The 102,928-nt window shown below is 46.1% G+C and overlaps 1 protein-coding gene across 2 annotated transcripts; it reads right to left on the bottom strand.

Moving 5' to 3' along the window:
- Positions 1 to 51,666: 51,666 nt before the first annotated feature.
- Positions 51,667 to 101,351, bottom strand: LOC126538763 (uncharacterized). 2 transcript variants are annotated; one of them, XM_055075048.2, is made up of 4 exons: positions 101,198 to 101,351; positions 87,439 to 87,645; positions 63,510 to 63,716; positions 51,667 to 53,488 (listed from the first exon to the last, which is right to left on the bottom strand). In XM_055075048.2, exons 2-4 carry the CDS (start codon positions 87,629 to 87,631, stop codon positions 52,287 to 52,289), a joined length of 1,602 nt encoding a protein of 533 aa, XP_054931023.2. In that variant the 5' UTR covers positions 87,632 to 87,645; positions 101,198 to 101,351; the 3' UTR covers positions 51,667 to 52,286. The 2 variants fall into 2 exon arrangements, with proteins under 2 accessions (XP_054931023.2, XP_054931025.2); XM_055075050.2 differs by having other exon boundaries at positions 53,415 to 58,280; positions 101,198 to 101,349.
- Positions 101,352 to 102,928: the final 1,577 nt, after the last annotated feature.

Raw genomic sequence — 102,928 nt, 5'->3', positions numbered from 1 at the left:
GAGGAAAACAAGACACCAACAGCTCCATCCAGTAAATCTGAGAAGCCAAGCACTAGAAGAAGATTAATGAAGCAGATGCACCCAATCATTGTCATCACATGCAAGAAGAAAACTTAACATAGGACTGCCTTCACAAGTGGGAAGGTGATGTGTAAGAACTTGAAGGTGTGGATGCCAGCTCTATATGCAGTATGCAGACATTGAGCAGGTGTTAGCCAATCTAGGCACCTGTTGGCTAGATCACACTCTCCGGGATCAGTATTCACCATGACTGTACCTCCAGCAGAGTGGCTGAAATGTAGAATTGTGGACTGCCACTCTTTTGATCGTATGTTTGAATCCTCGCAGCACAATGAGAACTTTATTTGCAATATTCTAGCAAGAAATTCGGGAATTCCAGTGACAACACCAGTAGACATCAGAACAACCAGGGGAGTTAGCCCATAGCAGCTATTGCTGTAAAAAATAAGACGGGCATAAGCACAAGAATTGAGATGGGCATACTACATGCCTTTGTTCTGGTAGTGGTCCACTACTTTGGTGCTACAGTTAATGATCTCCACTGTCACTGGACATAATAAGAGTTCTTAAATTATACACTCGCGCACCCGCCGCCTCTCAGGTCAACTAAGAGGACATACTAATTCTGGCTGATAGCGGCCCCCTCCCACTTCTAGTATGCTTCACCGCGTAACTAAGCTGTACTGTGGCGAAGAAGCCGTACATTTGTATTAAGTGAATAAACAAATGGTTTTTACAACAGTACAGCAATAAACGCGCACCATGCATCATTCTACCACACGAAAGAGCGTCGCAACATACGGTAGCTGATTCACACAGGCCGTGTAGCCCACTTAACAGTCGTAAAGGGTATTATGGGTAATTAAAAATTTCAGACACACATGTGTGTTTATGTTTACGTTCGTACTCCTTGCGTAATAAGACTCCCAGAACTTCCACAATAGAAAAGTAATTTACAACACACAAACGCAAAGAACACTATATGTCTCGTTTTCAACTCGGCCGTGAACATGCTGTGTGTTAGCGTCGTAAACTTCATACTAGGCAAGGAGCTAGCACACCACAGTCCCGCGACAGCCGCTAATGAGACCAAGACGGGAGCACATGTCTGTGAACGCGCAAACGGAGCCACTCTGCTCCTCCGCCACCCCCACTGCACGGCTGCACCACTCGTTTCAAGCACAGCACACCAAACACACATTCAGCGCTGAACAGTGGGCGGTCGACGCAATTGCATTTACATGACTTGCAGCGAGCAGCACATGCCTCGATGTCCGTTAAGCAAAGTCGGACACGGCGACGCCACACCGCGGTTCGCAGAACTTCGCTGCCGAGGCGCTAGGCCACTTCGATATTTTAATCGTCACCACCGCCGGGTTCTCAAGAAAGCACGGGTCACACAACGCAGATTCTGTAGTGCCAGAGCTCATCGAGGCCAAAGCCGCATTGCCGCACTGCCACTACTCACGGCTTTCCGCCGAGTAACACAGAACCTACAACCAACACACAAGCAACGCACGCACGATTACATGAGCAATGTTGAACAACGCGCGGTCCAAAGAACGATCACGTTGAGGACGAACACGCCACGGCGTCGCTCGGCGCCAGCATCGCGCCTTCTCAAAAATCCCTAAACGATGCTGTCCCTAGGCACCTAGGATCAGGTCACGTGAGGGATTTTTGTACGACAAATAGACGCACGCCGCGCCGAAAGCTTCGGCGCGCGCTGGCAAGCGAATGCGTCGCTTCGCTTCGGCTGGAGGGAAAGGGCGCGCAACCACTGGAGACAAGCTCCGACGCGCGCCGAAGCTCGCTCCTCGGCTGCGGCGCACTGTTGCTGGACTATTCTGTCTTCATCCGTCAAAGTCCGGCCTAAAACAGCCTGCTGTAAACTAAGCTTGAAGTAATAAGTTAGTGATCTGTATGTGCTTTTAGATATAAAAAACACGTTTGAATAATGAATATACACCTGCCGCAACAGTTTTTTTTTTTTTGAAGTAACAATAGTGTACAAAATATAGACATCAGCGCTCGCGCGTCGTCTGTCTGCAAGATCGCTTTGCAAACACCTGCACGGCGATGCCATATATCAGAAACTGTTGCACCATTTCATTTTTTGGTAGCTTATTGCACAGCCAACTATGTAAGAATTAGGCGTGCAATGTATAACTGAAAAAAATCTGTGTGGGAAATATTGCCACTAGTAGTGACGGTAAATAAATAGTGCCGGCTCAATCGCAACGATAGCGGCGAGCAATGTCGGCAATCGTAGAAAATTTCATCTGCGGGTCAAGCGCGTCGGTTTGCATACGGCGGTCGTCGAAAGTTACAGCTTATTCGCTGGGACCGCGCGCCTTCCAGAAACTACAACACAATTCGTGTCGCGTATGCAATCAGATTAGCAAGGTTCGTCGACAACAGACAGAACCATCGACAACATTCGCGAAACTTCTGATACGTTCAGGCGCATCCTGCACCGAGCGATAACGTTTAACATCTTTTAGCCGGTGAAATACGGTAACCGGATACAGATAAAGCATCCGTGTCAATATAATTATGCTTGTTGGTGCATGAGAGAAACGTGAAAAAGTGGGTTCCGAGAAAATCAGCAAAACAGAATTGAAACACCTGTAGCACTCAAAAAAAAAAAAAAAAAACTAGAACAGCTAAAATGTATGTAATTCGTATCTTGTCTCCCCCCAATTCTTGATTCTGCCAAATCTAGCCCATGGAGCACCTCTATTATTCTAGGTTGTTTTGATGCATCAACACCGCATTTGGAGGCCTTCACATTGAGTGTATTGCTACAAAACATTTTCACAGTGTAAGGGCCATGTTCTATTGTAACTGGTTTCCACATATCAAGTTTGCCTTTCTTTACATTAATCAAATGACATACCTTCAGATAATACAAGCTTGAGAATTAGAGGGTTTTAATAGGAATCTTTCGTTGCCCTTTGCGAAGTCGTACTATTGAAGCACTTATTCGAATGTATGGGAGCAGCTTATTTCCATAGTATAAGAAATATGTAAACAGGTTATTTTCACAATTTATACACTTCGTCACCACAAAAAGAAAAATTGCAGTTTATTGTTTTCAGCCTGCTATGATGTTTTGACTGAGAAAGATATATTCAATTTGTTCTGCGAGGCACGCAATAATTGCTGTGGCATATTATTTTATTGCACAACACTGCATACAGTAGCCAGCCATTATTAAAACTCAGAAGAAATGAATAGCAAAATGCATATGATCAGGCACATAGCATATTACTGCACTTTCTTAATTCATGCCAGAACGACAACCACAGGCGTCCTTCTCCAACAAGGTCAGCATCCATCGTGCCTCCTTACCATCGGGCTTCACACCCTCAGCACGTTCAACCTCAGCTTTGTGGTGTTTCAAACAACCTCAAGTGCGTCTTACGGTTCCAGGGATAAGAAAGAAGACCGTCCTGCCTACCTTGGCCTTGAAGCAAGCAGCTCTGGATTGTTTGCACACTTTCTACTTTGATCGAGTCCACATATATACGGATGGTTCTTCCACTCAGACCAGCTCCACCAGCGCAGTGGTTATACCATCACGATCACTAAGCATCCAATACAAGATTTCTCACTTGACAACATCGACCGGTTCGGAGATTGTTGTCCTCCGAGGTGTCGTTGATTATAATAATAACCAACCGGCTAATCGGTGGGCAATATTCTGCGATTCAAAGGCGGCCTTACAATGTCTTCTGTCATCTCTCCGTCGCGGGTCATGTGAACAACTCGTGTCGGAGATACGAGAAATGCACCATCACATGATCATGAAAGCACACGACGTCGTGTTTCAGTGGCTGCCTGGTCATTGCGGTATCTCCGGCAACGACCTCACTGACGAAGCTGCTAGGAAAGCCCACGAAGGAGCAACCCTTATTTCTGTACCTTTATCGCGGACCGACACAGCCCAACACTTAGGCAAGCTAGCACACTCTTTTGACATTGGAAAACTGGCACACACCTGAATTCACTCAACATCGATTGCATTCCCTCGATCCCTCTATGCAACTGCGGCTGTTACCTTTCATTTATCATTTTCTCTCTCTCTTCTTAATTCATGCCCTTTTTTTAATTGCACGAAAGCTACTGCACTAAAATAGTATACTAGTACATACTTAAAAAGCAAAATTTTATACTACGATAATAGTCAATCATTCAAATTTTTATTGTAGCGCCCAGGAACAGCTAGAGAGCCTTTGTACTGGTGCACTTAACGAGCACTACGTGAGACAAAATGTAGAGAAAACATGAATGCAGTAGACAAAAAAATTGAAGATAGAGAAACAAATAGGGAAAAAAGGAAACGCGGAAAAGTAAAAGGGAGTTAATCCTACGTGATTATTTACAGATACACAAAACACAGGAAATGAACTCTGAAGTATGTTTTGGAGTCGAGTCTTATTAGCACAATCTTGTAACAAGCCCAGGCAACGAATGTGGAATGCTACCTGGTATACTGTTGTGGCACAAACAAATGCATATGATCTAGAAGCTTTAAGGAATGTATAATGTCATGGACCACCTTATACAGGAACAAAAGGTGCAGGAACAAAGGCTCAACTGTGGTCGCCAGAATGGCACAAGTGGTGCTTGAAGATAGACATCAATTTATTCTGGATGGGTTCAATGAGGTCAGAATTAGATTTGCTCACTGCACCCCCCTCCTACAGAGGCATACTCTAGTAGTTGGAGGCACACAGCAGAATTTCAGAAACACAACAGGTGAGTGGAAATCATGCAATATACGTCATGCAATTTCAAGAGCGTGAAGGGCATCTTGTGTAATTATCTACGTGAAGAGAAGCTTAACATTTTGTCGAAGTACACACCAAAATCTTTCATCGACCCTAAGGAGTGGAGCATCACGTAGGGTGTATTAAAATTTCACATGGTGCGTTTTGTGCATATAACTAAATGCCATAGTGTTGGAAGCATTTAAGAGTACTTATTGTTTCTGCACCAGTTCGAGAGTGAAAAAATGTCTTTTTGGAAGTCGATGCAGTAGTGAACTCTGTTGACAGTCTGAAATAGTCTGAAAGTCTGAAATGTCGGCACACAAAGTCATGCTGTTCATTTATTAAAATGCTCTTAGCACTAACAGAAAGCGAGGAATCCCATATTGATTCAAACACCTGACGCACTGAAGAGGATAGATATAGGTCGGCAGTTAGTAACTGCACATCTAGCACCTGATTTGTGCATGGGCAATGTTCATGCTACCTTCCGAGTGCTAGAAAAGGTACTAGACTTTAGGGAACTATTGAAGATGCTTGTGAGAAAGAGGAACAAGTATGCTTCCATACATCTTAACCCTTTCAGACACCACTTTATCCCGTTGATTGAAAAGTTGCTTTCACCACATCTCTTGCATCCTCAGAATCGTAGAAAGTGTACAGCCGCAGCAAATATTAAGAATTTTCAATAGTTTAGCGAGTTTTGTCAAGTTTACAAAATTTCGACTCCATGCGAAAACTCGCTACAGGAACACAAAATATGAAAACATGTACTATTTCGTGTTTTGAAAAGCTTGAAAAGCACTTATCCAGCCACTTGACAATTATGCCTGGTGCACGACATTGTAAAAAACAATGAAAGTGAACCCGCTACATACAACATACTGACACAGAGTAACAACACCCAGCCGTCTACCTTCCCACTCATTTTGTTAAAACATTCTGCACATTATTCAAAATTGCAGCACAGTTCCAATAAGTGTTTCAAGATGTATGAAACACATTTTAAATACCATTACTTTCATCAGTGCTTTTTCTATTGATGCACGCTCCTGCTGTGCCCAATTGTGTAGACAGCGTCTCAAAGGGTTAAGCTCTGTGGAAGAAATACCATCAACACCACAAGAAAGGGAAAGTTTAAGGAACTTCATATACTTGGAAACGAGGTTTTCATTGACTGTTAGCATACACTGCGCCAGACTGAGAAGGAAGGTTACTTGAAGCATATTTCACACCACATAGCAAACAGAAATGTTCTGCAAAGGCATCAGCAGTGTTCGAGACAACACCACTATTTTCATGAAGAAGCCGTACATCTTTGGCACTCCTTTTAGAAGAGAGAGCCCACAAAGCTCCAGAAATATTTTGAATTATGTGTCACGCTGGCTTCGACACAATCAATGTGGTCAAAGTAATGATTCTAATAATAATAATAATAGTAATAATCTTAGTGGTAACTTTGCACACTAGACTAAAAAGAAGGCTGATGCCTGTATGTTAGAGAATCTGATAACCAGCCATCTAAAGCAGGAATTTGCAGGATGCAGAAGACACTTCCTTCCCCTCCACGTGCACACACACTTGCTCAATAACACAGCACGGCACACACGCACACATTCGACAGGTGCACAACACACAGGAGTTCCAATTCAGTCTGGTTCCAAGGAAGGAGAATCCAAATCGCCAGGGGGGTGGAGAGAAAGCTCTGCATTCCAGATATAATAATGGAGTTGTGGTGTCGGGCCATACAGGCATGGTGAGGGCTCAGGCTGTGCTGACCACTTGTTCAGACGAAGTGAAAAAAGATTAGTGCTGTTTAGAGAGACGTCAAACACCCTGCAGTATAGACTAGTGCAATGTTGCGTTTGCAGGGTGTGCTACTTGAGGGGTTTGAGGCAATCCTCGAAGGCTGGCATGAGCTTGTGACAACCGGGAGTAAAGGGTGCGTATTGTCCGGCGCAGAACAAGCGTAAGTTTGTTAGCGTCGCGAGTTTGGTACGGGAACTATACTGATGAGCAGTACTCAAGTCGTGACAGAATGATAGAAGTGTAGAGTGCTCGGAAAACCTTAGGTCATCAGGGAAGGGAGACACAGGACACAAACCCAAGAAAGGGCCGGTGCTTACATACAGTGCTGGTGACATATGTGACATTCAAGGAGCAAAAGCCCCCAGATTTTCTCTCTCGCGCCCGCTCTTACTCGCTCGCGCCTGCGCACAAACCACTGGCGATCCCTCAAATGAACGTCTCGTCTCGTCGTCCCATTGATGATGATGAATTGTGGCTAATGCTTTTGTAACGTGCAGCCAGCCGGGGAAGATAATATAGACATGGCGATAAAAAAAAAGGAAGGAAAAAAAAATAAAAGAAAAAGACCATTAATGCTGCGACCAAGTCAGTGGAGTGAAAAAAAGAAGCAGCGGGGTAGGATAAACGCTATTTTATTCGCAATTAAAGAATATTTTGAAATAGGTGAAGGTGGAGTGGTGAACGCGACAATAACTACAAAAGCACTGAGAAACGAGAAGATACACAAGAACAGTTTACACCCTTTGGCGTGCCCCTTCTGCCACACAACGATAATCGTCGTCCGACTTGATGCGTTTCCTTTCTTTAACGCTGCGAGCCCGGAACTTTCCAGTAACGAACGGCGCGCGCGTTATCAGAAGAGGCACTCCAAAGGGTGTAAACTGTTCTATGCTGATAACGCGCGTGCCGTTCGTTACTGGAAAGTTCCGGGCTCGCAGCGTTAAAGAAAGGAAACGCATCAAGGCAGAAGACGATTATTGTTGTGTGGCAGAAGGGGCACGCCAAAGGGTATAAACTGTTATTATAGTGGAGATCAGTGGTGGTAATTTTTGTAGGAAACCCTATGGTGGAACATCCTTTCTGCCGCAGGCGTCACGAGAACGTGATCTTTTTTGGGTGAAGGCAACCGCTTAATGCGAAGGTTGCGGGATCGTTCCCCACCTGCGGCAAGTTTTTTTTTTTCATCCACTTTCATTTTAATTAATTTATTGTTTCTTTATTTCATTTATTAATCACAAGTAATTTCCCCTATGTTGTTCTTGGCGTCAGTGTTTGTTAGCTTCTTATGATATGACTAATAAATATCGGACCCCTCGGTTAACCCCTTATCTTCTCGATTATTGCATAACGAGGGTCTCCAATCCGGCAACATTGATGCCTTCAGGTAGCATGTGTGGGTTTATTGACAGGTTGCCTTCACCCAAAAAAGATCACGTCTCGTGACGCCTGCGGCAGAAAGGATGTTCCACACCGCCGCCAAGGTTTGTGAGTGGTGGCGCTGGCTAACACTTCCAGGGTTCTACTAGGGAACATAAGTACCCAAGAAAGTGGATGGGGAAACGGCGCCGCGTTAGCTTAATTGGTAGAGCAATGGCTGGATGGATAGTAGGTAGGAGCGTCCCCTTTGAAACTGGGTGATGGCAGTTGTCACCATGCTCATCTTTTTATTTTTTGTTTAACTGTGTTGTAAGTTATTAAAATTCGCCACTTTCTTTAAATACGTCTTCATACACTTTTAACCTTATGTAACGTCTCTGCTTTTGAGTCACCAATCCTCCAATCGCTTTTTGACAATTTCCATCGCATATTTATTTACATGGCTATTGTTATCTCTGAACCCTAGGGCCTCAGGAAGCTCCGTCTCCAGGGCTAGGTCGAGGTCAAGATCTCTGTTGCGATCCGGGTCCAGATCCGGTTCCAGGGGCCTCCCGGGTTCCATAGCCCAGCCAGCATCCGGGCCTCAGCCCACCTCCACACGTTACGGAAAGCAGCCGACCCTTTTTTGGGCCGATCTGGTACGACCCAAGCCCGGCGCCAATACCCAGGCTGCTCCGACATCTCGTAGCAACCCGCACACAGAGCAAGCTAGAGACGCGGAAGTCATTCGCTTACGCAAAGAAAACGACGACCTCAAGAACACGATCAAGACACTAGTTAGCGAAATGGCAGAGATCAGGAAACTCGTTTCGAATGTGTCGGGTAACGGTGCGTCAGTCACGGCCACCGAGACTCCAATCCCAGCTCCGGTAGACGGTACTGCGACGTCCTCCAAACGTAGGGCAGTACTCAAACAAACATATGAATCGGGAACGTTGTCTGCAGAAGTCAGCGAGATTAAGCAAAGTCTCATTGGGCTGGCAGACGGTCTCAAACAGGTCACCGCTAGCGTCGCTTGCCTCAGTGATAACGTTCGCCAAATTCAGGTTGCGCTCGGGGACCCCAACAGGGGCCTCGGAGCTCTCGCAGATCGCATCGACGCCATTGAGGCGCGAATGGCTTCATCCGCCTCCGTCGTACAACCGCTAACCGTTCCCGCCATACTAAAGGAAGCTACACTTCATTATCCCACCAGCGCGGCGACAGGAGGACCCATTCTTTGCGCAGGCCTAACTGCCCCGTTAGGTGGTAGTCCGTCAGGTCAGCCATAATGGATAGATTCAAAGAGAGTTTTCGCATTTGGCAATGGAACTGCAGAGGGTATTCTAACAAAAAAGCCCCTCTGCAGCAGTTTTTCAGGTCTTTCTCTGCGAAACCTCAGGTCATTGCTCTCCAGGAAACATTAATCTCCGCAGCCTCGCTCCAGGGATACAGGGCCGTGTCGGGCCGGCCCGGGGGGCGAGGGATTTGCACCTTGATCGATAAACGGCTAACTCATATCACCCACGACTTCAAGCTGGCGAGTGGTAGAATCGAATATGTCATGGTTGAGATCCTGCTCGACGTTCCGCAGCGGAATCAGCGCAGAAACAGCGTGTTCGTCCTCAATGTATATAGCAACCCCAGAGACTCGCGCCAGCAGTTCAAGACCATCCTCAAGAAGGCGACCGACTTGGCCGGCCCTCGACCGTTGGTCGTCGTCGGCGACTTCAACGCACCATATGGCATCTGGGGTTACGTCTACGACACTACCAAGGGGCGAAACCTGTGGCAAGACGCCAACGAGATGGACCTCACTCTGGTCACTGACAAGAATTTTCCTACGCGCATTGGCAACTCCCTCACCCGGGACTCGACACCCGACCTCGCCTTCGTAAGGAACGTCGAGGACGTGGGTTGGGAGAACACCGCCATGGAGTTCAGCAGCGACCGCTACATTCTCGAAACCAACTTCAAGGTGTCTCGGAGTAGGGTCAGGGAATTCACGTTCATCGATTGGGACCATTTTCGCAAGATTCGTAACGAACCCGGGAGAGCCAGGGCACCCGCCACTCTCGAAGAATGGTGTGAAGGCATCCGGAACGACGCTTCCGCGGCCACCAAGAAAGTGGAAACAGATCTCGACGTCGAGCGGATGGACAGCAGACTCGCCCACCTGATCGAGGCCAAAACCGCCATGCTCCGCCGATGGAAGGGTCAAAGGCTCAATCGCAGACTCCGAAAGAAGATTTCGGAGCTCAACAAGGTCATCGAAGACCACTGCAAGGCGCTATGCCAGCAGCAGTGGGACGAGCTCTGCGAATCCATCGACAGACAGATGCGCAACGGCAAATCCTGGGGTATGCTGAAGCACCTTCTCGATGAAAGCGGCTCGAAGTCAAATCAAAGGCATACGTTGGCCCGGGCCCTTCACAAAGCCACCAGGTCTAACACGGTCGATGAACTCGTCGCAAAACTCATACAGAAGTACCTGCCTGTCCGTCGCGACGGAGATCCGTCGACCCAACTCCCGGACTACCGAGGCCCTCCACGCCCCGAGCTGGATGAAGACTTCTCCATTGCCGAGGTCAGACAGGCCATCTTCGCGCTCAACCGCAAGTCTGCGCCGGGTCCGGACGGAGTCACCAACAGAATGTTGAGAAACCTCGACGACACGTCGATTGTCCTTCTGACCGACAAGATAAACGAGTCCTGGAAGAGCGGCATTGTACCTGCAGAATGGAAGGCGGCCTGCACGGTGCTCATTCCCAAGCCCGGCAAGGCCCCGAACATCGAAAACTTGAGGCCGATTTCTCTGACCTCCTGCGTCGGCAAGGTCATGGAGCGCGTCGTCCTCAACAGGCTTAACGGGTACCTCGAAGACAACGAGGTTTACACGTACAACATGATCGGCTTCCGCGCCGGACTCTCAACGCAGGATGCCATGAAACTAATCAAGCATCCGATTGTGGATGGCCGTTCCAGAGACGTCAAGGCTCTGCTCGGTCTGGACCTCGAGAAGGCTTTCGACAATGTGCTCCACACCTTCATCGTCAAGACCATTTCAGACCTGGGTCTCGGTTCCAGATTCCACAACTACGACAGCTCTTTTCTAACTAACAGGAAGGCCAAGCTTCGAATTGGAGACTTCCGCTCCGAAGATGTGCCCCTCGGAGGGCGGGGCACTCCTCAGGGCGCCGTCATCTCCCCAACATTGTTTAACATCTGTATAATTGGTCTTTCCGAGAGGTTGGCGCGCGTCGAGGACGTCAAGCACACCATTTACGCCGATGACATCACCATATGGTGCTCCCGCGGCTGCGAGGGCAGAGTCGAAGCAGCCATGCGGGAGGCGATTGACGTGATCGAGGAGTATCTCCGCCCTACCGGACTTCGATGCTCCCTCGCCAAGTCGGAGCTGCTACTTTATAGAAAAGAAAAGGGAGCCAGACCCAAAGATTGGAAGCCAGTCTCTGAAAGCAGCATCAGACTTCGCACTTGTGACGGGGGGGGGGGGGGGGGGGGGTGATACCTAGGGTCGACGTTATTCGGGTCCTGGGCATGTTTGTCGATTTCAACGGCGGAAACGGAACTGCTCTCCGCAAGATTATCGCAAAGACGGACAACGCTTTCCGCCTCGTTCGCAGAATCGCAAACCGGCATCGAGGCATGAAGGAAAGCAATCTTCTCAGGCTGATCAATGCCTTCGTACTCTGCCACCTCACGTACACGATTTCTATTCACAACTGGCTCAGAGCGGAGCGAGACAAGCTCAACGGTCTTATCCGCAAAATAGTCAAGAGGGCTCTCGGGCTACCCATCAGGACCCATACCGAGGATCTCTTGTAGCTGGGGTTACATAACACCGCCGAGGAGATTGCCGAAGCCCAAGAACGCACGCAACTCAGTCGCCTGGCCACCACAGCGGCAGGTAAACGCATCCTCGAAGAGCTGGGTTACCACCCTGCGGAATTCTCAATGGTCAGTACCCCGATCCCTAGGTGCATTCGAGACAAGTTCGTAGTGGCCCCTGTGCCCCGAAACGGCCATCCCGTCCACAACGAGGGCAGACGCAAGGCCAGAGCAGCAGCCATCCTCAAACAGATCAAGCGACATGACATTAGCGCAAGCTTCGTCGACGCTGCGGAGTACAGTGACGGGAAGACCTTTGCCGTCGTTGTGGTCGACTCGAGCGGAAACATTTCCAATAGCGCCTCGATTGGCACTTCAGACCCCGGAGTCGCCGAGCAAGTCGCCATCGCTCTCGCCCTGCTAGACGGTCGTGGGTCCGAAATCTATAGTGATTCCAAAACGGCAGTTAGGGCTTTTCAAAAAGGTTGCATCGCCAAGGAAGCTGTTCGTCTTCTTTGCGGCTCGAGTCCACATGCTCTCACAAACCATTCAATTCACTGGTTTCCCGCTCATGTAGGATCGGTCGAAGGTGCTCCCCCGAACCTCAATGAGTCTGCCCACGAGGCTGCGCGTGACCTCACCGACCGCGCTTCCTCTATAAGGAGCACTGACTCCCCTCTTCTCTACGGTCAGAGGGACGCTCCCGCTACTCACAACGAGATTATTAAATATTTCTACATGTCCAGAAGGGTCTTTCCACCCCCTCACCCAAAGTTTAATAAGGCGCAAGCCGTTTCGCTTAGGCTCCTACAGACCAGCACATATCCGTGTCTGTCCGCTCTCCACGAGGCTTACCCCGACGTGTATCGCGACGACGCCTGCCCGTCCTGCGGCCAGACCTCCACTCTACCTCACATGCTCTGGGAGTGCGGGTCGACATACCCCAAGTTCATCAAGGAGGAGTGGGACTCGCTTTTGCGTAGCCCCTCTCTAGAAAACAAATCCTGGCCGTCCGGCGTGCCCGCGACCGGGCAGGTGGGCTAGACCTGCCGGTCCCGACGTGGGACTAGCCGGGTGCGCGACGAGTTCGCGTCCTCGCCGGACCTACAATAAAGTTTATTCACTCACTCACTCACTCACTCAGGAAGCGTGAGTGTGCCCGCATCGATATAGGGACAGAAATCACATTTTAGTATGAGGTGCTCTATTGTTTCTACAGATTTACCACACACAGTACATGTGTCTTCTTCGTTAAATTTATTTTTATAGTTCCGCGTTCTAAGACGTCCTGACCTAGCTTCAAAGAGTAGGGCACTGCCTCTTGAGTTATCATAAAATGCTTCTTTCCAGATCTGCTGCTATGCTTCTTTTCCATGGAATTTATCCAGTTTACCTTTCACGTTTTTAACCTGTCGTTTAATGCTCTGTCTTTCTCCGTCCTCGTGTCTGGCATACTATACTGGTTAGCTTCCTAGTTCCTAGTCCCTAATTTATTATATATGCAGATGACACTACCATAATTTTTCTGGTGGTAACGTCGACCACCTTATCTCTAATTGTAATGATATATAGTTCAGCTACAACATTGGTCCTCCTATAACTCTATCAAGATTAACGAAAATAAAACAAAAGCAGTGATCTTTCGGGCCAAAAATAAGCCAGTCCCTCCTCATGCCGATATTATTTTAAACTCTCATCCTGTGGATATTGTTGACCATTTTAGATGCCTCGGTGTGACATTTACTGCACACATGTCCTGGGAATCCCATGTGAACTCACTAGTAACAAGCCTTGCTCGAATAACTGGAATAATTGGTCGTCTCAGATACATTCTTTCTGCAAAACTTAAAATACTTATTTATAATTCTCTTTTCTATTCACATGTTAACTACTGCCAACTTGTCTGGGGCACAACTACATTTTCGAACCTACAAAAGATTTACGTTATGCAGAAACGACATCTACGCCACGGGTACAATGCTGATTTTAATGCAACTGCAGGTTTTTTCCATAGAGCGCATATTATCACGGCTCATAAATTATACCACTATTGTTTAAGTACCAGATTTAAATATGAAGTGAGATATAACATACCTAACCTAGGTAAACTGGCACAATTAGAAAGAAATGAGCACTATTATGCTACCATACATGGAGAAGAATGGAACGTTGTTGCACCCCGCTTGACCTCTGGCATGGAGCGTCTATGTTATTCTTTGCCATCACTGTTAAACTATTATCAATCTACTAATTTTGACTTATTTATTTGTTCCACTGCTAAACTTAGATCCATGTTTGCAGAAGAAGAAAACTGATTTACTTATCCTGGCATTTATTTATTCATTTATTTGTTTCAATATTTTCGAATCATTGTGTTTTACTTTTGTTCTGCACTGATCAATTGTTTACATTTGTTTATTGACTGTTTTTCATTGCTGATGCCCAAACGCCGCTCATTACGTGGGGCTGCGGACTCGTCAAGCCGCCTATACTGGCAGCTTTTTTTCCGTTGTCCTCCATCTGTAATGTCCATGGTGGAAATAAAAATTTGATTTGATTCTTTTCCGCCATTGTGAGTCAACGCTCTTTCTGTATAGGTACTTAAATACCTTAGCTGCCCACCTGTTATTGTCCAATTTCCTCAGGCATTTTTCATTGAGGATTTCAGGATTTTCAGGATTTTACTCTGAGCTTCTCGTGCTTCGAACGATGCCTAGCCCATATCCCCCTGTACTGCTTCGTTTGTGGTTTTCCCGTGGGCACCTAGTGCTAATCTTCCAACAGCTCTCTGATTTACTTCTAGTCTCGACTGAACTTCTGCCCTAAAGCACAGGACCGCATTCCCGAAAGTAAGCCCTGGCACCATTACTCCCTTCCAAATACCTCTCAGTACCTCATACCTGTTGTACCCCCACAATGCCCTAGGTTTCATTATCCCGGCATCTCTTCGCCCTTTTTCTATGAGAGACTGTTCGCGCTTTTCCGTGTACATCTGCCCTTTGTTTACCCATACCCCGAGATATTTGTATTCGGCCACTCGGGGTATTTCATGGCCTTGTATTGTAAGCTCCTGATCAGTTGTATAGTTGAAAAACGTCCCACCGGACTTAGCTGCACTAAAACTGAAACCTAGACTGTCTCCTTCGTCTCCACAGTAATTAACCAGAGTTTGCAAATCTTCCTGGCTATCTGCTAACAGTACAATATCGTCCACATACATTAAACTCGGTAGGCTTTGCTCAACAACCTTTCCGTCTAATCTGTACGACAGATTATATCCTAGATTGCTTCCTTGTAGCCTTCTTTCCACACTTATCATATAAAGCACGAACAGCAGCGGTGATAGATGACAACCTTGCCTTAATCTTTTGTGTACCTCGACAGTTGTCGTACTCTTAATTCCTTCTCATGTTATTTCAACATTATTTTCTCGATATATTTCCTGTAGAAAATCAATTACCTCATGACCGACACCTTCATCTTTTAATATGTTCCACAGAAGTTCCCTGTTCACGTTGTCGTGCGCACCGCTACGATGCGACGGAGGCGAGCGCCAGCTGGAGGTTTTGCAAGGAAACCGGGAGCACCGCTCCGTGGCCCCCAAGACACCCGCGCGCCGGCGCGCGCAAATGGCGGACGCCGCAGCAGGTCTGTGAATGGTAGAAACACTGGAAAAGGGGCTTTCTTTTCCTTTTTCGATTCCCTTTTCTTGTGGCTTAGATGGTCGGACTGGAAGATGCTTGAACATTCGACTAAGAGAGCACCATAGTTCTTTGAAGGGTTTTGCACATTCGCTTCTTTCTATGCATTGTCGCGACTGTGGGTGTCATCCATTTTTTGAAAGTACTACTGTGCTGTTCAGATACTGAAGAAAGCTGTCACATGAATTAATGGAGGCTGATCACATTAGAAAGGAAAGCTCACTAGGTGTTCGCCAGCCATACATCTTGCTGTAGGATAGTGAGGTTGCCTTTTTCGATCTTGGGTAAAGCCACTGAGGTGCCTCTTGCTTTAGGAATTTGTTTTTTACGGATCTGTGGCATGTGTGTCAGCGTCGAAACATGCACATTCTGCGATAAGAAGGTTGTTTTTGACAGCATATATACATATGCTGGCAGGGGCCGGGTGTTGATCTTGTGATGCTGTTGTACATTGGTCATTTTCTTCCAAGAAGCTTCAGTTGCCAGTCAGCGCCGTATTGTGTCCCCTTCTATTCCTTTTGCCCGTGTATGTCGCGCTGTAGCTACCATGAAGCTTCACCAACTTGCCCAATTTTTAATCTTATTGAGGGTAGGGCTAATTACCAGCTGACCATTACAGTTACAGAATGGGTGCCAACGTATGTATATAGATATATATATATGAACGAGGAAAAAGGGGGTTAACCGAGGGGCCCGATTTTTATTAATATCATAAGAAGCCAACAAGCAAAGACACCAAGGACAACATATGGGAAATTACTTGTACAGTTAAACCTCGATATAACGAAGCAGGTGAATTCGGCAATTTGCTTCGTTATATCGAAATTTCGTTGTATTGAAATTTGACCTTTTACGCAATTAAGGGCGATCGATTTTTCTTGCACGAATAGGGGCCGCCGAATTTTCCGAATTATCGGGCAATAAGAGAAACAAGCAAATTCGAATGAGAAAACAATTCAATTTGATGAATTTGGGAGTCGGCAACGAATGACGCGGTTTCACGCCATGACATGAAACCGCGTTTCACGACACAGGTGGTACTGAGCGAATCCAGCCACTTTTTCGCGTGCACTGCGCCTCCGCGGCTGATGGCGTCACCCACATTGGGACGACGCTAGCATGAAAAGCGCTGGCAGTGGGGAGCGAATGCTTCGTCCGCCTCTCGCTCCAATGGATCACCGAAACTCGAGATTACGCAACCTTCAATACTTAAATGCGCGGGAAGACAGCTCAAGTGATGCGACGCCGACTCGGCACGCTTACTCATCGCACACGCGGCAGAGTACCTCTAAAGCAGGGTGAGCGGCTGCGTATGCGCTCAGCCGCGCTTACAGCCAAGCGCAGCCGCGGCCGAGACGCGCGCCAGAAATTGCGAAGCGCCCAGCTTACTGCCCCCATCCCCGCCCGTCGCACGCGCTTGATCGCGATACCGCGAACGAGCTCCCCTCCCCCTGTTTCCCATTGCTCGCGCAGGAAGGCGGCACTCCTGCGTGAAGCCACCATCTTTCCTTCTCACCCTCGCAACCTTTCACTCACACCTAATGGACAAAGTGCGCACTTCGACTTCATACTGAACATGATGCGGCTGCACTTCGGCGGTCGCTCTTGTCGCGCCGCGCGCGATTTAATTGTACTTACTAATTGGATTAAAGAAATGGTAAATTAATGGCGATGAAAGTGGATGAAAAAATCAATTTGCCACACGTAGGGAACGATCCCACGTCTTCGCATTACACGCGCGATGCTGGGATTATTGCCCACCCACGGCAAGTTGTTCGTTTTTCATCCACTTTCATTGCCATTATAATTTTTTTGAATATGAATTGGTAAGTACAAGTAATTTCCCCTATGTTTTCTTTGATGTCCTTGTTTGTTGGTTAAGATATGATTATATACATATATCTGTGTGTGTGCGTGCGCGTGTGTTTATTCTGAGGCTGTCTTTGACAGGAACACTGAAGATTGTTTTGGCAAGTTGGCATCTTCACGTTGTGGTTCATTCTCAATGAGATACAAGGAGATAATAAAAACATATCATGTTTCATCTATGAATCTGTGAAATAAACAGGTAAGTTTTCATGTTGACAAGTCTGGCCAAGCAAGGCAAGTTTTATGATATGCTTGCAATAGACGAATAAGCAGTTACAGTAAAATGTTCGGGTTGGTTTTGTATGGCTTCAAGTAAATATGAGAGTTGTGCTTTTTATAGGTACATCCCAGATTGATCAAGCATACTCCATGTTTGATCTTGTATAAGTTAAAGGGAAGCAAGAGCCCAAGAAAACTAGCAGCACAAAAAGCGAAGGGTTCGGTTATCAGCATTAGTAATATAATTTATGTGCATTTGTCTTGAGAGATTATTAGTAATATGAATACCTATGTACAAGGTGATATACTTAGAAAGAACATAATTTTGTAGATAAGTGTGCTAAAAGGACTAGCTTATATATTTTGAAAGTCTCTTCATTTTACCTTTACTTATCTTATGCTTTTAACTATTGATGACTCTCCGAGGAGACATTAGTTTGTTCGAAGTGAAACGGAACTCTGGGGTTTGGTTATTTCACGACAAAACACACGGCCATCAAGAGAAAATTTAATGTTATACGTGAAGTTCCTTGGTAGATCTAAAATGAGAAAAATAAAGGGCTTAAACACTCCATTGTGACATGCCACAAGTTACAAAAGATAGATTTGTGAATTGGAGTTATTAACATATACAAAAATATAACATGTACAAAGTATAACGTATGTTGTCGTCTGTGTGGCGCTATAGTACTTCAGTAACATGCACCAACTAGCCCAACAAAAAGTTCTGCTGGATATACAAAGACTATTGAAAGCTAAAAAGCAGGGGGCGGCAAGAGGATTTCTTTTACTCGGGGGGCACCCCAACAAGTGAGTTCCTCGGGGGGGGGGGGGGGGGGGGGAGGCAGGGAGGCGGGGAACTTATGCGTAGTGTTTTGACTATATTTAACTTGGCTGAAGGCCTTCTAAACACATCAGTGTGAATGAGCTATTCCAGCACTGCAGTAAGATATAAATTAAAATTTAGCATACTTACACAGCAAGTGCTCCAGCTAAGAAAGTGAAAATTTATAGAACACACGGTAAAACACATACACAAAGCAACAGTAAAAGAAAAAACAGGTACCCAGTAGGAACAAAATAACATCAGTTAACTAGATCGAAACATAGCTTCGAAAGAGTATATTTCACAACAGGAGAGAGAACTAACACCTCTAAGCAAAGTGAATATAAATTGCAACTTTGGTAAAGACGCGCTAGATTAAAAAAAAAGAATAATACACTCTTGTGGCGCCGACTGGTGATTCTAAACGCTGGAAATGTGAAAAAGAATAACAAGAATGTATATGGGAAAAGAATAACAAAAACAAATAGAAGAGATGAGAGAACTGCAAGAACAGAGCACGCAATAGGCATTTCATTCAGTGTCACATTCGGTCATACAGTACAGCGCAGGTTTCACAAGCGCAAATAGCTCTTAGTCTATACAATGTTCATTACAAAGCTAGGCCACCGATGTGGCCTGGGGGAGCACCCTATATGGAGCGTCTTTCAAAGCGATAACCGGGACAGAGGAAGGTTTCACCACAACCACAGATGCCAATGCCTGCGCTGTGACAGTACAAGACAAAACACAGCCGGTATTTATTTGGGGGCGAAGCGGGTATTCCGATACCGGTATAGGTATCGGTCCTACGCCCGTGCCACACAGTTTTCCTGCGAAAGCACCGCAGAGATACGATGGGGCATACTAGTGCACGCGTATACGTCGATTACTGTGCGCAACATCAAATATGTCTACAACACGCTGAAGATCTGTCTTATTGGCAAGAGATCCTCGACCGGAAGCACACCTAGGTCGCTCAGACTGTTATTCGTCCTCTTATTGCTGCGAAGTAAAGTCTTCAATCTTCCAAGGCATGAAAACGCGCCCTCGCAAGTTGATGACGATGCCCGTTCGTGCAGCTCATGGAAGGCTAGTTTATATTCTCGCAGGACAGTTACCAATTATAGCAGTGTGTCTCTATCTTGCACTTCCTTTCGGCTTCGATGCGCTGAAGAATTTTCGTTATCAGCTTGCACTCAACTTCAACGCTTTTGATGTCGCATTCATAGTGCTCGGCGAAAGGCTTGAGCAAGGAGATGTCCATAAAATTCTCACTCCGTGGTGTTAGGAATGGCCTGCCGAGGTGGCAACATGCAAGTTTTCTCAGCCAGCTGCAGCTGCGATCGTTGCGAGCTTCCCCGAAGAGAACCATGGAAGCCTACTACAATTGCTGCAGTGACTCATTTCGTAGGGACCTCGAGGTGTCGCTTCAACACCCCCTTGGCGCCGTTATGGCTAAACGCGATCGGCGGACCAACTATTGTTACTGAACCCGCCACCGCCGATCTGGTCTGCTGTGAGCAAGGGAATTCCCGAAGGAATGTATCTGGCGGCAACGTCCCACGCGCCTTTCAAGACTCAAGACAATGGAGAAACGGGGTCGACGCGGCGGGGGTCAGCTTGGTGAATAAGAGGCGCCTCCTTTGGTCAAGAAGTAAGCCCCGAGTTCTGCGAAGCCCGTCTGGCCTCGGTGGGGGCAGTGAAAGCTGTGCGTACGTGTGTGTGTGAGCAGTGGCGTAGCTAGGTCGCCTGGCACCCGGGGCCCATAGGTCTTCTGTCACCCCTCCCGCCCCCCTCCCTGGTTGTAGTCGAAGAAGGCGAGGATATCGACAATTTCCGGGTTTCAGCACCAGTACATCCGCGTTGGATACCGCGCACGTCCCCCCGGTCCCCCTCTCATTCCCTTTCTTTCCCAGAGATCGCGAATGCAGCAGGTATACACTCTGTTTTTTCTGCGCCGAATAACGCAGGGTGCTGAACTGATAACTTCTGATAAGCGCATGTGCACATCTTCTGTCAGACTGTAGGCTTGGCAGCTAATACAAATGCGGCATCGTGGAAAATATGGCTCACGCCACAAGTTACAAAAAATATCTTTATAAAGTTTTAATTACCAACTTTAGCGGCAATATTGCATTTGCAAAATTCAAGCCCGACATTCATATGTTGCCCAACAACTTCACAAAAATCGTCGTAGGTACTATGGCGCGCAGTATTTTGTTTGGCTGTGGGCAGCCCTGAACGAAAACGAAAATTAAATTGTGTGTCAGTGACGCTGATCGTATTATAAAACGCTACCTGCCTCCCTGCTGCGCGGGCGCCAATGCTATGACAATTAAGAGTTCTCTTCATTCTGATCATTAAAGCCTTGTTTTTATTTGCTGCTATTCGGACAAACGTTATTATCCGAGCTGCAGTACCACCACGAGATTGGGAACAGAATAGAGCACGCTTCGCGTCGATTCTTGGCGCGAGCGGCAGGCGTTCAACTCCCTCTTACTGCTGTCTTTGTTCGTCTTCGCTGCGCGTTCTGAATGAAAGAGGGACCCAAGAGCCTCAACGCCTTACATCGCCTATGTTTAGCGACGCCCGCTCCCAGCATGAACGCACGGCACGAGCGCACCCCACATGAAACGCTCCACTAAGGCGAGTAGTTTAGCGACCATTTTGCGAATTGAATTTTTTAGCCCGAACATTCGTCCAATTATTTCGTGGGGTGTTGATAGAGCTGCAGCCGACAATTCTGCGGCGCAACGCATCGGGTACATGAGCTCGGGCTACTGGATACCGGAGCATTCTTTGGCGTTTGCGCCCAGTCAAGCCGGCTGAAAGGGGGGTGTCAACAGACGTATATGACACCCCCCCCACTGGCCCCTTGCACCCGGGGCCCATGGTCCCCCGGCGCCCCCCCCCCCCCGGTTGCTACGCCACTGCGTGTAAGCCCTCCCGCTAAAAGGCGGCTCGCTGCGATGACGTCGAACGTTTTTGCCTCACCTAGGGATCTAGGGAACACGAAGTGTTTATAAGCAGCTGTTTCTCGCTGCTAGGGTGTGCTCATCAGCGTGCTCGTCAGGTGCTCGTCATCGTACTCGTGAGCTGTGTGCTCGTAAGCAGCGTGCTGTATGCTCGTCTTGCGTGCTCCATTTGGGAGCCACGCTAGACTGTCGATGTCTCTCTTGTTTAAAATCTAAATAGTACTGTAAACAAACCTTGTACGCCTAGTTCCTCCCAAGTTCCTCTCTGCGATCTTCAACCCTTACAAATGGTGGCAGCGGCGAGATCGTCCGACAACTCTTACAGTGTGTGGAAGGCGCTAACTCCGCAGAGTACACGTAAATGTACTCTGCAGAGTACCACTGTAAATATTTGTACATATACATACATTGTGTTTTTTAACTGATGGAGTTTTGTCCTTTGTGCATATGGCTGAGTGGTTGCTCAAAACAACCAGCTATACGCCCTTCTTCTCCTTTATAGAAGAACGCTTTTGGAAGCGTGAAACACAATTGATCTCGCGAAACTTTTTTCCCAGTGGAGAACTGAGCTTGGTTCAATTCTGTCTACTAGAAGGACATTTCCAGCTCGGTAGCTCGGACTCCATATGGAAATTGCTTCTATTTCAACTGTAAACAGCTTTGATTCCGGCTAATAAAGGAACATTTTCAAGCTAGAACGAACGCATTCTCTAGCTGAAACGGGGACACTTTCCAGCTGGAATACGAGCACTTTCCAGCTATAATAGGAACAATTTCCAGCTGGAAAAGGGACACTTTCCAACTGGATGAGACGTTCCAATCCCAGCTGGAAAAAGTCATTTCAAACTGGAAAATTTTCCAGCTGGGAAGGATTTCCGGTTCTATAATCCAGCTGGAACTGGAAATTTTTCCAGTACCTGGGATGGCAGCAACTGCGTAACCTACAACACGGCGTGAAGGCGGCAGCAACTGGAGGCCTGATATTACGATTTATTCGAAATGACAACGCAATGCCGACGACAAAGTAGACTGTGAGCAGAGAACGATTACGCGTCCGCTTGGCAACTAAAGAAAAAAATCCGAGGACAGCTACGCACTTCTTATTTGAGTTGTTACTGTGTGTGTGTACTTTCGGTATTGGAGCCAATTCTGTACCGTGTAAGAGATGCAACCCTGGAGCACCCACCAAGATCAGGCGATAGGGGAAAAATATGACTGTGGCTGAGCTAAGGTTAAGCCCAGGATGCGAAGCATACTAGCCTTTATTTTAGTTGTTGAACCACTGTTTAGCCTGGTGAACTGCTGTTGCTTGGCTATATTTGGTTCGGCTAGACGAAGAAACAACTCAAGCGTTACTCTGCTTCGCCTTCAAGAGTGGAACGCGACAGCGTTCCCGTCGACCCGCCAAGGGGTGTAAGACAATGGGCTACGGCGCAGCGACTACGCGCCCCGCATTGGACGCGGTGAGCGTCGAGCAACGCAGCGTTCGGCGCGGCAACGAAATGTGCGCCTGAGCAAGCGACGGACGCCTGAGCCTTAGAAACAGCTCGTTTCTAAGGCAACACCGCATTCACTAGAGGCGCTTTTGTACCGCTTTGAAGCATCGTACTCGTGGCTCAGTGGTAGCGTCTCCGTCTCACATTCCGGAGACCCTGGTTCGATTCCCACCCAGCCCATCTTGCAAGAGTTGAGCCAAAGCCACCTAGAAACAAGCGCAGCTGCTTATATACCGCCGCGACGCTGCGAGCGATGCCGCGAGTTGGAGCCCCGTTTCTCCTCTGTCGTGACGTCACGGTGTCACGTGGTATTGAAGGCGACACCGCCGCGCCTGAGGAGCTGGGTTGAGCTCTAGTAATATGCTTCGCATAAAAGGCTGCGTTTTAAACGTGCACTCGTAAGGTGCCCAATATCACAACCAGCCGATCTGCGCACAGCGAAGCGTCCTCACGGCTACGTTTGACATGGCTGTAGCTGCTTTGGTTATACAGCACTTTGGCTACAGACCATTTTATCGGCGTGAAGGAACGTAGCCACAGAACACCTATATGACGAGCGTATAAGGGGTTCCAGCAAGTACGGACGCGAGCACAAGAATAAACGGAATAAACGGCGTTGTCCTGTCCGTTTATTCTTACTTGTGCTCGCGTCCGTACTTGCTGGAACCCCTTATACGTTCACCACGCACCAACTGGCCAAGCAAACCACACTACTAAACCTATATGACGTAGCCTCGAACCAGCATGCCGCGCCGCCCTCCTCCTCACACTGGTATGTGTGGATCGTCGTTTGTCGCCGCGGTAACTTGGAAATGTAGCGGTTTAATTGCTAATTAGGGAGATTCTAATGTGTTCTGTCTGGGATTTTTGCGATGCCGGTTGACTCAAGGTCGACGGGCTACCACTCTGCTGTATTCGCCTGCAAAAATAACTTTCGTAAGCAAGCGTGAAGTGCATCTAGCAGCGGCGACTTCGTGGACACCGCCGCTGCGATAGCAGAGAAGCGTTCGCTTTGTATTGCCAGCATAAACAGAAAGGACTTGATGTCATAACGTGTATGTTCGCAAAGTTTAGGTCCCAGTGAGCGCTCAGCGACGAACTCGGAACCCGGCAACCATGATCAAACTGGGATAGGAAATAAAGGTGCGTTTTGTTGCGAATGTTGCAATATTGCAACTGTTGCGAATGGATGAAAACTATTTCTTCGTGCACGCACATTAAACTTATTCTATTCAAACGTGTTTTAAGATTATCATGCTTGGAAACTAACGTTCTGGCGCAAGTTGACCGAGGACGTATTATAAAATCAGTACGTGCCGACTAAGAAGTGAAGGTGCGTTTTTTACGTTCTGTAACCAACGCCATGCTACCGTATGCCGACCGGCCTTAGTTCACATGGGCTCTCCCGTGCTTCCGAATCTCTCCGGCAAACTGTCAGCGCCTCTCATAGCGCGCTGTATTACTGCAGAAAATAAAGTTACTGTTGCAAAGAGTAGTTGTTCGTTTTTCAGCTCTCCCGAGTAGGCGAGGTGCCCTTTGCATGCACAGGCACCATTCGAAATCTAAGAGTGCGCATAATCTTCCAACGCGTCGCGTGCGTCTGGTTGACCGTGGCATATTCACGGCCACTATCATCAGTTCATTTTATCCATGTTAACACCCCTTTCGATCCACTTATATTACAGTTCTTTAATTTGTAAAGGTGTCAGATAAATAATGTTTAGAAAATTGTACCGCGATAACTTTAGGAGCACGAAATCTAGCAAAACGTATTTCCTGGGAGCTTCGCATATACCTGAATTAGGATGTACACTGGTGCGGCAAACCGCATGACACATGAAGACACCTCTAATTGTTGTCGCCTGAGTGGTACCTTAATAGAGTCCAAGGTTAGACAAACAATACTAACACGTATACGTTACAGGTATACGTTGCGTATCGACAATGTTCAGACTTGACGCCTCCGATTTCGATAGTGGGCAGCGCCTCTAGGCCCGTCGCCTTCGATATTGCAGCTACATCGAAGCTAAAAGCTTGTTGACGACACGTTAAGAAGCTTCGCAATCCAAACAACTTGTTGACAGCTCTTGGGAAAGCGCGAGAACTTGCCGTTCGTCGTCAACAGCACGTGCGCCGTGAACCCTAAAGCGTGATCCCTGCCGATCCCACATACCAGCATGGCGCCGGATGATAGACGGCGCTGTGATCGCAAAATGGCGGCGGCCTCAATAAAACGGTCTTTAAAGTACAGTAATTCTGGTTAACAAATTTTATTAGGATCTGAGGTTTTATAATTTAGTTAAATTGAGAACTTCGGAGATCTTGGAAGATATTGTGGCAGATGGACGGGTTTTTCCACGGCTTCGTGGCGGCGACGAAATGAGCTTTTTGTACATGCTTCCAGCTTGCTCCTGTTTTTTATTTGCTTACTTTTTAGCCTTTAAATAATAACTGGGTGGAGTTTTTTCTCTTTCTTCGTGTGCGCGGGTGTGTTAATTGCGTGTATATTTGGTTTTGCAGGATACTCAGAGCGCCCTTTCGCGCCGCGTGCTTCAGCACGTGCAACCGGGTAGGACGTTAAGTTTTTATAGTCTTTAAATAGTAGCTTGGAAGGGGCAAGACTAACAGCGGTTTTACTGCGTGTGCTTTTGCATCGGGAATATTTCTTTGGTAGGAAAGTGCGAGCATGGCCGTGTGGTTGAACACTTGCGAACACGTGTCATACCTTAAGTCTGTGCGGCATAGATTGCTTTTAGAACATTGGTGATAATTACCTTGCGGCATTTTAAGGATTTAGATTTTGTGCGTATTGGTTTTTTGCTCGAAGGCACGAGCTCTGAAATCTATGGTATTTGCATTAGAAAAATCCGTCCAATACATGACAAGAAAGCCGGGAGAACGTGCAATATGGTAGGGTCCCTCAACCCAGACGAGGGACGGATGAGAATGGAGAGGCAATCGAGTTAATCGGCAGTCACTGTGGTGTCTATGCTAGGCTGAAGAAAATGGAGGCTTTCCAGGATGAGCTTATCAAACAGGTCGAAGAGCTCAAAAATGAGCTACATATGGAGCATGATGCATGGAAGGTAGTGAAAAAAAGACTTTAAGCAGCCGAGGAAAAGCTGATTAGGGCTGCCATTGTGAACGAGAATGGCCGTGACAATGGAACGCAGTCTCCCAAAGTGACAGGAGAGGGAGTGTCAGTGAAGCATGTCGAATGCGTGCAACGTGGGGAGGGGGTAGCTGGAAAGAGCGGCACCTACCTCGAGGCCGCCACACACAAAAAAAAAAAACGCAGGAGCGCAGGGGTCAATGCCCATTGTCAAGTCCGAATCACGCGGAAAAAGACAAAGGGATGCAGGGATAGGTAGGAGATTGAAATGGTCATGCACGACCGGGTCTCCAGAGCGCAGCAGGGTCTTCCAGTCCTCCCAGGTCTTCAGGTGCTCGAGGTCACGCGGGGGAGGATCCGCCGGGCAATGAGAAAGGAGGTGGAGAGCAGAATCGCGAGGTTCGGGACAGAGATACAGGCTGATGTGAGGAAAAGTGGGTGATAGTGAGAAAGAGTCAGAGGAGATGGGAAAGTGTGTGTTTGTAATCGGCGCCAAAGGGTTGCTTGTCGATTGCTAAGGGATTTGTGCGGTGCGGGGTACAGCTGACGCGCCGCCTTGGAGGCATTCGTCAGCTCGTTGAAAGTGTGCGCGCGCTCCTTCGTGAATCCCGGATCGGAGGCCGCAAGAGCCCGGTTTAAAGAACCTCGGGCTAAGAGGTTGGCGGCCTCGTTTCCAGGATTCCCGCAATGCGCGGGCACCCAAATCAGCTCCACATGACGGGGCGGGGGTGACGGGCGAGTCCAGTATGCAAAAAGCAGGGACGTGGACTCGGCCTCGTACGAAATTTAGGATTGCAGTTTTGGAGTCTGATAAAACATACCGTGCTTCTGTGTTGATGATAGCTAGGGCGATGGCGGCTTCCTCTGCAGCTTCGGGAGAGGTGTCTGGGGAGTGTGTGCGTTCCGATCGGAGAAAGAGTGTGATCCACCACGGCAGCGACAGCTTCATCACCCTTGCAGGCTGCGTCTACCCATACGGCGTCCGGTTCCGAGCCGTAACGGTGCAGTGCTGTAGCTAGAGCTCTGCGGCGCTTATCGTGGTGGTCGGGGTGCATGTTACGGAGGACCCAGGTAGCGCAAAAGAGATACGTAACGTTTTCGTAGCGTTTATCCAAGACGATAAAAACGGGTTAAAGAAGACACGAATGAGATAACTTCGGCGGGAAAACGTCGTATATCTGCTAATGTCCGGCTTAACTTTCTTGAGACGATCTAGAACAGGTCTGCAAGACGTATTCGAAAAGCTGGTCTAGAAATAGGATTGGGAAATACACAAGTAATCCCTTTGCCAAAACTATTCGTAACCAATTTCTAAACGTTTTTAGGACGTTATCAAAAAGCTGGTCTAGAAGCGGTCTTGAAAGGTTTACGATCATCTGAAGCTAATTTTCGCGGGTGACGGGCGCGATCAGACATCGTTGTTCAAAACACGCGTTTAGTTTCGCCTCACGCGACTGGCCTATGCCGCGCAGACGTCGTCAGCCGCACCCGTTGGCACGGCCTAGGCCAATCGCGTGAGGTGAAACTGATCGGGCGTTTCGAGCAACGATCTCCAATCGCGCCCCCGATGAGTAGAAGCGTCGGTGTTGACTGTAAGAGCCATGGCGCAGTGCCAAGCACTGTTCCCCGCATGACCGGCGCATCCTCTACCAAGTCGCACGAAAATGAGCCTGTTAGGAATAATAAATCCTTAATACCGCCTTTAGTAAGCTACGATGCTTACAACCACAATGGGAATGACATCCTGCAAAGAACATATGGCCACGTCTTGGCAGGTGGCCAGACCAAGCCCTTCATGCCAAGAGTGCATGAAATGAGAACATTGTGACAAAGCAAAAAGACTTTATTAAAATGTAATGCTTATGCAAGGTTCGAACAAACTGTGTGAGAAATGCAAATATAAGTAAAAGTACATCAACAATGAAAAAGTCGCAGAAAGGATTCGTAATGAACTCGAAAGTGAACATTCACTACCACATAAACAAAATTCCAAGTACACATACAAAAATGAACAGAAAAACCTGGAGTGTACTAAAGTGTCTAATTTATCATAGTAAAGTGCACGTGCTATTAGATGGACTAGAGTTATGCAGAAGTGACATCGGAGCGAATGGAAGAAGTAGACTGAAAAATGCAAGAGTATGAATCGGATGGTAACTGCCTCCAAGCAATGTTACCAATCAGCTAGAAGCTTGAAAAGAGCACAAGAAGAAATACCACCGCATACCATCATAAAAAAATCCTGACAGAAATAAAAAAAATGGGAACAATGCAAAATTGGAAATATTGCCTTTAGGATATATCAAAGAAGGTAATGGCGAGAAAAAAATAACCATACAACAAAAAAGCAAAGAAGTGAAATTAGTACAGAATACTTAAACGGGGGATTCAGTGCAACAAGTGAACACTACTGTAGTACAGCGAACGATGAGACAGTAATGCAGCATCTTGCCACTCCAGAACGTGAGAAATGAATATGCAAGCCTCATATTAGAAACTTACATGAACATGGAAATAAACTGGAATGCACTGGAAGCTGCATTTGTGTAACAAAGGAAGCGATGGTCATAATAAATAGTAAGCGTTTTATCTAAAAATCCCTTTACAAGAGGCAAAGTTGTACCTCTCTGGCAAAAACAAAGTTGCGACGAATAATTTGCAAACCAGCAAATACATTAATTAGCACACTGACATGTCACAGTTTGCGTACATCTCCAGTCTCCTAAAGTAAAAAAAAGCACTCTGAATGAGAAAAACGTTTAACACACGTAGCCCAGAGCAAGTTCTTTGCCAGTTCACTCACACTTTCACATCCAAAAACATTTGCCACAAAGTCCAGGCACAGTTCCACTGATGTTTACCAATTCACCCCCACTTTCACGTCCAAAAATATTTGGCACACAGTCCAGGCAGCAGAGCTTCATAGATAAACAGCTTGAGAGCACCCTACTCATTATTGTGCAGTCCCGCTGCTGAAAATAGAACTGCCGCACATGCTGGTAGTGGTTTCAATGTAGACACACTTGCTGCCCTGGACAGGTATGCTCAGATATCTGCACTAGTGCTCCATTTTGTCGAAGTAGACACATTGATGCACTACGCTGGTAATTGAAATGTTTTGAATGCACAAGTATTGGCTTCACCAGAAAGACTTGCCCACATACCACCACTGGCATATATATGTACTTGCTCTTCACTCAGTAGCATTGAACTTAAAGTGTTCCCTATGTGGGAGCCATGTGTAAAACCGGTGTCACACGACCACTCTCTATCGCGATCAAGCCCGATCCGGATGGAAATTATCGATGCGACTGGCTTACTCTCGTAGCTTGCGCAGAGGAGCCAATCACGACCGAGAAAGTCGATTTGTAACGGACTGGATAGCGACTAAAAGAGCCCCGTGTGAAAGCGGTATCAAATAATGCACAGACGTACGCTAGGAAAATGTGTTGCACAAGGACAAAGAACCGCGACATGCCCTGTTGTGCGAAGCGCGCGAACAGAACACATGTATATATATATATATATATATATATATATATATATATATATAAACTGCGACAGCGCTTCGCGAACTCCATGCGCACACATGGCATCCGCACGAACTCGGCAGGCCGCCGTAAAGCACGAAGGGCGCACAGCGTACATTCCGACACATGTCCCAAACTGCAAACAATCGTACTACCTAAAGCATACAAGTTATTTTATACCAAGGGCATACTCGACTCACGTATGCAGTATCCACAAGCGAGTTATGCAGCGTACATGCTGTATCCATTCGCCAAATAGTAAAATTGATAACAAGCACAAAGCTACAAGGAACTCAATACATTACTACCATTTGAGGCGTCAAATAAAATCGAATTTGGCCGTTTCATATATTGGACACAATATATGGACACATGTGGTACCCGGTAATACCATGAAATACCCATCACGTGGGTAAAGGGGGCGAAAACACAATCGAGAACCTGAAGCGCAAACGATAAAAGCACGGTATGGTGCACGCAAAATTCTGTCAGTGCGCTGTAGCGCGAGGGAAGAAAATAGGGCGAGCACTTGACCTCACCTTTTGGGATACCGCACTAGTACTGAATCATTAAAAAAAAAGCCTGTTTGAACCAGTTCCGTTGTCTGCAACACTCTTGCTAAACGGGAGACTAAAATACCACGATGACGGCTCTATTGCGGAGATCGGCAAGGTGCGCACAGACAGAAACTTTGCCGCCTTTTTTCGCATTCTGCAAAATGCTTTCTTGTCAGGATCACGCATAGCGGCCGATCCCGACGCTAGGGACACACAGGCACGATTTCGTCCCTCTAACTTTCGTCCTTATACTGTCCTTAACGCCTTAATTACAGCGTCAGTGAAAAGGCGCCTCACATAATTAACATGACAATGAACTTGAAGAGCTGATTGGTGCCCTCCACTCCGCGCCCTCCAATTGAAAACACTACTGATTTCCAAATTAAACTACACAAACAGATCGCACAACCCAAACTAATCACAGAACGTCGTTTTCTTGACGGCAAAACCCTGCAACACTTACATGACAAAGGGCAGCGGCAGCACATTCAGAACAGCCGCTATCATACCACAGCGCAATGCAAGTGCGATAACGCTATTATGCCCGGCTCAAATAGATCGCACAACCCAAACTAATCACAGAATGTTGTTTTCTTGACAGCAAAGCACTGCAACACTTACATGACAAAGGGCAGCGGCAGCACATTCAGAACAGTCGCAAACAGTCCATAGTGCCATGCGAGTGCGATAACGCAACTATGCCCGGCTTCACGAATAACATGGCCGCCTTGGTCACATAACAATTGAAAACACTACTGATTTCCAAATTAAAACCACACAAACATATCGCACAACCCAAACTGATCACAGAATATCGTTTTCTTGACGGTAAACACTGCAACACTTACATAGCAAAGGGCAGCGGCAGCACATTCAGAACAGCCGCAAACACACTACAGCGCAATGCGAGTGCGGTGACGCGACGACGCCATGACGACGCGACTATGCCCGGCTCGCCCGGCATCACGAATCACGTGGCCACCTTGGTCACATGATTTGACGACGGTATCGCCACCTTGTGCAAGGTTGGATCGCGTTGATGGGTTGTTGAATATTGTAGAAGCCGCTAAAGAGGCTGACGCGCCGTGGCGTGGCGGTGGCGCCTTGAGTCGTTTTCAAAACGTATTCACCCCTCGTTTTTAAGCTGCCTGGCTTCCAACGTTATCAAAACGTATTCACCCCTCGTTTTTAAGCTATCTTGTTTGGAACTTCTTTGATGCGTCGATTTTGGTCAAAAATCCGTTTCAGACGTTGAATCCCTTAATACGACGTTTTCAAGACTTTGTGTGCTACCTGGGCAAGAGAGCATCGGGGTATTCCATGTGTGTGTGTATGAGCCGGGTGACGTGGCTCGATGAGGTGTCGGAGGAGGTGCCACGCCCGTTTGGTGGTCAGTTTGCCGGCAATGCCGTCGCATACTTGCCCCCAATTTGAGCGGCAGAGCTCCTCCGAATGTAGTTGAATTTGGGATTGTAAAGCGGCTAAGCGTTTCTTTAGTGTTCTGTTATGTTTACCCCGTTTCCACCTTTCTAGGAGGCTGTGGTAGGCCTCCCAGATGTGGGCGAGTCGGGTGTCTAGTGTTGGGGTGTCTTTGGTGGTTTCAATATGCTGCGTACGGTGCTGGATGTCAGTCTGAAGAGAGTCTACCCAGTCGGTGATGTCGGTGATGGGGTTGTGAGGGAGGGCAGTCCGCGCGGTGCGGAGAGCGTCCCAGTTAATGAGTTTGTGTGTCATGTATACGTGTGGCGAGGTGGTTAGAATGGGACAGTGACTTGTATCATGTAATGATCACTGCCCAGTGTGTGTTGTGTTCTCGTCCAGGTCACATCACGGAGGGAGCGGCTGATCACCAGATCCGGACTAGTGTCCATGTATGCTGACACTGTTGCCGATTCGCGTAGGCATCTGAAAGTTGTTGTGGACGGAAAGTTGGAGGTTCTGCATGAGCAGCCAGAGCCTGCGACCTCTGTGTGTGGTTGTTTTGTATCCCCAGTCAGTGTGCTGACTGTTGAAATCCCCACCGATTAGTACGGGGTGCTTCCCTGCTAGGCGGTACAACTCTCGGAGGAGGGAGTCCAACGAGGCCATCGGTTGGGATGGGGGGTGGTAGATATTGGCAATAAAGATGAATGGGAGTGTATGTGTATGATGGATAATTTCGGTGATCACGCAGAGCGTCTCTGACGTGATGTAATGTGTCTTGTGTGTTAGAGTGCGGTGCACAAGTGTGGACGCCCTGGGTCTGTTTGTGGTGTCAGAGTGTGTGGAGTTGTAACTGGGGAGTGTGGCCTAATTTGCGGTATTTTGGAGAAGGACTTGGGGTGTTGGGGAAAGTGTAGGAAGTAGAAGCTGCAGAGGCGCTTGCTTGCCCCGGAAGCCGCGGCAGTTCCAGGTTATGATGTGAAGGGAGTTATTGTTGCCCCGTCCCGCCATATTGGAACGCAGAGGGATGGATAAGAGGGGTTAGTCTCGCGTCTATTGGGATATGGAGTTCCATGGCAGTTGTGCTGTGGGGAGAAGGGGGGTAGAGAGCGGGGGGAGCTGCGTGAGGCGTGCTTTGAGGAGGTTGACCATTTTCTGAAGTATAGATTCCATGCAGCGTTCCAAGTGCGTCTCTACTTTCGTAGTGAGGTCAGTGATAAGAGCATTGAATTTGCTTTTGAGGCGAACGTCAATCTCTTTGAGTTTTTTGTCGAATCGGTCGGAGAGGTCTTTCAATTTGGAGTCGACATCGATCGCCTCGGAGGTGAGGGGTGGGGGAGTGATACGTTGTTTTTTTGAGGGAGGTGAATGAGAGGGAGCGGTGTCGGTTTGTGATAGAGTAGGAGGTGAGGTTGGGGGGAGGGAGTGAGAAAGAGTAGGAGAGGGAAGTGAGCTATGAGTGAGGACTGTGATGCGTCTTACCTCCTCCCGCAGGGCCCGGAGCTCCCCTTCGTTGTGGTCCGGAGTTTTCTGGGCGGGGGCAGGCGGCGACCTCCTTGCACGGTCCGCCCAGGTGAGGTCCTGATGGAGCTTGTGGCTACGGTCACGTAAAATGGAGCGCGCAGTGACTGCGCGATGACTTTTGTGGGGCTGGCTTCTGCTCCCGGGTTCTTGACTGGCGGCCGGTGGTTGGCTGGGTGCGTGGTGGCGGGCGGGCGTACCGATACTTACATTGAACATTCCCAATATGATACCCGTCCCCACAAACGATGCACTTGGGTGTACAGGTTGGGGGTTCCGTTGACGTGTGTTTGTCACCGCAATTGTGGCAACATCCGCTAGTTGGGGCGGGACAGACATCCTGGCGGTGTCCGATACGGCGGCACTGCAGTTGTAGCAAGCCTCCATTTTTGGTCGATGAGGAAAGCAAGCATTAATACCCGCCCAAAAGCGGACAGCTTTGGGCAAGGAGCTGGTGGAGAAAGTGATAATAATGAATCGCTTTTTCCCGAAGGGCCGAGCGTCAATAATTGGTAGTTGAGGATTGAAGGAAACAAGTCCTTTCACGATTTCACCGTGCGACTCACCACTGTGGGCCATGTGAATGACGCCTCTCACGGCATCATCGGGCGGAGCGAGGTATGCGGTAACATCAGTTGCGCTCGTGCCGATGCGGATTGACGTCATTTGGGCACAAGCCCGAGCTCGAGCCTCCTCTGGAGTGCTGATCGTCAAGGTGTTGTTTGTTGGATGCAGCCGCACCTGGTCCTGAGCGAGCGCTTCGTGCAGGAGGATTTTCGTCGCATCACAGATTACTGAGAAGAGCGTTAGATGGGTCTCCTTGGTTACGTCCAAACCGCGGCGTGGTCGGACTACGATTTTGAAGTCTCCCCGCGGGAGCTGCGGGAGAGGCGCGTGTCGCGTACGCAGCGGGCGCTGCGCAGCTGGCGGCGCCGCAGCTATCTCGGCGGTTGAACGGCCGTCGCCGCCCTTGATGGCTCCGTTTGGGGAGAGTGATGGGCAGTCGCCGGGCGGTACTGTTTGCGGAGACGCAGGACAGTCTCCCAGTCCCCGTTTAGGGCTTCGGCGGGGTCGATGTCAGTGCCGTTTACTTGGTATTCCATGGAGTGGGCTGTGGGGTCCACGGACGCTAGGCCTAAAACAGGCGTAGCCTCGGCGTACACCAGGGAGACGGAGAAAAGGCCGAAAAATCCGACCCGGGCGGGAAAGTGACACCCAGGTGGGCTCAAAATGGGTGGCTCACCTTCCCGGATACGATGGTGGCGATGTTGAGAGCCTCAAGTCGAAATGTCCGGTCGCTGTGGACTTCGAAGGAGGAGCCCATGCACGACGCGTCCGCTCGCAGCGATACCGAAAACACCCTCCCTGTGACGCGTCTCTGTTTCAGATCCAGCGGAAGCTCCAACCCATACGTCGAAGCCATAGCGTGGGCAGGGAAGCTATCCGAGAGTTTTGCGACGCATCCGAGTTTCACATCCAGCAAGAGCTCCAACCCGTACATAGCAATTACCATAGCGTGCGCAGGCAAGACAGCTATCCGACAGTTGTGCAACGCGTCTCAGTTTCAGATCCAGCGGAAGCTCCAACCCGTACGTATACCAGCCATAGCGCGAGCTGGGAAGAAAGCTGTCCGACAGTTGTGCGACGCCTCTGTTCCAGATCCAGCAAAAGCTCCAACCCGTACAAGCGTGCGCAGGGAAGAAAGCTAACCGAGAGTTGTGCAACGCGTTTCAGTTTCAGATCCAGCGGAAGCTCAACCCGAACGTAGCAGCCATAGCGCGCGCAGGGAACCTATCCGCGAGTTGTGCGACGCATCCGAGTTTCAGATCCAGCAAAAGCTCTAGCCCGTACATAGCAGCCATAGCGTGCGCAGGGAAGAAAGCTTCCGAAAGTTGTGCGACACATCTAAGTTTCAGACCCAGCGGAAGCTCCAACCCGTACGTAGCAGCCATTGCGCGCGCAGGGAAGAAAGCTGTCCGACAGTTGTGCAACCCGTCTGTTCCAGATCCAGCAAAAGCTCCAACCCGTACAAGAGTGCGCAGGGAAGAAAGCTAACCGAGAGTTATGCCACGCGCCTGTTTCAGATGCAGCGAAAGCTCCAACCCGTACGTATTGCAGCCAAAGCGCGCGCAGGGAAGGAAGCTATCCGTGAGTTGTGCCACACGTCGCAGTTTCAGATCGAGCGAAAGCTGCAAACCGAACGTAGCAGCCATAGCGTGCGCAGGCAAGAAAGCTATCCGAGAGTTGTGCGACAAGTCTCAGTTTCAGATCCAGCGTAAGCTCCAAGCCATACGTAGCAGCCGTAGCGCGCGCGCTGGGAAGAAAGCTGTCCGACAGTTGTGCAACACCTCTGTTCCACATCCAGCAAAAGCTCCAACCCGCACAAGCGTGCGCAGGGAAGAAAGCTAACCGAGAGTTATGCCACGCGCCTGTTTCAGATGCAGCGAAAGCTCCAACCCGTACGTATAGCGCCAAAGCGTGCGCAGGTAAGGAAGCTATCCGTGAGTTGTGCGACACGTCGCAGTTTCAGATCGAGCGGAAGCTCCAACCCGTATGTAGTGGCCATAGCGTGCGTAGGGAAGAAAGCTATTCGAGAGTTGTGCGACGCGCCTTTTTCAGATCCAGCGAAAGCTGCAATCGTGAGGCTTATAGCGCGTGAAAAAGACAAGGACGAAAGACACGTGACACACACAGGATAGCGCCTGTGTGTGTCACGTCTCACTTTCGTCCTTGTCTTTTTCACGCGCTATAAGCCTCACGATGTCTTACCAACAAGCCCAAATCACTGCTGAAAGCTGCAACCCGTACGTAGCAGCCATAGCGTGCGCAGGCAAGAAAGCTATCCGAGAGTTGTACAACGCGTCTGTTTCAGATTCAGCGGAAGCTCCAACCCGAACGTAGCAGCCATAGCGTGCGCAGGGAACCTATCCGAGAGTTCCCACGAAACACGCAAGCAGCTATTTGATGTCTAAAAGATGTCTTGAACGGCTAATTCAAAAGTCCATTAGCTGTCTTGATCAAGACATTTTGTAGCCAGCGACGTCTAGAAGTACTTCAGTAAGCCCTGCTAACGTTACATTAAAAGTTGGCTAATAGACAGCTTGACAACTGAAGACTTCGTATAGACATACTCTCAAATTTTTGCGGCAGCTGTTACAGTAACACGTGGTTTGCCCGCAGTTACAATTTATTTTAAATGAGGCACGGACATCAGAAAAAAAAGTTTATATTGTCGGATAGAGTGATGAATAGGTACTTTTTCCAGATGTGAACCATGGGAACAGTGTAGTACAGCCTCATTGGTCAATTAGTGCTTTTCACTTAGACCAATCAATTGAATGCCACCTGTCAGAATTACTTTGCAAATAAAACAAGATCGGTATTGTATGCTGATATCATGCCAATGTTCTGCCCATTGATATCATTCCCATTGACCTAAACAAGAACAGCTCTGCATGAAACACGTCATTATTGACAAAACTTCGCCCTGCTGGGTCTCCACCAAATTGAAAGTTTCTAGCAGGGAAACATTTTGTCAGTGATGCTGCAGTTCAGGTAAAAATTACGTGGTTTCAGCTACAGGGGGCACAATAGCCTGACATGAGTATACGAAACAGAACGCTGTGCTGCAATGAATTATTAAGAAATAAAGGATAGTACACATCTGGAAGAACACTCTGCGAACCACTCTAACTGGCAATATAAATAAATTTTTGCTGATGTCCATGCTTCATTTAAAAGTAAATTGTAACTTACTTTGTGGATCCCCCTTGTAAGGTAATGCCACATGCTGGTACAGCACTACACAGAAATAATGGCCAGTTCTTCGATACACCATCAATTAGCGAATGCCTTGTACGTTCCATGTTACCGGAACTGAAAGATAAATCATAATATGCTGTTATATTTTTCATACACTGTACGATGAGTTCTTTCATGCATAAAAGGTGATTGCAAGCGAAAATGCAGCAAGACATCTACTTCACACCGTGTCACATAGTCATACTTTATTACCTAATAAATTACAAAAGATGCAGAAAGTGTAATTAACAAGTGACAAATAGCAGCAAAGGTGAGCATGGATAAATCTTGAAGATGATTGCCGCCGCTGCCAGCCTTCGTAGAAGAGTACTGGCTGCCCACAAAAGCTTGCTGTCACAGGCCACGCGTGAAGGTTCTTGCATACATAGGCAAGCAATACCTGCACAGAAGAGGGAAAAAAGGCGAGGGAAGAAATAAGAATGTTGACATTAGAACTTCAATTAGCAATATGTGCTAAGAAGTTTGGCTCACATAAAAAATAAATTTAAGCACTCCTTTCTCTTAAATTATGGGTATCTTAAAGTATGTATGTGATGTTTAAAATGACTAGTATATTTCATGGAATACAGTTATTAAATGGCAGAGCAGAGTCAGACAAAGTCTGCCTTGAAATTAATATATGGTGTTTTGTGGCTAAAAAGATACTTATCAACTTCTCAAACAATTCTGAGAAGCTTCCTGCAAAATATAATCAGTTTAAAACAATAATACACCCTGCAGGTAAATGTACTAACTTAATTAAAAAGTTAACTAGCGTTTTATATTGTTAAACTAAAAGCAAGTTTGGCATTTTGCACTGCCTAGCTGTTGCTTTTTTTTTTTCAAACATAAACATGACACAGTCCAGAGGAAGCAGGTAGCGTGCTAAGGAGGACTGGTGATAAAATAGTGTTCCAAAGCAACATTCCTAGCTGGATCAATCACTTTTGTTGACATATTTTCATGGGACTCTAATTGGCTGAGGGCAATCCCTCACACAAATGATGCATCATCTTGGATGATGTGTCATACAACATTGAAATTATCTCATGATGTGGTCAAACGATAACATTGCCCACTGTCTTGGAAGTGTTAACATGCTGTTTACGCGGGAAAATGCAGTGCAAAGTGATTAGTATAGATAGCAAATTTATCAGTGTATCTATAGCCTCGGGTAATTCTGAGCATCTACGTTGACACGCAATTGAGAAGCCACTGCATACAAGAAGGTGTATTCAAGTAATGGTCCATGCTGAATATTTGCCCACCTAGTGAAAAGTCAAATGTGGCAAGCTCCCAGGCGGCACGTCAGGTCGGGCCAACGTTGGAAACATATTGGCACTTCCTGGCCCAATGACGGCCCAAGATTAACAGCGTGGTTCCAATATTGGCAGTGCCATTCTGAATCCTGGCCCAATGATGGCCTAAGGTTAACAGCGTAGCGCGAATATTGGCTGTGCCATTCTGATAGAGATCCAACGTTGGCCCACAATACACAGTCAGTAAACAATATTGGCTGTGCCATTCTGATAGAGATCCAATGTTGGCCCACATTACACAGTCAGTAAACAATATTGGCTGTGCCATTCTGATAGAGATCCAATGTTGGCCCACATTACACAGTGAGTAAACAATATTGGCACTGCCGTTCAACAAGGCGGGAATTATTGAACCGACTTTCGAACGGATTTGCCAATATGGGTTAATAGTTGGCTTTCATTGGAGGACATTGGCCCGTAATAAGCCAATTTTCCCATTGTCGGTTTTTAGTGCTCTACGACTTGCTGATATTGAACAACGTGTTTTGAAAACTAATGCACTGATCACAGGCACACTGCGCAGGAACCAGAAATATGCTCTCCCGTGTCAACTCCATGCATGGTACACCGCCATTTTTGTACTTCGCGTTCAGCGAAATGCGCCCCCTAAAGAGAAAAGCCAGTGCACCACGTAGCAAGCAGGGGAAGTCGCATAAAATTAGCCGCTGCTTTATTGATCGTGCATGGGAACATGAGCTTTCCATAAGAAGCAACGGTATTGCGAATTTGTCTGCGCATTGTATATTTTGCATGTACGCTCCGCGGCTTTGGATGATCAGGATTCCGAGGGGAATCGATCATTACAGTGCCACAGAGTTGATGGAACCGTTTTATATTGCATCGAGATGGAGCGCATATGTATTAGTGAAACTTTTGCTTGTTTGTTTAGCATGCATGGCATGTTGCGGTGACATAATCATCATGCTCCTATTCCAATATGTTTGTTTTTTCGTGCATGTTTAGTAAGCTCCTTGTATGAATGCCCCTGACAGAAAAAAAAAATTATTGCACGTTTTGGCTTTTTTTCTTGTCTTTGCCTGTAGTTGGCACGGCGCATTCCGGATTTTTTTTTCCGCCTATCTTTTCGTCCTTAAGCCCCCACTCGCCTCTCCTCCACACACCCACGTGAGCCTGTTCAAAGCTATCAGCCAAGCACTCAGGCAGCTATAAGCTGCTGTGTCGAATTGGCTGCTCTCGGAATACGGGGAAAAGCAGTGGGGTCACTATTGTCCTCCTTGTCTCCCTCCGTCGCTGCCGCCGAAGGAACGCGGTCGGGCTAGGTCCAGTGGGGGAAAGTGGCGTTTACACCGTTTTCTTCATTCACCCTTTCCTTTCACTCTTTCCTTCTATGCATCGCTACCACGCCGACTGGGTGCAACACCGCCTGAGTGCTTGCCGTCTTGTCCGTGTTTGTCAGCGCACTCCTATCGTGAAAAATGCTCGCTTGCGGTCGTCATTCCTACTGAGAAGCCTGCATCTTGAAATACACAGCAAAGTGGCCACGAATTTTCGTGAGCTTTAGAATTAATATAGGCGAAACAACAACTAGAAAAAAAGTCGGCGTTCGTGGCCACCGTCTTCGATGTGGGATGAACTCGGATACACATCGCATGGAGCATGGATCTTACAATGGTGAGTGCATTTGTTTTGCGCATGTTATAAGTTTTATAAGGAGCAATATCACCCAAGCAATATCACGCGGTATATATATTACTGAAACAGGCCTGGCTAATGTAGAGTGCCTGTAATTACATAGCTCTTTTTATTTGCAGCCTTTGAATAGTGCCCGGAGTAGAACCACGTGTAAATCTCTGTGAATTTCACCCAAATTCCAGGACTATGATTTTATCAAGCCACGCGCGCGGCCTGATCCTGCTAGTGATACCGAGGAACCACGCTTCTTCTCACTGTTCTAGGTCAAGCATCATTTCCAGCCGACAGTATTTCTTTCTTTTCGTATAATAAATGCCTCTTTTACTAGTGTTTCCTGACGGAACTTCTCGGTTTCCACATTAAAAATTTCGCACGAAGATCGCATTGTGTCTACACAGTCTGAAACTAAGCTTTTTGTGCTGTAGCAGGTTTTGCTGCAATTTTTCAATTATAAAGTGCTACGCTGACTAGGTGTGGGCTGTAAACAAGGCGAACGGATCCTGTGCATCTTATGTCTGTTCTAAATATTACGTTGCACCTTGTACAAGATATGCCATATATGTCGAAATATTAAGAAGTGTTACCTGACAAATCTCTTGCAAGAAAGTTTCTTGATTCACCCCTTCGAACTCTCTGATCAGACTTATAATATTGTTGCAGTATGGTGATTTTTCAAATGAAAACGCTGCCATATACATTTGTCATACCAACATCTCTGATAATGTTTCTTTTTATTTTACAGTGCAAGCATTTCCTCCAAGTAATGGTGAAGTCGCTATGGGATAGGGTAGCAATATCAACGAAACCACGGCGTTATCGTGGTCCTCGTGGGGCCTGATCAGCCCGCCGAAATCCAAGCACTGACCAACCTGCCTACCGACGTCAGCTCCCTGCCCTGAAACCCCTGGCCAGCCCACCGTCCTCGGCACCTTGCCCAATTCCTATCCTGAGGGCAGTGCCTGTAAATAAACTGTTTGAAGATAACCGAGCGTCACCCATCTAGGTCCACGGAAAATGCCTGTTTGTGAAAATTTATTCGCAAATAAATTGTCGTAAACGTCAATTTCAGTATTCTTTTATTATTATTTGCAAGCATATATGACTTCTGCTTCTTGACATCTTTTTGTCGAGCTTTCCTAGCTACTATTGAGGAAGACGGTAAGGGGACAATTGCTACAAAAAATGCCGCTAGCAAAATGTTTGCGGTAAGAATGTGTGCGTGCTCTAAAGCCAGCATATCTAGAATATTCGTCATGCAAAGGGCATTGGCTCAAAGCTGGCATTAATAATGGCAACGATATGGCTCAACACTGGTCCTACGCTGGCAGCACGATGGCTGCTGCATTGGCATAACATTGGTCCAATCTTGGCTTTAACGCTGGTCCTACGATGGCTGCTGCATTGGCATAACATTGGTCCAATCTTGGCTTTAACGCTGGTCCTACGCTGGCAGCACAATGGCTGCTGCATTGGCATAACATTGGTCCAATCTTGGCTTTAACGCTGGGCCAACATTGGATTGGGTTGCACTTTGCCAATATGCCAACATTGGTCCAACATTGGTACCAATTTCTGCCAGCATTGGGCCATGGTTGGACCAATGCTGGTGTGCTGCCTGGGCTAATGGGCCAGGGCAAATAAATTGCTAAATTCTGATAACACCTCCTATGATATTATTGAAATAGGTCACAAAAACAGCACAGGTAAAATTATAGTTATGACAAAATTTTAAAAGCACCTCTGCAAACTGCTGGAACCCTCACCATCATGCCTGTTCTACACGCACATCAATGTAGCGGCAAAGCATACCTTTTACAGCATACATAAATCTTAAATTAGACTGCTTGCCGATGATGTAAAGTAAATTCCAGTAAAGAAGCTAAATCATATAGAAAACATTTAGAATACAGAACTGATCACATACTGGCTTGAATACATTTGTGCATTAGGGAAGGAAGGTGTAATGTACACTGTTGTAGCAAATTTTTACTCATGTATGGAATAGTGATATGACACAACAAAGTTTATTTGTGAGTTCTTACATAGCAGTGACTACCTACAGGTACATTTTGTGAGGCTTAGGGAAACTAATTATTAGTAGGACTGTGTATGTACACTGGCACTGAGAAATTGGTTATAATAGTGGCAGCTTATAAGGGACCAGTGCAAAAAAATGCCCGTTTGTGAGGCACCAACTAGCTATTTTACCACGAAGCGCTCCCTGGCCTTACCGCATATACAAAAGACTGGGAGGACCAGAGAGTGTACAAATTGTTGGCTTACACTGATCATGATGAGGTCCCGTCATCCAGCTAGCGCCAAAGTACAAGAAGGATGTCCAGCCATCTACGGAGTGAAAGGAACAAAATAAGAGAACATCAAGTCAGTTGAAAGACAGATATGCAATTACAAATGAGGTGACCCAGTCACAGTCATTCATTAATAAATGCCAAGCAGTCGTGATTGCAGTCCCAGATGAAGCACCTACTAGGCTAAAGGTTTTGCTGCTTATTTAGAACAAAACACAAGTGAAATTTGTACATCAGCAGACGATTGCATTTGGAATATTGTATACATGAAGTAAACATTGCAGTTATATTTTTCTTTTACCATAAATTGGGAACGCTACAAGCTGCATAGTCACTGACACAGGCGCGTGCGCTCGCAACGCCGTAACCCATGCAAGAACAAAAGGACACAAAATAGGGCGAGTTCAGTCTGGTTCAGGATTACAGCCAGCGCGTCGTCTTCGAATGCCCTCCCTTCGGTTGGTTCGTGCTACGTTAACCACAAAGCCTAACAAGCAGGGCAAAGTTCTGACTGCATGGTGTTGCGGAAGTCGTGGAGCGCGGTAGTGCTGAACTGCTGAAAGCAAGCAGACCCCCGCATAAATGTAAAGGTGACGAAAACCCGCAGGGCGGGAGAGCCCATCCATCAAGAATTGTCGCGGGTAACACCTAAAGATATTCACATTGTTGACGAAAAACGAAGTGCAATGCATTTCATTTACCGGAAAAAGTGTTATCCAAACGTGCGACGAACAAAGACGCACCGTGACAGCCTGTTTCACATGCAATCGAAAATGCTCGCGAATCCTACCGCTGCGCCGCAGAAATCTGTTTCGAGCGGCGGCGGCGGCCCTAGCAGCGAGGTTCGGGCAAGTTGGAATTTCATCGCAGCGGTATAGTGCCTAGAAAATATATTCTAGGCACTATAGCAGCGGCAGTGCGGCGGCACCGCTTCCGAACGGCCCGCTTCGACACGTGACCAGTGGGGGACTAGTGCGGGAACGCCTGCGCATAGAACGACGTTTATTTAGTTGCTACACGTGGTACGGGCAACATGCCAAGAGAGCTTTTCAACGAATTGCTAAGTGCACGATATGTATTTAAAAAATAAAAATTTGAGAGGCAGGGACAAAACAATGCTTATGTTGGTAGCCGCAAACTACCGAAACTGGCTGAAAGTCCCGTGTTTTTTGCCAGCAACATTGCTATTCGCAGAGGCGGAAAACGCGCGGCGGCAGTGCATGTGAAACGAAACCTCGCGAAAAGCTTCGCAGCGCCGCGCCGCTGTTCGCTCCATTCGCTCAATCGCTTGCATGTGAAACAGGCTGAAGGCGGCGAATGCAGATCCCGCCATTGTGGTAGTAAGCCGTCGGCGAAAACACGCAATACAGCCGATGTCATGAAGCACTGATGGAAAACACACGGTAAACAGCATCAGCACAGCTAAATGACTGCAGGTAATATCCAGTATAAATGTACAAAACGGCTTAGAATGACACACAACTGGCATAACGAGCCCACGACCGAGACTTGCGGGCGGCAGTGGCCGTTTTTTAAACTTCCTGCCCCCCAGTGTTTCCAGCACGGAATGAGATGTGTGACAAATTGCCTACTTGACGGCCGCCGAAGTGATCGCAGCGCAGTGGCTCTGTGACACCGTGTGGTCAGTGCAACACCGTTTCGTTCCTGCTGCTGTCAGTACTTACGCGAGCATAGAACTGTTTCCAGGCGTCGTGTCCGCGCCTCGTATAGAAAACAATAACACGCCCTTGATTGTTGAAGTTCTAGTGCGAAATTATTTAACACTAAAGCTAACTTATTACGTTGCTTCCAACGAGTTCGGTTTGTCTGTGGCGTCCTTTATACGCTAACGCCGACGGTAACCGCACATTAACACGTCGTTTGCCATTTTATGCACTTTTAGACAAAAAGATCTAAAAAAGTTCTTGAGTTAGACGTTCTGAATGTGTTTACCAAAACACTCTAGTGACACCAGTAGTGGGTTTTGCCGCAGGTAGAATATATACTAGCATATTCCAAGTGCTGAGGTTATGTTTAGAAGAAATTCTATTCTCAGTCTTATCATAGACCAAGACGTCTGTAGCCGTTTGTAGCCGTTTCAAGAAATGTTTAAGAGGTTCTGTGTTTCGTGGGCTGTGCGACGCATCAGAGTTTCAGATCCAGCGAAAGCTCTAACACGCACATAGCAGCCATAGCGTTTGCAAGGAAGAAAGCTATCCGAGAGTTGTGCGACGTACGTGTCTTTGTTCAGATCCAGCGAAAGCTCCAACCCGTGCGTAGCAGCCATAGCGCGCGCAAGGAAGAAAGCTATTCGAGAGTTGTGCGAGGCGTATTTTTCAGATCCAGCGAAAGCTGCATCCCGTACGTAGCAGCCATAGCGTGCGCAGGCAAGAAAGCTATCAGAGAGTTGTGCGATCGACGCGTCTCAGTTTCAGATCCAGCGTATGCTTCAACCCATACGTAGCAGCCATAGCGTGCGCAGGGAACCTATCCGAAAGTTGCGCGACGCATCCGAGTTTCAGATCCAGCGAAAGCCCCAACCTGTACGTAGCAGCCATGGCACGCGCAGGCAAGAAATTTATTCGAGAGATGTGCGACGCGTCTGTTTCAGATCCAGCGAAATCTTCAACCCGTACGTAGGAACAATATAGCGTGAGCAGGCAAGAAAACTATCCGGAGTTATGCGACGTGTCTCAGTTTCAGATCCAGCGGAAGCTCCAACCCGTACGTAGCAGCCATAGCACGCGCAGGGAAGAAAGCTATTCGACAGTTGTGCAACGCGTCTGTTCCAGATCCAGCAAAAACTCCAACCCGTACATAGGAGCCATAGCTTGCGCAGGGAAGAAAGCTATCCGAGAGTTGTGCGACGCGTCTGTTTCAGATCCAGCGAAAGCTCCAACCCTTACGTAACAGCCATAGAGCGCAGGGAAGGAAGTTATCCGTGAGTTTTGCGACACGTCTGTTCCAGATCCAGCGGAAGGTCCAACCCATACGTAGCAGCCATAGCGTGCGCAGGCAAGAAAGCTATCTGAGAGTTGTGCGACGCGTCTGTTTGATCCAGTGGAAGCTCCAACCCGTACGTAGCAGCCATAGCGTGCGCAGTCAAGAAAGCTATCCGAGAGTTGTGCGACGCGTCTCAGTTTCAGATCTAGCGGGAGCTCCAAACCAGCAGTCATAGCGTGCGCAGGGAAGTTATCCGAGAGTTGTGCGACACATCTGAGCTTCACACCCAGCGGAAGCTCCAACCCGTACGTAGCAGTCACAGTGCGCGCAGGGAAAAAATTTGGCAGTGGCTTAGCTCGGCTATGCCAGGATATACGTAGCGAAAGCTAAGACAGCATGGTTAGCCTTGGTTAATCTTGATTGCAAGTTCAGGTTAGTCTGGTTGTCTAGCTATGTTGCGACGTTAGCCAGTCGTTCGGCGCGCTGTTCGTCTGTTTCCAGGGCGATTCGTTTCCTTTTCATCTCGTTCCGATGTCGATTCCAGGCCTCCTCCTGCTTATCAGAATTATCGCCGTCCGGAATTCCGCCTCAACTGTGGTGGCGGCGCACGCGAGCTCTCCTGTTCAATCCTCCGACATGTTATCAGGCATGCGACGCAGCTGGCGAAGCGAGCGCAGGCGAGAGCGACGAGGAACGCGGTGTGACGTCGTACGAAACGGCGGAAGCGGAAAGGCGCGGCGCTGTGCAGCGGTGGAACACCTGTGGCTCGGTGCTACTAGTGGCGCATGCGCAGTAGTGACTAGGGAGCGAGAGAAATATCCGCGGCGAGGCGCGCGTTGTGACGTCATGTGCCTCCTCGGAGCACTGCCACGGCGAAATTGCAAGTTCGCGGCCAGTAAAGCTTTTGGTTTAAAACGTGACCAACGTTCCCCATACCGGAAAATGGGGTAAGCTAAGCTTGTCTTGCGTGCACCTGACCTTCGTCACCGTTAAGTAACCCACAGGTAACGGTGCCGGACGGCTTCGGCCTTCGGTTCCTTTAGCCTTTAGCTCGAGATCTTCTCCGTGCTGTCGAATTGCCTGGGCTTGGGTGGCTCTAACGGCTGGATTGGCACGCCGATGGTGAGCCCTTTCATGGGCGAGTTCTCGTCGCCGCTCGTTGAAGGCTGCCAGTTCCTCGCGGGAATGCACAACGCGAGACCGTCCCATCTGTTGCCCTATCATTGCACGCCGTTCACTAGTCAGAAAACTCAGTGCTCAGTTCTTTTAACTTATTCCTTTGTTTTGCGTCTCTCCAAATTTTCTCCCAATTCCCTTCCCCACGCAGAGTAGCATGCCAGCAATGTCTATACGCCGGCTAAAGTCTCTGCCTTTCATTAAAGGGTTCTTTGACATCTGTTTCTTGAGAATGCACTGAATGGAAGCGAAGCCGACGCTGTGTGCGCGAAATCCTTTCCTGCCCTTTCCCTCTTCGGCGGAAGCGAAACGTCTGAGTGGTTGCGGGCGTGGCATGAGCGCGCGCCTATGCAGCTGGAACCCTTGCTAATGACTCCCGCTCCAGCGCTGCTGTCGATTCACCCAACTGCCCTTTCCCGCAGCTGTGTTATTTTGCGTGACCACAATGCCACCAAAACTTTTGAGCCAATACAAGCTTCGCTTGAGAAAGCTATCCGCGAATTGTGCGACGCGTCACAAACACGTGCAACAAATTCCCGAAGTTATACTACCCGACTCGAAGCATGGCAAAACAATCACTTTTCTCCCGTTTTAGCCATCGCACACAATGAGGTTCTACAATACGTTCCGAAAGCTTTATCTCGTGTGTAACAGCCATAGCGCACGCAACAAAAGAAAACGCTTCATACCGTTAGAGAACAGAGCCTGCCACTAGAAATCGATGCCAAAGTGTGGGTTATGCAGCAACCTTACGGTACTATCTGGAGGTGAGAGAGTAACTGTGTTGTGCTCCTGGCATAACCTGATAACTCTGTGTGCCTCGGAAAGGGCATCGTGGCATTCGATATATTTGACGGTGTTTTCCGCATCAAATTTGGTGGGCAGTCTGACAACCTTGGCCCTGAAGTCTGGCAGCAGTTTTTTCCCACAACATTCAACTCTGTATCAGGGCACCCAAAATGTGGAAAGTTTCTACCAAACAGTGCCATTAAGTTTGTGGCCACAGAGGTTGCGCAGAGTGGAAAGCAGCATACGGGAAAGTCATATGAGGAATATGTCAGTGCTCAGTGGGATCATGCAATGCCACAAGACACGAAGAAAGGGATGCTGGGACAGAGAAGTTGCAGAGGTGTGGCGTGCGAGATGCCTGGCAAGCCAAGAGCATCGAAGACCACAAAAGCAGAGTCCTCCCAAATCACCTGGAAACTCTATCTACAGCTCAAGCAAGTAATGCAGGCGATGGTGCAGCCTAAACTTGCAGACGCAAACTTGCACCAAATGCAGAGCCTCTGGCCAGACAACAAATCGACTGCACGGAATTTCTGGCGATATGTGCAGTTCTTGGATAGATAGAACCTGTCCTATGTGCAGGTAACAGATATAACAGGTCAGCCCGTCACAGACCTCCAGGAATGCACAACTCACCATCTCGAGAGGCTCTACAGGTCAAATGCAGCGGAGCTTTTAAGCACACCAGTGCAATCAGAACTGGTGGACCAAGACAAGGATAGCAGGAGAGTAAGATAGGAGTTCACACTTTGCATCATTGATCATGCAATATCGAACATCTGCTCCCAAACAGCGGCTGGTCAAGACAGCATCTCGGCCCACCTCATGAAAAGCCTTGGTCCAAACTCAAGGGAACAGCTGGTCGATTTACTCACTGGAATGACAATACCTAGTGACTGGGGCCAGGGCAGAGTGTCCCTCACTATGAAATGTGGAGGGAAAGCAGAGAAGCTCCTAGACTATGGACTCGCAATGGTAACAAGCGTCCTCTACAGAGTCATTGTACAGGCTTTGAAGGGATGGATTAAAGGCTGGGCAAAATCTAAACATTGTCTCATGGAGTTACAAAACAGTTTACAAGGACGGTGCTTGAAGGACAGCATCGTTGTCTTCGCCCAGTGTGCCGAAATAGCAACAAAGGAAGACCTGTCCTTGATCTGCTATGCACTAGACAGAGAGAAGGCCTACAATAGTGTGCCTCACTTAGACCTATTTGAGCATCTAGCTGCTTTGAGCCTCCCTGCAAAACCGCTAGGCAACATACAAAGGTCATACTCCAATAATGTAGTGGTCACCAGATTTGGCACAGTAGAAACTGGGATGATCAGGACTGCATCAAAGTTGCCCCCTTTTGCATCTCTTGTACTTACTGTGTCGGGCGATAAGAGAGCCCTCCTGCAATTTGTCCTAGGCTTTGGTCGGAAATACATGTACACAACAAGCGCTATTGACGATAACCGCCATATCCTACGCCTGGCATATGCAGACAAGCTCCTCCTGATGGCAACAATTCCCCACTACCTGCAGAGCTTATTGGACATATGTGGAGCTCAGATGAGGAAACTCGGCCTTTGGTTCAAAGCTCAGAAAATTAGTTGTTCAGTTGGCCAGGAAGTTGGCACAAAGCATGGTTCTACGACTGGAGGAAGAGGTCCTACCAATTGCCTCACATTGGTGTTGTGCGGCAAGGGCTTGTATGGGCTTCACGAAGAGAAACAAGGATAAGCTTCTCTTAGAGCCTTGCGCATGTTGCGACACAGATGCCTATGGGGATGTAGTGGCTTTGTAATGACCAGAGACTTCTGGAAAGTGGTTCACGTCCTTGAGAGGCGACAGTGCGAAGTTGGCCGAATAGTGGTTGGATGCCACTGAACTATGGCTAACGAGGCGCCCAGGGTGATGTACTCTAGACCTAGACCTCTCCAAAGCAAGCTGGTAGCTCAGCTAATGCTTCCTACACTAACGGCTAGTAGTAACTGTGAGAAGCACTGCAGTAGCTGTGGTGTAGGCATTCAATGTCCAGGCTTGCTTCAGCTTCGCATGCGCTACAGTTAGCTCTACTTACCATGCTTGCAATCCTGGAAGGTTGAATTCTTATTTTACATGTCACTACAAAAGTGCAAGAAAGGTAACAACCAAAGTAAGATTTCCACTTCGACTGTGGTCAGTGTCTTTCTTGTGCCAAGTTAATTCCCAATCAGATGTGTTGTTGTCACGCCCTTGATTTCATGCCACTGTAATAGTGCCCAAATATCAAATTAACAATTTAAAGAAGTAGAAATGCAGTGCAACAAAAATACCTTTTGTCAACACATAGTGCCAGCACTGAAATAGTTATGTAAATGTTCACAAAGAAATGTATTTGTGTTCTACGTATTGTTGTCCCACTCCTTGTAAACTGAACACTAGTTTTTTATTTTTATTCATCTAAGCTCTTGCAAGTATATGCATTTCTAGTGATCAAATGGCATCAACACTAACCAACATTAATGTGTACCAAAGTTGGTGATGAAACATTATTGGATGTTTTCATACAAAGTATGACATCTGTCTCCACACGTGCAGCAGGATAACCGAATTTACATGTGGTCATGACCACAACATTATTGACCTCGTGGTTCACATTTGCTCTTTCTCAACCTCCATAACTTCTCTTCCACTTCCCTTTACCTGCGCTCATTTTCAGTGCCCAAAAATCCATTGTACAATATGACATGCTTGCTCTTATGCCCTCACGTGTCTGCTTCATTCCCCACAATCTTTCTAGAGTGAAAGAGGTCTTTGTCCAGAGACTTCAAGCCAGGGTGACCATTCCACCAGCCATCACTTCCACCTGAGGTCAGCGATACAAACACATTGTCCGGTGTCGGCAGTGCTCTGCTCCTGCATCTGATGCCCGCCATCTACGTTAAACCTACCCTGGGCCCCAGGGACAAAGATATGTTGTGAAAGTGTACTCAAAGGTGTGAAACTGGACAATGTTCAAGCAGAAGACTATGAACAATGGATTATGGACAACACATTTAAAGAACCTATTAGTCTGTTGCAGTATCTCTATGAAACGAGCCTGCATGCAAATACCGGTTGTTTCAGCCAAAACTTTAAACATTTTTTAAATGTTGCCTGTGGCAGATGGCACAATTCTAGTTCATGAACTGGTCTACTCTAAGAGGTAGACATTAATTGCACAAAGAATTGAAATGTATAATGTACTAAATAACAAAAAATCATTTATTAGGTTTTTAACTAATTACTTTATGGCTCATATACCAATTTACAAATTCTAGCCATGGAGTTTTTCATGCAGATCCACTTGCAACAAATTCTCAGGATGAAAACAGTTTTGAGATATTAATTCCTGAACTTTGCAGAGAAATGCATTGGCATCCCAGTTACTTTTGTGTTCGAATGCATAAAATGACGTGTTGTTAATAAAGTAATTGGAACTTCACCGGACAAAGTGCATTAACACAGTGCTGATCTGTCAGTAGATGAAGGAAAAAGCATGCGAGCACGCATGCTCAGGGAAGCAGCAGCGGAGGCCCAGTCTGGCCTCGGTAACTGCGCTGTTTCGGTGGCAGTCTTAGGTAGCAGAGGTAATTAGAGCCATTACATTTAGCGAACGGAAAGCATATCACCTTCCCTCCCACCCTTCCTCGCAACTATGCTCCCCTCGTGCTACCTCTCAACTCCTCATAGCTCCCTCACACTTGATGGTATTCCCACCAGCACCAGCTTAGCCTGCTCCCTGAAGTTTTGTTTTTTGTCGTTATTGGTAAGCGAGCATTTGCCAGTGTCGGCAGTTTCATGGTCCTCGCTTGCTCGGCGCTATAGCGCCGCGATAGTTCACGAATCGCACTGTTCATGCATCATGTTATGGTGCACATATACTTCAAGAACAAGTCCTTTCTTTAATTCGAACAAATTTCCAGGCCTCTTTGAGTTCAAGTTACTAAGATTCGACTGTACTTCGCTGTTGCATCAAAGGATATCACATGGTCATGGCCACTGAAATATGTGCTGCAAGATGATTACCAGAAATGTCTCTGCAACCTTCAACACACCTGTTCTCAACTGTATCTTAATATAACTGAAGAACTTGTTAATAATATATTTACTTCCACAAGTGTGTCTACATACCTATCTGGTACCACACTTGACAATGGCATCGTGGTGTTGTCAGTGTCGTTTCACATCATATCAGTGTTCAAAATTGTTTCATTGCATTTTTAAAACACAATGAAAGCTTTTCAAATTACGCTGGGGAATGCTATGACTAACCCTAGCAGCTCAACATATTCCAGCGTACAATAACGCTTGTGCAACCAAATGCTATGCAGCATACCGCAAACATGTGCATTTTCCCAGTTCATATTGCACTGTTATTAATACATAGTGACCTACATGGCTTGACTGTGTGGATAGACAAATTTTCTTTGAGTTCACAAGTTACAAAGAAGCTTTAAAAGGAGAACCTGTACCAAAACGGTCATGTGTTGGCCTTCAGTTCTAATAATGAACTTCCCAACTGCCACCACTCAGCTTCTCTTGCAGGCGTCCGATATAATAAAATGCTAACATCACTATATTGCATGCTGTCATTGAAGTAGTAAAAAAGCAAGAAAAGACAATGAATACTCATTAAATAAGGCATTTATTTGGTGCTCTGATGAAACAGACAGTGGAAAGCAAACTTATTGAACAATCAATTGCTCTAAAAAAGTACCAGTTTCAAGAAAAAACTGAAAAAGAAACAGGTGTGAATAGAATAAGATAACAAATCTCCAGGATGAACCACATAAACCAGAACCCAGAGGCAACAAATACATGAATTGGTCTAAAAGAACAAGTTCATATGTATATTACAATGAATATACATATGTAGTTTGTAGGGGCATGCAAACAGTAATTTTTGAGATAGGGACGAACATCGATTACTTTTCAAATGAAAAGCCCTAATATAACAAAGCAAATTGCCGACACTTTACCGCCTTCATTATATTGAAGTTTACCTGTATCTATTTTTCTCAGCTATAACGGCATTGTGTAGGTCAGTTTTCATAATTTCTTTTGATCTACGTTCTATTACATGCTGTGAAGAGATTTCGAGCAAATACGGTGACCTGAATAAAGTGTTCCAGGACTCCTTTAAGAGCACAGAGATGTTTATGCTACCTGATGCAGTACAGCACTATGAAACATGCTACATGTCTGTAGATTTGTAATTCACAGTCTAGTTCAAGATGGCTGTTGACCTACTCTAGCGTGTCATGGTGCTGTGCTCTCTTATGTCTGCTCAAGTGATGAGACTGTGTAAAGGTTCTGGAGCATACAGTGCAACTGTATGGCCGGTCACCTGTATGAATGCGCTGGTGTACCTTCATGGCACTCTTCAGCGAGAAGCTCTGAGGGCATAAAGGGCACTGATATGGCTTTTCACCTGTGTGGGTGCGCAGGTGTTCTTTCAGGTGGTTCTTTCGTGAGAAGCTCTGAGAGCATGAAGGGCACTGATATGGCTTCTCGCCTGTGTGGGTGCGTAGGTGGGATTTCAGGCTGGCCTTTTGTGAGAAGCTCTGAAGACATGAAGGGCAGTGAAATGGCTTCTCACCTGTGTGGGTGCGTAGGTGCTTCATAAGGTTGCCCTTTTCTGAGAAGCTCTGTGAGCATGAAGGGCAGTGAAATGGCTTCTCACCTGTGTGGGTGCGCAGGTGTTTCATAAGCTTGCCCTTTTCTGAGAAGCTCCGAGAGCATGAAGTGCACTGATATGGCTTCTCGCCTGTGTGAGTGCGTAGGTGTCTCATAAGGTTGCACTTTTCTGAGAAGCTCTGAGTGCATGAAGGGCATTGATATGGCTTCTCGCCTGTGTGAGTGCGCAGGTGGATTTTCAGGTATGTCTTTCGTGAGAAGCTCTGAGAGCATGAAGGGCACTCAAATGGCTTCTCACCTGTATGGGTGCGCAGGTGCTCTTTCAGGTGGGTCTTTCCGGAGAAGCTCTGAGAGCACGAAGGGCACTGATATGGCTTCTCGCCTGTGTGAGTGTGCAGGTGGGATTTCAGGCTGGCCTTTTGTGAGAAGCTCTGAAGGCATGAAGGGCATTGAAATGGCTTCTCACCTGTGTGGGTGCGTAGGTGCTTCATAAGGTTGCCCTTTTCTGAGAAGCTCTGCGAGCATGAAGGGCATTGATATGGCTTCTCACCTGTGTGGGTGCGCAGATGTTTCATAAGCTTGCATTTTTCTGAGAAGCTCCGAGAACATGACGGGCACTCATATGGCTTCTCGGCTGTGTGGATGCGCAGGTGAACTTTTAACTTGGTTCTGTATGAGAAGCTCCGAGGGCATGAAGGGCACTGAAATGGCTTCTCGCCAGTATGGATGCTGGCATGTGCTTCCAGAAGAAACAGTTTATTAGCCTCGTAGTCACATGTGGCAGTTGATTGAGAAATTGAAGGCCTCGGTGCTGCACAAATAAAACAAAAGTAATTAAAGGACAGTATATAATGCCAAAAAAGAAAACAGATGCTAAATTTAATGACAAGCTTTCTTTCTTATATTTTAGAGATGTTGAGGGTGATTTCAAGTATGATGAAAGAAAGAACTTTTAATGGTTCTTCTCAATTTACTCAATAGTTCTGCTTTTGAATGCTTAATGATCCTGTTTGTGAAGTCCGTCTATAATAAAAGTTGTTTTTGAGAAAGGTGAAAAATTACAAAGTGAGAGAATGTGACATGTTTGAAGACATTCACAGATTTTTACAAACCTCAGAGAAGACTTTAAAAATGCTTTGAGCCAGCTTGCTCTATTTGACACTAGCAGAACATATCATTCACTGGCACAACAAACTTGTCTCATATGAGACTTCATCAGTGGGTTTCTTGAACACACGCTGAATTTTGGCAATGTTTCCGGAAGCTGAGATTGCAAGGAGTCAGCTAGAAAACACTGCATTTTAACGTGATAGCATTAATAGCCCCCTGTTGCAGAAAGCCCAGTGTCGTTGTCCAGTGCCGGTGTCAGAGTGGGTTAAAATTCTAGTATATGTTTAGGTATCGGTATATGCAATGCCTAGCTATACGACAAGCGGTATATTCGGGTTATAGTGCCACACCATTCTATCACTAATGTTGCTCATATGTGATCTCCGAGGCCCTGTGTGGCACGCCGCAGGTAGGTAGAGTGAATGCACAGCCTGGGCGTGACCCCCTGAGATTACGTCAGGGAGGCCTCCGAGGCCCTGCCCAACTGTGCCTGCCGGCGCGACACGCCACACAGATGTGAATGCACTAACCCTTCGTGCCGCCATGCATAACCATGCAGCCAAGCACCCGCAAGAGAGAGAGAGAGGTCAGTATAGAAGTACAATAGTGAACTGCAGCTTGTGCTCAGATACGCATGGCAGTGAGAAAAACCAGTGTTGCTCAAATACGTATACAATGTGGAGATGTGGGAATTTTAAACCGCTGCAGTGAATGAGTGCTGAACCACACAGAAAACGATGCACTCGGCACGCAATGGTCAGGTATTTTTGTATTTTGGGGACGAATCTAGTTTGTGATATCCCTTGGAAGGACAATTTCACTTCGTTAAAATAAATTTTCAAATAAGTGGATCTCTATGGGGATTTCAAGGGGAATTTCATTTACTTTATTATATCCATTATTTTGTTATATCTCGTTTCATCCTAAGGAGGTTCGAGCGTATTCTCGAACTACTAAAAACAAAATGGCGACTCTTACAGAGGAGGAATCAAGGAGAATGAATGTGGGGAGGAAGGATCTTCAATACACAGGAGTGGAAAGACGGAGGGGTTCCCCAAGAGTTAACGAAAGTTTGAGTAGTATTGAATCTTGCCCTGGAGTGTACCTTTCGGCAGTGCACGCTGTGCTGCCAAGAATACGCACCTCAAATCAATATTCCTGCAGTCAGCACCCTGATGCTGACCTCACTCTGAAAGGTTTACAATTTTTGGTGTGGCTATGGGTGCAAAAATACCACAACTTCTGTTTGAGTGATCTCGCCATTCTTCATTTGAGAGAACTACATGCTAATTTGTATTTTTCTCAGTGCCCTTCTTAAAGGCCTAGAGTATGACATCTTCAGTTGCAGCTTTGTCCAAAAAGGAACAAGTTGACATGCACTGTTCAAAGTGGAATAATTTGACATGCACTCTACTCCTTGTACTCTGCTCATGTGTCCTGCGAGAACACCTGATTAATGGTACGTTAGTGCCACAGTCACGAGAATTGAGGCAGACACAAGTGAATCAAAAAGCACAATTGCACATTGGAACCAGGTAAAAAAAAGGTAGATAGTTTCATTTTCTACACGAAACAACTGCACAATGTGGCAATATGCAGACAAAATGGAAGTATGTCTCTTTTACTACGGCACAGAGTAAAACAAAGACTCGCAGACATTCAGTTTGTAGGTGGCATAATTTCTCCAATCGTTATATCATTTATGGAAGGAACAAATCAAACAAATAGTTGATGTTGCCTTAAAAATTCTCTAAGTCATATATTACTGTGAGTGACATCACAGCACTGCGGTTGATGTAGGCACACCAGTACGATTAACGTCGACTTACTGGCTGAGAATGTGGTGCCTGTGAGGCGAAGGGAGCACAGTGTTTTGTTTGAAATGAGTCTTTTTCACGGTGCTTAGTGGTATAATACTTTGAAGACACGAACATTAGCCTGCATTGTGTGCACTAAGCTTGTCAGTTCAAAAAACCCAACTTGAGAGGGTCCCTTCAAAGCTGCACTTGTGTGAAAAACTCCCGTGGCAGAAGTGCCAAGGCTTCTACCTAGATTCTTGCACTTGTAGGTAATGAGTGCGGAGAGGATGCCAATTGCATAGTCACAACTGTCACAATGGTTGAGGAGGCTCTGTGGCAACTCCTTGTGCTTGACAGTTGGTAAAAAGTCGTCATGCTTCCCTGTTCACAGATGCATAAAAAGTAATTGGATCGGCCAATTGCACATGTTTTTACAACACAACATTATAGCAAAAATCCCATACTATCTTAACATCAGGCTCATTCTTCACTTAAGCCAAATGAGCAAGATTGACAGCGTTTGTTTACTACAAGCATGCATGGGAGAAAGAGATAATTGAAGTTGCATCACTATACTTCTCTTTTGTAACATTTGTTTAATATAAGATGCCAATACAAAGCAAAATTAAGCTTCTTCACTGCACAGTGAGCTTTTGGTACACGTACACCACAGTTAGTAAGCTCAATTGCTTTTTTTAAATGAATCTTCAGCTTCACTCCCTAGTTATAAGATGCGAAAAGTTTTTTTTCGCTTTGAAGTCCAGATAATCCCTTGGTCCATAGGCTGTAGGAGTGATGTTGCGTTTGGCAGCAAGAATTCCACTTGCACAGCTTCGAGGTCCTTGACAAGACTATGCGCAATGCAGTGACCCATTATTATTAGAACTTTGTGTCCTTGGCACTCCCAACTTCCTCCCCATGCACTCTTTGAATAGATGTTGCACTCTCGACACTTTCTTGTTGGCTATGTGCAGCACTTGAACATGCGCTCTCTTGAAACACCTCGGATTCCTTTATGTACTGATAACAAGGATCGGAACCTTTTCAGTTTCCAGAATATTGCTGCCAAGGAGAAAAGTCAGCCATTCCTTGCTGTGCTTGCCACCGTGGCAAGGGTCCCTTGTGAATGCAAGGGCTTCTTCAGGTAGCAATTCATAAAACAGCCCAGTTTCATCTCAGTTGACTGTGTCTCTGGACACAAACTGCTGGAGCAATGACTATAGCCTATCACAACAATAATTTTCAGCAGCCGTCAGGTCTACAGCCTTAAAGCTGATGTTGCTTCTCTGCTTGACATTTCGGACCCAGTCATCACTAAATTTAAAATCCTCAATGTTCATCTGAAGGGTCAGGGTTACTGGCATTTGATTTATAGCATCACCGGACACCGACATTTGCACAGCCATCATGGCTTTCTGCCCCATAAAAATAGCTTCCTCAAGTTTTGGGTGGCCACCTTGGCTGACATTCTTCTGTCGGGATCCAGCAGATTTCTTGGCAGCTTCGAAAATCTTCCCCCTCTTCTTTATGTAGTCTGATATTGTCTGCTTCAAGATTTCAAATTCTTTTGTGGAGTCCACTTTGCACTTGCCTGATAATGGTATGCTTCTTTTTCTTCATCAACCTGCTATAATTTCCTCGCTTCAAAGAATTTGTTGAGCTGGAGGCAGATAACGAAGGCGATGTCGGTGCCACTGTTAGCAGCTGGCGATGAAACCACTGAAGACGATTGGTTGTTGAAGCAGCTAAGCCTAGTGTCGCAGTATGAAGCTCTAGCAAACCACAATGCACACGATAGGCGATACAAACAGTACCACTGACCATATGCGACTGACATGTGCCGACAGCAATGACAGCACAAATGCTCGCAGGAGAGTGCAGCAAGCAATGCCTCCTTTTGAGGTTTGCCAGAAATTAAAACTCTGAATTGATATGCGAGATGCGTACAATGCTGGTTCTTGGCTGCAAGGAAAGCAAATGACAGCAATGTTCGTTGTGTTTTCGCTAGCTCTTGAATCAAGATCATGAGAAAAAGTAAAAAAAATCTAATGAGAAGAGCTTGAAACATGCGACAGTTTGGTAGTTGTTATACAATGACCTATATTATGCTGTAAAAAAGAAAATATTCGAATTCCACTTAGTGCCACTCAATATTTTGTAAACCATTTTGTAAATCTTATGCTGCAACCACATGTGCCTGAATTACCAAAAAAGAAAGGAAGGAGAGATTGGGCCTTGGTCAGGTGTTCCAAAATATTTTTGGCACAATCTTCCTGTGTTTGCATACTGTGAAACAAGATGAAGTTTTCTTGTTTATAGCCGTCAACAAATGGAAGCAATGTCATCATTTTTGTCGTTATTGTGGCGAACACGCCAACTTTGCAAACACATGTTAATACTGCTCGGACTTCAAAAATACCATGTCAGGGCTTGACTTTATAACCGTATTTGAAAACAATGTGAGAAACTGGGGGAATCGTAAAGCAGGATTGTTGCAGTGCACTTTGTGAATAGAAAGCAAAACAGTGCAACTGGCGATTTTCACCGGAAGCTTTGTTGTGCAATGGCTACCCTGTTGAAAGTAAACTTGAAGACATTGTGGTGGAATTTATTTGGTAAGCATCGTGCACGAGTTCTCTCGATGACAGGAGATTCATTGCAAAGGCAATTGAACTGCTCACTGCTGTCTCATTTCTGTAAAGAAAAAGGTTTGAGTTTTCACATCAGCAAAGGTGGATTAGCTAGTAGCACACTGTAACAAGAGTGCTGTGGAAGAATAACAATCCACTGGGACAAACTGGCAGTACAGAAGAGGTCCAGTCGGCCACTGCAGTCTGCAAACACTCTGCAAAAACGTGAAGCTGCTGCCAACAAGGGAGGATCAAAATGAGTGTATGGCCAGCAGTCGCCTCAAGATGCCTACAGATCGACTGAAGTCATTGCTGGCATGACTGAAGTCATTGCTGGCATGAACTTTCAGGTGCCCAGTGTATGCTGCTCATTGCCTGATGACATTGGTGATAGCTCAGTTTAGCGGAGGCAAAGAATACATGTTTTGACAGCTTGAGAACGGAGAGTCAAATAGATTTATTCAAGATTAAAACCAGGTTTGCCGAGTGGCTGTGGTGTTCCTGTTGAGCAGCGACCTTGGTTCCAAGAAAGAGCAGGGGGCAATGACCTCCACAGCGAGGCACACTGGATTTCCGGAGCAAGGGGCAATGACCCCCATAACGAGGTGCAGCTTAGTGACGGACGGTCGCTACATGGATTCCCCCACTAGAATGCCGGAGGCTTAGTTGTGAATGGCGGAAGGAATGAAGAGTTAATGTTCAAGATAGGCTGGTTTCATGCGGTCACACGACACTGTCCGTTCTTCGTTGCGAACGTCTATCTCCAAGGTTTTCTATGAATGCAAAACTACACAAAAGGGGCCTTCATAGGAAGGAGTAAATGGTGGCTTGATAGTCTTGCCACAGAAATACGGGTGTGGTTGAGCCCATTGTCGGGAAACTAAGCACAGGCTGCTCGTAGGCAATACATGGGTGTGTAGGTCGAAGCTGGTTGAGCCAGGAATGTAGCCTCTCCATATGCTGTGCGGCCGCTGGCCAACGCCTTGTAAGTGTCGAAAAACTGGCCTGGAACGCGGACTGCTGACCCATAGGACATCTCGGCTGTGCTGACTCCTAGGTCATCCTTGAATGTTGTTCGCAGCCCCAGTAGTATTAGGGCTAGTCTCTCCTTCCAGTGCTGTCTGTCAAGCGTGGCGGTCAGTGACACCTTAATTTGTCGGTGGAGACGCTCCACCGTGCTGTTGCCCTGTGGATGGTAAGCAGTGGTGTTATGAAGGTGCTTTGGAATTGTCGGCCTCGGTCAGTAGTTATGAGCAAAAGGCAACCATATCACAACACCCACGTAGCAAGAAATGCTTCCGCCACTCTTTCAGCCGTGGCATCTTGTAGAGGCATCACCTCAGGCCACCTTGAGTACCAGTTGACACATGTGAGAGGGTACCTGAAACCTTGACAGGGCAGAAGAGGCCCCTTCAAGTCTAAATGCATGTTTCGAACGGCTCGAAACGTATCGAAACGGCTATCTGGTGGTCAAAATGGCTGCACCACTGAACGCGTGTGCCGGGTCACTTTCACGGCTTGACAGGCTTGACAGCTTCTTGCCCAGCTTCGAACATCGTTGTTTATTTCTGGCCAGATGAGGTGGTCTGTGATAAGCCCGTGTCACTCTGGTGCCGGGATGGCTTAGCGGGGGCAGCGAATCAAATATTGGCTGCCGAAACTGATGGGGCATGAACGCGCGAGGAGCTGTCTGCAACGTGTCGCACATGACCAATGTTGCTGTATAGGGAACTAGCACCTCGGAAAGCTGGAGCGACGAAGTCTTTTTCCCGCAATTGGCACAGCTTGGGGTCATTGTGCTGGGCCGAGTTTTGAGCTTGGAAATCCACAGGGCCAACAGGCACACTGAGCCAGGACAGTGTGCTAGCTGCCTGACTTTCTGTCCCAGAGACATGGCGGATGTCTGTAGAAAATTTGGAGATTAAGGAAAGTTGCCGAGGCTCACGTTCTGAGTATGAGGAACTATTGTTTTGAAAATGAAGGTGAATGGCTTGAGGTCAGGCAGAATGCAAAAGCTACAGCCTTCAAAAAAAAAAAAAAAAAAAAACGGAAATGCTTGAGAGCACAATAGATGAGCAAAATCTCCGTCCCGAAGGGGCTGTGGCAAGTTTCTGTACGTTTGAGGCACTTTGAGAAGCCCAGAAGCCATCGGGCTGAGCCATTGTGCTGCCGCAGTACTGCACCCACTGTTGTGGTCGACGCATCTACCATAAGGCGAGTTGGCATGTCGAGGAACGGATGAATCAGCAACACTGCAGTCGCCAACCACGTTTTGGCTTCCTCGAAAGAGTGTTTGTGCTCCGAGGATCAATGGAAGGTAGGCATTTTTTTGGAGTGACAACGCCGCAGGTCGGTAAGCGGCTGAAGAACTTGCGTACAGCGCCTGTGAAAATTGATGAGCCCCAGAAATTCGTGCAACTTTCAGAAGGAGGTTGAAGAGGGGAAGTCCTCGATTGCCTGCACCCATGGTTCCAGTGGCTTGATGCCTTGGTGTGAAATGTGATGGGGAAGAAAATCTAGGGCTTCAATTCCAAAAATGCATTTCTGGGACTTTTGGACCAGGCCGTGTTCGTCCAGTCGCTCATAAAGACAGCAAAGGTGCGCTTTGTGCTCTTTGTGCAACTTTCAACAAGAATGTCATCAAGGTAGACGAAAAGGAACAGGAGCCCGCGTGAAACCCCGTCCATGAACCTTCGAAAAGCTTGCGCTGCTTTCTTCAAACCGAAAGGCATGCGGACCAACTCAAATAGGCCAAATGAAGCAGTGACTGCTGTCTTTGGAGTGTCACTGGGCTTGACAGGAATTTGGTGGTATGCGCTCATCAAATTGATCTTGCTGTATATTTTGGTTCCTGCGAGACGGGTGCTGAAGTCATGTATGTACAGAAGGGGTTACTGATCCGGAGTGAGTGAAGACATCATCCAAAGCTCGGTAATCACCACAAGGCCACCAGTTGCCACTGTCCTGCTTTGGAACAAGATGGAGAGGTGAAGATGAATTGCTGTAGGAAGGACGAATAACACCGAGCTGAAGCATGTGTTCGAACTCTCGGCGGGCGACTTCCAACTTCCATCCAGTGAGCTTCCGTGGCCGTGTCAGGCAGGCCAATGGTGGTGATATTGTGCATTACCTTGTGCTTCACTGGGAGCGCATCACTTCGGGGCTTTGTACGTTGCGGGTACTCAGCAAGTATCTTGTGTTACGTTGAGACCGGCCAAAAAGTACAGATGCCATATGAGCTCAGGTTGGACTGCAAGTACATCGAGAGATGTGACGTTATCCTTTAGGCGCTGATTGCAAACACTGACATCTAGGTTGAAATGGCTGAGGAAGACTGCCGTGGCAAAGCCGATGTCAGCAATCACAAACACCCATCTGTACAAGCGCCGGAGTCCGATCTCTAGCGTTATTGACCGGAGCCCATACGATGCGATAACGGTGTTGTTCACTGCGTGGAGCATGTGTGCGGACTTGCCGCCTTAGCGACCTTCAGCCATGGCGGGAACGATACACAGGTTGGCTCCGGTGTTGAAGAGGAGGCAGGTGCCAGTAATGTGCTTGACTACAAAAAATAGGTGGCTTGCTTGAAGAACGATGTCACATGCTGCTGTTAGCCTCTGGCTGGTGCATTTCCCGCCCATGAACAGGGCTGAGTGCAGCAACTTGCTTGTTCGCAAAAACGACAGTGGTACGTGCACAACTGCTGCGGTGAGTCTCTAGTTGCACTGCGAGGCTGTGAAGCTGTATGGATGTGCCAAAGTTGGTCATCCCTGTTCCCACCAATCGTCAGCTTCTCCAGTGCAATGGTAAAAAGATCGATGTTTTTCTACAGGTGCGAGAGTCAGTATCATGGCTCAGAGACTCTTGCAGCAGCAATACGTAGACGAAGACGAACAGTCGCATATGCAGTCAGTGAGTACAGCTAGCTGATCGAGACTCACCTTGTCGGAACCCCGCAGTACCATGCATGCAGACTGTGGGAGGCGTCGCAAAAGCAGCTCGCATGATTGGAAGCTGGCTCTCATTTGCAAAGTCTCACTCAGTAACTAACGCAACCGGTGCAGCAGTTGTGACGGTCGTTGGTCGCCGAGTTCCTCGAAGAGGAGCCGTTGGAGCCTACCCTATTGCAATGGCTCACGGCACTGCAGGAGCATGCGTTTCAGGTTGTTGTAGGCGGTGACCAAAGGCGTATCCACTAGCAAGTCATCTATAGCATCGGCAATGTAGGAGGGTAGCGCGGCGATGACATGCAGGTACTTTTCTGTCTGTGAAGCGATGCGACGGAGTTGAAAACAGGCCTCTACTTGCACAAACCGAAATCGGGGATGCTTAGGCCAAAATCTGGGAAGCTGAAGCTCTGCAGCGATGGCAGGAGACGTAATCGTGCTGTCATCACTGTCAGCAAGAGTAAGAGCAGGGTCGTCTATGATTATTGTTAAAAAAAATATGTAATGTCCTGTATCACCACTTGCTGGGGGCTCATTTTAGGGGAGGCAAGGAATACACATTTGGACAGCTTGAGAACGGAGAGTCGACTGCTTTTATTCAAGAGTAAAAGCAGGTTTGCTAAGTGGCTGTGGTGGTGCCCCAGTCGGGCAGCCACCTGCCCGATTGGGGCACCACCAAGAAAGAGCAGGGGGCAGTGACCCCCACGGCAAGACAAACTAGATTTTTGAGAAGCAGGGACAACAAGGTGACGGATGGTCACTACAACATTGTTGCGCATGCCTAGTCCTGCTTAGTCATCACTGATGATGTGCTGTGGGATGTGGCTCAAAGCTGTCCTACAAAAAATCCAGACAGTTCCCGTGTGGTTTTTGCCTCCTTCAATGAATGAGCATATTGATAAAAGAAAGTATGTTTTGTTGGTAGTAAGCTTAACTGCATTAAAATATTGATTTATTTTATTCACTCTAAACACAGAGGTCGACTGACACTCTGTATTGATGTATATTCATGTTCTTACACTAATGCACCGATTTAAGCATAACTAAGAGACTCAATGGGTGTAACATTATCGCAGAACCATGTAAGGGCTACAGCAACACCAGGACAAGAGGACTCTGGATTGGGCTATATACTATCGAAGGTGCTTCAATGTGTTCAGCAGAGCAGTAGTTTTCCATTTTGCCCCAATCAGTATGCAGACAAGCATCACAAACATGCTAATTTGTCCTCAGCAGATGAATGTCATACACACTTGAGCAGGTCATGCCAAGCTAGGCAGACTTTGCCATTTACCATGAACTCACACAATCAAGCAAATGTAATAGAATTGCCGGTCACAGCCCACCTGAGGTGGAGCTTAACTCATCCAGAGTCTCCGCAGTCTGCATGCTTCTCGACACGCGCCATGCTTTGAAGGAGCACCCGACAGACTTGTCAGCCAGAGGCAAGCTGCACTGCATGCCAACCTCGACCTGACCGATGACCTTGGACAGGGCTTGGAATGCCATTTTGGCAGTGATGCTTTCAGCTAGGCTCATCGCATTTGTGAGGCCTGCAGAAAGTTGGGGTGATTGCAGTCCTGTTACAGGATGAAGAACTAGAGGCAAAAAAAATTAGATTATGTGGGTTTACGTCTCAAAACAACTACCTAATTACGAGGCATGCTGTAGCGGTGGCCTCCGGAATTTATGACCACTTGGGGTTCTTTAACATGCACCTAAATCTATGTACAACGGTGTTTTCACATTTCGCCCCCATTGAAATGTGGCTGCCATGGCCGAACAAGAGGTAAATACAATAGAATAAATGCAGGGGCACATTACAATGCATGGCCATGAAACGCAAAACCCTTTCGGTTCAGTATTCCCAAAGGGCTACAAGCGACAATCGACATTGAATCCTCGAAAGCAGGGCAGCCTCCTTTCTGTAGAAGGCTTATCACAGCAGAACACACTTTTTCATCTCACACATTTTAAAGCTATTGGTATAGTCCAACCAATGAAAAGTGGTTGCACGATCCTAAGTTCATTGCTATCAGCCTATTTAATGTCCACTGTAGGATACCCAATCGCCCCATGTCTTATGCCAGCTGATACCATCCCGTGCTTACAAATGTTCTATTTCATCACACTACCTAGTTGTCTGCTGTCTGCAATTGGACATCAATTCCCTTGGTACTCATTCTGCAAGCCTGATAGACTGTCTTTTAATGCAATAGCATTCTTTAAGAACTTGACCTTGTTAGCAGTAGGTCTGCATGCATGTATGTATGTCCACACCTAGCCTGTTTTCTGCCTTAGGTCACTGGGTAGTCTATGGTAAAACAGGTAGAGCATCTGGATGCTGTGTTGAGGGAACTGTTCAAAACCTACCGCCAGCCCAACTTGGGTCATTCATCATGTAAAGCAGTCTATGTGCTGCTCTTCAACAAACCTTTTTGACGCCAAGTCGGGTCACTGGGTATGTGCCAATCTTCAATGACCCTGGGCGACATCTGCCACTGATCTCCAATTACCCTTATCCTGTCATCTACTTTTACCCTGACTGTGTCTAGGTTGGCTGGCCTGTTTCCTCTTAACTAATTAGGTCTTTCTGTCTTCAAATTGAGAACAATCCTCGACCTCCCTAACCTATATTCACTTCCATTTTCCCTACCTGACACTTCTACATCCTGCACTATGCTAGGGTCAGCACAGAGTATAAAGTCTATTTCCTTTCTTGTTTGCCTATTAGGGTTTTTCAAAGCCGACTTTCTGTTGCTGCGCTTCCGTGAACTCTACCAATATCTCTCTACTATATATAAAGTTGATGCCACACTTGCCAGTGACCCGTTGTGCCAACCGTTTTCTTCCTACTTTTGCATTAATGTCGCCCATGGCTACAGCACACCTTGCACATTTTTCATTGCAAATTCAACATCCTCACAAAACTGTTCTATTTCTCCTTACCACTGGAGGTTGGTGAATAGGTTTGTACTACCTGCCATCAATATCTGCTATTAAGCTTTATTAAGACAACTGCAACCCTTTTATTAATACTGTCACATTGTAGTGACAGAGAACAACCAAAGTGTCACAATGCATTGGGCAAACCTGTGCCCAGCAAAACAAGTAACACTCAACACAATGATAGCAGTGAGTACTCGACCGTCGAAATATCGTCTGCAGGTCAGGCGCATCGGCTTTCATGCACGAGTCGTAAAAAGTTCCAGTTGCATTGTTGGTGCCTTCATGCTTTCCAGAAAGTACTACACAATTCATGTTGGGCTTACATCCCCATTAAACATGGTTCGGTGACAACAGACACAACCAGTGATAACATTCAACTTCCGATACAGAAAGGTGTCTCTTGTGACAATATACCAAGAGAGACTGCTCCGTGAAAAATTTTCACCGAAAACAAGCTATTTAAACGCAGGTCACTACTGCAAAACTCATCAATGTTGCCAGCTATGTACTTATGATTTAGAAGCCCTACCCTGTATTCCCTCTCATCTGGAACATCTCTGTAGCAGAGGACATGGCTGTTGGCCAGCTCTGTATAAGCTTCCCATTTTTTCAAACTTCATTACGGCCAATGATATCTCAGGCAATGCCCGACAATACCTCAAAAGGCCCCACTAAGCTAGCCTCATGTAGGGTCCACATGTTAAATGTTGCCAGGTTCAATTTGTAGTGGCAGCCTGTACAGATACAGAGATTCTCGGCACCCTCTGCCACATTGCAGGTCTGACTGCCGCCTTGTTCAGTTCCTTTGCAGCCGTACTGGGTACGTGCTGCTCTTGACTGAAAGACTGTGACGCCAACTTGGATCACAGGTGTCAGCACTTTTCATATTATTCTTCATACAAATTATATATAATCAAGAATTTTGCACCAATTATAGGATTGCTAATGACTAAAGTCGTCAATGATCTCTAAAGAATGAATAAACCACCAATTTTCTTCCTCTCAAAGCTTTGAGAGTATGTTATTTCCCCAAATCTGAACCCCAGGGTGGAGTATTTTTACTGTAGATTTAAAATCTTCAGACTGACCAATTTTGCAGAAAAATTAGGTCAACTTTTTCAGGGTGATGGTGAAGTGACAAAATAATTTCTGCTGGTAAACATGCCTTGCTTATTCATGAATACAGATGGAGTTGCATAAACACTTATCAGATTAGACAAAATATATGGAAAAAGATCTTTACAATTCTGCATTTGGGCAGTAGTTGGCATCAAAGCAATTGCCACTCGACTCGCTAGCAGCAGAGCAACCAGCGTCCATTCCCATAGTGTAACTAAACTGTGTATGAGCGCATGCAAGAAACCTCCACGTTTGTCTGCCACTAAATTTTTTTTTCAAGGCAAATGACTGTGCTTCTTCATCAATCTCAAGTAGTGGTTCAGGACCCCTTTAAAAAGTACCACATACAGACAGTTGCAGTGCTCCATTCCTATTTCTAAGGAGATTGTGCCATGACTATAGGAACCTGGACAACCTTTCACCTTCGAATTATACATATATAGCCATTCAGAAGACAACAAAAGCTCAAGTTCAAGATCCTAACAATTGAAATGACTATATACCTATGGGATGCTGTGTGATGCATACAGATGTGGCCGTTAACTCGAGAAGAGGACAAATAACTTTCTCAAATCCAACACACCCCTAGATACAAGCCACTTGGAGCTATGAAGGGGACTTTTCAGACACCTTATTATTTGAGCTGCAGATTATATTAAGCCTTGCCAACTTCTCTAAAATCAACAGAACCTACGTATATACTGACAGGCTCAGCGCACTTAAAGAAAAAAATAAACATTGCGTATTTGTGAGCAGATACAAAAACTTCACAAATTCCACACGTGAACAGTATTCTCCACTGGGTGCAGGCACAAATGGTCATCACAACAACATTACTGGCCCCCGTGTGGTTCACATTTACTCTTTCTCAACCTCTATATCTTCTCTATCACTTCCCTTTACCCCCACTCTGTTTTCAGTGCCCAAAAATCCATTATACAGTATGATACACATGTCCTTATCCCCTTAAGCGTCTGCTTCATTCCTCACAATCTTTCTTGAGTGAAAGAAATCTCTGTGCAGAGACTTCAAGTGAGGGTGACCTTTACAGCAGCCATCACTTCCACCAGGGGTCAGCGATACATACACATTGTCCAGTGTCCACAGTGCTCTGCTCCTGCATCTGATGCTCGCCATCTACTTTAGACATACCTTGGGCCCCTGGGACAAAAACAACTCGCGAAACTGTACTTAAAGGTGTAAACTGAACACTGATCAACCAGAAGACTATGAACAATGGTTTATGGACAACACATTCTTTAAGTCTGTTGCAGTATCTCAATGAAACGAGCCTGCATACATATACCGGGTGTTTCAGCTAACTTTCAAAATTTTTTTAAAGGTTGCCTGGGGCAGATGGCACAATTCTAGTTCATGAACTGGTCTACTCTAAGAGGTGGACATTATTTGTACGAAGAATTGAAATTCATAAACGACTAATTAAGTTTGTAACTACTTACTTTATGGCCCATAATACAATTTACAAATTCTAGCCGTGGAGTTCGCCATGTGGATCCAGTTGCAATGAATTCTCAGGATGACACCAGTTTCAAGATATTAATTCATGAACTGTGCGGAGAAATGCATTGGAATTTCAGTTACTTTTGTACTTGAATGCAGAAAACAATGCTTTGTTAAGAATGTAAGTGGAACGACTATGCATTTCTCTGCAAAGTTTGGGAATTAATATCTCGAAACTGGTGTCCTTAGAATTCATTTTAAATGGATTCACCTTGTGAGCTCCATGGCTAGAATTTTTGAATTGTGATATGGGCCATAAAGTAATTAGTTAAAAAGCTGATTAATTATTTTTGTTAATTTGTTGATATGAGTAGTGTCTGCTGCTTTGAGTAGACCACCTGCTGAACTAGAACTGTGCTATCTGCCACAGGCAACCTTAAAGAATTTTTGAAAGCGTTTTTTAAAACAACCTGCACAGTTTCATATGGACATTATGCCGGGTGGCAACCAACGAGAATAATAAGCGTTTTGTTGAGGGCAAGGGTCACTGACACACTCTTGGCGATGCGGGCATTCATGGTTAGCACTGCGACTGATACATTAAAGAAGGTTCCAGAACATGAGTGCCATGTAACATTTCTTTGGAAAGTACTATTATAGGCTTTTGAGAGCCTGACATTTCAGTTTGTGTGAACATGCCGTTAATTGCACACTGTGCGTTGGGTGGCAGCCACATGGTCTGCCTGCACGGGGCCTTTCGCAGTGCGGAAAAAGAATTGCTGGTCCATAATAATTGTACATACCTCACCAAGACAAATGGCTCTTTGAAATGCATATAATGGCGGGCAGATCAAGAGGCTCCCCCGAACCACCCATCCTTCTCCCGAGACATGCTGGCTCCTCTGCACATTGAGTGTGCAAAAAGGCTCCCTCTGATTACCATTTCAGGCTCCATAAGCATTAATAAGCTCTTATGTTAAGTCTGTGTGTAAAAAGAATAGTGGAAAAAGGAAGGGAGGGGCACTGCGGAAAAGCTGGTGGGCTTTCCCAAGTTTAGTAGCCCCTGCCTTGTGCAACTGTGCACTGTTCTATCTAAGAAAGGCCTAGTGAGGCATAGTGTGTAAACAAGTACTATTCTATTCAGCTGTCACATCAAGGAACATCACATGGTCATCGCCACTGAAATACGTGCTGCAAAATGATCACCAAAAATGTCTCTGCAACCTTCAACACATCTGATCTCAACCGTACCTTAATATAACTAAAGAAATTGTTAATAATATATTTCCACAATGTGTGTCTACATACCTATCTGGTACCACACTTGACAGTGGCATCGTGGTGTTGTCAGTGTCATTTCACATCATATCAGTGTTCAATATTGTTTCATTGCATTTTTAAAACACAATGAAACATCTTTTCACATTATGCTGGGAAATGCTATGAATAACCCTAGCAGCTCAACATATCCCAGCATACGATAACGCTTGTGCAACAAAATGCTATGCAGCATACCGCAAACATATGCATTTTCCCAGCTAATATTTTACTTTTATTAATACGTAGACACCTACCTGGCTTAACTGTATGGATAGAGAAATGCTATATGAGTTCACAAATTACACAGAAGCTTGGAAAGAAAAACCTGCACTGAAATGGTCACATGTTGGTGTAGGCGCCTCTTCACATGGTTGTAACATGCCTAAGTCTGAAGGCATAGGTGTCGCCGAAATGGCTGAGTGGGTGTGGAGGTAATTCTTAGGAGTGGTACTTGCCAGAAAGAAAAAAAACTCTCCCACATGTTTATTTATTATATGTCGGTAAATTGTTGCCTAAAATAGATTTAAACTAAAGGTGAGCAAAAGTACAATTTTTCAGATTGCATGGAATATGGATCGAATAGGGCCAGAAGTGAAACAAGTCAAATGTAGAATATGTTTCAGATGGTTTCCGAAAAATGAACAGCTATGATCAAAATATGTATAAAACTATGTGCACATCCTGGTGCTTATAACATTGGCAACTTTCTGTCGTTTTGTACAATGTTATGAAGCACTGTTAACTAAAAGCACAAGTGAAGCATAAGGAACAAATGAGGAATTTGCTTGCACACAAAGGGCTCATCAGAGAGCACAAATGATCTCTGTATAGCTAGGAAAGTGTAGCTCCCTTAGCAACGCATACACCCCCTATTACGCACACTATCATATTTTAAGCCTATGTTATGGCCAAGGGGGTGAACACGTAATGCTTAAACTGTTTGAAGGCTACTAAAAAATATTTCAATTTACGAAGTGCCCATTCGAAAGCATCAAATATTCACACTAACTTATTCAAAATAAAAACAGTAACTTCATGAATTTATGATCTTAAGAACATGCCCTCTGCACAATCTTTTTAGTGAGGAAATTCCTCATGAGAGACTGGCACAAATGGAATTTACAAAGAAGCTTTACAAATGTTGAAAACATTATTGGATCAATATCTCGCCTTCTGTGCACAAATGTATGATACAGTGCAGGTGTCCTTGTATGCTCGATTCAAGATGTAAATTTTATACAAATATTTCTACAGATATATGTCCCACCAGTGCTTATACAAACGCTGATACAGTTCTAGAAATAAAATGTAGGAATGAATTAGGCATAGGAGATTTGACATTTGACTCAAGGCTTAAATTACTCATGTGTATTATATAGTTATAACAAGTGCCTTCTGTGCTAATAATTACCTTCCAACTTTCCCCACTTAACCTCTCTTGCAGCCCCCGATAGATTAAAATTCTAACATCAATATATTTCATGCTGTCATTCAAGTACTAAAATACCAAGAACGGACAATGAATACTCATTCAACAGGCATTTATTTGGTGCTCTAAGGAAACAGACAATGGAAAGAAAACTGATCAAACAATCAATTGCTCTAAAAAAGTACCCATCTGAAAAAAAAAGAGAACTGAAAAAAAGCAGGCGTGACCACAATAAGATAAAAAGAATACCCAGGATGAACCACCTAAACCAGAAGCTAAAGGCAACAAATACATGAATTGGTCTAAAAGAACAAGTTCATATGTATACTACAATGAATATACATAGGTTATAGGGGCATGCAAACAGTAATTTTTGAGATAGGGATGAACATTGATTACTTTTCGAATGAAAAGCCAAAATATAACAAAGCATATTGCTGACACTTTACCGCCTTCACTATATCGAGGTATAACTGTATCCTTTAATTTTCTCAGCTATAATGAAATTATGTGGGTCAGCTTTCATGATTTCTTTTGATTTATGTTCTATTACATGCTGTGAAGAGATTTAGAGCAAATATGGTGACCTGAATAAAGTGTTCCAGGACTCCTTTAAGAGCACAGAGATGTTTATGCTACCTGATGCAGTACAGCACTATGAAACATGCTACATGTCTGTAGATTTGTAATTCACAGTCGAGTTCAAGATGGTTGTGGACCTACTCTAGTGTGTCATGATGCTGTGCTCTCTTATGTCTGCTCAAGTGATGAGACTGCGTAAAGGACCTGGAGCAGACAGTGCAACTGTATGGCCGGTCACCTGTATGAATGCGCTGGTGTACCTTCATGACACTCTTCAATGAGAAGCTCTGAAGGCATGAAGGGCACTGATATGGCTTTTCACCTGTGTGGATGCGCAGGTGTTCTTTCAGGTGGTTCTTTCGCGAGAAGCACTGAGAGCATGAAGGGCACTGATATGGCTTCTCACCTGTGTGGGTGCGCAGGTGTTGCATAACCTTGCCCTTTTCTGAGAAGCTCCGAGAGCATGAAGGGCACTGATACGGCTTCTCACCTGTGTGAGTGCGCAGGTGTCTCGTAAGCTTGCCCTTTTCTGAGAAGCTCCGAGAACATGAAGAGCACTGATATGGCTTTTCGCCTGTGTGGGTGAGCAGGTGTCTCATAAGGTTGAACTTTCCTGAGAAGCTCCGAGAGCATGAAGCACACTGATATGGTTCCGCGCCTATGTGGGTGTGCAGGTGCTCTTTCAGGTGGGCCTGTTGTGAGAAGCTCTGAGAGCATGAAGGACACTGAAATGGCTGCTTGCCAGTATGGATGCTGGCATGCATTTCCAGACGATAAAGTTTATCAGTCACATAGTCACATAATTGACATCGGTGGAGGCATCCTTGCTTCAAGTTGTCACATTTGGCAGTTGATAGAGAAATAGAAGGGCTCGATGCTGCACAAATAAAACAAAAGTAAGCAAAGGTTATTGGGAAATGCCAAAAGAACAAAGATGCTAAATTTAATGACAAGCTTTCTTTTTCATTTATTTGAGATACCTTCAGGGTGGTTTCAAGTATGATGAAACAAAGAACTCCTTATGGCCCTTTTTAATTTACCCAATATTTCTGCATCGGAATGCTTCGTTTGTGAAGTCCACCAACAAAAATTATTTTTCGGAAAGGCAAAAAAATTACAAAGTGACAAAATGTGGAGTGTTTGAAGGCTTTCATGGGTTTCTACGAACCTCAGAGAAAAATTTTAAAATGTTTTGGCCCATCTTGCTCTGTCATCCTCAATGAGCAATCGAGGCCCAGAGGCCACATTTGGCACTTGCAAAACTTGTTACAATTTGCTGGCACAACAAATTTATCTCATAAGAGATTTCATCAGTGGGTTTCTTCTCAATCACACGCTGAACTTTGGCAACATTTTCACAAGTTGATATTGCAAGAAGCCAGCATGGAAATACCGTATTTTTCCCATATAACCCGGCAACATGTACAATTGGCACCCTCTTTCAGAATAGCCGCTAAGCATGGACAGTTGTGCTAGTTTGCTGTGAATAGCATTATGCTAGATCGTACTAGTGCACAAATAAACATGGACAAGCTGAGAAAAGACAACAAGAACGCCAGTTCCTCTTGTCCTTTGCTTGTCTGTGTTTAGTTGTGTGCTGGAACTATGTTTCATATTGCTTTCAGAACAGCCTAGAAAGAAAAGAAAGATATGTGCGTATAACCCACGAAAATAACTGCACACAACTCTCAGATATTTACAGAAACATTTGGGGATAAATGGCTTGTCCATGTTGTATCTTCAGCCAGTGACTCTGTTCCACCATTTGCACACTGGTGAGCCTTTGAGCACAGCTTATCATGATCCTAGTTTTACTTTGCTGGTGTCGTGTGCACAATTCGCTAACTGCTAAACGCAAAATGACGACCCGCGCAGAGGAGGAGAATGACTCACAAAGTGGAAGGGAGCATCAACACACAGGGCTGGAAAGATGGTGGGGTTCGCCAAGAGATAACGAAAGGTGGGTAATCGAGAACTTTGCCCTGAAGTGTAGCTTCGTGGCAGCGCACGCTGTGCTGCCAGGAAGCCAGGCCTAAAATCCAAACTCCTGGGATCTTCCCCCCAACCCTGACCTTACTGTGAAAATTTAGCAATTTTTGGTGCAGGTTATATGCGTCAAAATACGGCAACTTGTCTATGAGTGATCTAGCCATTCTTCACCCAAGAAGATTACTCGCTAACCTGGGCTTTTCTCAGTGTCATCCCTATAGGCTTAACAATGTTGACAACATTTTCAGGCACAGTTTTGTTCAAAGTGAAAAAAATTGACACGCACTCTGCTCCTTGTGCTGTACCATCAGAAAACAGTGGCAAACAATTGCTGGAAGTGGCAAGGAATGCTGAAAACAAACTGCTCCCTCTGCAAAGCATAATGCATTTTAACACACTAACAGGTGAACGCATAACATATCGTACAAACCCATGTATAATACAATCTTTTTCTAAATTTTACCATGTGAAATTTCTGCCTCGTATTATATGCGTATCCCAGAGCTTTCTGTCCAATATTTGCCGTTCCGGTGTCATTGTTTCTCAGTGCTATCATCATCAAGACTCGTAGTGGAGGATGCATCATATTGTGGTGGTACCATTATGACCACGCCATGAATCGGCACTTTCACGTAAATTCAATCTCACACGATGTTGGGACTGCGAAAACAGTACCCAGCTGCCTTTAAAGGGACACTAAAGGCACATACTAAGTCGACAAGGACTGTTTAAATACCATTTCAGGAACCTCACAATGCTTCTTTCTTGCCAAAAAAAGTCTTAGTTTATGAGAAAATTGCACCTGAATACTTTTTTTGAAATTCAAATCTCCCGCCAATGAACCAGGGGAGTGCTGATGTTGCATATGCCATCACCACGCTTTGCTGCCGTTGGATTAGTAATATGCTGCCCGACAGATGGTGGTACCGAGCCAAGACAGAGCAGTGGATTCGCCGCTGCAGCTGCGTTTTGGTCAAATTGCATAGACCGTTCGGGCATTTCGCGACATTACATGGAAGTTTAAGTCTCTGCTACCTGCAGTTTGTGCAAGTTTCACAAGTCAGCAAAACCAGCGCAGCACTACGCGATAATCAACCCTTTCAACCGCTTGCATCATTGCCAAAGGTAATTTCAATTAGTTCTTTTTTCTAAATATGAGATAGAACTGGACAAGTAGCATTTTCTTTTGTCTTATAATATAATACAATTATGTTTTTTTGCAATGAGTGGTTGAGTACTAGTGACGGAATTTAAGTCAGGAGTGCTTTCGTAATCAGGCAAGTACTTGAATGTCCTGGGGGGGTCTCTAATCATGTCCTGCATTTACCTTGATATCTCGATTATTAAGGCTCTGTTTGCGATAATACTGACACATTAGAGATTCTCGAGCACTAATCTATCACTTTAGCTTGACTTAATATTTGCCTTGAGCGTCCCTTTAAAACGAAAGTTATTTTAGCTGCCGAGACCATCGGTAATTGGGCCACGGAGTGGCCCTTTGGTGTCACTGAAAGCAGTGTTCGCGGCTGGAGGAAGCAAAAGGGTGCAATTTTTTCGTGCTGTGGCCTGAGAAGAAGTTTACGGGAGATGAAGAATGGAGTCTTTCCCGAGACCGACACCGCTTTCATGGCACCGCCTTTGTGCGATGCCAACGGGCTGCTCACCTGGCTGTGAACATTGAGCTGCTACAAGCTAACGCATGACAAATTGCCCCGGAGAAAGGCATTCCACGGAACGACTTCAAGGTCAACAAAAACTGGGTATTATGTTATATGCGCGGGGTGCACTGGATTTTCTTGGAAATTAGATGTGCACTTGTCTCCTTGTGCTTTGCTCAGCTTTCCTCAGTCAGAACACCCGATTAATGGTATAAGTCAGTGCCAGAGTCACGAGCACTGAGGCAGACACAACTGAATCAAAGAGCACAATCGCGCATTGGAACCAGGTAAAAAAAGGCAGACAGTTTCGTTTCCTGCACAAAATGATTGCACAATGTGGGAACAAGCAGACAAAATGGAAGTACGTCTCTCTAGGTACGGCACAGAGTAAAACAAAGACTCGCAGACGTTGTCGTAGGTTTTATAATTTTTCTAATCATTATATTGTTTTCTGCAACAACAGACCAAACAAATAGCTGATGTTGCCATTAAAGTTTGTGAGTGATCAGTATGATGGTATCACCACGAATCTCGACTGTCCTCACTGAGAACAGGACACTAAAAGAAAAAAAAAAACAATGCTCTGACCTCAGAAAACTACAAGCTGACGAAGCAAGCTGAACTCATTGAGCAATAATCTCGTCTGAACGATATAGAGATCAGGGGTGTTCAAAATGCTAAAGATAAAAACTTGGTCAAAGTGCTGTGTAGAATTGGAACGAAAGTTAAATGCCAAGTCGAACCATCGGATATTGATACTGTTCGCAAGTTTGCCACACCAAATCACCCGAAAGCAATTAATGTTGTAGTTAGGTTCCTTTCCCGTAGCAAAAACAATGAACTTAAAAGGAAAGTTTGGAAAGCAAGGCTCATAACTAAGGAACTTAGTTTATGCAGTGAGCCATTGAAGATCTACTTCAATGATCATTTAAGTCCCCACAAGAAAGCCCTTTTCTCTGCTGCCTTGAAGCTGAAAAAAAAAAAAGATGAATGGCAGTTCCTGTGGACGGATCAATGTGTGATAACTGCCCGTCAGAATGTGTCAAGTGTAGTACACAAAATCAAGTCACAGACAGACCTTGGTATTTTTACGGAGGGCCATAATGAGCAGTGATCCTGACTGTTCAACGTGCCTGTTTGCTTGATCTCTCCGGAAACATTTAAATACCAAATTCCGCATTCTCCAGATTTCTCTCTTATACACTTGAATATTTGTAGTCTCCAATGCCATGACACTAAATTTTTTCATCTATGTGTCGTTTATCTAAAACTTGGCTCGTAGATTCGTCATTTGTTAACTATTTATCCCAGGGTACAACCTTGAGTAAGACAGTCAGCGATTTGCTACAACCGCTTTTTTACAGGGAGGGCAGCTCTATAAAGATAGCATCAAATATACGGTATGAAAAGACCTATGTTTTACTATAGAGTAGTGTGAATCACTATTTATAAAAATTTCTTCTAGTGCCACTTCAAATTGCTATATATATGTATATATATATATACCTCTTATATGAATATACCTCCTATATACCTCCTATATGAATACAACAATCAAACCTCGGCCCTCAGTCTCCAGCAGCCGCGAAGCAACTGACCACGGCGGCGGTCAGATCTGTGACGCAGCAGAGGGTGCTAAGAATACCTGGCTTCGGACAGGCCGCCATTGGAATCTGAACCTGGCAACGTTTAACGTTAGAACGTCATCTAGTGAGGCGAGTCTAGCAGTGGTATTGGAGGAATTAGAGGGTAGTAAATGGGATATAATAGGGCTCAGTGAGGTTAGGAGGACAAAAGAAGCATATACAGTGCTAAAAAGCGGGCACGTACTGTGCTACCGGGGCTTAGCGGAGAGACGAGAACTAGGAGTCGGATTCCTGATTAATAAACAAATAGCTGGTAACATACAGCAATTCTATAGCAATAACGAGAGGGTGGCAGGTCTTGTTGTGAAACTTAATAAGAGGTACAAATTGAAGGTAGTACAAGTCTACGCCCCTACATCCAGTCATGATGACCAGGAAGTCGAAAGCTTTTATGAAGACGTGCAATCGGCGATGGGTAAAGTCAAAACAAAATACACTATACTGATGGGCGACTTCAATGCCAGGGTAGGCAAGAAGCAGGCTGGAGACAAGTCAGTGGGGGAATACGGCATAGGCTCTAGGAATAGCAGAGGAGAGTTATTAGTAGAGTTTGCAGAACAGAATAATATGCGGATAATGAATACCTTTTTCCGCAAGTGGGTTAGCCGAAAGTGGACATGGAGGAGCCCGAATTGTGAGACTAGAAATGAAATCGACTTCATACTCTGCGCAAACCCTGGCATCATACGAGATGTAGACGTGCTCGGCAAGGTGCGCTGCAGTGACCATAGGATGGTAAGAACTCGAATTAGCCTTGACTTCAGGAGAGAACGGAAGAAAATGGTACATAAAAAGCCAATCAATGAGTTAGCGGTAAGAGGGAAACTAGAGGAATTCTGGATCAAGCTACAGAACAGGTATTCGGCTTTAACCCAGGAAGAGGACCACAGTGTTGAAGCAATGAACGACAATCTTATGGGCATCATTAAGGAGTGCGCAATAGAAGTCGGTGGTAACGCCGTTAAACAGGTTACCAGTAAGCTATCGCAGGAGACGAAAGATCTGATCAAGAAACGCCAATGTATGAAAGCCTCTAACCCTACAGCTAGAATAGAACTGGCAGAACTTTCTAAGTTAATCAACAAGTGTAAGACAGCGGACATAAGGAACTATAATATGGATAGAATTGAACAGGCTCTCAGGAACGGAGGAAGCCTCAAAGCAGTGAAGAAGAAACTAGGAATAGGCAAGAATCAGATGTGTGCGTTAAGAGACAAAGCCGGCAATATCGTTACTAATATGGATGAGATAGTTCAAGTGGCTGAAGAGTTTTAGAGATTTATACAGTACCAGTAAGACCCACGACAATAAGGTGAGAGAGAATAGTCTAGAGGAACTTGAAATTCCACAAGTAACGCCGGTAGAAGTAAAGAACGCCTTGGGAGCTATGCAAAGGGGGAAGGCAGCTGGGGAGGATCAGGTAACAGCAGATTTGTTGAAGGATGGTGGGAACACTGTCCTAGAAAGATTGGCCGCCCTATATACACAATGCCTCATGACCTCGAACGTACCGGAATCTTGGAAGAACGCTAACATAATCCTAATCCATAAGAAAGGGGACGCCAAAGACTTGAAAAATTATAGACCGATCAGCTTACTGTCCGTTGCCTACAAAGTATTTACTAAGGTAATCGCAAATAGAATCAGGAATACCTTAGACTTCTGTCAACCAAAGGACCAGGCAGGATGCCGTAAAGGCTACTCAACAATAGACCATATTCACACTATCAATCAGGTGATAGAGAAATGTGCGGAATATAACCAACCCTTATATATAGCCTTCATTGATTACGAAAAAGCATTTGATTCAGTCGAAACCTCAGCAGTCATGAAGGCACTACGGAATCAGGGTGTAGATGAACCATATGTAAAGATACTGGAAGATATCTATAGCGGTTCCACAGTCACCGTAATCCTCCACAAAGAAAGCAACAAAATCACAATAATGAAAGGCGTCAGACAGGGAGATACGATCTCTCCAATGCTATTCACAGCATGTTTACAGGAGGTATCCAGAGACCTGGAGTGGGAAGAATTGGGGATAAAAGTTGATGGAGAATACCTTAGCAACATGCAATTCGCTGATGATATTGCCTTGCTTAGTAACTCAGGAAACCAATTGTAATGCATGCTCACTGACCTGGAGAGGCAAAGCAGAAGGGTGGGTCTGAAAATTAATGTACAGAAAACTAAAGTAATGTTTAACAGTCTCGGAAGAGAACAGCAGTTTACGATAGGTAGCGAGGCACTGGAAGTGGTCAGGGAATACATCTACTTAGGGCAGGTAGTGACCACGAATCCAGATCATGAGACTGAAATAACCAGAAGAATAAGAATGGGCTGGGGTGCGTTTGGCAGGCATTCTCAAATCATGAACAGCAGGTTGCCACTATCCCTCAAGAGGAAAGTGTATAACAGCTGTGTCTTACCAGTACTCACCTACGGGGCAGAAACCTGGAGGCTTACGAAAAGGGTTCTGCTGAAATTGAGGACGATGCAACGAGCTATTGAAAGAATGATAGGTGTAACGTTAGGGGGTAAGAAAAGAGCAGAGTGGGTGAGGGAACAAACGCGGGTAAATGACATCTTAGTTGAAATCAAGAAAAAGAAATGGGCATGGGCCGGACATGTAATGAGGAGGGAAGATAACCGATGGTCATTAAGGGTTACGGACTGGATTCCAAGGGAAGGGAAGCGTAGTAGGGGGCGGCAGAAAGTTAGGTGGGCGGATGACATTAAGACGTTTGCAGGGACAACATGGCCACAATTAGTACATGACCGGGGTAGTTGGAGAAGTATGGGAGAGGCCTTTGCCCTGCAGTGGGCGTAAATAGGCTGATGATGATGATATGTTTGTGTGTATATATATATATATATATATATATATATATATACATACAGTCGATCCCGGACATACAGAATTCGAGAAGAATAGCTAAATAGTTCGATATATCGATAATTCGAAATATAAAATATGCATGTCCAAAGCTTCTCAAACAACTCCACACATCTCAAGGCAGTTTCCCGATGTGACTAATGGGAACTTACCGATCTGTGCCTCCAAGGCGCGTAAAAAAAACAAAAACACAGCACGATGACCAGAGCACTTTATTTCGGAAGGAAAAAAATCTGTGACCTTTGCTTGCTTTTTCTTCTGAACCATCAAGTTCATTAAGCTGTCCTCAAGCTTGTTGACAGTGTCCAAATGAGAGAGGCCAGCTCCTTCCATTGTGCCACGGCAGCAGCGCTGATGCGTGCCATTGTGCCACACAAAGATGATGCAAGCTCAGCAGCAGTGCATGGTGGTTGGTCCTTTTCATCGGAACCTTCACCGTTTCTCGAGTCTGCGTCTTCGTCACCCATGATGTCAGCTACAATCTCCACATCAGTGCGATCCGCTACAGCTTGCACGCCGTACTTCGGGTGTTGCGAGGAATTCCGAATGCCGCGGGGCCCGACTTCTTTTTTTCACCAGCCTCCACGGGTCGAATGATGTCCACCTTTGTTGAAAAATCCAAATTCTTGCGTTTTTTCGGGGCCATGGCTCCGGAACACGTGCCAAAAGCGGAAAGAAAAACGCACTGCACCACACGAGCCTCAAGCCTTCATGCTGGCCTCGTGAATAAGAGGAACAAAGCGAATTGAAAGACGCACCGCTCCGCATCTCCGCACTACCACAAGCCCAAGCTGCACTGACCTCGTTTGTCTTGCTGCGCCAGCGGTGTCAGCCAACCAGAACACAGGAAACGGGCGCCTGCGGTCAGTGTGGTTTCTCCCTCCTGCTTCTCTTTCACACCCAAACACACTCCAAGTGCTCCTCGTCACGTGCCTTATACCCACACGCCCCTTTCTCAGAGTGCGGGGTGGTGTGCGTGAGATCGCGGAACTTTGTGAGAAGCGCACTTGCAGGGGCGGGGTATGGTGGGAGAAGCGCACTTGCTGGGGCGCAGCTCAGCACCGAGTTCGATACATCGATATGCCGGTGCACGGGAGTTCTATATACGTGAACAATAGCACTATACCTTTGCATGGAATTCCCAAGGGGATTTTTTAACTGTTCGATATAGGCAATAATTTGATATATCCGATATATAATTCGATACATACATACATACATACATACATACATACATACATACATGTATGTATGTATTGCAAAAATATATCCGCAATGTAAATGACCACAAAGCCATCACATTGAAATTAAGGTTAGAAACATGGGACAGTGTTTATAGGGTCACTACCACTGATGAAAAGCTTGAAGCCTTTCTTGAAATAGATCGTGGTTACATGAGCAGTTCTTATTGTACGATATCCAATAGAAAAGGTTTGAAGAGAAAACCGTGGATAACACAAGGCCTCTTAAAATCGATAATTCATAAGAATAATCTACATAAGAAACTTAAGCCCTGTCCTTATACAATAGACCTAGAGACAAGATACAATATGTATAAGAAATGCATTGAAAAGTTATCGTATATTTGAAAGGCTGAAATTATGCGTGTAGCTAGTAATACTACTGAAACATGAGAAGTTTTAAACACCGCTATGAATCACGTAATGCACCAAACTAAAGTGATAGCTATTACTGATGGAAACAGTGTCATAACTGAACCATATGCACTCGCACAGAGATTTAACAGTTACTTTGCTGAGGATACTGCAGCTTTTACCTAAAAACAATTCGCGAACTTTGAGCACCCTCATGATTTACCTATAATAAACTATCACCACAGCTCCTTTTACCTGGTTCCTACTAATCCTGCTGAGGTTCGTAGTGCTGTGCTTTTATTAAACAACACAAATTCTGTAGGACATGGTGACTTACCTTTAGTCCTGTTGAAACCATCAGTGAATTTTATAGCGAAACCTTAGCAGACGTGACAAATACAGCGTTATCATCTGGTGTATTTCCGGCAGTTTTGAAACTTGGCAAAATAACACTGGTATTTAAACCGAACAACAAACTATTAGTCCAAAATGACCGGCCTATCACATTGTTTTCGCCTCAGTCCAAGATAATCGAGAAACTACTTCTTAAACCAATTAGACTTTACTTCAACAACAACAGTATTTTGATACAGTATTTGATAGTCGGCGTTCGTGTTGTCCACTTCTCTACTCTTGTGTCCTGTCTGCACACCTCACCTCTTTTTTGCATAATGAATCCTTACCAACTAGCTCAGCTTTCTGTCGTTCTAAGTATTTTATCAAGCGCACAATATGGCTACATGAAAGCGAAAAGTACAAAAATAGCCTTGCTGACCTTGACTGGAAAAATCAGGCAAAATGCCGAAAATAAGATCCTCACAGTGGGAATATTTTTGACCTGACGAAAGCATGCGATGTTAACAATCAAATGAAACTGCTGTATAAATGAGAGGACTATGGTATTCGTGGCACTCCTAACTAGTTAACAGAAAGCTATCTGACGAATAGGAAACAGTATGTTTGCATCAATGGACAAAGTTGTCAAAGAAACCATTAATAAAGATGGCCCACAGGGGCCAATATTAGGTCCTCTCTTGTTCATTGTATTCATAAATAATCTTACATCGTACATACTAGAAGAATGTGTCCTGTATGCAGATGACACAAATGTTTTCATAGTGGCTGAGAATGAGAAAGATTTATACAGAAAAGCAAATCACACTCTTAGCTGGCTCTCTACTGGTTACACAGAAATGAATTGATGCCCTATCTTAGGCTCTTCATTTAGTAATTTTATAATTTTTTTCTGCTAAAAACACGTCAATTGGTGAGGATGGCAAGTTGATATTTAATGCTGTTGCTCTCCAAGAAGTTAGTCATAAGAAATTCTTAGGATTAGTGATAGACGAACATCTGACGTGCCACAAACGCGTACATGAGATAACTAAGGAAGACGTACAAAAACGTACCAATATTTTATAAGCTACGGTATCTATTTCCACTACAAACCCTTCTAATCCTTTACCGTAGTTCAGTTGAAACATTACAGCCAATTGAGGTAGCTCAAAATACAGTTTTACAAATAATCAGTTTTGCCTAACGTACTGAGTCTACGTCAGTTGCTTATCCTCTATTAAACAGTTTAACGTTGCATAATAACATTCACTTCTGCATCGCAGCTCTTATGTAAAAATTTCTAAAAACTGTTATACAAAGTGCATCAGTTTGAGTTCATCAACATGTAACACAGTATCCAACACTGTCCTCATTATTAACGTTGTTAGGAGTTTCACATACATGCAAAAATTATGGAACATCTTACTTTACAAACACTGCAGCCAGACTTTGGAATACCCTTCCAAAAGACATGACTTCTTCATCATCCATTCAGTAATTTTCAAACTCACAGCACCAGTACTTCCGGTACAATTCTTAAATTCACAAAAAGTTAGTTTCCCTTTTTTTGTATTGTATAATGTTTTCCCTTAATTTTTAAGGTATACACCTTAAACTTTGTGCAAACACGTGCTAATACTGCTCGAGCTGCAAAAATAGCATGTCAGGGCTTGACTTTATAACTGCATTTGAAAGGAATGTGATAAAATCAGTAGAATCATACAGCACGATTGTGGCAGTGCATCCTGTGAATAGAAAGTAAAATAGCACAACTGTCAATTTTCATTGCAAGCTTTGTTGGGCAATGCAGCCCTGTTGACAGTGAACTTGAAGACATTGTGGTGGAATTTGTTTCATGAGCACCCTGCACGAGTTCTCCAGTGACAGGAAATTCAATTCATTGCAAAGGCAATTGAATTGCTCACAACGGTCTCATTTCTGAAAGAGAAAAGGCTTGACTTTTTGCATCAGCAAAGGTGGATGAATTTGTAGGGCATTGTAAACAAGAGTGCTGCGGAAGAATAACTACCAGCTGGGACAAACTGGCAATACAGAAGAGGTCCCATCGGCCACTGCGGTCTGCAAACACTGCAAAAGACGTGAAGCTGCTAATCACGAGAGAGAATCAACATGAGTGTATGGCCCGCAGTCACTTCAAGATGCCTACAGGTCGACTGAAGTGATTGGTGGCGTGCACCTCAGATGCCCAGTGCATGCTGCTCATTGCCTGATGACATTGTTGAGAGCTCGGTTTAGTGGTGGCAAGGAATATGCGTTTTGTCAGCCTGAGAATGAAGAGCCAACCGGCTTTATTCAAGAGTCAAAGTAGGTTTGTTGAGTGGCTGTGCTGGTATCCCTGTCAGGCAGCCACCTCTGTTCCAAGAAAGAGCCCGGGGCAATGACCTCCACAGCAACACACACTTGACTTCCGGAGCAAGGGGCAAAGACATGCATGGAGAGGCATGGCTTAGTGACAGACGGTCGCTACAAGGGCTTCCCCCCAAGAATGCTGGAGGCTTAGGTGTAAATGGCAGAAGGAATGAATGCGTTAATTTCACGATAAACTGGTTTCATGCGGTCACACGACATTGTTTTTTGCCGTGAACGTCAATCTTCAATGTTTTCTCTGAATGCAAAACCACACGAAAAGGGCCTTCACAGGAAGAAGTCAATGGTGGCTTGATAGAATTGCGCCGCAGAAAGACATGTGTGGTTGAGTCCACTGTCGAGAAACTAAGCACAAGCTGCCCGCGGGCAATACGTGGGGGTGTAGGTCGAAGCTGGTCGAGCCAGGAATGTAGACTAAGTGCTGCGCGGCCACTAGTGGAGTGCCTTGCTGGGTGTCGAAAAACTGGCCTGGAATGCACAATGCTAACCCATAGAATGTCTCGGCTGCTCTGACTCCAAGGTCATCCTTGATCATTGTTCACAGCCCCAGTATACTAGGGATAGCATTTACACCCAGTGCTGTCTGTTGAGTGTGGCGGTCAATGACGCCTTCAGTTGTTGGTGGAGACGCTCGACCATGCCATTGCTCTGTGGGTGGTAAGCCGTAGTGTCATGAAGGCGCATGGTGAGCAGTCTCGCCAGGGCAGAAAAAAGCAATCTTTGGAATTGTCAGCGACAGCCAGTAGTTATGAGCAAAGGGCAACCGTACCATGACATTCAAGTAGCAAGAAATGCTTCCGCCACTGTTTCGGCCATGATGTCTTATAGAAGGGATTGCCTCAGGCCACCTTGAATACTGGTTGACACACGTGAGGAGGCACCTGAAACCTTGGCAGGGCCGAAGAGGGCCCACTAAGTCTAAATACAAGCGATCGAAATGGCTCTCGGGTGGTCGAAACGGCTGCACCGCTGAATGCATTTGCCGGGTCACTTTCACGGCTTGACAGGCTTGGCAGCTTCTTGCCCAGCTTTGAACATCTTTGTTCATCCCTGGCCAGATGAAGTGGTCTGTGATAAGCTTCTGTGCCACCTGGATGCCGTGACGGCTTAGCCCATGCAGTGAATCGAATATTGGAGGCCGAAACTGATGGGGCACGAACAGGCGAGGAGCTGCCAGCAATGGTGTCACACCTGACCAATGTTGTTGTGTAAGGAAGCGGCACCTCCAAGCAGCATGAGCCTTTTTCCCGCAATTGTTGCAGCTCAGGGTCATTTTGCTAGGTGAAGGCTAGAGCTTGGAAATTTAGAGGGCCAGCAGGGACAGCGCCGATCCGTGACAGTACATCAGCTGCCTGATTTCCAGTCCCAGAGATATGGCGGATGTCCGTAGAAAATTCGGAGATAAAGGAAGGTTCTCGAAGCTCATGTTCTGAGTATCAGAACTGTTCTTGAAAACAAAAGTTAACGGCTCGTGCTCGGTCAGAATGTAAAAGCCTTCAAGGAAAAAACAGCACAACAGATGGCCAACATCTCCCTCTCGAAGGTGCTGTAGCGAGCTTCTATAAGTTGGAAGCGCTTTGAGAAAAAGCCCAGCGGCGTCCAGTCTATGTCATCATGCTGCTGCAGTACTGCAACCATGGCTGTGGTCAATGCTTTTACCATAAGGCGAGTTGATGTGTTGGGCAACGGATGAATCAGCAACACTGCAGCCACCAGCCACGTTTTAGCTTCCTGGAAATAGTGCTAGTGCTCCGAAGACCAGCAGAAAGTAGGCATTTTTTTTTTAGTCACGACGTAGCAGGCTGGTAAGTGGCTGAAGAACTTGCACACAGGATGGTATGAAGCACCTGTGAAAAATTTATGACCCCAGAAACTCGCGCAACTTTCAGACTAAAGTTGGAGAGGCGAAGTCCTTGAGTGCCCTCACCCATGATTCTAGTGGCTTGATGCCCTGGGGTAAACCAAACGTTGGCAATCGCAAGTCCAATGTATAGAGTTAATGACCGGAGCCCATACGATGCGATAGCAGTGTTGTTCACTGCGTGGAGCATGGATTTGGCATGTTGGCGATCTGTGGCCGTGGCAGGAATGATAAACAGCTTGGCTCCGGTGTCGATGAGGAGGCGGGTGCCGATGATGCGATCAACTACGAAGAACAGGCATCTTGCTCGATGGCAGATATCGCATGCTGCCGTTAGCGATTGGCCGGCACGCTTCCCATCCATGAACGGGGCTGAGTGCAGCAACTTGCTTGTTCACGAAAGTAATGGTGGTACTAGCACAACTGCCATGGCGAGTCTCTAGGTGCACTGCGATGTTGGGAAGCCAAATGGTTACGCCGAAGTTGGTTGTCAGTGTTGCTGCTAATCGTCACCTTCTCCAGTGCACTGGTAAAGATGTCAACGTTTTTCTACAGGTGCGACACTCAGTATCTTGGCTCAGAGGCACTAGCAACGGCAATAGGTAGCTGTGCTGAAGACAAACAGTTGCATATGCAGTCAGTGAGTACAGCTAGCCATTCGAGACTCATCTCATCGGAACCCTGCAGTACCATGCATGCAGACTGTGGGAGGCATCGCAACAGCAGCTCGCATGATTGGAAGCTGGCTCTCGTTTGCGAAGTCTCACCTAGTAACTAACGCAACCGGTGCAGCAGTTGTGACGGTCGTTGGTGGCCGAGTTCCTCAGACAGGAGCTGCTGGAGCCTACTCTATTGCGATGGCTCGAGGAGATGCAGGAACATGTGCTTCAGGTTTTCGTAGGCAGCAACCGAAGGTGTAGCCACTAGCAAATCATCTATGGCATTGGCGATGTAGGAAGGTAGTGCGGCAACGACATGCAGGTACTTTTCTGTCTGTGAAGCGATGCGCTGGAGTTGAAAACAGGCCTCTACTTGCACAAACCAAACTCGGGGATTCTTAGGCCAGAAGCTGGGAAGCTGAAGCTCTGCAGCGATGGCAGGAGATGTAATCGTGCCGTCATCGCTGTCAGCAGGAGCAGGGTCGTCTACGATTATAGCAAAAAAAAAAAAGTAACGCTCTGTATCACCACTTGCTGGGGGCTGATTTTAGGGGAGGCAAGGAATACACATTTAAACAGCTTGAGAACTGAGAGTCGACTGCCTTTATTTAAGAGTAAAAGCAGGTTTGCCGAGTGGCTGTGGTGGTGCCCCAGTCGGGCAGCAGCCTAGGTTGCAAGAAAGAGCTGGGGACAATGACCCCCACTGTGAGGTAAACTGGATTTCCGCAGCAAGGGGCAATGACTCAGACATCGAGGAAAACTAGATTTCCGAGAAGCGGGGACAATGAACTGACAGACGATCACTACAACATTGCTGCATATGCCTAGTCCTGCTTAATCACCGATGATGTGCTGTGGGATGTCGTGACTCAAAGCTGTCCTAGAAAAGAATCCTGACAGTTCACATGTGGTTTTTGCCTACCTCGATGAATCAGCATATTGATAAAACAAAGTATGCTTTGTTTGTAGTATGCTTACCTGCATTAAAGAATTTTGTTTTAATTTTGTTCACCCTAAACACAGGGGTCGACCGACATTCTGCATTGAACTCTATTCATGTTCTTGCATTACTACTCCGCTTTAAGCATAACTAAGACACTCAATGGGTGTAACATTCTTGCAGAGCAAAGTAAAGGCTACAACAACATCAAGTCAAGAGTGCTCTGGATTAAGCTCTGCCATCTAAGGTGCTTCAATGCTATGTAGAGCATTATTTTTGCATTTTGCCCCAAACAATATCCAGACAAGACTCTCAAACCTGCTAATTTGTCATCACCAGCAGAATGTAATACACACTTCAGCTAGTCATACCAAGCTAGTCAGACTTGGCCATTCACAACGCTCACACAAGCAAGCAAATGTAAGAGAAGTGCTGGTCACTGCCCACCTGAGGTGGAGCTTAACTGATCCACAGCCTCCGTAGTCTGCACGCTCCTAGACTCGCTCCATGCTTTGAAGCAGCACCCAACAGACTTGTCAGCCAGAGGCAAGCTGTACTGCATGCCAACCTCGACCTGACAGACGACCTTGGAAGGGGTGTGGCATGCCGCTTTGGGAGTGATGCTTTCAGCTAGGCTCATTGCATTTGTGAGGCCTGCAGAAAATAATTGGGGTAATTGCAGCCCTGCTACAGCATCAAGAACAAGAGATAAAAACAATAGAATAAATGCAGAGGCAGTTTACAATGTGTAGACATGGAACAAAACCCTTTCAGTTCAGGATTCCTAAAGGGCTACAAGGGGCAATCCACATTGGATACCCGGAAGCAGGGCACCTTTTTTCTGGAAGGCTTACGACACTATAACATATCTCAGACACTTTCTCATCACATACACTTTAAAGCTATTGTGTAGTGCAACTAATGACAAGTAGTTGGAAGATCCTAAGGTCATCGCTATCAGCCTTTTTGATGTCCACTAAAGGATCCCCAGTCAACCCATGTCTTGTGCCAGCTGATACCATCCTGTGCTTGCAAATTTTTAATTTCAGAACCCTACACAGTTGTCTCCTTTCTACAATTACACGTGAGTTCCATTGGTACTGATACCGTAACCCTGATAGACTGTCGGTTACCTGCCGTACACATTATATTGTTTGATAACGTTTCACATTTACTGCAATAGCATTCTTTAGGAACTTCACCCAGTTATCGGTAGGTCTGTATGTACATGCATCCATGCGTAACCTCTTTTCCCAATATCTTGGGTCATTCGGTAGTCTATGGTCAAATGGGTAGAGCATTTCGCTGCTGTGCTGAGGGAACTGTGTTCAAAACCAACTGTCAGCCCAACTTGGGTCACTGAGGATTAATATTGTCTATGTACTGCTCATCAATTAACCTTTTCGACGCCATGTTGGGTCAAGGGGTATGGGCCACTCTACAATGGGGCCTCTCCTACTGATCTCCAATTAACCTTAATTTGTCACTTACTTTCACCCTGTATGTGTCTAGCTTGACTGGCCTGTTTCCTCTTAACTAATTAGGTCTTCCTCTCTTGAAATTGAGAACAATCCTAAACCTACTTAATCTATGTTCACTGCCATTTACCCTACCTAACGTCTACATCCTGCACTATGCTAGGGTCGGCACAGAGTATGAGACCTATTTCCTTTCTTGTTTTCCAATTACAGCGTTTCCAGGTTGTCTTCCTGTTATTGCACTTCAGGAAGAAGCTATTCATGATTTGAAGGCAATTTCTTTCTGTAAACTCTACCAACATCTTTTGTCTACTATTTTTAGAGTTGATGCCATAGATACCAGTCACCCGTTCTCTGCCTACTTTTGTACTAAAGTCACCCATGACTACAGTACACCTTGCACATTTCTCATTGCTAATTCAACATCCTCACAAAACTGTTATGTTTCTCCATATTGTTACATGAAGCTGAAGCCGAATACTATTTACAATTTATTTACAGGTAAGCTCACGGAGCCAAAATGGCGACGCTATATCAAACCGGCACACACGTCGTCTTCGTCCTCCTCAGTGCAGCCACACTGTGGCGGCTGTTCCGTAGCATCACCTCCGGCTGTAGAAGCACTGTCCCGGTGCTTAATCTACACATCCGCGGTGATAGGTGTGTGGTATGGTTTTAGTCTTGCCATGTGAACGATGTCACTTGCAGCTGATGATGACGCTGAGAGATCGGCGGGGATGATTTCATACGTGACATTGGTCACTTGTCGTACCACACGGTAAGGGCCAGTGTAGCGCGAAAGCAGCTTTTCGGAAAGGCCCACACGGCGAACGGGTGACCAGAGAAGCACCAGAGAACCCGGAGAAAAGTGCACGTCACGATGGTGGCAATCATAGAGGCATCTCTGATGCTCCTGTGAGGCCTCGAGACGGGAGCGGGCGAGCTGGCGCGTGTGGTCGGCCTGTGCGATCGCGTCGCGGGCGTATTCAGTGGCGCAACGTGTGGCCGAGGGCAGCAAAGTGTCCAAGGGCAACACGGGTTCTCAGCCATATAGGAGATAGAATGATGAATAGCCGGCGGTGTCGTGACGTGATGAATTATACGCAAACGTCACATATGGTAAGTGAAGATCCCAGTCGTGGTGGTCGGTCGCAACGTACTTGGAAAGCATGTCGGCGATGGTCCAGTTGAGGCGGTCCGTGAGGCCGTTGGTCTGTGGGTGGTAGGACGTGCTGAACTTGTGCTTTGTCGAGCAGGAGCGGAGGATGTCCTCGATGACTGCCGACAGAAAGCTGCGGCCACGGTCAGTGAGTAATTGGCGCGGAGCACCGTGCACTAAAATGATGTCATAGAGCAGAAAGTCAGCAACGTCAGTAGCACAACTTGTCGGGAGGGCTCTGGTGATTGCGTACCGCGTAGCATAATCGGTAGCGACGGCGACCCATTTATTTCCGGAGCCTGAGAGAGGGAATGGTCCAAGAAGGTCCAGACCAACACGGAAAAAGGGTTCGGGTGGGATGTCGATCGGCTGGAGATATGCAGCGGGAGGTGTGGAGGGCTTCTTCCGGCGCTGACAAGGCTCACAAGCGGCAACGTAGCGCCGCACGGAGTGGGCGAGACCTGGCCAAAAGAATCGACGGCGTACACGATCGTATGTGCGCGAGACGCCCAAGTGTCCAGCCAAGGGAGCGTCGTGAAGTTGCTGGAGGACAGTCGAACGCAGGTGCGATGGAATGACGAGCAGAAGGTCAAGGCCGTGTGGATCAAAATTGCGGTAGTATAATGCCCCCTCCTTAAGGAGAAACATCCGGAGAGAGGCGTCGCCAGGAGTTGACTCCAGACGGTCGATGTGCGTAATGAAGGATCGCACCGTTGCTCGTTGCCGATTTGAAGCAACTGGGACACAGAGAAAACGCAAGCGATGGCGTCCGCATCAGCCGGTTTGTCGACGGGGTAGCGGGACAAACAATCGGCATCCTGGTGCAAGCGTCCCGTCTTATATACCACGGAGAAGGTATATTCTTGCAGGCGTAACGCCCAGCGAGTCGTCCCGTGGGGTCCTTGAGCGAGGATAGCCAGCAGAGAGCGTGGTGATCAGTGATGACACAGAAGGGGCGTCCATACAAGTATGGACGAAATTTCGCAACAGCCCACACAAGAGCGAGGCACTCGCGCTCTGTGATCGAATAATTGTGCTCGGCAGGTGATAGAAGTCGGCTGGCATAGGCTATAACGCGATCATGTCCACGCTGGCGCTGTGCTAACACTGCTCCTATGCCGTGACCACTGGCATCAGTTCGAACTTCCATTGAGGCAGACGGGTCAAAGTGGGCCAAAATTGGAGGCGTGGTAAGGAGGGTAGTCAGCTGCGAGAAAGATGCGGCATGGTCAGGACCCCAAGAAAAAGGGGCGCCTTTCTTCAAGAGGTCGGTAAGGGGACGTGCGATGGTCGCAAAATCCTTCACAAAGCGTCGGAAATAAGAGCACAGCCCTACGAAACTACGAGCGTCTTTGGTAGACTTCGGAACAGGAAAATTCATAACGGCGCGAATTTTGTCCAGATTGGGTCGCACGCCTCTGGCGTCTACAAGGTGTCCAAGGACGGCGATTTGGCGGCGAGCGAAATGACATTTTGACGAGTTCAACTGGAGACCGGCGCGACAGAACACGTCAAGAATCGCTGAAAGACGGTCCAGATGCGTGTTGAATGTGGGCGAATAAACGATGACGTCGTCCAGATAGCACAAACAGGTGGACCACTTGAACCCCTGAAGCACAGAGTCCATCATTCGTTCGAAGGTGGCGGGTGCGTTACAGAGACCGAAAGGCATCACCTTGAACTGATAAAGGCCGTCAGGGGTAACAAATGCAGTCTTCTCTCGGTCCATGTCATCGACGGATATCTGCCAGTAGCCGGACCGTAAGTCGATAGAAGAAAAATAGGTGGCACCGTACAGGCAGTCTAGAGCGTCATCAATACGTGGCAAAGGATACACGTCCTTTTTTGTGATTTTGTTCAGGTGGCGATAATCTGCACGAAAGTGCCACGTTCCATTTTTCTTTTTGACAAGTATGACGGGAGATGCCCAGGGACTACAGGAAGGCTCGATAAGGTCCTTTGCAAGCATCTTAGTGACTTCCTGTTGGATAACAGCTCGTTCCGACGCAGAAACACAGTATGGACGTTGGTGACTAGTGTTCGCATCGCCAGTATTTATGCGATGGGTCACGATGGACGTTTGACCTAAGGGTCTATTGTCAAAGTCAAAAATGTCGTGATAGCCTTCAAGAACACGGCAAAGAGCTTCAGCTTGAGCAGGTGTAAGGTCAGAGGAGACCATCTTCTTAATGTCGACGTCAGTACCGTGCGATGACGTCACGGTATGGGCTGAGCTGTAATAATTTTCCACTATGAATGGCTCGACCTCATCATCCTGCAAAGCGCAAATTATAGCCAAGGAGATGCCCTGAGGCAGAACTTGCGCGGTTAGCGCGAAATTGACAAGTGGAAGGCAGGTGCGGTTGCCAGTAATTTTCAGCACAGTGTGCGGCACGGTAACACCATGTGTAAGCATAACGGCCGGAATTGGTGCAGCCACGTTATTGCCGTCAGGTACAGCTGGTGAGGACAACAAGTTGACGTGTGTCTCTGTCCCTTTGCAGGTCTGACTGCCACCTTGTTCAGGTGATTCGCAGCAGTACTGGGTATGTGCTGCTTTTTATTGAGCCATTGTGACACCAACTTGGGTCTGATATGTACTTTCCACATTATTCTTCATACAAATCATATAGTCAAGAATTGTGCACAAATCATAGGAGTGCTAATGATATTAAAGTTGCCAATGATTTCTAAAGAATGGATGCACCACCAATTTTCTTCCTCTTAAACCTTTGAGAGTATGCTTTTTCTCCAAATGTGAACCCCTAGGGTGGAATATTTTTACTGTAGATTTAAAATCTTCAGACTGACCAATTTTGCAGAAAAGTTAGCTCGACTTTTTCAGAGTGATGATAAAGTGACAAAACATTTTCTGCAGGTAAACATGCCTTGTTTATTCATGAATACAGATGGGCTTGCATAAACACTCATCATATTAAAAAAAAAATTCTGAAGATAGATCTTTATGATTCGGCATTTGGGCAGTAGTCAGCATCAAAGCAATTGCCACTCGACTCACAAGCAGTAGAGCAACCAGCGTCCATGCCCACACTGTAATGAAACTGTCTATATGAGCGCACGTAAGAAACCCTTATGTTTGCCACTAAATTTTTTTTCGAGGAAAATATCGAATAGCAAGATATTCGAAACCATTACTATGAAATTCAGATATTTACACAACACTAGTGTGCGTACTGGACCTAGAACTGGGAGTGCTTGCAAGCACCCCTCAGAGGTATGAAGGCAGATGTGAGGGTCCATTTCAGCCATAACAATTATAGTGCAGTCCACTTACAACAGTATCAATAAGATCAATCTTAGAACCGATGAGTACTATAGATTGTATAGAGTAGGCTTTGAAAAATAAAATGTTTATTTATAACCCTAAAGCGCATGTCAAGCATTTGGCATGCTGAAATAGTCAGAAATGTACACTTGCTCTTGAGGTAGTTTAATGTTTATAACTGCAGTATGCATTACATGCAGCTGCTGCGCGAACACTGGCAGCAATCCCTAAGTGTGCACGAAGTGAATGCGGGACTTGATTGATGACTGTGCATTTTGCATGAACATCAAGGTCGAGGCGAAAGACATTCCATTGTCTTTCTTGTTGTCACTGCAGCTGCAGTCGTAGCACAACGCCATCGTGAGTAATGAGAATGAGCACCTCATAGGAGATCTCTTTGCAGGTCAAGGCAGCACCATCTTCACTCAGAAACTCCTCCATGGAAGCAACACCTGTTTCACCGTCAGTAGCATTATGGAGGCTAGAAGCGGCGAAGTGCTCCCAGAGCTTGGTCAACTCTGCGGGATCCACCAAGTTGGTATCACTACCATGGGTGTTTCACTTTGGCACACAAACTCCGCCTTTTTGAAACAGTAGTTTATAGTGAAAAAGGGTCTCTCACCCTTTTTCCATTGATGGGCATGGCCACTGGGTCCAGCCTTCATGATCACGGCACTCCCAGTTTTCTAAATTAATATCATCGAATGCATGAGGTCATACTTGAGTATTACATAATTTGCAGCTTCATCTCAAGCAACACACTTTTGTGCTTTGTTGACATTTTTATTAAAGTTTAACACATCTCCCACGATGTGACATGCAATGGGAGGCAATGACATTGCTCAACCCTCTTGGAGGTTATGAACAATTGCGCACAACAATGCCGCACGAAACAAGTCTCCCTGTGTGTTCTGTGTACTACACAAAAAGGAGTGGTGCACGCAAGGTAATGCTTGGCATCAACTCACCAGACTCGCATTGAACTAACAGTAGAAGAAAACAAACATTCGCCGTCCACATCACTGCCAATTATTTTCAATCACCAAGGCAGCACACGAGTTGAAACCTTTGCAGTCAGTAAGCAAGAACAATCAGGGGAACCAAGGGACTCAAGTTTTTGTTAGTAATGTCCTCTTCATAGCATTTGGCAGAAGTTCAGGGCAACGACTCGTAAAGGAGCTTTGCAGTGGCTGCCGCTTTGGTTCTTCCCCGATGTCGCAGGAGATGGTGCCTAGTTCGGCAACGCCTGCATTGACTGTCATGCCCACGCATCCGCGTGATCTAGGAACCTTCCACAGCACTGATGGCGCCAACATCGACGACTGGCTGGAAAGGTATAAGCGGGTGAGCAGCCACAACATAATGCTTTACTTGGCGGGAACTGGGCGAGTGTGGTTTCAAAACCACAAGAAAAAGTCCGTGACTGGGATAACTGCAAGAAGAAGCTGCGAGACCTCTTCGGAAAACCACTGGGTTGGAAGGTCGTCGCCACGAAAGAGTTGCCATCATGAGTTCAGACGTCCACTGAGGACTACGTCGCCTATATACAAGATATAGCACTCTGCACAAGCTGGCACTCTGCCGCAAGGCCAATGCTGAAATGCCAGGGTCTGAGAAAGACAGGCATGCTTCAAAAGGTATCGCCGATGACGCCTTCAATTTACTCCTTTGTAAGAACTGTACTTTCGCTAAAAACATTATCACGGAGTGCAACCGTTTTGAGCAGGCGAAAAGTCGTATCTATCAGTCATTGGCACAGCTTCCCAATACAACTGCAACATCCTCTTGTGAAGACCGACAGGACTCTCCTTTGCGGCTGTAGCAGCTTTCAGAACAGCTGACGAAGATTGTGCGGCAGAAGCTAGAAGCCATGTGTCCCACGGCTCGGTACTCACCTGTCAACAATGCATGCATTCTTATGGTTCCCACTGTTCAGACTATTGTGCACCAAGAACTCGCCAGTTTTGGCTTGCAGTCAGTTTGTACAATGGCCAGTTCCAAGCCAACCGCATTGCATACACAAAATCAATGGATCCCTCAAGGCTCTCGCAACATGGCAGAGTGGCGAACACCATCTGACCGACCTACTTGCTTTAGTTGTCGCCACATTGGGCACATCGCCCAATAATGTCGCAACTGCTGGTCTGTATGCCATTTTCAAACAGGCCTCGTCCTGACAGTGGTTTTTGCCATTTCCAGCCCCAAGCCAAGACAAAATGGCACGAAACTTGACAGTACAACCACAAGGCACTGTCGATCATCATCGCCGAGCAGCCACTAATCGCGTTCGCCACATAGTCATTGCCCGTCGTCCAGGTCACCCCAGTCCCGTCGCCGTCATTCCGACCTGGGCATGTACCTTTGGAAAACTAAACGATGGAGCTCCCGGAGGTGATGCTGCATTGTCTACCTCTCCGCCAAAGCCTCTCACCATGCCGACCAGACACAATATGGTCGATGCAGAATTTGACAGTTTATTTGTCCCAGCGCTTCTTGTTACTGAAGCCCATATATCAGTGATGAGCAACTGTCTTCATTACCACCTGAAGGAAGTCCTTACACCTGCCACATCTCATGCTATCCGGGTCGCTGACGGAGCAATGCCCATTATCCTTGATATGTCCACTACCCGAGTAACTATTGATGGTTTCAACACTTCCGTTTTATTTGCTATTCTTGAACGGTGTTCCCATGACTTGGACCTCGGGCCTCTACTTTTTATCGGACCATTCAGCACTAACTGACTGCATTGCTGGCCTCCTAAAACCCAACCTGGCTATTCACTACTGTACTCGAAAATGACCTGAGCCTTGTTTATGTTCTGCAGACTTCGTACGATTGTTGCCTCAAGCCGCCATGTAAATGCCTTTGGCGTGCTTCACATCTGTTTCTGATGGTGACTTAATGCAGACTCCTAATCTCAATGTTCTCCTGCTAAGCAGAGTTGTCATTCCTTATACCACCGTGACTATTGCCGATAACTGCATATTTCTTCCCATTTTAAATTTTAGTTTAAGTACACAAGTTGTTCCGAAAGGCACGTCACTCGGCAACGCTTCTCCCATTGACAATACTGCCATCTCTGTATTAGATGTTCCGTGCTTGTCTTCATTCACCGGCTGTCTGGTAAGTTCCGCAACGTCCGATCCTGGCATATCTTCAATGATTGCTCAAGACCTGCTTACCAAACAGGCTATGGATCTTTGTAGCGTCCTGATGCCTTATTAATTCCACGTCTATGAAGACGTGGAATCCGCAATGGGTAAAGTAAAAAAAAAAATACTTTATACTGATGGGCGACTTCAATGCCAAGGTAGGCAAGAAGCAGGCTGGAGACAAGTCAGTAGGGGAATATGGCATAGGCACTAGGATTAGCAGGGGAGAGTTATTAGTAGACTTTGCAGAACAGAATAATATGCGGATAATGTCTGCAAGCGGGATAGCCGAAAGTGGACGTGGAGGAGCCTGAATGGCAAGACAAGAAATGAAATATACCTTCTACTCTGTGCTAACCCTGGCATCATACAAGATGTGGACGTGCTCGGCAAGGTGCGCTGCAGTGACCATAGGATGGTAAGAACTCGAATTAGCCTAGACTTGAGGAGGGAACGAAAGAAACTGGTACGTAAGAAGCCGATCAATGAGTGAGCAGTAAGAGGGAAAATAGAGGAATTCTGGATAAAGCTACAGAACAGGTATTCGGCTTTAACTCAGGAAGAGGACCTTAGTGTTGAAACAATGAACGACAATCTTACGGGCATCATTAAGGAGTGTGCAATAGAAGTCGGTGGTAATTCCGTTAGACAGGATACCAGTAAGCTATCGCAGGAGACGAAAGATCTCATCAAGAAACGTCAATGTATGAAAGCTTCTAACCCTACAGCTAGAATAGAACTGGCAGAACTTTCGAAGTTAATCAACAAGCGTAAGACAGCTGACATAAGGAAGTATAATATGGATAGAATTGAACATGCTCTCAGGAACGGAGGAAGTCTAAAAGCAGTGAAGAAGAAAGTAGGAATTGGCAAGAATCAGATGTATGCGTTAAGAGACAAAGCCGGCAATATCATTACTAATATGGATGAGATAGTTGAGGAGTTCTATAGAGGTTTATACAGTACCAGTGGCACCTACAACTATTATCGAAGAGAGAATAGTCTAGAGGAATTCGAAATCCCACGAGTAACGCCAGAAGAAGTAAAGAAAGCCTTGGGAGTTATGCAAAGGGGGAAGGCAGCTGGGGAGGATCAGGTAACAGCAGATTTGTTGAAGGATGGTGGGCAGATTGTTCTAGAAAAACTGGCCACCCTGTATACGCAATGCCTCATGACCTCGAGCGTACCGGAATCTTGGAAGAACACTAACATAATCCTAATCCATAAGAAAGGGACGCCAAAGACTTGAAAAATTATAGACCGATCAGCTTACTGTCCGTTGCCTACAAAGTATTTACTAAGGTAATCGCAAATAGAATCAGGAACACCTTAGACTTCTGTCAACTAAAGGACCAGGCAGGATTCGGTAAAGGCTACTGAACAATAGACCATATTCACACTATCAATCAGGTGATAGAGAAATGTGCGGAACATAACTCACCGTTATATATAGCTTTCATTGATTACGAGAAAGCGTTTGATTCAGTCGAAACCTCAGCAGTCATGGAGGCATTACGGAATCAGGGTGTAGACGAGCCGTATGTAAAAATACTGAGATATATATAGCGGCTCCACAGCCACAGTAGTCCGCCATAAAGAAAGCAACAAAATCCCAATAAAGAAAGACGTCAGGCAAGGAGATACGATCTCTCCAATGCTATTCACAGCGTGTTTACAGGAGGTAGTCAGAGACCTGGATTGGGAAGAATTGGGGATAAGAGTTAATGGAGAATACCTTAATAACTTGCGATTCGCTGATGATATTGCCTTGCTTAGTAACTCAGAGGACCAATTGCAATGCATGCTCACTGACCTGGAGAGGCAAAGCAGAAGGGTGGGTTTGAAAATTAATCTGCAGAAAACTAAAGTAATGTTTAACAGTCTCGGAAGAGAACAGCAGTTTACGATAGGTAGCGAGGCACTGGAAGTGATATGGGAATACATCTACTCAGGGCAGGTAGTGAGCATGGATCCGGATCATGAGACTGAAATAATCAGAATAAGGATGGGCTGGGGTGCGTTTGGCAGGCATTCTCAAATCATGAACAGCAAGTTGCCACTATCGCTCAAGAGAAAAGTATATAACAGCTGAGTCTTACCAGTACTCACGTATGGGGCAGAAACCTGGAGGCTTACGAAAAGGGTTCTGCTTAAGTTTAGGACGACGCAACGAGCTATGGAAAGAAGAATGATGGGTGTCACGTTAAGGGATAAGAAAAGAGAAGATGGGTGAGGGAAAGAAATGGGCATGGGCAGGACATGTAATGAGGAGAGAAGATAACCGTTGGTCATTAAGGGTTACGGACTGGATTCCAAGGTAAGGGAAGCGTAGCAGGGGGCGGCAGAAAGTTAGGTGGGCGGATGACATTAAGAAGTTTTCAGGGACAACATGGCCACAATTAGTGCAGGCCCGGGGTAGTTGGAGAAGTATGGGAGAGGCCTTTGCCCTGCAGTGGGCGAAGCCAGGCTGATGATGATGACAACATATTTGAAGCACAATTGGTTTCAAACCTGCATGAAGCGCATCCCTACAAGCGTCTGCCGAAGTGCCTGCCTACACTCAAGCTCCTTCTATTGGTCAACTTCGCCTTGGCATCACATTTCTTGGCTTTGAGTTGTGTACGTGAAGATAGGGAATAATTAAGTTGTGGAATTTCATAGTGAACCAGCGTCCATTTTTCCCACGAGGAATCAATATATATTTGTTTTCAAGAATAAAAATATAGATTGTCGTACTCAACATGACGTTCAAACGTCCTACTTGTCTGCGAGGCATCCTTTTTTTTTGGTGCAGCATGTGTTTCCATACACTGACCCTTTTTGGAGAGCAGTTTGTTCTAGACAAATGAGATTGCACTTTTGGCATCATGCCATACGTGGCCTCAGCGACAGTGCACAAATACGAAACCATTACCGCTTCTACCTTGCTTCTCCTCTATCAGCTGTGGGAAATGCAACCGAGTTTTTGCTAACGCACTGTGCTCCAATCATGTCGGACTGATTCACCTGGGTTGAAGACGTGTGCAGTCATCATCATCATCAGCCTCGTTGCGCCCACTGCAGGGCAAAGGCCTCTCCCATACTTCTCCTACTACCCCGGTCATGTACTAATTGTGGCCATGTTGTCCCTGCAAACATCTTAATCTCATCCACCCACCTAACTTTCTGCAGTTCACTGCTACGCTTCCCTTCCCTTGGAATCCAGTTCATAACCCTTAATGACCATCAGTTATCTTCCCTCCTCATTACATGTCATGCCCATTTCTTTTTCTTGATTTTGACTAAGATGTCATTAACTTGCGTTTGTTCCCTCACCCAATCTGCTCTTTTCTTATCCCTTAACGTGACACCCATCATTCTTCTTTCCATAGCTCATTGCGTCGTCCTCAATTTAAGCAGAACCATTTTCGTAAGCCTCCAGGTTTCTGCCCCATACGTGAGTACGGGTAAGACACAGCTGTTATACACTTTTCTCTTGAGGGATAATGGCAACCTGCTGTTCATGATCTGAGAATGCCTGCCAAATGCACCCCAGCCAATTTTTATTCTTCTGATTATTTCAGTCTCATGATCCAGATCTGTGGTCACTACCTGTCCTAAGTAGATGTATTCCCTTACCACTTCCAGTGTGCAGTAGTTGGCTGCAATAATAGTTACTGGCATATCAAGGAATGGAATGAATCTGTGGCCAAGTTCGTAGACTGCTGCTGCAACTATTTGTATGTCTTACCAGCACTTGAAATGTACAGCTTTCTTCAAGGATACAGAAATTTTCTCATCCACCAGTGTTGTACCTCTAACCATAAAATAAAGGACTTCAGCCCTGGAACAGTGGCAAGAGTGGGTACCACTCGTTAAACAATCACAAAGGGAGTAGCACCGCTTCCTGTTACAGTATGTTTTGCGCAGAGTATCTACACGCATTTACTGCAAATGACATGGAATCTCGTGTCCACTCTATCGTCAACATATCATTAAGTGAATGGGTGTGCACTTGAATATATATACGACATATACATACAATAAATTACGGACTACACCGATAGCACATGAATAGTCGAAGCTGAATGTTTTGTCACTGTTCACAAAAGAAAGAGAGTTAGTAGCGGTATTCTTGCTACAAGGTATTACAATGTACAAAACGGCTACATTTCAAGCTGTGTGCTCAGGTATAACAAAGCTATTGCAACTGAGCACACCCGCAAGGGATTAGGCAGAAAATGCACAGATAGTGACCGCATCGATTGACTTTGCAGAGTCAGAAATATGACAAGCTGCTGCTTCAAAATATTTTCCAGACAAAGTACGATAAGCAAAACACGCTAATCCTGATTCAGTTCATGAGCGGGAAATTTGGATAGCTTGGAATACGTATTTAGCCCCACTTTCAGAAAAAGCACCATATACGCTGCTCGCGCCGTTTGGTCAGCTTCATCAGCTCCGAAAGCTCTTTTTCACGTTCTGTGAAGCTGCGGCCAAAGCTTCGTGTCGTTCACCCAGTCGCCGCCTATGCAGTCTCTCGAAACAGTGGTTTGATGCGTCATGCGCATCCATTGTCAACACGGAGGCAACGGCGGCAGTTGAGGCAAGCAATGGACGCGTCACCACGTGATCAAACATGGCAGCGTCCACGGGATCATCGTGAAAAGGGTGAATATAACTCTCTGCCGTCGTCACGGTGCGAAAAAAAAAAAACATATCGAGCACCAGCATCACGTTGCATCTGGCCGCTCGAACAGCCGTGGAAACTTCTTCCTATTGTGAGACGCCGAAGCATTTCTGTGCGAAACATTTCACCGGAAAAGAACCGCCGCACGCCACACGACACCAACATGACCACTGTAGCGACAGACAAAGCAGCAGCACCGAAGAGGTGAAAAACGGTAATGCAGCACAAGTAGTTTGCGTGACCACCACAAAGAAATGAAAAAAAAAAAAGAGCGCCGCACATCACACGACACCAACATGACCACAGTAGCGACAGACAAAGCAGCAGCACCGAAGAAGCGAAACCAGAAGCGGCAGAAGTGACGAAAGACGGTATTGCGGCACTAGTAGTTCGCGTGACCACCACTTCGGGAGTTCCCTCTTTTGCGAGTGTCGTTTAGATTTGGCAAAGTGCACATACCGAGTGACGTCGCCGTAGCATTGGCAGGTGAACAAGCCGCCGTCTACCTCGGCACCTGAACGTCGCCCCTGAGGGCTCCGTAGTCGCTGCGCATGCATCTGCGCATGCGTTAGTTGCCTCCTATATGATCTATGCCTGCCGGATGAGCTCGAAAAGGCCGCCGTCTATAGCGGCGCCACCTACGTAGGGTAAGAATAAGCATATTGAAGGGAGCGGCAAACTCGTCACGGAGATGTCGCAAATGCCACATAATAGCAATAGCAGACGACGAAAGCTGTTCGCACTCTTGTCATAATAAAGGTTTGAATCGGCAGTTGCGCTGATAAGCAGAATTGGAAACGTCGCTGTGAATGTTTCGCTGCTTTCCTTAAGTTTTTCCTTGCAGCTATATCGTCGAAAATGCAAACTTTACTTTCACGACGGCAGGATTTCATGCTGGAGCGCTAAAACTAAGTAAGTATGCACGATTTGCAGCGTATTAAGTAGGATGGAATAGCACAGTGAAGTTCGCTGAAACTGTGTCACCGTTAGATTTAATTGTTTGTCCAAGTGAAAGTTAAACTTGTGTGCTGAGGTTGTACTTCTAGCACGCCGCTCATTAAATTATGGTGCGATCAAATTTTACAATTGTATATGCTGTTTTAAGTATGCATTATGTGCATCGACGAAATAATTTTTCTGTAAAGCGTAATATATGGCTGCGGTGGGGTGCAAAATGCATCGATCCTTTAGCATTAGGCTAATTGTAAATGTAAAGAAATTTTCTGGTATATAATTTTAGGAAACGGAAAGGTCAAAACGATATATATATGTATATATATATATATATACATATACATATACATACATACATACATACATATATATATATATATATATATATATATATATATATATATATATATATATATATTTCTTACAGACCAAGATGGCATACTGCTGCGTGCCCAACTGCAAGTCGGATGTGAAAAAAAGGTACCAGGTGTATTTTTTTATGAGATCCCTGCCGAGTCCACACTGTTAGAAGCATGGATCAGGGCAATTTATAGACGTGACTGGACCCCAAATGTATCTTCTAAATATTCAAGGGTCTGCAGCAAACACTTTAAGGACGAATATTTTACGAGTGGCCAAAAGCGTCGTCTAAAGAAGCCTGCGCTCTTTCCGGAGAGATCGCCAGAAGTTCTGCGTGCGCCTGCAGCAGAATGCACGATTGAGCACATTGGCCTTTCAGAAAGCAAAGCTACACAGAACAAAGAAATGAATAATTCAGCCAGTGTGTCAGAGACGCCTATGGAGGTTGAAAGATCCACCGAGAAAGAACAACGCGCACCGTCTTCTTCAATTGCGGTGCAAGAGCAACTATGTGCGCCACCAAGGACTTTTGATGAGAAAGCAGACAATAAGTTCGGAACACCTGGTTCAAAACACGCGAGAACGCTTGGTCAGGTACAATGACATCACCAAGCACTACCAGCTAGGCAGGCGGTTACTGTCCCCACCTCACCCCAAACTGAAACGTCGCCAGGCAGTCGTCTAGCGACAACTGCAGACACAAACCTTCCCCAGTCCGGTGCGATTGCTGCACATTTTCCCCGCGCAATACCCGAGTGCTCTTTGCAAACTATGTCAGAAAACTAGAGCAACGCTCTCACACATGTAGTGGGAGTGTCGTGTTACATCACCTACAATGACAATAGCTCCGGAGGCTCTTGCGTCGAAATGGGCCTG

This window comes from Dermacentor andersoni, chromosome 8, assembly GCF_023375885.2.
Source record: "Dermacentor andersoni chromosome 8, qqDerAnde1_hic_scaffold, whole genome shotgun sequence".
Lineage (NCBI taxonomy): Eukaryota > Metazoa > Arthropoda > Arachnida > Ixodida > Ixodidae > Dermacentor > Dermacentor andersoni.
Note: the sequence above shows the minus strand (reverse complement) of the source record. Positions and strands in the feature narration are given on the sequence as shown.

Bases quoted from the DNA above. Each gene is read 5' to 3' on its own strand.
- LOC126538763 (XM_055075048.2), bottom strand. From the start codon at position 87,631: ATGAGCCTAGCTGAAAGCATCACTCCCAAAGCGGCATGCCACACCCCT. The intron at 63,717-87,438 runs GTGGGCAGTGAC...AACTTTCTGCAG, and splicing joins TCAGTTAAGCTCCACCTCAG to GCCTCACAAATGCGATGAGC. The intron at 53,489-63,509 runs GTGGGCTGTGAC...TTATTTGTGCAG, and splicing joins TGAGTTAAGCTCCACCTCAG to CACCGAGGCCTTCAATTTCT.